The sequence below is a fragment of the Sander lucioperca genome, chromosome 24, assembly GCF_008315115.2.
Source record: "Sander lucioperca isolate FBNREF2018 chromosome 24, SLUC_FBN_1.2, whole genome shotgun sequence".
Taxonomy (NCBI): domain Eukaryota; kingdom Metazoa; phylum Chordata; class Actinopteri; order Perciformes; family Percidae; genus Sander; species Sander lucioperca.
Window position 1 is genome coordinate 13287050 of NC_050196.1, and position 144179 is coordinate 13431228.

The 144179-nt window shown below is 40.7% G+C and overlaps 7 protein-coding genes and 1 pseudogene across 30 annotated transcripts in view; 4 read left to right on the plus strand and 4 right to left on the minus strand.

Moving 5' to 3' along the window:
- Window positions 1-15925: 15925 nt before the first annotated feature.
- Window positions 15926-30812, minus strand: ptger2a (prostaglandin E receptor 2a (subtype EP2)). Of its 2 annotated transcripts, XM_031291917.2 has the most exons (4): window positions 30643-30812; window positions 30126-30322; window positions 28192-29129; window positions 15926-17688 (listed from the first exon to the last, which is right to left on the minus strand). In XM_031291917.2, the coding sequence occupies exons 3-4, from the start codon at window positions 29020-29022 to the stop codon at window positions 17410-17412; spliced, it is 1110 nt and encodes a 369-aa protein (XP_031147777.1). In that variant the 5' UTR covers window positions 29023-29129; window positions 30126-30322; window positions 30643-30812; the 3' UTR covers window positions 15926-17409. The 2 variants fall into 2 exon arrangements, with proteins under 2 accessions (XP_031147777.1, XP_031147778.1); XM_031291918.2 differs by lacking the exon at window positions 30643-30812 and having other exon boundaries at window positions 30130-30341.
- A 4972-nt stretch (window positions 30813-35784) lies between these two features.
- Window positions 35785-81575, plus strand: nid2a (nidogen 2a (osteonidogen)). 20 transcript variants are annotated; one of them, XM_031291847.2, is made up of 50 exons: window positions 35785-36187; window positions 37673-37858; window positions 38114-38230; window positions 48164-48265; window positions 48435-48574; window positions 49194-49326; window positions 49427-49777; window positions 50138-50249; window positions 52083-52122; window positions 52548-52657; window positions 52782-52915; window positions 53069-53180; window positions 53523-53723; window positions 53810-54040; window positions 59529-59675; window positions 60360-60488; window positions 62255-62380; window positions 62849-62985; window positions 63087-63192; window positions 63378-63511; window positions 63630-63735; window positions 64829-64962; window positions 65073-65178; window positions 65429-65562; window positions 65685-65790; window positions 67321-67454; window positions 67554-67659; window positions 67777-67910; window positions 68010-68115; window positions 68233-68366; window positions 68466-68571; window positions 68689-68822; window positions 68916-69021; window positions 69158-69291; window positions 69385-69490; window positions 70195-70328; window positions 70412-70517; window positions 71166-71299; window positions 71436-71541; window positions 72301-72434; window positions 72564-72669; window positions 74459-74588; window positions 74681-74781; window positions 74916-75088; window positions 75941-76070; window positions 76168-76339; window positions 77857-78014; window positions 78305-78428; window positions 78561-78673; window positions 80443-81575. In XM_031291847.2, exons 1-50 carry the CDS (start codon window positions 35981-35983, stop codon window positions 80451-80453), a joined length of 6573 nt encoding a protein of 2190 aa, XP_031147707.1. In that variant the 5' UTR covers window positions 35785-35980; the 3' UTR covers window positions 80454-81575. The 20 variants fall into 20 exon arrangements, with proteins under 20 accessions (XP_031147707.1, XP_035854460.1, XP_035854461.1 ...); XM_035998567.1 differs by having other exon boundaries at window positions 64838-64962; XM_035998568.1 differs by having other exon boundaries at window positions 63378-63503; window positions 63622-63735; window positions 64838-64962.
- Window positions 81576-81680: 105 nt separating this feature from the next.
- Window positions 81681-85703, minus strand: rtraf (RNA transcription, translation and transport factor). Its single transcript, XM_031291927.2, has 8 exons — window positions 85498-85703; window positions 84498-84622; window positions 84233-84332; window positions 83280-83363; window positions 83069-83157; window positions 82835-82903; window positions 82668-82716; window positions 81681-82342 (listed from the first exon to the last, which is right to left on the minus strand). Exons 1-8 carry the CDS (start codon window positions 85556-85558, stop codon window positions 82188-82190), a joined length of 732 nt encoding a protein of 243 aa, XP_031147787.1. The 5' UTR covers window positions 85559-85703; the 3' UTR covers window positions 81681-82187.
- Window positions 85704-86214: 511 nt separating this feature from the next.
- sap18 (Sin3A-associated protein) lies at window positions 86215-89955 on the minus strand. Its single transcript, XM_031291932.2, has 4 exons — window positions 89716-89955; window positions 87006-87115; window positions 86632-86754; window positions 86215-86513 (listed from the first exon to the last, which is right to left on the minus strand). The coding sequence occupies exons 1-4, from the start codon at window positions 89785-89787 to the stop codon at window positions 86357-86359; spliced, it is 462 nt and encodes a 153-aa protein (XP_031147792.1). The 5' UTR covers window positions 89788-89955; the 3' UTR covers window positions 86215-86356.
- A 2003-nt stretch (window positions 89956-91958) lies between these two features.
- LOC116044600 lies at window positions 91959-96638 on the plus strand (annotated as a pseudogene).
- A 230-nt stretch (window positions 96639-96868) lies between these two features.
- On the plus strand, window positions 96869-105644 carry LOC116044581 (gap junction alpha-3 protein-like). Of its 3 annotated transcripts, none has more exons than XM_035998586.1 (5): window positions 96869-97198; window positions 99751-99812; window positions 100482-100570; window positions 100895-101457; window positions 102159-105644. In XM_035998586.1, the coding sequence occupies exons 3-5, from the start codon at window positions 100502-100504 to the stop codon at window positions 102985-102987; spliced, it is 1461 nt and encodes a 486-aa protein (XP_035854479.1). In that variant the 5' UTR covers window positions 96869-97198; window positions 99751-99812; window positions 100482-100501; the 3' UTR covers window positions 102988-105644. The 3 variants fall into 3 exon arrangements, with proteins under 3 accessions (XP_035854479.1, XP_031147760.1, XP_035854480.1); XM_031291900.2 differs by having other exon boundaries at window positions 96869-97190; XM_035998587.1 differs by lacking the exon at window positions 96869-97198 and adding an exon at window positions 97288-97477.
- A 5189-nt stretch (window positions 105645-110833) lies between these two features.
- Window positions 110834-116006, minus strand: hpxb (hemopexin b). 2 transcript variants are annotated; one of them, XM_031291906.2, is made up of 10 exons: window positions 115800-116006; window positions 115155-115180; window positions 113823-113906; window positions 113520-113677; window positions 113269-113422; window positions 112835-113047; window positions 112629-112721; window positions 111683-111813; window positions 111435-111582; window positions 110834-111268 (listed from the first exon to the last, which is right to left on the minus strand). In XM_031291906.2, the coding sequence occupies exons 1-10, from the start codon at window positions 115862-115864 to the stop codon at window positions 111042-111044; spliced, it is 1299 nt and encodes a 432-aa protein (XP_031147766.1). In that variant the 5' UTR covers window positions 115865-116006; the 3' UTR covers window positions 110834-111041. The 2 variants fall into 2 exon arrangements, with proteins under 2 accessions (XP_031147766.1, XP_031147767.1); XM_031291907.2 differs by lacking the exon at window positions 115155-115180 and having other exon boundaries at window positions 115800-115927.
- Window positions 116007-140264: 24258 nt separating this feature from the next.
- Window positions 140265-144179, plus strand: part of LOC116044608 (helix-loop-helix protein 2-like) — a 10344-nt gene continuing 6429 nt past the window's right edge. Inside the window, exon 1 of the mRNA XM_035998762.1 lies at window positions 140265-140339. The gene's annotated coding sequence lies outside the window, so the exon portion shown is untranslated. The remainder of the gene's footprint in view (window positions 140340-144179) is intronic.

Below are 144179 nucleotides of genomic sequence, written 5' to 3' on the forward strand. Positions count from 1 at the left end.
AGGAAATGCAGGGAAGGGAGTGGCTAAACGGAGATAAATGCAGATATGTAAATATTTATGAATAGTTTAGAGGGTTAAAAATAATATTATTCTGACCTACATGCAGTTTTAGTTCAAGCTGATTTATTAGCAGAGGGGCTGACTTGTACTGAAGAATAAGACGGAAAAGTTTTTAAATCTGATAACGTTTCCTTTCCTGCCCCTCTTTTACTCACCAGAATATATGACCTACTGCATATTCCATCCTTCCTGATTGACCAAATCAGTACAGTCAAGTTAGTGCACGGCTCTACAGGGGGATAGTGGGCCAACCTGAAGTGCTTGTTAGAAGGTAAAGAGATTTTTCTCCTGAACGTATTCTTCATATTTTTGTATGCAGAAATATAAGCTAACTGATAGAGGCTGTTGGACATGACTCTCCTTGAAATGTTGAATTTCCAACAAATGTAGCCTATTTTATTTAAAGAATATCAGCAAACTGAACTCCTCACGACCTTTGTGTACTGAGCATATAGGCTACTGTACAACAATAAAATAAAACAAATAGGCTCTAGGGGTTAAAATCTTTCACCCGCCCACCGTCAGCCCAACAACCCCCCAGCCCCCATCAGCTGAGATGTGTTTGAGCGGTGAGTTTGCTATGTCTCTTAGCTTTTTTAATCTAATAATAAACGGCTGAGCCACTGCCTGTGGAGCAGCAGCATGTTCTTACGAGGCTTGTGGAGCGGCTTTATTCAATAGAAGACCTTTGCTACTTGGCTCAGACGCGGTGAATCCCTCACTGTCTTAACAGCCGAAGAAAAACCAAACCCTTGTATAATATATCTTTTATATTTCAATCAGGAGAGACTTCGTTGCAGATATGCAAACATTTATTAGTAAGATATCACAAAGTAATTACATACATAACTTTTGGAGATTAGACTCCATTGTATACGGGGTATATATACAATTCTAAGGTTTAGGAAAACCAAAACATATCCCCTAATGGAATCTAGACACTGGTGGTGGTGAGAAAAATCCATATATGCAAAAACAAGCCGTCAGCCGGGAGAAGACCGAGAACACCGTGCCGAAAATGCCTGGAGGTAGAAGGGGAGGAGGCGGGTCGCACTCTCGTCTGAAAATACAACTGACATGAGCAGGAGAGAGAGAACAGATTTAAAACATGGTAGTCATGCTGTGATTGGCTTGAACATACGTGCCCGATTCTGATTGGTATACAGAAACGTAACACCCACCTACCAGCTGATCAGTTAAAGAGAAGAGAGACACTTGACAATTGAAGTCTCCCTGACAGAATTTACGCTGAGCTACATTTGAGTTGTCTTGGCAACATATCTTATCACACAATATTAGTATGCTATTAATGAATTTATTTATTTATTTAGCATATTTACTTAGACATTTTGGCCGTTGATAATTTCATCTGATAAACTACATACCGACAAAAAGCCAGCATATGATGGCTAACCTAAACCCTGTTGCACAGACAAACAAAGCCTTACCCTTACATTAATTAACCGCCTTAGTTGCTTAAGCCAATTGGAAGTGACACATAATGCGCTGACTGATTTATTATTACCTTTTTGAGGAGCATAATCTCCGCATAATTCTTGTCATCAAAATCATATTTGTTTTACAGAATCTGAAATCATTTGGCCTGTTATGTTTTTTTCTGTGTTAGATTTATTGGCACAGCACCAGGTGGAGCCTCGGTGTCTGCTTTTAGGGAGAAATTTGATGAAGCTGACATTCTAATTGAACTGGCCGAGGTTACAAGGAGAAATAGTATGTGTTTTATGGTGGATTTTCCCTTTAGACTAGAGCCTCACAAGTCTCATCAGCTTTAACTTTATTGATCTCCAGAAAGCCACCGCCAGAACGCTTTCTGTTCTATAGCGTTGTCTCATGACAACAATATAACGGAGTGCACTTGAGCATATGACTAACAACAAGATCACCCAACAGCAGAATCAATTGGCCTCATGCATGACCTGCGTCTATGCACAGATTAATGTCAAATAGCGCGTAAGAACAGTTGGGCAATGTGGCATTCATCAATACTTGAGTACTTTCAGCTTGTTCTTAGGTAAGATCAAAATTTAAGAGTGCCCTGTAAGTAATTTTCTTCTTATTGCTTTGTGCAAGAAAAATGAGAACATTCAGGCATGAGGCCCAATGTCCCCCCACCAAATATGATTTCAAAAGATTCCTGCTCTGATGAAATGCACCTCACTGTGGATTATATCATTCAGATAACCTCCTTACCATTGATAGTTAGCAGGGACGTGCACAGACATTTGGAGGTGCTATTGCTCTAATCTGGAAAAAAGGCAAATGCTCTGTGAACTGGAGCTTTTGATATACATAAAATAATAACTAATTCACAATGCTATACACAGCACAGACACAATTTACTGTGTATTATTAAATTAAACATTTTGTTTTTAATGAGTTATTAGCCTACTCCAACATAAAAAAAATGCTGCTGATAAAATAGGCTTACATCACATTAAATGAATAATGTAGGATGGTTGCTTCTCCCACAGCTGGCCTGCTGGCAGTTTTAATCCAGCTCTGCAAAGCTGCAGATCTTTTAGCTGCTTCTTTGAGCTCTTTCTCTCTCTTCTTCAGTCGTCTTTGTTGTGAAGGCATACTTAAGCACACAAAACTAACATTAGGCTATACATTTTTTTTTTTTTTGCAAAGTTTATTACATTAACCAATTGGGACATTAGTTTATCATCTCATAACAAAATAAGGCGACTTCCACTAACGTCACATCTGATTGTTGGTTGAAAACTCACGAAACATATTGACTGTAAACGTATAACCTAGCATGATTCAAGAGCAAACCATCCCAACCCTGAGCCTCTCTCTTCTCTACAGAACGCACACTAATGTAACGGACGTAACGTAGCTACGTTAGCCTGCTGCTGCACCATAGGCTGTCATTAGCTTTGATTGATAACGTAGCATTTTACGTTAACATAAGGCAATGCCGAGCGACGTGATGCAAACGTTACAAGCTGAAGCTGCACTTTATTCAAAGCTCAAGTAGAGTTTTTTGGTTACTATTCACAGGGCATTTGTCATAATCTCCATAACTTTAAAAACTTACGTGAAGGCAGAAGGGCTTGGTTTTCCGTGTGTGAGAATATAAACAGTCACATGACTGGGGGCAGAGGGCATCGCTGAGGGCAAGATTGGATGAAATAGCGATTATTTTGATTTAACTTTAGTAATGATGGGCATATCATCGTATTGACCAACCACAACAGCAAAAGAAAAAGAAAAGTTTATTTAGGGACTGTTCATTATTTAATTAAGGGGCCACCGGAGGAGTTTTGTGACCTCTAACCTAAAAAGACTTGACCCTCCCCTTGTCAATAATAATTTTCCTATGACCCTCCAAAATGATTTGAAAAAGAGGAATGACCCTCCCCCTCGCGTACAAGTTTACACTTAGCAAAGAAGTACAGATACCATTTGATTTTTACAGCCACGATGTACAGGAGTTAACCTCTGCATTCTCATCTTAAGTATCCCACGCCTCTGTTATGGTGTGGTGGCCATTTCAGTAGATTTACTCACTAACATTGTTGTGGAAACACAATAAGCATGGAAACTAAATGCACACTTCATGCATTACTTCAAATACTAAGTTACTCCTCTAGTAAACTAATATTCACATGAAATAAAACAATAAAACATTGAGACCATTCAGCAAAGTACTCTGTGAAATAACAATTCAACACTGGTTGCTATGGACTCGTCACTAGGCTTTGTCATTGTATATTTTAGCACATAGGTAAAGGTGCCGAAGCTGAACATTATATTCCAAAACACATGTTTATTTTTAAAGCAGATTTTAAATTACATTGTAACAATTTAACAATTCGCCCTTTTAAACAATGCAATTACCCGTTTGAGCCACCAGGGGGGCAGTGGGCTCCTCCTGCCCCCCTGGCAAACTCCGCGTATGCGGTCAGACCCATCTGCTAGGGGGCCGAGACTGAGAGCTACATGGATAAATATGCACCAAACAAGCCACTTTGAAATTTTGCTCTTTTCATGAATAAAAAAGTTGGGTGACCCCCCCCCCCCCCCCCGCCCAGACTAAAAAATGTTGGATGACCCTCCCCTCAACAAAAAATAAAAAGACATGGCCCTCCCCTATTTTCCTCCGGTGGTCCATTCCATAAATACCGAACGGTCCCTTAGGCTTTTTCACCAGAGGGGCAGCTAAGCCAATCAGGGCAAAAGGGCAGTTGCCCGGGCAACAATATAGTTCCTGTGCACATCCCTGATAGTTAAATATAGATACAAAAACAAAAATGAAGCCAAAGAAAAACACTGTGGAAGCTCATTTTAGCTAGAAAAACATGATAAAAAGATGCATATAGAAATACCCTAGTTAGTGAAGTTATAAATAATAAATTATAAGATAATAAGTTATAGGATTTGGGCTTATCACAAGTTGTTGTTGTTTTCTTTATTTCATGTAATTTTCTTTGCTCTGCAGAAATGAGCTTAACTTTTTTTATTAAGCGAAAATCTAAGTAGAAGACGTCACAGTGCTGGTGCCGCGTCAGATTGACTGGTGATTTCTGGGAAATGCAGTACAAAACATCTAAGCTAGCTGGCAGATGGAGTGAATATGTGTTTGAAATTAAAACCAGACACTGATTATGCAACTCGCTGACACATGATGCCAGGAAATAGCTACACACACACACACACACACACACACACACACACACACACACACACAGAGAGCAAATAAGAGACAGAAGCTGATGGCTAAAAGGCTGCGGTCTCATCCAATCAGAGGACATTTGAGCGTGCAGTTAGAAATCACATTGCTGTTCTGAGTTAGCTGTAAAGTTGAATGACGTGGTCGTGTTTCCGGCCAGGCTGAACGGAGCGTGGGAAGACTGAGCCGGTCATGTCAGGCCAGTTATAATTTTCTACTATCAGGCGATTTATCTATGGAAAAACTCCCAGCTCTCTGTGGTTCTTTTCAAATCAGTCATGATGACATGATCTCCCTTCAAATAAACAGCCCACATATGCATGGCATAATGTCATTTGTCCAAAGCAGTTTTAATTTCATCAACCAGATGAATAAGAACAGTCAGTAGAATGATTTTTTTTTTTTTTTTTTTTTTTTTTTTTTTTTTAACTGAATCCATGGTAATAATTTGAAACTGCATTATACATCCTGGATATGAGAGCTAAAATAAAAATCATGTCCATAGCTCTGTGGCTTCACTTATCTTTATAATTTCAGTGGTTTGGAAAGGAGACACGACTTGCAATTAATAACATCGATTCATCCCTAGTGTGGCCACAAAAACATCAGTAGGAAGACCTCAGCAGCATCCGTCTCCCATCAGTCTCTGAAGAAGACAAATGCTTTCTTTCAGTAGACTATAGATCCTGGTATTTATTTCAGAAAGCAATACGATATACGGATCTCAGCACTAAACTAACAGGTTTAGTTTCGCTGAAACAGTTTGGTTAAAGAGGGAAAACAATTTTCCAAACCTCAGTTTGTGTGTGATTTCCCTTCAGGATTTGTCCCCAAGGTGCATGTGTGTGTGCGTGTGTATGCACTTGTGTGCATGTGTTCCTAGCGCTGCCCGTTTGCCAGGATTATAAAGTAAAATCAGTTATTTAAGCAGGTCCTGACAAGGCTCACTGTTGGCTCACATACAGAACGAATACACTTACACAAGCACACACCCATGTACACAAAAATGTGCACCCAATGAGAAAGACATCTGACATCTTGATTTTGTTTCCCTTTTTGGCCTAGCAGAGAATCTCACAGGAGTTGTTGGTTTATAGATGAACAGAAAGAGAAATAAAACAGAAAGAGAAAGGGAGAGTTTCTTAGAGCTCAGAGTTTGCTTCCTCATAGGAAGAGGCTGCCTTTGCTCCAGGTATTAGCCCATTGCTATTCACAAAGAGCAGGTAGGGAGACGGGCTGTTTCACAACAAAGCAGTGACTCAGGATCACCTACAGCAGATGAGTATATGAGTATAGGCTTAAGAAAATACAGAGGGCACTTTACATTTTCAGCTGGTCGGAATAAACTCTCAAACAGACCTTTTTAAGAGCTTAATAAGTGCGGCTTTTAAATAGTTGGTAAACAATGTTAGAGTGAAACTGGATGCGTTCAGACCTGGGACGGAGGAATAACGTAATCACCAAGAAGATCCCGTGTCTCCAAAATTCAGACGTTTTAGGCATTCAAATGGCAAAAGTAAAGTTCTTCACTTATTTTTCCAGCTTTTGTGCAAACTGCTTATTGCTGCTGTTTTGTACAGACACACAGACACAACTTCTCCCCTAGACAAGACATGTCGAGACCAATGACTTCTCACCCCATCAACTCTCATACACAAACACACACACCTTTTACCAAGTCAACTTTGGTCACTTGCTATTGCCAGTTTCTCTGGACTTCAGCTGTGTTGTTCATGCCCCGAAACTCTGTTTTTGTACTTTCCTCTCTGAACAGATGTATCCTGTAAGGGTACACAGCTCCATCTCCTCTGATTTAATTCCTCAAAGAACAGATTGCAACTACAGCTGCAAACCACACTGCTGTCGCTCAAGCTCTTATCAACTACTTGGCAAGGATTAGTCATTTAGTTAATATGTCATATCTGTTGTTTCATATTTTTAGCATAAATACCGACCAGGAACATGTCAAACTAATCAGTGTTGTGAAGATAAACATGGTACACACAGCCATGTTTCTTAAACAGAATCACCAGCGTCTGATATCAGTGAGGGAAGAGAGAGGGGCAATGACATGCAGCAAAGGGCCACAGGTCGGAATTGAACCCGCGGCTGCTGCGCCAAGGACTGTGCCTTAGCATGCTCAACCAGGCACATTGTTACACTCAAATCCTGTATAAGTGTATCAGCACTACAGTGTGAAAATACTTAAGTCAAAAGTGAGAGAGAGAGAGAGAGAGAGAGAGATTGATTTATTTAAGAGTTGGGTAATCCTCCCTCTGTTTTCGCCGCACTGTATTACCAAAGGGGAAAGTCCCTCTCTGGCTCATCCATCCTTTCTCACTGTCTCCACTCTCCAGCTCGCTCCCATTCTCTCTGTCTTTGCCAGTGTTTCTCCCAGAGGCACAATATTGATAATATTCTAAATGTGCATGTGTATGTTGACTTTTATATATTGTTACGACGCATGACGTATTTGTGCATGCATTGCTCGATCTGGTGTTAAAGACTAAAGTGTCCTTCAGCAAGTCGCTGATTGCTACCAGCTCCAGGGTTTCGATTGTGTAACTTGCTCTGAGGAAAACCCAGTTTGCCCAGGGGCATCAGTAAAGCGTGCTTTACAGTAACCGCAGCCTAGATGGCGCGTACAAATGTGACGTCATGGGATCGCCGTGACTATTTATACCCGTGCTGGTGGTCGCGACACTAGCTGCAGTCTTCTCCTGACCAGCGGTGGCACTAATGAGGAAAGGCTACCAACTTTGCTCTTTCTACGGACTAGAAGAAGAAGAAGAAAAAGGTAAACAACGGCAGAACTGACAGCAGCATTGCCGTCAATGCTTTGATTTGATTCGATGACCTACTTCGTCGGATCAAGCCTTTCATTCACCCTAAAAGAACTCATCTTAACCCAGTAAGTTTACAAGAGAGACTTGCAGTCACTCTGAGAGTCCTGGCATCCGGTTGTTGGCGAACTCGTTCAGGCCTCTCGTTTCCACTTTGTCGCACGCTGCTGAAAAAGAAAGAGCTGTGCCATGGAGCTGTGTCGATTCTGAACCAATCAGATCAGCTGAGAGGCCAGCATTTCCCAGCATGCCCTGGGTCCGCCTGGGTCTTGCAGTCGATGAAAAGCAACTGCGCTGCCTGCGTCTCAGAACTGCGGCCACCTTGATCTCGTGAGGTTGACGTCAGAGCAAGTCGGACGCAAATCTAACCGGCATGCATTGGACGGCGATCACCGGTGATCGATTCTGCGCAAACCTGGCTCATCTCGAACAAGTCTAATGATTGGCCGTCTGCTAAACCCCATCCCCTTAGTTACTGTTGCTACACCTTTCAAGCTTTCCATTCTAGCACGGCACATATGCAGTTTACAATGATAACTTAGTAGGCTAATATTTGAAACAATGAGACTTGAATTTCACACAAAAGTAGACAAAAGCATGCTCCTTATTTATAGCTATCGCCCATTTTATCAGCAGTAACTAGCTAGATAATTGTAGTATCAGCTTATTATGGTTACAGTCACCAGCTGAAACTAAACTTTCAGCTAAACTCTCAGTGTGGGAGCCAATATGCTCCTATTTCAATGTGTGTCAGTCCTGAATGGGGCTTTTTCCAGCGTAAATGTGACCTCACAAAATAAAGTACTGTAGTTAATGATGTGCTCCTTGACTTTGGAAATAATGCCAAGTCACTCCCCCAGTAAGCTAGTTAGCTGGACATGCTAATATTTGCAGCTTATGTTAGAACATATAAATATAGTGTTTAATCTTTTTGAAAAGTTCAATACTTATGGAGTTTTGTCCCTTTTTAATTTAGCAAATGTGTTTTTGTAAAGCTGCTAAATAAGTATAGCAGAATGGCTGGCAGGTAATAACGTCATTTTGACGTCACAGTGGCGCGCGCCACGTTGGATGCGTCTAGTATAATTCAGCTTTAACATCTCCGCTCTGCAGTTGTTGAAGCTGTAGATGCTGATATTTCCGTCCCCATAAATATGTTAGCAAGTTTGAAAATGAGGATGCTAAATAAGTAAGGAGAAAAACATACATGAATTTGGTCAGTTTTGCTTTTTTGGTAATCCTCCCTAAATCCATCGACAGCCGTTCAGAAGCTAAGAGACAGACACAAAACAGATGTTGAACATCCTTTCCACAAAATATTTTGGCGATCATTTTTACACTACAGTAACATCCTGCACTCAAGCTGGAGGAACAATACAATAGGCTCGTTCGAGATGAACTGCGCCTCGCCTGTAAAGTGGGCGAGAGCAGGTGGCAATAGCCAGGGGCGATGACAAAAATCCGCTGTCAAGGACTGTTTACAGCCGTTTCCAGCAGCCTTCAGGCTGAACAGGAAGTCACAGAAACACTCACACCCTGTTAGGTCCCATTTAATAAAATGTTATCAGACCCATATATCAGCTTGTACACAGTCTCCAGTTGTTTTAATTATGACAGAGTAGCTGTCAAAATTGCTCTACATGTGATCTGTTGCTGATTTTTATTAACAACACACTGTAGATGATCTGTAATCTGAACAGATTTAGTCTCTCTGACTTCTAAATATACTATCAGCCACACAGCATGTGTTCTGTACAGAATAAGCCTTTAAATCAGACAAATAGCAGTTAAAATCCCTCCAATTCAAAATCAATAAAGTTTATATAAAACGTCATCATGTTGAGTCGATTCTGAACCAATCGGATCAGCTGAGAGGCCAGCATTTCCCAGCATGCCCTGGGTCCGCCTGGGTCTTGCAGTCGATGAAAAGCAACTGCGCTGCCTGCGTCTCAGAACTACGGTCGCCTTGATCTCGTGAGGTTGACGTCAGAGCAAGTCGGACGCAAATCTAACCGGCATGCATTGGGCGGCGATCACCGGTGATCGATTATGCGCAGACCTGGCTCATCTCGAACAAGTGTAATGATGGGCCGTCTGCTAAACCCCATCCCCTTAGTTACTGTTGCTACACCTTTCAAGCTTTCCATTCTAGCACGGCACATATGCAGTTTACAATGATAACTTAGTAGGCTAATATTTGAAACAATGAGACTTTAATTTCACACAAAAGTAGACAAAAGCATGCTCCTTATTTATAGCTATCGCCCATTTTATCAGCAGTAACTAGCTAGATAATTGTAGTATCAGCTTATTATGGTTACAGTCACCAGCTGAAACTAAACTTTCAGCTAAACTCTGTGTGGGAGCCAATATGCTCCTATTTCAATATGTGTCAGTCCTGAATGGGGCTTTTTCCAGCGTAAATGTGACCTCACAAAATAAAGTACTGTAGTTAATGATGTGCTCCTTGACTTTGGAAATAATGCCAAGTCACTCCCCCAGTAAGCTAGTTAGCTGGACATGCTAATATTTGCAGCTTATGTTAGAACATATAAATATAGTGTTTAATCTTTTTGAAAAGTTCAATACTTATGGAGTTTTTTCCCTTTTTAATTTAGCCAATGTGTTTTTGTAAAGCTGCTAAATAAGTATAGCAGAATGGCTGAAGCATTGTGGCTAAGCTTAGCATTGTCATGATACTAAGAGCCTATGTAAGGCTTCTTTTGATGGAGGACAAAGGAGATGGCATCAACTGTTGTTTAGGCCTTTATAATACTCTTAGTAACCAGCAGCTTTTTCATATTGTTTGCTCAAAGAAGCCTTTTATGGTATTTATCTGCTATCTAGGGACACTCAACTAGGAAGCCCCCTAGTTAGATTTTGATGAGAACGAGTGCAGCCTTTAAGTCAGCTCTCAATTTTGTGGTTGCAAAAATCCTTACAATGTTACTGGATGTGATTTCTATGAGAAAAGGCCTTGAGGACAAATGAAGCAGTTTTAAAGGCTATTACAAGAAGAATGTTCCTTCATTATAATCAAGGTGAAGAATCTGACTTTCAAGTAGAAATCTAAAGTCGTGCTGGAAAAGCACAGCAACGAGGACTTTTTAACCCTTTTTGTTGCAGACCGGACTTTCTGATTGGTTATGTTGGCTTATCTAGATTGTGACTGACACAACTGCAGTTGAGATAGCATCGTCTTAATTGTTAGAAAATGTGTTTTGTAGACTATAAGACTTAATTGTTCTTTTGTACCTCCACTCCCTTTAACACACACAAAGCAGACATGTGACATCCACTCTAGTCTTGCATCAGTTCTAACTGCGTTCCCAAACATAAATATAAAAAATGCTAAAGAAGATTAGAGCTTGATAGTAACACCAATGGAACTATGTAAAACAGCTAAACACAGCTAAAGTCAACCACAAGATGCCAATGTGCATTTTGTTCGGACCTCAAAGCTTTACTTTTCTGTCTGCATGATGACCTGGATACTTCTTGCTCAAAAGTTGCTTTTACCTCTAGATCATGCATCAGTTGATGGCTGCAGAGAGAAGACATGGGCAACTCTCTTTAATATTGTTTTAGTAATTGTTTAAAACTGTAGTAGAATTAGGATAAAAAGTTAAGATGTGTTCACTGTAATTATTTTTTGTACAACAATGAGAACTATCAGAGAATGTCTTTTTTACAGAAGCTCATTCCTGGCAGACGTAAAGTTATAAGCTGTAACAGGAACCTGTGGCATTTCATCAGTCTAACACATTGTCTTTCTCAGAACTAGAGAGGATTACAGTTTGCATATGAAATAGGAAAAAATATTATATAACTTGTGTGTGTGGGCAGTTTTATGTAACTGGAATATCAAAAGTTGTTAACCGTCTTATTTCTGTTTAACTAATAAGGAAACCGATTAAAATCTACAGAAAGCTGAAACAAAAACTAAATACGTTGTTTAGCTCAATCTTTGGGCAGACTGTAAAAGTCTTCTGAAATGACTAAGAAGTTTTCTTTAACCCAAGATACAAACTTTTCCTTGCAGAGGTGGCAGATCAGAAGATGGATAAGGATAATTCTTGTAATGGTTGACTTGTTGATTATCCATCACGTTCAAAAATGACATTTGAACTGTAAAAAAAAAAAGTAAAGACATTTAAAAAAAAAAAAAAAAAGATCAAACTATAATATGGAGGCCCCCTTGCAGTAACTGTAAAGGGACCCCCTAGGGGAGATCCAAAACCAAACCTTGAGCCCCCCCAAACACTGAAAACTAATACTACGATCATAAACATCCCTTTGACTCTTTTGTCCGTCTGCCTCCAATATTATGGTGCCACTATCTGAAATCAGCAAAGAAATGTGCACGCTCTCACATACAAACACATTAGCTCCTTCCTTCCTCTGACCTAATCAAGACACAATATTATCCAATTAAACAGACAGGGTTAATCACCTAATCAATTATGTATAATAAACCCAGTTATGGCTGACATGTTCCTGATGTCTGGTTGGTCAGTTGGACATAATTGTTTATTGGTTGGACATTAATTGACAGAAATTAAGCAGGATATATAGTGCACTATGAGTAGCCTAATGATAAGGGGAAATTACATTCATTTCAAACTGTAATCAAATGACGTGTGCTTTTGACGGTGCACATTTGAGTCTGACTCAACACTTTGATCCTGTTATCCCATAATGGCCACAGTTTGATTGTAGGTGGTGTGAGTGTAGTAGGTAGGATGATGATGATGATGATGATGATGATGATGATGATGATGATGATGATGATTATTGATGGAGGACATTATTATCTGGACTCTGACCAGCCAGCACAGCTGTTTAGTGTGAGCCTAGTCGTATCTCATGTATCATTGAATACATATTAGGTAACATTTGTCGTGTCAATTTATACCTAAGATTTATGACTGTTAAATTGTGGAATTGTTTAATATGCTCTCTTATTGATTAACCTTTGCTATGAGTGGCTGTTCCTTTAACCTATAGAACAAATATAATAGACCATTATACAATATATGGAATGTATAATGATTAGTTTTTGTGCATGTGAATTGGAGAGAGAGAGAGAGAGAGAGAGAGAGAGAGAGAGAGAGAGAGAGAGAGAGAGAGAGAGAGAGAGAGAATGAATATATTTCTGGTGTGTGGTCATCTCTTTCCCCACAGGAAACAATGGATTGAATGTGAAAAGCAAAACACCAAATATCTTCAGAACAGTAATGTGATCATCCTCGTCCACATGAACCTCGCTCAATGTCTGAAAATTGAACTATAAACTACAGCTTTATGGTTTTAGTCTGTAGCCTTTTTGTTTTGTGGATAGTCATGCTGCTTTGGCTACTAGCAATTCTTTTTCTCACTCTACAGACAACAATCACCTGCACTACTGCTGATTAGCTGATGAAATGCTCAGAATCTGACAGTTCAAAGCCGAGATCTGAAGTTAAAGGTGCACTATGAGTTCCTGCATGGTTACAGCGCGATTTCATTTTTGTCTCAAATCGTAGGCATCTCTCCTTGATCCGCTAGCTTCCTGCCCCCTGAACACACTGTGAAAAAGCCCGGTCTCGGGAGACAACACAGGGGTCATAAACGTCAAACAAACACTAGGGGCACAGGCTGTGCACCAAAATACAACAAACCACGTTCCAGCCAATCACTGACAAGATGGTTGGGGGAGGGGGAGGGGGTTAGTGACAGTTTGTCATGACAGTTACTGAAATATGGGGGGAGGGGTGAGTTTGCTCTATTTTGTTTGGTATTTATTTGGAACGTCAACAGAAGTGACTTCATGCAGGAACTCATAGTGCACCTTTAAGACGTGGGGCGTGGGTATGTGTGTGTGTTGCCTGTGTGTTTTGATTCAGCGGTTGTTTCTAATTACCATGAATAATTTGAATTGGCCTATGGTAATAAAGTGTCACGAATGAAGAAAAAACACCAAAACAATGAACACATTTAGATCATAAAGCTGTGGCTGCAGGCAAAACAAATGAGCTCGACAGTTCTTGATTTCCTGTCTGCTCATACTGACTATAATTTGCGTGAAAAGGACCACATAGGCTGATGTGGTCAATACTCACCCTCAATACATTGGCCTACTTAGGTTAAAGCACAGCAGTTTGTCCTAATTATGGAAAACAACCCACGAACAAAGTGACGTCGAGGGAAAATTCCTCAAGGCAGACATGCAGAAACTGAAACACACACGTCTAATTGAAAGATGTGCCTGCATTCGCCACATCTGGAACCCATCCACAAGGTGTGTGTGTGTGTGTGTGTGTGTGTGTGTGTGTGTGTGTGTGTGTGTGTGTGTGTGTGTGTGTGTGTGTGTGTGTGTGGGGTTACGTAGCAGGCCGGACAGAATACGGTATGTTGTGAATGAGATGTTTATTTACACAAGCCATAAAACATACACACTCAGTGCATTCAGTTTCATCTACAGTACTTTACCGATTACTCAGTACAGAGTACAATACATCCAGATGGTGGCATTCTGGTTTGACATCATTACATTTCAGTGCTGTCTGTTTCTCACACACACACACACACACACACACACACACACACACACATTCTAGCATACGCACATCGCACAAGCGTGCACCTATTGTAGGCCTGTGGACACACAAGTATATTTATGGGAACTTGAATATTTGCAAAAATATTCATACACACACATAAACAACAGAAAAAAGCACTGACACAAACGCACACAGAAGCAAAACTCACACATAACACCCACAGGAAGCTGTAAGCCACTGTCATAAATACTGAACATTTTGATGCTGAGCTCAGAAACAACAACAGACCGGAGGCAATAAACAGCTGTTCTCACAACACAAAAGCCAAACAATACATCGTCACTGCTCACACACACACACACACACACACACACACACACACACACACACACACACACACACACACCACTTTCAAAAAAAGGCTTACAGCCCCAAAGTTTACCTGATACTTACACTTTTTCTGCCATCCTCTAAAATGACAGATAGTTGAGAACTTGTAGTTTTTTTTCTCACATTTTACACACACGAGGAACCAACTCTTTCTTGAAACTTGTTTTCTATTTTGAAAGATTTATGACCAGAGATCCCGCAGAAATGTGTAATAGCTTATTTTCTTGTCAGACACGTGAGCCATGTTTTGAATTTGAATCATTTAAAAGGAAGAGGTGCTGTCCTACTTTTAATTCCCCATGGTGTTGTGTAATTTAAACCAGTATGAATCCCTCATGTGTAATTTTTACCAGTGTACAAACTTAAACAAGTGGAGAAAATGACCTGCTTTTTCCAGGAAACTCAGTGGTCATCTGACAACAAGTCAGTTAGTCATTATAATATAATGAACCATGTAATAAAACCAGCGTTTTTTGGCTTTGCTTTAGTTGGCATTTGAACATGGATGTAATTAGAGACTGAAATCATGACGTTTTTCATCTGGGCTATTAGCAGCAATTTAAGTGGACGTCCTTTGTCCCATATGAATGGTGGTCCTCTTGAAAGAGACATTGAACAAAAATAACATTTCACGATGTTCCCTAATAAACCAATGCAGTTCAAATGGCACCTTGGTTGTAGAGTCGATAGATAAAAGTGAAGTGTGCTATCATTCATTTTTCATAAGGGTTACAATTACAGCCAGATTATGCAAGAATATTTACTCTCTGCTGTTAATTATATAAGAAGCAGAAGTTTTCAAGTCAAAAGGTAACTGTAGTCTCATATGAAGAACCTTTTCATAAAATGTTATTTAATATTATATACTACATACTGTAATGTACATATGAATGAAATATATATCATGAACATAACCCTTTCTGTGTTATCCCTTACTCCCACCTACTCAGAGTGACGTTTTGACTTATCTTGTCTCTCCAGGCTTCTTGCCCTTTGACCTTTCCAGCAGGAATTTGGTAGGAGTGTGAGGGGAAATGTTACCAAAGCAGACCAGGGGTTAGAGTCAGGGGTTAAGAAGCTCAGATGTGTGGCCGGGTTAGCTCAGTTGGTAGAGCAGGCGCATATATATATAGAGGTGTATTCCTCGATGCAGAAGGTCCAGGGTTCGAGTCTGACCTGGGTGATTTTCCTGGATGTCTTTCCCCTTTTATATCTGGCTGTCCTTTCCATTAAAGGCTGAAATGCCCCCCAAAACAAGAAGCTCAGAGGTGATAAGATAATGTTCTAAAGATGAAGTGTTCAAAAGAGTCATTCCCCAAATATCATATATTTAAGTCCTCATTTTCACTTGTATGAACATGTCTAGCTAGGCATGCTTCCTCTAGGCAGGATTTTTTTGACTGCTTTATACAATCACATGTTAATGTTGGTGGCCCAGTAACAACTGTTTGGAAAGCAGCATTTGAATCAGAGAATCAGAGACCCAAAGTCAACACAAGGGTTAAGTCATTGGTAACCTCCTTTCTTGATAGATGAATATCTTTAGTATGTTGCATTCTGTCACATCTCCATGCACAAGCTTCTCAACCAAACTTCTTTGTCTTAATACAATGTAGACAAAAGCACTATTCCAGGTCATCACAGAATTAAGTATTTCTTTCTCTAGCTCCCATCAGCAGCGTTTTTCATTTCATTAATTTAATTGGCATAAAACATAAGCAGCAAAGGAGGCAAAATGTTGAGCTTTCACACTTGAAATACACAGCTCAAGGCTTGACATTAAGTTTTTTCAGCCACCTGCTTGAGATGTCTTACTTGCCCGATAGCTAAACTTTCTTGTCTGAAATGGAAAATTTAGGCCAGTTAAAAATAAATGAAATCAGGGAATTGGACAATTATTATAATTTATTAATGTACAAAACATACAATTAACCTGTAGTAATTAAATAGCTTGGGCAATTCTAGTGGATTCTTTCAATTACTGGATGAACAGGGGCTTCTGGGCCTCTGGCTTTTTCACCTATTATGTGCAGTGTTTTTGACCTTTGCTTTTATCACGAGAATCCTTGAGATGATCAACGTGGGTCTTAAGAAAGCCTTTATCTATCCAGAATGATATAAGAACACTGACAAGTACAATACTAGACATACACTAATATTATGTGGCAAATGAGGGGCTGTATTTTTTAAAAACGTTATGACTAATAAAACTAAATTTAAATGACACAAATATCAACTTGTGATGTTGCTCTACCATGTCAATTTTTCAACCAGCGACTGCTGATATAAACTTACAAAATGTAAAAGGAAATATTCTTACACCCATCTTCCCTTTTAAACAAAAAAAAAACAACTATTTGTGATACAACTGTATACATTAGCGACAGTTGTTCAATAAAAGGTTTGAATTTTTGGCCTTTTTGCTCTACTGGGTTAGCTCGAAAAGCTGCGGCTCTCACTCACAAGATTACATTTATTTTTCACTTGACCGATCGGACAGCTGCATGAGGCATTCCACTTGCCCGAACACAGACTTTACTTGCCCTTGCAAAGCGTTAATGTCGAGCCCTGATGCTGTAGAGAAGTCGGTATGCATTCCACATGCATACACTTAGCTGAAATGCTAGGAGTGAATGGAAACACCCAGTAAATGGCAAGAGGCGCCCACCAGCTGATAGAACTGGTTAAAATGTTTGTCAGTTAGACAGAAAGGGCCATGAGCTAATGGAAATACATTCATATAAATTGATAAACCCTACCCACATGAGAGGGATGTCGTGGCCCACGAAACCTCTCCGCTTCATGTGATCACTAAGGAGAGCACGCTATCCAATTCAGTGAACAATAAATATGAAATAATAAACTACTGTTATGGTCATAGAGTTTCCACAGAGTGAAAATGCACCACGGGTGGGTGAGACAGTTCAAGGTTAGCCGGAGAATTCCCTTTGGCAATCGATAATTTAAAAATGGAACCCCTGGAGGTTTCCAGGGTGGCCCGGCAAACCGAAGCCCAGCAAAAGTGCAGCACGCTGGGGGAGAGGAAGATAAAGACCCAGGGGTCGATGATGGAGTTAATGGAGATGAAGCGCAAGGCAATCAGGTCCAGATTGGACTCCTTGGGGTCCGTTATGGAGTTGATGTACACCCGGATCTGCGAGATGGATAGAGAGAGGGAAGATAAAGAGCATGGAAAATGTGTGTTAAATTAGCTGGCATTGTATAACTCCACTGCTAACACCATCCTTGACAGGCACACAGACAGCCACATCCTAGTTAACATCCTGGTTTAAATCCCATACTAAACCCTCTCTACAGTAACCGATGAAGACGGGGCCAGTTTATGATGATGTGGGAGGTGAACAATAGAAATTGAAACCACTTATCCGTTTAAATGCCAAACTGATACTCATCATGCATGTTTAGACTAAACTTAAATGTGCAGTTTTTTTATGCGACTGATGGTTTTGTTTTGACAAAGAATGTAATCCGACTGTTGAGCACACGCTGTTGTTCGAATACATAAAAGAGAAAGTGGAGCATATCAGAAACCACTGATCTTTTCTTTGTTTCTCTTCCTGCCAGTTCAGAAAGATAATAATCTGTTATCAACTCTAAATGAGTATACACATTGGAAGATAAAGATAAACACTGGGTCCACTATTAGTCCGTGTTCGGATTCACGTGCCTCTCAGCCATGATCCCTCTCTATTTATCCTCCCAAGTATGACTGAACATATACGATCCTCTTTTAATTAATTCAGCTGTTTACACAGATGGCGTAATGCGTCTTACTCATGAGTAAATGCCATCCAAAGCATATTTTTATGCTTCAAGGTTTTTGATTCTTATTTACATATTATCGATGGTATGTTGAGTTGTAATTGCTGCCAAAATGCTGGTGATTTACCACATTCAAGGTAATTACTGCTTAGCGGTAAGTTAGGGAGCTCCTATATAATTATGATTCAGCTTTTTTGTTGAATTATAATATTTCCTTGTGGCCCTGTAGATTATGCTAAATAAATAGTGCTCAAAGACTGGCTGGTATGGCAAAGATAAGGAAACTCGTACATGCCAGTTACCAGCATCTCCAAACCAGAAAGACCAGTTACAGAGGTTTTGAGTGAGTGTCAGTGTGTACTTTGGGTTTTAGTCTTAATATGTTTGCTCAAACTAACTGTTGCATAATAAATGCTAGTAAATATAATAAAAAGTCCCGTTTGCATGTTCAGCAAAAAGCATACTCCCTGATCTATCCTATTCAGCCCGATTTTGACCCGACAGACACGTCACTACAAACGTTCAGAGTCATGCCCGATTATGAGGGTCGGGACCGACGAACGTGCGTCTTTACCTATTGTAGTGTGACGTAGTTAAAGATCAGCGTTCTAACGTCTGGGCCGCTTCACGACCAGAAAGTCTAGCATGTCAGAATATTTATTTTTTTCTGCCCAGTGTGACATGTTCTACGATGTGTTCCTTGACGTTGACCAATAGGAAGAGAGAGAGTGCTCGCCCCCTGAGAGTGCTCTCTGGCGCACACATGTACACATGGTGAAAAGACAGAGAGACACTATTGCTGCCGCCGGTGGAGCAACAAGATAGGCTTTTTTTTCAAGGCAGGGATCGCCCCGCTTCCCAGCATTGCACGCTTGTGGGCTTGCCACTGGCAGTTATCAGTTTTCTCTTTACTGACCACTGATAAGCAAAGAAAACAGGCTACACCCTCCGACAACCGCGATTGCAGCACCTGGATGAACGCTACACGTGGGGCTCCCGGATGTCAACACGGACCGTGATGGGTGGTGATGGCGTAGTGGATGTTGACACATGCCTTTGGTGTGGGAGATCCGGGTTCAATTCCCATTGCGATGCATCAACCAATGTGTCCCTGAGCAAGACACTTAACCCATAGTTGCTCCAGAGGCGTGCAGCCTCTGACATATATATAGCAATTCTAAGTCGCTTTGGATAAAAGCGTCAGCTAAATGACCTGTAATAATGGCGGCTCGTTTGGAAAACAATCTCTGAAAAGATATTTCACCACAATGTGTTTCTGAAAACATGCGAGAAATATGCTATGCAGTTGAACGGTCAGTTTAAAAGATTTTCGTGAGTTTTGACAGGCTGCCACTCCTTCAAAGCGTCAACATCTGAACTTGCGTGTGATCTTTACGACAGCACGCGATGATCGATCTGGGGGCTAGTCGGTGTCATACTTGTACTGTTGCCACTCTTGTGTTCAAGACACAGCAAGTATTTATGGAACAATGTCTGTCTAGTCTGACATAGTGCCTGTCGTGAAAGACAACAAAAATTGCGTAGTCTGATCCTGGCATTAATCCCTCATTCCAGAACACACAGGATGTTTGCAAAAAACCAGAGCGCGTCAGCAGAACAGTGAGAAATTCCGCTCCTCACTCACAGAGCTGCTCTTTCCCTCTGCTCCCTCGTTCAAAGCCGTATGGGTACGCCGCTCAATATCACTCCACGCACTGGCAGCATGGAGAGGAAGACAGGCGATAGAGCAGGAGATAAGATGACGCTCCAACATTTTAAAAATCCGCTCTGTGCTCCATCCAAAATCCTGCCGCTCGCACTCCCCGCTCGCTCACGCTCTGCTTACATGCTCTGCAGAGAGCGGAGTAATAATTAAAAGATGGTATTTGAATTACTTTCACAGGCAGCCTATGAATCATTAAGTAATGAGAACATGTGTGTATTTTGTGTTTTTAGGAGAGGCTGGGCGGCAGATGTTGAATGCTGAGGAAAATGAAATTCCCATGCTGATATGTAGCTGAGTTTGTTTACACTCTATGATACACAGATAATGAAAGAATCTTTGTTGTGAAATTGGGATTGTATCCATTATTGCTGTCTTAGTACTGTCCGTTACTACTATGTGCACAGTATATTCATGCACTAATGAAATCTCATGAAATCTTGAGCACTTTTTACATAGTTTGACATGTAAAGCAAATTTTAGCTTCCAGGTTAGGATGGCTAATAATTTACAGCCAGGTGATATAGAGCTCACAGGGTCTCTAAAAAGTAATTTTACTCTCTGACACTAGAACAATATTATAAAAAAGCCTACTAGATGTAACCATAATTCATGGTTAATACATTATTATTTGATTCGCATTTTGCCTAAAATCTGCCCTTTGCTCTGCCCCAAATCTGCAATGCTGCCTTTTTTTCTGCACCTGTATGACTTTTGCATGAGAAAACGTTGGACTACTTTACTCTCGATAATAACTCAATCTGCAGTCTGTTTGATTTCAAGTACCAGTACTAGTACTTCCAGTACTAACACTGCAGCAGAGAGGCTGCTCTCCACTAAGTCTATCTTATCTGCTAGCTCTAACGTGATATTGCTCTCTTATCCAGAGTGCAGTGCAGAAACTGGGATTTGTTTTTTTTAGCTCAGTTTTGTAATTACGGCATAGTTTAACCACTGTTTTCATTTACTTTTTTAAATATATTTCTATGGCATATTATTTTATATGGTACAACATATGTCAGAAAGTCAAACAGGTTTTAAAATGTTTTGACCAAATATGGTCACTGGGTTTTGCCTTCGTAGAGCAGAATAAGAAAAAGAAGAATGATTTAATTATTTTGTGTCTGGTTAAAATATGGCAGTGAAATCAGCTACTGCAGCAATTGGCTGAAATGAAAAGCAGTAAACTCCTTGGGCTGATGTCCACAAGGTTGGGAACCAGCGCATTAATAATAATAACAATCCATGGAAGCTATGACTAGTTCACAGGTTAGAAATCCCAGCTGCTGGTCTCTCTGGGGATCAGAGAGGAACAATATCCAGTTAAATGTGAAGGGGGAAGTGAGCTTGCAACAGGTTGTAATCTGTTCTCTTATTCCTTTCTGCTGCATTTTCTTTTCACTTTCTATTATTTTCATGTCTGCCTTCCACAAACACACCCCTTTCTCTTGAATTTCTCATCTCCATCTCTCCTCATACTCTTTATTTTTCTTATTAACTGCCTCAGGTTGACTCCCTTAAAAGCACCAAATTTCCTGAGATGGCAAGGGTTGCACCAACATTGCCAATTTAATTTCTTTAGTCATACAACCCAATGACTGAATTGTTGCTATGCTACCTTTCTAGCCAACTACACAGCTGCAAATGGCACTGAAGAGTCTTGCTTAAGGGCACATCAGCAGCTGTTAGTTTGATGGGTAAGAAAGCTCCAGGAAAATGGTAATTGTTGAATAACTCATTCAGGAATATTTATCTCACTGTAACCACAAAATCTGCCTACAGTTTAAAAATACAAATACAAATCAAACAACTGAGGTGTGCTGTTTTTCTTTTTCATTAGTGTAGAACAGCTCCATTATATGTATTCCCAATGTCCTTAAAAAACAAAACCACACGGATCATTACTGTGATTAGTGGGAGGCCTTGCCATGTGTGTGTGAGACAAAAACAGAGTAGGCGAAGGATCGTGTGTGCGTGTGGAGACAGGATTTTTTTGTTTAGACAGGCTCAGCCATAAAATCCAACTCGCGCTGTGAGCCACTTCTCCTCTCTCAGCACCAACAGGAAGCGTAATAGAAGTGTTAATGTGAAGTGTCTGTAAGGGGTTGATGCTCAAAAAACAAAACAGTCCTCCGTTTAGTTTCATTTTTAATCTGTGTGCTCAGCAAATACGTGAGTCAGAGGTTATAATCTCTCTTAATATCTGGTTATTGCTGTATGTCAGTACGTTTTCCACAATGTGAGAAACTATTCTAAATCTTATGTTAATTTGATCTAACACATGTTAATATTTCAGATGCATGCTTGTCTGTGTCCACATGCCTTTAACTCTAAAGGCTGATTTATGCTTCTACATTAAATCTACGCCGTGGCTACGTATGTAGGTACGTGGAGATGCCGACACTAGTGGCCTAACCGTAGCCTGACGTGCACCTCTAAAAAAAATGTAACTACACGTCGTGGCGACGCACGTCACTTGGCCGTGGCTTGGTAGCGTTGCATTTCCCCCGACTCATTTCCAGGTTCTCCTTTTCAATAAACAACTATAAATAACTTTTCCTGCTGCAGCTTTCCAACCGTGGTCAGAAAGCACAGGGGAGACACTTTGTTTCTCTCACTATGACTCTCTAGAGTACTCGCTCTGAAGCGAATCACCGTCACTCTCTCCCTCGCTGTACCACACACTCCCCACGCACACACACATGCCGGCCCTGCTATTCTCTTAAAGAGTTCGACGCACACACCAGCGCACAAGTATAACCTTCAGGCCACTTAAGTAGGCTACGGCGAAAGCTCTGCGTGAAGCTTCTGCACAACCATAAATCTGCCTTAAGTTAGGGGTAGGGCTGGGCAACATATCGATATTGATATGAGACTAGATATCGTCCTACATTTTGGATATTGTGATATGACACAAGTGTTGTCTTTTCCTGGTTTTAAATTACAGTAAAGTGATGACATTTTCTGAACTTACCAGACTGTTCTAGGTGGTGGGTGGGTGGGTGGGTGGGTGGGTGTCTGGCCTTTTCAATTTTTAATGCAATCACAGATAACCGGAGGCACATCATCAGCCCCAGAAGACACAGCAGAAAAGTGTGTTTGTGTTTTGTTTTTTTTTTGGGAGGGGGTGGTGTCACATTGCTGGCTGGACACCCATGAGTGTTTATATAAGGCTCTTAATAAATTATGCACTTGTAGTATTGCTTTGTATGCTTAAATGTGTAGCTTTAGCAAGTTTGTGACCACAAAGCAAATATAAAAATACCTTTTTTAAAATTTTAATACAGAGCAATATACTGGGTACTGTTGCTACGCCTGTCAAGCTTTCCATTGTACCACTGTAGGTATGGAGTTTACGTCACTTACTGTCACTGGCAGATTTTATCAGCTGTAGCTAGTTAGATGTTGGTTAACTCTGTGAGTTTCTGTTGCTATTTTAAATCTAGCAGCAAGTCTGCAGCAAGTTGTGAGAACACATTTTTCTCTGCGCACTAGTTCGCAAGTTCTTCTTCTATCTCTTCTGTTAGTGTCTTTAAAGAGGCCACCGATGTCCTACAGTATGTAATGCCGAGAAAGCAGAGAATATATTTTTGTCTTCATCTAGATCATAAAGAAAGGAATCGGGAAAGGAAATTCTACATGAGGACGGATGTTCCTTTAAAATAAGAGACCACATCTCCCTCGGCATAATCACTTAGTGTGCGCTTTGAATGAAATATGGTAAAAGGTTTTCTACATCTTCCTGCAGGGCAACAAATGGAAATGTCTGCCAATAAGTTAATGTGGCCATTCTGTGGAAATATGAGGAGAGATTAATGTGACAGTCACAAGTAAGTGATTCACCAGTATGTATGACATAGTATTCCCATAAGAAGAATTTATCATATAGGACTGACATTAATGTTGTGATGACTTCTGCCTGCAGTGGTAAAAGGTCTGGTTACTGTCGCTGGATATCTAATAAAGAGAAAGTAAGACAGACATGTACATACTGTATATGCCTATACACAACCTAATGAATAAAAAGACCAATGTACTGACTTGTAGTCTGTGGGTGGAAAGATGAGAGAAAATAAACTGGGGGTGTCTGCCAAATGTAACACTCATTTAGATGCTTTTCAATGCTGCCAGAAGTTTAAATCAAGAGTGATTTAACAAAAATAAAGAAACAAAAGCCAATGACTCAATTTCTACTCGACATGGCAAACAGATGTCATGAAATAATGATTGTAAATCTGATTTGACAACACATCACCAAATGCTCACAGCCGTGTCAAACATTGTTGCGGCAGTTGTGGATAATAATCCTGACATTCCCTGGTGGGAAAAAAAGCAACATCTGATATTGATATATTGAAATTCGAATTATCCTCAGTTTTCTTCTTCCTCGCTTCTGTCTGTCCTCGTTTAACCTCACCGAACACGAGTCAGCTATTTGAATCAGCCTCCTGATGAGGCAGTGAAGAAAGCCACTGTAGTAAGCTGATACCAGTGTCCTTTACCAGCCAATAGTAGTCTACACCTGGTACACAGTGTAAGAAACCATCACTTTTAAATGGAAGCTCCATTGTGTAATTTTTTGAGTTGATTCTTAGCAAAAAAAACCTTTTTTCTTTCACAAATATGTGCTCATTCATGTGTAATTACTTCCACCAACTAATCAAAGTATTCTCGTAAGCGTAGAATCTGCCATTTAGAATCATTCAGAATACATATGAGCGAGTCGCTCGGATGACGGCCGCCATGTTGCTCCTCCATCTTTAAAATACATTAGCCAAAGAGGGACATACCTCCGCCTTTCGCACTTTTACACTCAGTGGCACCGTGATGGATGCTAGGGAGGGGGAGAAGATTACTCGCGACTCACTGCCGGCAGATTTGAAAGCCTGTTGAAGATGGAGGATCACGCCTATTCTCTAGGACATGTAACGGAGTCGCCAAGGAAGTTATGAAGAGAATTAAAACGACAACGCGACAGGCAAAGCAAACTAGACCTAAGTTCATATTGGAGTGGCTTTTCCAAGATGGAAAAAGCTCATAAGGAGCAAGGATTTTAAAAAGGGACGCCGAAGTTGCCTGCTGTCTTCTCAAAAGGTAATTCTGCCTATTTATGTAAATTCAAAGTTCTATAGTTGCTTGGCTAACTATAGCGTGGTTGTGCATAACGCTAGAACAACATCTAGGATACTTTTCCTTGCGTCAATGATGAAAAAGTAATCATATGTGTGGTGATTTCCCTGCCAGACAACTCACGTAATGGAGTTGTAACACAGACTACACAGCTACAGCTAGAACAGCTGCGTGTAAACAATGGAGATACTAAGAGTTAATTTCTGTTTCATTGACATTGTTCATACTGCTCAGAGAAATATATTAAAAACACAAACTTATGTTGCTTCTCTCCTACACTGTAAACATTGCCTTACACTATTAATCTCTGCGGCTAGTCTCCTAAAGAGGCGTGGCAGTGACGAAGCCCGCGTGACACGGATACAGGAAACAACTCTGAGTTAGGGCGTCTCGGTTCTAAACGGTCTCTGGTTCAGTAGTGCAGATGGCTCTGCAGAGTCGCGTCATTACGACTTTATGACTTTTCATAAACAGCTGAAGGAGCAGCGGTGCGCCGCAGCTGAATGTATATAGCGGAAACCTTGGTCTGGCAAATTGATTTTCCTCACCACAATAGGAGGTAGAGGAAATAAGTTAATTGCATCATTAGGTAAAACTGACCCTGCCTCTTCGATTTCAAGCACTTTGAGGGCTTTGTGGCATCATAATGCAGGTAGTAGCTTTTAGGTGATAATTTGTTGACCTATTTTAATACAATCCATTTCCACTATCACATAGAGGAGGACATAATCTGTGATACTGACCGTGCCTACTTGGTATAACGTTTAATGGCTTTAACTCTTGCACACATGTTTAAAGGTCAAAATATACTTATTATATACGTGATTTAACTGACTGCATTGACAGCTCTAATTTGCTCATTAAATAGTTTGGTCTGTGTTTGTGATGTTGTGGATGCTTCTAAATGAGGTGTTAATATGGCAGTCATCATTGCAGAGATGACTGTATTTCAAGCCACAGCTGGGATGCAGCAGCGCACAAGATGGCACTTTCATTACTGCTGTAAAGTGGCCAGCATCATATCCTGCTGGGAAACTTATTAATTTAATGTGTGAAATCCAAAGTGATGCTTTCAAAATTGAGGAGGTTACACACACATTGCCCTGGAGTCTTACTGAGACAACATGGTTAATCAGTGGAGGATGAGTCATTGGTGGGTTGAATTTGTACTTCGGTCCATCCATCCAGCTATCCAGCCTTCTTAGTCTCAAATCAAATTTCTGGCTAATCTATCAAAACTGTTTTTTACTAGCCAAATCAACTAGAAAAATGTCAAAGTTCACTGAAATTAAAACACTTTGTGCCAGCACTGTCATTAGCTTATCAGAATCTTGTTTTTATATAAATATATCTATTTATATTATATTATATTATATTATTATTTGATTGGCTCAGGTTGCTGGTCCTGCCTATCACTTTATACATCTCCTGTTTATGATTGATGAATGTACTGGACAAAACGTTGCCTTGGCTATTCTGCTGCAATGGGGTTGTTATTGCAGTCCATCATTTGTGCAAGAAACAGGCACAGGAAATGATTTTTAGGTCAATCTCCCAGTTACCCATTAGTCACAGATGATAGTTTTGTTGTTGTTGCTACATTGAGACTAAATGTATCTGAGACAGACCCTTCTCATTACGGTCTCTGTCCAACTTGCTTTCTGATGACACAACTAATCAAATCCTGGATTCTTCAAAGGACATTTATAATTCTGCGTACTGTATGTGAAGTCTGCTGTTTGTATTACCTTCTTTGCTGATGATGCTAAAACAATTCCCCTAACTTAATTTACTAAAATGATTCTTGGGATCTGACTCTCCACCTGAATAAGCGTACACTGTTTTCTTGAAAAAAATACAGAACATTTATCAGCTTTTCCTGTGTAGTTTCTCTGGCAACTTCTCTATTTGTGTAAGTAGTAATTATAAAATGGTGATTTAAATATCCTTTAAACTCAATGAACTGAGAAAATTCAAATAATCTGAATATGTGGATTTTGATCCGTACTGTACAAAAACATTTGAAAAACTCAGAAGGTCTGAGTTATTTTACACTACATTGACATGATGTCTATATTTAAACATCTAGTGTTTATAACTGGCATCAAAATCAGCAGGTGAGTCAGAAACGTGTGAATGGTATTAGAAAGGTGTTTCCTGTCTACAACTTGGCATCAGAACAGCCCATAGTCTATTGTATTATTTATGAATAGTTACGTGTCGACAAAATGCCACAAGTGTGCGCACAGTTACATGAATACAAAATATGTTCTATTACAATCTAGTTCATTTGCAGTGGCTAGTTGTAACTCTCTGTAAATGGATATATCCTAGAAGGAAGCTTTTCTGACAATTTAGGTCCGTAGGTTTCTGATTCCACGTAAAAACATGCATATTCTTTATCTTATTTAAATGCATGTGTTTTTAATATTATGCTTTAATCACTCTATCCACCCACCCTATTGAGCGCAAGAAAATGGCCCAATTTCAAGATTCCTCATACTGTATATACACAAACTATTTTCTGTGCAAGAGTTTGATTTTTAAACAAGACTGTATTAAACAAACCCTATTTATGTGGCTTTCTATGAACTTGTAAAGCCAAGCAATACATTAATGTAATATAATGTAATATATACATGTTCCAGATATGTTGTTTTGCTGGCGGTGGGGTTTGGGGGAGCCGAACAGCAGATGAATAAATGTGGTGACCCCTGTGCATCACTGTTAGGTAAAACCCCAGTCCCACAGGACACATCATCATGAAACTTAATAATCAATTTCTGCTTTGACTCTTATTATTGACTAACTGACCCATTGAGCTCATTAACCCCTACTAAGTCAGTTAACTGCTGTTGCATTCAGTTAGTCCTTATCGAGTGGTTTTGCCCTAACAAAAGTAATGAAATGAATGAAGCCGTCAGTGGTCAACCTGGTCATATTACCTTGCCTAAAAACTTAAGTGTGTATTTTTACAGAATGGGTAAAAGCATGTGTGTGAGTTATCTGCGGCCATCTTACCACCAGAGGCATTGTGCAGATGATGAAGATGATGGTCATGAAGACCAGCAGGATGAGATGCTCCACCTCCTCAGCCATGGACATCGCCCTGCGCTCGCTGTTGGATCTCTTGGTCGCCATCATCGAGGCACCGTTCCTCCTCCGCCGTTGGTACATCCTGAACAGCTGGTACACCACAAACCCGTTGCACACCACTATGGCCAGCACCAGCACTAGCATCAGAGTGGCGTAGAGGTTGGCGTAGACCTGGTCCTCCAATTTCTTAGGGTTCATTTCAATGAAGCACCACGTGCCAGGGCAGTATTGTACATATTCTCCAAATCCCGCAAAAGGGAGGAGACAGAATAACATGCATAACACAAACAGCACCGGGATTGTGATATAGGCACATTTCATGGTGACATAACGGCTGTACAGGTAGGGGTACCCAATGGCAAAGCACCTCTCTAGTGCCATAGAGAAGAGAAGCGACATGGTGGCCAGGCTGAAGAAGGTTATGCTGACACCAAAGTATGAACACACGCTGTGAGAGTTGGGCGACAACCCCACCAAGGTAGTGTTGCGTGAATATGACAGCTGCACCAGCGGACTGGTCAGGCAGGTCCCTGCCAGGTCCGTGACCACCAGTGATTTGATGAGGACGTGAAACAGCGAACGTCGCCTTGTTTCTCCGATCCTAGTGTCTCTACGTCGCCGGATTTCCAGTATCACCAGGGCAGCCACGTTACCAAAGATGCCTGCGGCAAACATGATGGCACTGATCAGCGGGCTCGGGCTCTCGGTGGGTTTGATGTGGGCATCGCTGCGACATGTGTTATGATCTGGTTCCATCGTTGCTCAAGACTGGCTGGATTTCATTCGAAAAAATGTCTCTGCTTCAAAAAAAAAAAAAAAAAAAGAGTCAGAAACCTGTCCTTAAAAAGTTGTCTGCAGCCATCCTAGTTAAACAGAAAAGAAGAAAGAATATATCATATTTCTTCAATTGGTCGACGCACAGAGTATGAATCGGCAACTATTTTGATAGTCTATTAATTGTACATATCAGATTAACAACATTTTAGAAGAGAAACTTAGTAAAAAAATGACATTTGTTTACTGAGTTTACTAATGATGCGATAATCATTTTCAGATTTGCTAAGACATGCTTAATGCTTCATAGAACCAAATTTAAAGCCAATTTAAAAACCAAAGTTAACCAAAAATCAGCCACAGCCAATGGATCCGCTACAGCTCGTCTGTCTGTTCATCAAACCCAAGATCTTGGCCGCCAAGAAAATTGTATTGTGACTGAACTTTAGAGAAGGCTGCATATGAGTCCTATGTTCCAGCATTTTTCAAAATAACACTTCCTGGCAACATTTGTTTACTTGCCACTCAGTGGTCTGAGGAGATCCTGCATCATTTTGTCAAGGATGTTTTCTAGTGTCCCTTCCTTTCAGACTCTGTTTTGATTCAATGTCAACAACGTGGACTAGACACACCACTCTAATTCCATGTTTGCAAGTCTTTGTCTAACTTAACTGATCCCAAACATACACAGAAAAGGGAGAACATCTTCGTCCTCATAAAAAAGCAACATTCAGCATATATGGAACATTCCAGGGCTTGAACTCTGTTACAGTAGGAGTTTTGGAGTTGTGAAACTCAATCGCTGTTCCTCTTTTGTCACACCAGTTAACATAGTAGCTGACAGACTAAACATTCTGACTTTTCACACATTGCCTGCTCAAATTTGCAGTTGTGCTGAATCATTAAGAAGTGTTGCATGAGATAATCTTTCACACTATCTTATCTATCTAAGCAGCTGTTGCCTTTCTTAGGAAAAATACCCCTCTTGGGAATGTGAGTGTTCTCTAACTAGTAAATATAAGCAGCACATAATAACAGCACACATCTGTTCCACCTGCATGTGAGCCTTCAGATAAATGACTCACCTACTTGCTCTGTTTAGTGCACGGCGTCTCCGTTCAGGTAATGCCTGAAGGTTAGGGCTCCAAATGTCACTGAATCGGTGTCTTCCTCAAAACGCAGAAGAGAGCTCTGACAGATGTGTCCAGGTGTTGGGTCCGTGGACGGCTCTTTGTGTTTTGTAGAAGATGAACGCAGATTTTTGCGTCAGTTGCGGTGTTAGCTGGATAATACGATGAAATCAGACGTGTAAGAACATTAAGTTATATTACATTTTCTGAATTGACTATGAAAGACTTTGTTCTCAGGTGTATACAACACACAGAGCGCGCTGACTGAGTGAGACAAATCGCAACGTAAGTAGTTGTCAAAGTTGGATTTTGAGTGTTTTTTCAGTCAGAAAGGACATTATACAATGGCAAATGTTCTATAGGGAGTTTTGCTTTAAGGTCGCTCCGAATGAGAAAACAGCGCGAGGCAGTCTGTCACATCCGCGTGGTTTCAACAGTGGTGAAACGCGCATCCAAATAATGAAGTTCTCACCTATTTCATAACTTGCTCCCCGTAGTGTAGACTTTATGTCCGTGTTTTACAGTCCAATATATCCGTATGTATCGTTTGTTTCACTTATAAAGCCGCTCTGGTTAAGTTAAGTTGAGGTATGGTGAGGGCGAGGCGCGCGGGACTGTGAGGTAGGGATGGATGGGCCCGGGGTACAGGGAACGATCCGGTGACGTCACACGAAACGGGTACACCCATCCCAACTTGTATCTTTTCAGCGAGCTCCAGCCTACTCGATAATACCACTCACCTCAGCTTTCAGCTATAAAGAGTAGCCTATGTCTAGACTCTAGACCTGTTACTGATGCAGCCTGTAGTCATATATAGGCAATTATATATTAATAATATATGCCATTGAATACATGTTTTAATAATTCCCAATTTAAGTATAGCCTATGTTATAAAATATATTTGGCTTCGAAGAGTAAAACTAGGCTACTGGTCCAATTAAAAAGGGATACACATACATTATGTGCACAGTCACAAAAAGATTATTTTAAATATAGTTTAATCTACATTAAAAAACAGTGCCATTGAGATTTCTCAAATGGTGTCAAATTGTTTGTTTTGTCCAACCAACAGTCCAAAACCCTAAAATATTATATTGAGCATTATATGAAACCACACAAAAGCAACATATCTGTCCACAGGAGAACTGGAAATGTTTGGCAATTTTTGCTAAATTAATAACTTATGAATCAGCCATCCAAATTAACAGTTTTCTGTTGAACGACTAATCAATTAATCAACTAATTGTTTCAGCACTGATGAAATAATCAGCTGTCATGACCTGCCAATATGAATACTAATAAGAGAAATGTGTGTCTATCTGTGGAGATTACATGTCTTCCTGGGTTTCCTCCCACGTCACATGGATTTGATGCATTAATTTCCCATCAGGATGGATGTAAGCGTTTGTTTTTCTATCTGTGTATTACATGAAGCAGTGACATATCCGGCATGTCTACATGTCTTCTAACCAGTATAAAAGTTTCACAATTTTTTGTTTTGCTTTTCAGGGTTGTGCCAATTTCTTTTTCCTTTGAGGTGGATATGGGTGACATTGTGCAGGGAAGATGACGTCCTTACATGAACACGACGTGGCCATAAATCATAATGCAACATCTGCCAAGTTTTAGCAAAATCGCTTTCAAAAATTCCTTAGTGCTTTGAAATGTTACTCTAATTGCACTGTTTCACCCATTTTTAAAAAAGAATAAATGCCAAACTAGATCCTTTAATAGGCCATAATGTATGGTGAAAGCACTTTGAGTGAAAGCCAGTGCTGGCATAATGGCAATAACAATTAGGAACTTGTTAATGGGCCTGAAAAGCACTCAGGGTCTCTCATTTTGGTCTCACCAGTCTCTCTTTCTGTCCCTCTCTAGATTGACCTTTAGACATTTTAATATTGTTAACCCCCTGAAGTGCTTCAGCTGGTGAAGTAGTGGTGGTAGTAAGTGAATATACAGTATGGCATGAGCAAGCCATACAAACAAACGCACAGTAATTTACGGTACAGGGTTACATTTTACAACCTGACTCATCAAGTTCTGAAAGTTATTTTTAGTTTTGACAGCACTCGTCAGACACAGGAATCCTAGGCGCTTCTCCTTCCTGCCTCTACCACTTTATCTTGGTCTTGTTGTTGCTTCTCTCTCTCTCCATTCATTTCTACCTGTCTCCTTTTACCCTTGCTCTATATTTGTTTCCTCAGGCAGCAGAGGCTTCTTTTACCTTGTCCTCTGCCTTTACTGACGCCAAAATACCTTTCCTCTCCCTTGCCTTACTTTCTTCTCGTTTCCTCTACTTTTTCTTTTTTCATTTCATTTCTTTTCCTTTCTTTTCCTTCCCTTTTTCTTTACTTGTTTTCTCTTGTTTCCCTTTCATTTTTTTTTTATTTCTTGTCTTTTCCTTTCCTTTTCTCTCTTTTCCTTTTTATTTTTTTGACTCTGGCTTGCTTCCCTTTACTATTCTTTTATTTCTTGTCATTGTCTTTACTTTTTCGCCCTCTCGTTTCCTTTCCTTTTCTTTCTAAACAGTGCAGACAGTGAACGTTTAAAGCAGCAGTTGTTTCCATGATTTTATCCAGTGACTTTATTGTAGACCAGGGGTCTTCAATGTTTTTTAAGCCAAAGACCCCTTAACTGAAAGAGAGACTACATATATTGTATAAAATGAAGTTGCATATTAATATGGGCCTACAATATCGTGTCGTGCAGCCTAAAGCCCTTATACATACCTTTTTTTGCATAGAATACTAAGCTATTAAAAAAGCCTAATAATTGTTGGTATGATTTTATAATCATGTTTTAATGTTAAATATACATGTGGCACAGTGAATCCTCAGGATGAACTGTATCTGTGGATGGCCTTAGAGACTACCTTACCCATAGGCCAGTAAGCCTATCATTAGTGGGGAGTTATATTTGCTAATAACATGTAGGATTCATTTTAGGACTTTTTAATTTTTGAAAAAACGTAACAATAATTTAGAGGCCCCTCTGCAGTGACGCTCAGGACCCCCTAAGTGTCCCGGACCTCCTGTTGAAGATCCCTGTTGTAGATTAAATTTAGAGGCCCCTCTGTAGTGACGCTGAGGACCCCCTAAGGGTCCCTGACCCCCTGTTGAAGATCCCTGTTGTAGATTAAAGCATTGTGACAACACATGTTCCAAATAATAGTTTTAAACAGAATACTATGGTGGGCATCTTAATTTGTGACCCTCACTTTTCATCTGTCTGTGCTCTTTATTGAAAGCAATTGCATTACTAATTACCGGTCTTAATCCACAAATCCTATGGTCTGCTCTGCTGGTAAACAGCCTTTGTTGAGGGCTTGGCATCAGTCATGCTGACACGTGCTGTATGTATTATTAGTCTCACTCTGTCTGTCTCACACACACACACACACACACACACACACACACACACACACACACACACACACACACACACACACACACAAAGGGTGGCCAAATGTAAACATGATCTGATTACATCAGGGTGTTTTGGTATTGTGGTTTTGACATTTAAAACATGGCAGACTGACTATAAAAACATTTTTCACATATACAAAATAAAACATACATTATAGTTTTCACAGACTAAAAATAAAGTAAAATCTGTGATTTATTATCTCAGCCTGGCATTTGCCTCCACCTATAGGCTGCTCTGGGTAAGTACCACCATCAGCTGTTATTGAACAGGATTTATTCAACACTAGAAGGCATATATCATTTAGCATAGTGGGTTGGTTTAGAAACATTTATTGAAATGTATAACTGGCCTTTTTCTAATTGTATCACTCCTAACACTGTCTGTGGCAAACAATAGTGATCTCATGATGACTTTTTCTCTACTGCTGATCTAGACAACCACCAAGACTCTCTGGCCGTTCTGGTCCTCAGTCCGGGAGGTAACTGAAAAAACCTAATGGCAACTGTAACAGAGCTTCAGAGGGATAACCTGCCAGAGGGACAGCCATATCAAAAGTACTCCTAAATCCTGTGGACTGAAGCCACATCTTGAGTTATGACTCTGAGAACATCAGGAACTTGATTCTCTGGATTGATGAGGCAAAACTTTCAACACCAAGCGTTACATCTGATAAAATCCAGTTACTGTACTGCTCATCAACTGTAGCTCTCTGCATGCCCCTGAATTGTCCAGCCATGCCCAGACCTGAGCCCCAGATAACATCTGTAGAGACCTAAAGATGGCTGTTTCACCGATCCTCCAATCTGACTGAGCTTGAGAGGATCTACCAGGAAGAATGAAGGACACAGATTAACCCAAGACAGTCCAAGGACAGTCAGACATTTTGCAAATGAGAGATTTTTCACTTGGGATATACATTAGCAAATTCCAAAATGTGCTTTTGCTTTGTCAGTACGTTTTGTATGGTGTTATTGTGTGTAGAATCTGACGCAGCCAGTCCAACACATTCCACTTCTTTGGAATAATTGTCTTGCGGCATTGTCCTAAAATTGTGTGATGATGTATATTAAGTTCTGCGAGTTGTACACGGCTCACTGTACTATTGTTTTTTTCATCCCTTGTCCTCTGTAAACAGCACCAATTATCTTCTGTGCTGGACCATCGGTCTGTCCCTGTCTGTGCCTCATTCCTGAAGTCTTTGATCTGGTTTTCGTCCTCCAGGAAAGTCTGCTTCTCCTTCTCCCTCTCCATCTCTGCTCCCCCTGTTTATATATATATATCTTTTTTTTTTTTCTTTTTTTTTTTTTTTACAGCTGCACTTTCATATGGCTCTTTGTAGTTTTGCTTATTTGAAGCTAATCTACTTGCACTTCCTACTTGTTTTCTGGAGTTTGTACCTTCAAGGTTGAAAGCACTTAATTGGAAGTCGCTTTGGATAAAAGCATCAGCTAAATGACATGTAATGTTTGAATCTATCTATCCTCTTCTCAGGTTTTTGTGGTGGAGAGGAGGTTGTGTGGCTCAGGATCTTCATTGGAAGTTGTTAATGTCCTTCCTGATCATATTTTTCATTTATGCGGGCAGATTGTCATCCTGATTTTCCATATTCTAATTTGAATATTGCCTGTTCTGTAGGCTACTCACGATATCCTGTGCGTCTGTCCTCTGTTGCAGAGCATGATGATGTTTTTGCTTGAAAAATGACTTTTTTTAGCTTTAGTTTCAAATCCAATTTGCAGACACTAGGTGGCACACACAGATCTGTGTTTTAAGGTTGCATCCATGGCCATGAATAAGTGAATAACCTAGTAAAATAACATAGATTGAATGATGATGTAAATGAAAAATGATTGAAATGTATTCAAAAGAAAAAAAAATTGTTGGTAATACAAAAAATACTAGGTGCTAATAGTAAATAATTCCTTTAGCCTCTTTAAATTTAAACAATTTATGAATCTTTAGGGATTATAATATATTCTGTATGATGTCCTTTGAGAAAATATATAGTCCCTAGGAGTTTCCATTTACACCCTTCTATCTTGATAAATGTCTTTCAGTGAAATTGTCAAGTGTGGTGTGTTAGTGTGTAAGAATTACACAATGTCTCTTTTTCATTGTTGTGAAACAGATAGAGTTACATCCGGATTAAAAATGCTCTATTTGTCTTTTCTCTAATTCGAGCCAGATGTTTCCTCCAGCACCGGCCTGCTGTCACTCAATCTGCCTTCGACCAATCAGAGCGGGCCTAAACTCCTCCCTCCCTGCAGAGTATCGGAGTCTCGGTGGAGAGGAGGAGAGTTCTCCGTCTTTCTGCTGGCCTCTCTGAGTCCATCTGTAGCTCTCTCCTTCTGCAGAGCTGCTCACTCGCCCCCAGCTCTACAATGGAGAGAGGTGTAATGTTGGCTGTGTGTCTGCTGTGCTGGAGCTGCAGCGTGTGTGTGGTTACAGCAATCAAGAGAGCTGATATGTTTCCTTATGGCACTTTGAGTGGAGATTTGATTTTGGCAGAGGGCGACGATGAAACCTCTAGAGTGCTGTCCCTGCCCAAACCCTTATACTTCTACGGTTCCCTCTTCTCCCAGCTCTATGTAAGTAGCCAAGACTTCATTAACACTCATGTGTATGCTTGTTATTGACGTCTTTATTACTGCACAGAATTGTCCTGCCTGTGAAAGCTTGAAATGATTCTCTAAAGTTAGCATTTTGCAGGGGATGTTTGCAGCTGTTAAATCAGTTCCGCGGCAGAGCGGTGGCTGTTTTTTATAGTGCCAAATGGAGCGATTTAATAACGTGTGAATGGGAACATCTGTAGGATTTTTTTTTCTGTGCGGCCGAATTCTGTGAAATGGCCACAATGTATTCCCTGTGCCGTTTGTATGAAAATTTACAACATTTCGTGCATGATTCATTTTGAAGAAAAGAAATCTTAACATTCTGACGTCATAATCAATTAAGTCAATTGCTACTCGACCGACGAAAGTCAACTGGTGAATCAAAATGCATTGCGCTTGTAATAACTTACTGACTTGCTTGATTACTTCTATTCAAGTAAAAGTAACAATACTTCACTATAAAATCTCTCCATTACAAGTCAAAGTCCTGTAGCATTCAAAGTTCCTTAAGTCAAATTATAAAAGTACCAAAAGTATTAGTGCTCATTATGCAGAATGGCCCCTGGACAGTGTTGCAAAGTAACTTTACTCAAGTACTGTTCTTGAGTATAAGTAGCCGAATTATATTCACTATTCTTTAGCACAATTTTCAAATTTTTGAGGTACTTTTCATTTATGCTAATACTGTAGTTATAGTAACTATGCAGATTCAAATTGTAATCAACTTATAAATGATGTGATGTGCTACCCAGCAGTAATTACAATTAGCCCCACCTTTACCAGCTGCAACATTACAGTAATGTACACATTAATGCATTCGTAGTTATAATACAATAATATATAAGATTCTGAAATGGGCCGTTCTGCATAATGAGAACTTTTACTTTTAGTTGTATATTTTGATGCTGATGATTATAGAACGCCAATATGGAAGCAAAGTACAAGTACCTACGATTTTACTGAAGTATTTGTAATGAGTTGTTTGCTCCATTCCACCATTGATATATAAATTGCTAAGTGTTGCTTTGTATTACACATCAGAATGTGTCATGCTCTATTACACACCATAATTGCATCAAGAGGAAAGCCAGTATTAGTTGTATGTGGTTGAAATGTTTCTAACACATAATCGGGGCCCAGGGATCCTTGAAGGAGCCCCAGAGGTCCTTGACGGGGTTCCAGCGGTTTATGAGGGGGGTCTAGGGGTTCATTATGTGGTTCCTGGGGTCCATGAGACAGTTCCAGCAGTGCCCACAGAGGTTCCAGTGGTTTATGAGGAGATACGGGTTCATTAGGAGGTTCCATCGGTCCATGATGGTGTTCCAGATACTTCTTAGAAGATTCTGGGTTTTTATGATGGGTATTGAAGTATTCAGGGCTCCTAAATGGTGTGCAGGAGCACCATTGGTAGCCATCATTAAACTGCTAGTACTCATATGGCGTCTCTCTCTCTGTCTCTAGGTGGCCACCAATGGTATCATATCAGGCCAGGACCTGCCGATGGAAAAGCAGTACGTTGACGACGGCTTCCCCACAGATTTCCCCGTGGTGGCTCCGTTTCTGGCTGACATCGACACCAGCGGAGGGCGTGGACAGATTTATTACCGAGTGACCGAAACGCCCAGCGTACTCAACAGAGTGGCCCAGGTCTGTTTGTCCATTGAAACAAGTGAAATCAATCACGATTTTATGATTGTAAATTGACATACAGACTTTTGTTGTCTTGAAAAAAGGTGTTGAGATGAATATGTTTTTCATTGTACTTAACTACAGATCTGGATTCTTCCTTTTTTTCAGTTCTTCATCCATTAGTTCAATCCATTGTACACACCATCTTTCCGTTTTGTCTTTTCTTTTGTTATTATTTCCCTCCATCATTCATTCATCCATCTGCTCACCCAGGAAGTACATCGAGGGTTCCCAGATGCAAAATTCACACCCACACATGTTGTGGTTGCAACATGGGAGAACGTTGCGGCATACGAAGAACAAACTCGAACCGCTGGACCTTCAAACAAGGTAAGATGGATGGAGGGACTGAGAGCACTAGCTCTAGGACTCCTTGTCTGTCTGTGTATTGATTTATGACTCATCATGTAGCCCGCAAGTATGTTTTTGGTTCTTGTGAGAGACACAATCCCAAATTCCTGGAGGATGTGCATTACTTATAATCAGCTGGGGGTGGGGGGTCTATTTGTAATTCCTCTTTCCCTCCTAATCTGCCTCTTAACCTTTTCAAGGGGTCATAGGTCATCTTTAAGGGTCGTCAAAGTGCCCCCCTCCCGACTCGTTATCCCCTCCTCCAATTCACACACAGGTAGACACAAACATGCCATGACCATTAATGATCACATGCTCTGTTGGACTTTACTTCCCTCCCTATTTGTCTGCCAGTTCCCAGTTAATAACTTGGTTTACCATTAAAGTACTCCTCTCCAGCAACCAATTTCACCTCAGCGTTTATTCAAAGTTTGTTACATATTTCAATACATTTTGGCACAAAACTAGATTTTTCAGCCTTCTCCACCTCCTAGGCAGAATAATACTACTGAGGATCTGTGTCTCGCCTCAGTGTGACTGTAGTAGTAGAGCAGGGCAAGAGTGCCTCCCCCCCGAAGATAAAATTAAGACAACTGAATTTGTCTGAGCATGAACAGATTTGACTGAGCTATGGCAGGAATTTCGACACAAATTGTGGCAATCGGGCACTAAGGGTTTTAAAGTACCTTAATTGCCTCCAGCTCCTACTGTTGACAATGTTGGTGAGCGGACCAAATCTGTGTTTTTAGAACACTGCACCTGTCCCTTTCACCTCACACAGTATTGCCTCACATTTCTCTCTCTGCGCACCACTTCTAACTCTCCCGCGGCCCCCTGGGGAGGCACGCCTCACAGTTTGAAAACCTCTGGAGTAGGGTAACACTTTAGTTTACACGTCCGTAATTTCCTAGGACTTGACCTGGAAAGAAGCATGTAATTTGGCACCGATTACACGGAAAATAGCAATTTATTTACGCATAATAGAAACGTCATCAACTCGCCCACACGCTCCCTGTGAATACTTTACGGACAATGACCTGCTCTATTCACACATGGGCTCCGTTTAATGTGCGGTTCAACTGATTCAGACATCTGCATTCTCACACACAGCTCCTCTGGGTAATGTCTAATAAGTTCACATTTGCAGTGCATGTGTCAAAGTATAAGGACCAAGTTGAGTTAGCCCCGGTGATATTACTATGTCATCACCAGGGTTATTTTTTCAAACTATGGAAAGCTCCCTCCAAAGTTACAAAAGACATTATACAACTGTCTTCACAGGCTGAGTAGTACTCGACGAGTAAACTGAACTAAAATGGCTGAAATTCCCCTTTTTAATTGGAAGTGTAACAGCATCTCTGTTTTCTTTGTAATTAATAGCAAATTCCATGGTTCTTTCTAGGAACTTTCCTAAGAAATCATTGACCTTTTTATAAAAGAACGTCTCACCTATAGGAGCACTAGAGGCTTTGTTTGAGTTAGTCTTTGGGAAAGGGTCCAAGTAAAGCCAGCCCTACCTAACTTATCGATCAAACAAACAGGGCTTTGTTTTTCCTGGTTTGTAGCATGTGGGAGGGTGCGATGAAGGGAGTGGTAGATTTAAGGAAAAACCCCAGGAGATCCCTCTGTCTCTTCCTCCCTCTCATCTGTTTGTCCTTTTTCTTTACTCTCATGGTCTGGTTTCTTTTATTCTTCCTGATTGATCAAAAGCTAAACATTCAAATAGTGCAGTGGGGATACAGAGCATTAAGGCTCTTAACGACACTTCTCAATACCTCAGGCTCATTGTGATTGCTGCCAAATGGACAAATAAGTGATTGATCTGCTTTGAGCCCCAAATATTGGAATTAAGTCTCTATCCAGTGTTGACCAAATGCTGATTAGAGGCTGGTATCCACCTCTGAAAGTACAAAATGTTTTTATATTTGCTAAGAAAGGGATTGTTTGGTGTGTACAAGGTCTGTGTGGCTTGTCAGATTGGAGCAGTCTGGGTCCCGGCTGGGATTTGCTTCAGTGGGTCTGTCTTCGGACTGATAGCATCTTTCTTTGAAGTGATTAGCCAGAGGTGCAGGGTGGGGTGCGTTGGGGGTAGAGTGGTATGTGTGTGTGAACTGAATAACCTGAGGTGTGTGTTTGTCGGGGATGTGTATTAGGGGTGACGGGGTGGGGGAGGGGGTAGACTGTTTGGTGTTTGGGGGTCGGACATGGAGATGAGAGGAGTGAGGGAAGAAAAAACTGGAAAATAGAGAGAAAAGTAGAGCCCAAGAGAGAAAGTTCACGTCCCTAAAAAGTGGGGTTGTGTTTTCTATGAAATTAGTGTTAAAGAGGCTATTACCGTGATTGGAAAGTAATTGCTTCACTTGAAACCTATAACACACACTGTTGTATCTACTACTATGTAGCCCAATTTACTATGATATATATATATATATATATATATATATATATATATATATATATGACCAGAACAGTTTACACAGAGAATCTGGCCTTCTGTATGTTGATGTTTTAAGAAGTGTTGACCAGGCTTTACTTCAAGCAGCATATTGCTAATTATTCTTCACACGAGGACACCTGTCATGTTGGTGGATGCTGTTACACAGTTTATCTTCCACTCCATGACAGTCATTATTCTAAGCAGCAGACATTAAAACTTCTCAGCTGCAGAATGCTGCACTTACTTTTTCACCCACAAAAAAGTCAATGTGAATATATTCATACTAACGCAGGATTGTGTATGTTCACAAACTCACAGTAGTTTGTGAGAAGATTGATGCCCTGCTCATGTCTGTACACTAAATATGAAGCTAGAGCCAGCAGAGTAGCTTAGCTTAGCATTCAGACTGTAAACAACAGGAAACAACCAAGGCTATTTAATTAAGGCTGAGACACGGTCTCTGACCCCATGGGTGCTATGGAGTATTGTTAAGAAAAAACGTACCTGAAAGGATTCGGAAGACCTTGATGAATTACGCAGAAGCATTTCATTTACATTTAAATTTAAATTTTATTTATAGTATCAAATCATAACAAGTTATCTCAAGACACTTTACAGATAGAGTAGGTCTAGACCACACTCTATAATTTACAAAGACCCAACAATTCCAGTAATTCCCCCAAGAGCAAGCATTTAGTGCGACAGTGGCGAGGAAAAACTCCTTTTAGGAAGAAACCTCGGGTGGTGGGAAAACTTCCTTTTAGGGAGAAACCTTGGCCAGACCCAGGCTCTTGGTAGGCGGTGTCTGATGGTGCTGGTTGGGGGTGTTATGAACAGTGGCAATAATAGTCACAATAAAGATAATGAACTCTCAATTGAGGAATTTAGGCAGGCAGTACAGTTTAACCACGATGTGTTATCGCTTCGTGCTGTCCCAACTCTCTGAAGTTCCTGTCTTCCTGAAGGTGTATTTAAACTCATGCTGGAGGCGTTACGTTTAGCTGAACCTTCAATGAAAACAAAGATATTGCGAGTGACATAAACACGGATGGCTTAACTAAAGCCTAGTTTTCACCGACCTCCAAAAGGAGACAGTCCTGAAACAAAACATTTCCTTATCATGCAGTGGCCTAGATTCCCTGAATCTGTAGAGATACATACTGTACATATTTTTACATGAAGAGGTTTGAATAATAGAGACTGGCTGAATATTGTCGTCCCCTGACCTGTGACTTATGAATGACCTGATGTTGTCTAAACTTTCCCTTTGTCTCATCATACCACAACATGGTGTTTCTAGAAATTTCACCACAGGAACTCTTCCTTTATATTGCACATTTCAAATATCTTCATCTTTAGTTTTCTGTCCTGTTTGATTTTGCCTTACATTTGCACTATTTAGAATGTATTACTGTATTTTATATATTACTTATCTTTATCTTATTTGTACATATTATCTTTTTTATCTTTATTTGTATATATTTCTTATCTTTTATATTATACTTGTACGTGTCCTTATTGCACTATGGGTCAGAGAGAAACGTATTTTCAATTGCTCTATGTCTGGCACATATTGCAGAATTGACAATAAAGTTGACTTGACTTGACTTGGTATGACACATGCGTAGTGTAACTGGAGCTGCGATGTTGTAGGGTTGCAGCAGACGTCGCTATAAATCCTATATATAAATATAATCCTCTCAGGTGCTTTTTGGGTGCGCTTGGCATGGCAGAAGTTTTTGGGTACGCTCGAATGGATGGCAGCCGATTATACATATCTTTATTTTTCGTATGAAATATATTCTGAACCAAGGCTGACTGCTGATGCCTCAGTATAACGAATCAATCATCCCAATGTTCTATGATCGTGCGCCAGCTATTGAGTTTATTGGTGTTTCAAGCCCCCAACGTCTCCTTCCAGGAAGCGCTGTGACCGCTGACTTCAAGGCACCTACCCCTAACCTTAACCCTAACCATAACCATTGCCTAATCCTAGTGCCTTCCAGGCAGCACTGCCTGGAAGGAGACACCATTGAGCTGTCGGCAAGTGCAGACCACATATTACTGCGCGTGTGTTGTACCCCAATGATTTGAAGCCATATGACGCTAGGACTAGGACTTCTATCCACTGTGCTGCATGGGGCCAGCATGAAACTGACTGTCTCTTAAGCTTGACTTGCTTGGACTACATATTAGGCAAAGGCATATTGATTAGGTAAAACGCCCTTGTCACATCATTATTACTATTACTCAAAGTGCAAAACACTGATTTCTACCTATTGGTTGAGTAGAAACATTTTATACATGCTCACAGCTTGGCTCTAGGGGTGGCAATGTAGGTTTATTTGTTGGTTAGTCCACCACTTTCATCCAGACTAAAATATCTCAACAACTACTGGATGGATTGCCATGAAATTGTATATAGTCATTTATTGTTTCCTGATGATGAATTCTAATGAAAAGGTCAGGGGAACTGGGTGATCCCATGCTCAACGCCACAGAGCTGCTAGCATGTCTGTAGACTCTGAGTCTGAGTCAGACTCTTCAGCTTATCCTCAACACTAAGTTATTTTTGTCTCTTGTTTAGCATGAAGAGACGACAACTTGCATTTTGTTGTGCAACCCTGTGTTGTAGAATGAGAATAAGTGAATCTTGAAACCTTTGAACCCATGATATGAAAACATTTGAAAGGAAATGGTACAGAGTGACAGTAAGCATGCCTTACCATATACACAATACTGCACATCTGTCCTCAAGTTCCCATCCTGAGAGCATTCCTGTATATGAGCAGCAATTTGAAGTGGAATGTCATTTTACATTTGACCACAGTAGACCTTTTTTCTGATTTGCACTTAGCTCTCCCCTCAAGCTCTCTTCAAAGATATATCTACAAAAAAGGAAAGTGTTGTAGGTTGAATAGCATATTACATGTCTGCTGTGTGAATGTCAGATGATACTAAATTCATGAATATATGGACTCCTCTGTTGGATTCAGCCCTCTCCTTTCATTTTGCTTTCTTTGCTTCTCTTCCTATGGTCTCTCCTTTTTCTTCTTTTCTGCAGCACAATAGGAACTATTGTTTCTATTAGTGATATTTGTTGTTTCTGGAGGATCCCTTGCAGTGACACAGGGGGCATCCCTAATATGTCCATCTTAGTTCAAAGCAGACTCTTACTGAAAGTCAGCTTTTATAATGCATATGTCTAGACTTGGGACAGATTCTGTCTATCAGTGACCATTGAGCCTGTCTATACCATAACCAGAAAGAAACGGGTTTGCATCACTTGTAGCTGTAAAGATTTATAATAGCCGCTAAAATGACTTGGGCTTTTGACGGCTTTACTAATTACTAGTAGAGTCATGGCGCTCTGGTTTGTAGTTGCGGGAAAGATTTTCATGTTCACAAACTTTCCAGGATCTAAGAAAAGCAGCTAAAAGCAGCTAGAGCACCTTCTCTAAGAGGAAATCATTCCTACCACAGGCAATAAAACTTTATAACACTTCATCTCTGAGTGTTAGATAAGACTCATATACATCACAACTGCACTGAATGCACCTTGCACAATCATTACTAGTGAAACAGTTGTACATTTTTACTCCCCAACTTGCACATTAAGTTTATCTATATATCGAAACAGTTGTACATTTTATTCCCAAATTGTATATATTTTTAAATATTGCTAGTGTATTATTCTATTATTATTTCATGTATATTGTTTCCTATTATTTAATGTTTACTCTGTACATGTGCTGTGTGTCTGAAATTTTGCTGCTGCAACAACGTTATTTCCCATTTTTTGGGATCAATAAAAAAATCTATCTATCTATCTATCTATCTATCTATCTATCTATCTGTGGTTTTACCCACCATGTGTTCTTAGTTGATCAAAACGGTTTTGAAAAGCTTTCGTAAGCTCTGAAGTTGTACAATTTCCTCAAGCTTAACAAGAGCAGGGAATCTGTTTGAGTACAGCTGAAGTTATAACAGGAAAGCCACCCAAAACATTGGAACAGGGATATTCATATGGCAACAGTGAAATACAGACTGGACTGTTCCTGGCCACAAGCCTGGGCTGTGTGTTTGTGTGTGTGTTGTGTGTGCGTGCCAGTTCCCACGCTGTAGGCAGTTCCGTTTGTAGCACTCTGGTGAGGCTGGCAACTGGCCTGCAGCTGCTCTCTGTCTCTCTCTCTGTCTGTTTGCAGCTGTGCTGCGGCCGACGACCTGGAAATACGGTGACTAACAAACAAGTGTAGGACATTCAAGACCTTCCTTCGATTGTTGAGTCACATATTCGAAGGGCAGGCAAGATGAGAAGTCAATTAAGCTCTCTTCAGTAAGGCAGAGTAGACTAAACTATGTAAAGACAGAGTAAACCAGACCAACTAATAAACAAATACCAAACGCAGCCAAACCGAGGTAAAATATAGTGAGATTAAACTGAATGGGACCTGATTCGTGTGTGCAGCTGCTGTAGGGTATCCTCAGCTATCTGAATGAACTTCCTGTATATTCAGTTAAACTGTTGGGTATTTCCAGACTCTTAAACCCCCACTGTGCAGCAGATAAACCTTGCAGACTGATGATGTTATCACCTAAACTTTAAAGGACGACCCTGACAACAAACATTTGTTGGTCCCGGAGACAATTAACGTTTGTGCTTGTGTCTGGTCGCTGTAAGGAGTGTGAAGACACTCTTTAAAAAAAAAAAGGTGTAACAAAATGCCTGTAGGAAGGTCGAGGTGTGTGTGTGTGGTGGGGGGTTGTCAGAGCACACACTCGCATACGTACAGCTACACACGTGTCTGAAAGCCTTTGATGTGTGTTGGCTGCAATTTGTTGTCTTCCAGCTGTGAGTCTGTAAAGCTTACCGGGACTACTTTACACACACACACGCACGCACGCACGCGCACGCAGCAAATGACCACACAGAGGGATGGAGAATTTGATATTTGGGTAAATGTGCTTTCCTGTACACACTACAATGGAACACTGGCATTTTTAAATGTAGCCACTGCCTAGAAATCATGAAAATCAGAGAGAAAAACACACATAATCAAAATGTCATATGTGGATGGATGGATATGGATGGATGAAAGGCGTGTGCCCTGAGACGCAGCACGATGAATCCCCCCAAGGAGTCCAGACACTGGTGGTGGTGGTGGTGGCTGATGATTCTGATGAGGCTAAGGGAGCTGATGAATCTGTGAAGACTGGCAGTGGAGGTGCCCGTTGCCATTTGCGGCGATTTGCACTGAAATGACAGCTGACAACAACAGAGAGGAGAACATATATTAATAGCGTAACAGCAGTGAATGTACCACGCGCATAACAGCAGCATGAAAGTACTAAAGGCAGAGAGAGAATCCTATTTAAACAGAGGCAGCAGCAGGATGATATGCAGATATATGACTTTATTAATCCCCGGAGGCAAATGAAATCAACTGCATGTTATGTGCGGACAGAAAAATAAATTCACAAAAAGGATCTTGTCATCACATGGGAACTGAAATGTAACGGAAACATACACTGACTCACATTTTCTTTTGTTGACTTAACTTTTCAGAAGTGTTTGGATGAAAATACAGCCTCTTTTCTGTCTCCCCATATTTCTCCCACTGTAAACCAGACCTATGGCCTCTCTCCCGACTCTGCCAACCCCCCGCATCCTTTCATCTCTCTTCCCTCGCCTCCTCCTCCCAGGAAAAAGGAGGGATAGCAGGAGAGAAAAATACAGACATTTAGAAAGGATATTAAGGACAAAGACAAAGCAGATCCCCTCTTGCAGCTCTGGCCTCTTCTCCTCCTGAAGACAGAAAAAAAGAAAGACCCCCTCCTCAGTAATTAGACAGAGCCTGGAGGCTACAAAGTCCTCCCCGCCCACAAACAACAAAATAGTTTAAAGATGTTGATGTAAACAATTAGGAACACACACATACGTTCACAGGAGATGAATATAGGTGGAGAACATCTGTGCTTGCGTGCATGCTTGTATAAGTGTGTCTGTGTGTGCGCCCCATGTCTCACATTGTAACAATGTCTGGTTTACATGTTGTAACATCATCGTGAAAGATGCCCAGACACACAGGAAGACAGCTGTGGAGATCAACATCTGGGCTGGGGGTTTAGAGGCCGAGGTGTGTGTGTGTGTACATGATGTCTTGGTGTGTGCGCACGTACAGATAATCTGATTGTGTCCCAAAGGAAAACAACATAGGATCACTCACAGTCTTCCCCTCATCCACCAAATCTGTAGTTTTGGGAAGCAGAGTGGGGCTAGACACCACCACATATAGTATGTGTAGAAATAGAAGTTCCTCAGAAAAAGTTCATGCTTATTGAATTCATTTATTTCATCCTGGAAACTGGTTATAAATGTTTGGATACTCAGTATGTCAATAATTGGTGGTGGTCGGCAGAGAGGGTATCAGGGTGAGAAGTCTCAACATGAATCCCAGCAGAGGAAGAGGAGGAGGAGAGGGATGGAGGGAAGAGGTGTGAAGTTTAAATATGGAGTGAGTGTTAGAATAATTTGAGGGTGGTTGAGCTGGGCTGACTCTGAACACACAGCAGGTAACCTCATCCCTCTGACACTAGTAGAGCTGAAAATGATTATTAGATGCTATCTTAATTACCAGTAAGCTGCTAAACCTTCTGCCATCAGGGGCAGAAAATACAAAGAAAGTACTGACATTTTACCTGAGGAAAAACAGGTGTTTTAGGTGCGTATTAAGAAAGTTATTGAAAACCTTCAAGGAATGTACTCAACTTTCTTGAAAGAAGTACAAAGAATTATAGATTAAATCATGACTATATATGTGGCCGGGTTGGCTCAGTGGTAGAGCAGGCGCACATATACTGAGAAGTTTATGCCTCGACGCAGAGGTCCAGGGTTGGAATCTGACCTGTGGCAATTTCCTGCATGTCTTCCCCCTCTCTCTCTCCCCTTTCTCACCTAGCTGTCCTGTCAAAAATTAAAGGCGGAAAAAAGCCCCCAAAAAATAATCTTTAAAAATCAAGACTATGTAGCAGTGGTAATTACAGGATAGTGGTACATTGAATTCCCCTACATTTCATTACATTACATTACATTACATGTCATTTAGCTGACGCTTTTATCCAAAGCGACTTCCAATTAAGTGCTTTCAACCCTGAAGGTGCAGACTTCAGACAACAAGTGCAAGTACATTAGCTTCAAATAAGCAAAACTTCTCATTTCCTGAGATTCTCTCGAGTCAGTTGCTTAAAAGACATGAAGAGACCTGGCTGAGAGCAAGGGAAAATTAAAACTAATTTAGCAATGCACAAACTTAGGAACATTATACTCAGCCACCTTATTCAGTATCATGAAAACATACTTACAGCTCTGTAAATCTGAACAGGTGAAAGTTCTAAAACCTAAATAGAATGAAGTAGTAGAAGTTTTCGTTGTTATTCAGCTTCAGACTGACAGTGTCTTGCTTCTCTCTCTTTAGGTCAACACGTTCCAGGCAGTAATTGGTTACGATGAGACCGACTCATATGTTCTCTTCCTCTACCCTGAAGATGGCCTGAACTACTTTGGGACTCGCCCCAAGGTAAACTGGTTCTATGCAGGGCCTAATTCACAGCTTGGTTAGTTTGAAGATATTTTACCACTGCAGCACTTAGCCATGTGCCAATTAAGTTTAATGTTACTTTTACAGCTAATTATTTGAGGGAAATGGTTTTCTTTGGTTTTCACTTTTTTAAAAATTCTGTTTGTAGGAGTCTTATAATGTTGAGATAGAGCTTCCTGCTAGAGTTGGCTTCAGCAGAGGAGAAGTCACATATCTGATCTTCTCCCGAACTGAGGGACCGCACTACAGCGTCACCAGCGATGAGCAGAGTGTTAAAAACCTTTACCAGTAAGTAAAAAACATCATATCGGTCTATTTGCAAGGTTGGATCAACCTCATCACACCACTGACGTTTGCATGGGGGGGGGGGGATCAGCAGTGTAAGGAATCAGAATCAGAAAAGGGTTTATTGCCACAATAAGTTACGCTTACGTGGAATTTGCCTTGGTGAATGGTGCATACATAGACAAAGGAAAGGCTTTATAGTAATAATGACACTAGAGAACAGTGTTGGTATTTACATGTTGGAAAAAGAATTGTATCAAAAACAGCCCAAACTCAGTTGGAGCACAGTTCACGGCAATGTCTCTTCAAATTCCAGATGCTTATGATAATATGGTGATTCTGGGCTAAATCCGATTGCAAGGTATAATTTGATTAGGTCATCAACTGCAGGCATAATACACGGCAAACAGCAGCACCTGTGGTGATTCTGAAGCAATGTGGTTCCTTGAAAAAAAAAACTACAATGGCCCTAATGCACCGTTATACAAATCTTCTTACAGTCACACCTGGCAACATTGTAATGAATCTAAAAAAAACAGTTTGTATTTTTTTTTCATTGATAACAATATAAGCCTGTATGGTTAGAAATGCACTCAGACTGGACTGGTTTCTCGCTCTCTAGGGTTGGTAATACAGGAATTCCAGGTGTTTGGCTTTTCCACACTGGGAACCGTTACTCTTTTGACAACATTGTTCCTGCATCCATCGGTGGCCTCCTTGATACTCCACCAACTGGAGGACATGGCCTCTCCCTGGTAATTATATTTTTCTGTTTTTGTTGATTTTGTCAAGAGTTGATTTTGTGATGCCACGTGCAGAAAAGTTCTCTGACTCTTCCATGGTTTCTGCTTCTAGGACAGCACCACCCCTGAGTACGGTGAGTTTGAGGAATATCCAGATAACACTTTTGACTCTGATAACCAAGAGGAAGAAGATGATTACCCTCATACAGGCGGGGACCCTGAATTCCAGCCAGCCCCTGCTGGTGGTGACCACTCAGAATCCCTACAACCAGCAAGTCCTGATGCTCCCTCTTCGCCTTCAGAGGATTCTGGTAATCAGTTGTCGTACGGCAGCGAAGATGTGCCACTGACCTCTGAACCCAGGTACAATTCAGAGCCAGCAGAGAGGCAGTATGCTCCCCCTAATCCTCCAGAAAGAGTACCAGAGGGAGATGCTCAGCGGACTCTGAAACGGCAACCACAGGTAACACTAAAACACACAGCAGCACTGTGTGACAATCTGTTCAAATCCCCCAAACAAAACATCACTTATTATTAGTGGATATGAAAAAATAGGAATTTAAACTAACTAAGTTTTGTAATAACGATCTGAAATTGTAGTCGCTTTTTGTAAATTCTGCGGTTATAATGGAACGCTCATTTGGAAACAGTATGGTGGTGTCAACAACACTGCAATCATTATACACTACATTCTGTATACAATATGTAAAGTATGCACACTCTGGTTTATAGCATCTGGAGAGAGTTTAAAAGTACTGGCTTGGCTCTCAATGACAACAGGCAAACCATATTTGAAGTTAACCATAGCCTATTCCCCCTGTAGGTTCCTCTGGAGGTGGTGGATGTCTACCCCTCTCACAGAAATGAACACCCTCATTCCCCTGGAGGTCACGTGGTCAGCGTGGAGGGAGACGATGTTGATTTTGACACAGGTGGTAAGAGACAAACCATATGTGTCTGTGTGTGTATAAATATGTATATATATTCATATATATACTGTATATGTAGTTGTCAGCTTAACTTATGAAAGGGGGTTACATTACCTTGCCCTCTGCTGCAGAGCTGCTCAGCAGCTGGCAGTACAATACTAGCGTTGTGCTGTGCAGCTCCCAGGTGTGTGTGTCCAACACTCCCTCCCCTGCAACTACTCCCTCAGGCTTTAACCGTAAATAAGAATGTGTTCTCAGTCAACTTTCCTGGTTACATAACGGTCGAAAAAGTGTATCTTATTAAGTCATTTAACTCAGTGTGACGAGCGATGAAATACAAATGTTCTTAGAAGACACTAAGAAATATCTGTCAACAGATTTGAATGTTTTCCAGAATAACAGTATTTTTGGAATAAGGCCAATCCCTCATTTAGTATTTTCGTATCTTTTTTTAAACACATTTTTTGTCCCATCTATCAATAAACAGTTGCTTGTTTTTAGGAAAACTAGATTTAATGACTTAATATATGAGGCAAAACTAGGATTTTTTTAAGGAAGTGTGTGTACAGTTGGAGGTGTATATAAAATCTGAGAAAAAACATAATTTTCCATTACACACACCTACATGTTTCAGTGCTGTCATGGATTTGATGTTTATGAAACTTAGAACAAAAACATTGTAATATTGGTATGTGGGTTTCCCTCCACTGCATTGGCACGTGTGTGTGTTTGTGTGTAAAATCACAGTGATTTGTCTCCTGTGTGTGTGCGGTTCCTGAGAAAATATCCTGACATCCTGTGTGCGTGTGTGTGTTTTGCCCCTGTAGGATGATAGAATGCTGCATTTTGATCCCAAATTAGTCATTTACCAAAAAGACAAATAGAGAAATACAAGGAGAGAAACTAGAGAGAGCAATGCACTCACTTGGTAGTTATGCAAGTTCCATTTGGTGTTTTAAATCAAGTGAAGCTGCTGCAGTCGTGATTAGTAATGAACAAACAATTATCAACAAGTCTTAGTGATAGTTGCTGTACTATTTTAGATCTGCATTCACAATGACTTAATTTTGGAGACATTTAAAACCTTTTATCTCTTTTGAGACTTTCAGTGGTCTAAGAAACGTTTGTGTAATTCTTACTTTTTGTCTGCCCAGCAATGGTGACTGCCAGTTCCTTTTTCTGTTTATTCTAAATAAATCAAGAACAGAGCACATCACTTCCTGTGTGTCAGAGGATTGTACTCAGGGAAAAGCGATCATCCCAAGTGTTTAAAACAGCACATGTAAATACTACTATGAACTACAAATATACTATAGATATACCTTTCTTTATTTATATATATATATATATATATATATGTATATGACGTTATCTGTGTGTGTGTGTGTGTGTGTGTGTGTGTGTGTGGGACTGCAACAGCTGTTTTTTCTCCAAGTTGTTCCTTGACGTGTGTATTTCTCCCTGTGTCTTGTCCACCTTTTGTATTCTTTCTGTCCATCTGTACTTATATGGAAACAACCTTTGATGTTCTGTCTCCATTTAAACTTGCATGTCTCTATGATGTACGTGTGCATGTGATACTGGAAACTAAGTGTTCAAAGCTAACCAACTTCACTGCCACTTTTGACATATTTCCATTTTTTATTTCCAAATAAACTGAACTTTTATTTGAGGGAAGTAAAGGTAAAAGCCCTAAAAATAATGTACAACAGAGATCAAAGTCAAATCTTTGACGTGAACATTGCAAGTATATATGTTTTGTACTGTATATGTAATGCATAGATTAATTTCTTTCTCTCTCTCTCTCTCTCTCTCTCTCTCTCTCTCTCTCTCTCTTAGTGATTCAGTACACTACAGAGAATAAGGAAACATGTGCCAGGTATGTGAAGACTAGATAGGATGATATACTGTATACCTGTTGCTAGTACAAGAAATGTATATCCTATCTATTTGTAAGGACTGTATGAACCCTCTTTGGGACTCCAGAGGAAGCTGTACAAGATCTGATTTAAAAAGAAATGCCTTAAGGGATGTCACTTCAGTCTGCTTTGGTTTGTTTTAAAAAATGAAATAAAATCTGGGGGTGTGGAGTTCGAAATTAGTGAGCTTTCCAGATCTCTGTAGCTCCTCAAATTTGTTTAAGGCTAGCAGCTCGAGCTTGCATTGTGGGTAATGTAGCTGCCAGGCTTTGACAAAGAAGAGGAATGTGTGGAATAAAGAGACTATTTCTGGTTCTGCTGCATCGATTTTGATCCTTTTTTTAAGCATTAAATGGAAATAGTTTTTCTTTACATTCTTTTCTAGATTCCAACAGCAGTGCTCTCAGAATGCATTTTGCTCCGACTACGCCACAGGCTTCTGCTGTCACTGCCGGCCTGGCTTCTATGGAAACGGACGCCACTGTCTACCTGAGGGTTAGAGCACTACCATTAACCCACAGAGATACATTCATCTTACTTCTGTTTTTTAAATATAGTAGCATAATCTCTTCTTCAAGTGTTAAAGGTGTTTTTTGTAATCCCTGTGCTCCTCTTTCAGGTGCTCCACAGCGTGTTAGCGGTAAAGTGAGCGGAACAGTGACCGTGGGTTCGACTCCAGTGGAGCTGAACAACATTGATCTTCACGCCTACATCGTGGTGGGAGATGGCAGAGCGTATACTGCCATCAGCCAGGTAAGAGTCTGGAAATAAAAGATTTCATTTTTTTATTTATACTGGCATTTTAAATCTAGTTCTTTAAAAAACTTGATACAAATTCCCTTCTTCTTATCCACATTTTCTGGTTTCTCTGATTTCTCCTTTGTAAACTTTGTGCTGATTGGTCAGGTACCCGAGCCAGTGGGCTGGGCTCTGATGCCACTTGCACCAATAGGAGAGCTGTTTGGATGGCTATTTGCTCTGGAGCTGCCCAATAGCCAAGCAGGATTTAAAATCACAGGTAAACTCTGCCTTGACTGAGCACATCTGTAGAGAGATAGGGAACTCCTCTAAAGTGTGTGTGTGTGTGTGTGTGTGTGTGTGTGTGTGTGTGCCAGCGTGTGTGTTTTTGCTCTCCCACCCAGCTTTATTGTCTCTAGGGATGAGATATGATATCAGGCTTCCACCTCCCCTCTCTAATAGGAAGATGCTGTGTGTGTGTGTGTGTGTGTGTGTGTGTGTGTTCTACAAATGTAACCATTGCAGACATTCCAATTTGTATTATATGCAACCGCTGCACTGTTGTTGTGTCTGCAGTAATGTGTAATGGATTGATTGATCGATCGACCAATTTTATCACCAGGTGCTGAGTTCACTCGTCATGCAGAGGTAATCTTCTACCCTGGCAACCAGCGCCTGTCAATCGTTCAGACGGGCCATGGCCTTGACGACCACAACCACCTCACTGTGGATACTGTAGTTAGCGGCAACGTGCCCTTCCTGCCCCCTGGAGCTGAGGTTACCATGGATCCCTTCAAGGAGACCTACCAGTACTACCCATCTGGTAACCATAACAACCAGAAGAGACACATTTGAAGTAATATTTGATTCCTACATTTGCCTAAAACCTTTTACTTTCTCTTTCTCCAGTTGCCACCTCCTCCTCTGTCAGGGAGTTTTCAGTCGTTTCAGCAGAGCGGGGCTCAGAGTCCTTCTCCTTCCAGCTGAAGCAGAACATCACCTACCGCGACTGTCGACATGACAACCGTGCCGCTGTCCTGGAGACGCTTCAGATCACCATGGAGAGGGTGTTTGTAATGTACGTCAAGGAGGAGCGGATCCTGAGATATGCTATCACCAACAAGATCAGCCCAGTCAGAGGTGAGTCAAACTGGGATTTGATGGATACATCACCTGCAGATATCTCTTGGCTGAATTAGGTTTAATGAAATACTTTGCTTCGATTCCACACAAGTATCCTCCTCTTTGTCCTCTTCTTCTTCTTGTTTAGGGCATTACACAAATCATGACAACATTAATAGAAGTATTATCTAAGGTTTTAATCGTAAACTTTAGTCATGAAATGATCTAAATGTTTTAGAGGCTTTCCATCCTCAGGAGAGTACAACTGTGATGAAAGAAAGTAGGGTCAACCTTAATTAGTTCCAGAGTGGCAATTTTTTTTTTAGCCAGCAGTCATTAAAAACACAAGAGGAAATACCAGTAATAATACATCAGGCACAAAAATAACAACAATGTGAAGAAAAACACAGCTGAATGAGAGCGTGGGCTTCAAAAGAACAATTCGACCATATTTCCAAACTAATTTGAGTAATGCTGAAATACTGCATTTATTCATCTGCCTTGTGATTCAGGTTTATAAAACATATCGGTACAGACTACCTGGGGTCCGGGATTTACATCCATCATGTTGACGACACTGACCCACTGATGTCTTGCCTTTAACAAAAGGCCAAAATTGGCCCATTATATGGAGAACTGAGTTTCTGAGTGACTGCATAAATCCATTCCAGACCATCACTGTCAATCTTAAAGTGGATGAACACACTGGAGGCGTTGAACGTGAGGTTTTCTGTTCCAGGGCTACAACTAAGCAAGCAACCAGACCACCTAGTAATTGTTGCAGTGCTGCCACAGAAACCTCAGCCAAACCACGGTGCAGCGTTGGACAGAGATCAGCTGTAAACACACATGCTGCAAGCTGAGGAATAATTGTACATTGAAACCATAGAAAACAATGTTCAAATGTCTGTATTACCTCTGCTGTTTCTGGGTTCATTGCCTACTAAAAACTACACCACTTTAAGGATCATATTAACCGCAATTTGCGTCACAGCTGACTCTGCATATTTGACTAGTTTAGTTTGTTCATGATGATAGGCATTTGTGACTTAAATCTGGACCTGTTGACATCGACCTGTAGAGTGAGCTGATCGAGCAGTTAAAGCTGAATAGAGGCTAGCAATATTCAATGAGATTTTAGCATGAGGAGACATAATTAAATATAGGAGTGCGGAGAGAAAAATGTCCACCTCATTGTTGGGTTTGGTTTCTGAAAGTACTTGTGGTACCAGAACACAAAACCAAAACCACAACATTTTGTATTTTGACCAGATTGGTTTGGTTCTGTGGCATTTGTAAGGAGGCGATGAATGGACGTAAGGATTTAATTCTTATAAGAAAATAATACCTAACTATGAAATTTAATCACAATGACAACAATCCAGACTTGAGATCAGAATTTTACATCTTGAATTGTAGTGTCTGAATTTTACCAAGCCAATTTAAAGGAGTAGTGTGTAGGATTAAGGGCAGATCCAATGGCAGAAATGGAAAATAATCTTTCACAATTGTTGTTCATTAGTGTATAATCACCTGAAAATAAGAATCGTTGTGTTTTCGTTAAATTAGAATAAACCCTTCGTATCTACATAGGGAGCAGGTCCTCTTCCACGGAGCCTGATATGTTGCACCGCCATGTTTCTACAGTAGCCCAGAAAGGACAAACCAAACACTGGCTCTAGAGAGGGCCTTTCATGTTTTTATGTTACCTGAAAGCCACTGTACAGTCCCTCAGAAAAATGTGATTATGCGATCGTATAATTCAATGCATAATCAGCCAAATTCTGCAAAAAGAAAAGTTTTTGCAAGTTCCCGCAATTTTGCAAGTTCCCGCAATTTCATTGCATAAAATTGCATAAATATCCCGCATATTCCATGGCATTTTTTAAGAAAACGTGCCGCATAATCAAGGATTTTTGCCCGCAACAATCACAAAAAAACTCCACATTTTTCTGGAAGGACTGACTGTACTTCACGCTTGGGAAGGGAGGGGAGGGGTTCAGTTCGATGGCTCACTGCTAGATGCCACTAAATCCTACACACTACTCCTTTTAAGCAGATTTTTTGACTTTGACCTGAATTTTCAGATTCAAATTTGAGCAATTTGAATGTAGTTTATGAATATTGGCCACTTACATTTTTTGACCTGAATTGGTCAACCCTTAAAATAAATAAATATATATATATATATATATACTGGAAACAATTTTTTTAAATCACACAACTTTAAATTGCCTTTTGAAATAGGAATTCAAACCACATACATTTAGGTAGATCGTACTGTAAATTCAGTAGCGATTAAGTTTCATGCATCACATACTATATCTCTACTTGTGTTTGGACGTGTGACAAGAGTATCAAATGTATCTTTTCCTATTCATGTTTTCATGGTTGTTAAATATTGTGTGTGAATTGTAAATCCTGCACTTTGACCAACATCAGCCAGAGAAACAGAGGTTTCTTTTGGATCCCAGTCAATGGGTAGTTTAGCATTGGAGGAAGCACACAACTGTCTTTTTAATTAGCTTTCATTAGATGCAAGGTTTTTCCCACCTTTTATGTACCTTCTCCTTCTTTTGCTTCATACGAGCAGAAAAATAGACTATACAAATGTGTATAGAAATACAGCGTGAACATGGGTCCTGTTATTTTCTATCAACATGCTTTCTTTACCCACTCTATCTGATGAAAACCAGATAGAGACAGAGAGACCCCAAAACATGGAGATGAAAAGAAAAAGCTTGAGAGAGAAAGAGAGACTGGATTTTTTCTTACCCAGTTTTTGAATTCAGGCCAAGTTTCTGTCATTTAAACCTCAACACCTTGATTAAAAAGGTTATGATGACACATCTTGCACATGCACTGATACACCCAGAGCACAGCTGGAAGAGCTTTTGGGGATCAGGGGTTTTGTAAACACTAGTTAAGTGCGTATGTGTGCGTGCGTGTGTGTGCATGTGCGTGTGTCTTACTGGGAAATAATATCCCAGCCAATGACAGATTTTCTATCGAGGGGGGAGGGTTGCCGGGCAGAATAGCTACCCACTGATGTCATGAGAATCACAGATTGCAGAAGAACTTAAGACACTGAAGTGATAGAGATGAAGAGAGAGGGGCGCAGAGAGAGAGAGGACAAATTAACCTGTCTTGAGTATGTGTTGTCAACATCTTTGTGCACAGTGAACAGCTGTCATACAGTATCATTCAAGGTTCTTACAGACATAAAAAAGGTCTCTTCTCTTAAATTATCGATTACCTCCTTTGTCTTAACTAAAGACTATGGAGGCAGCAGCACATAGGTACTTAAGTTATTTAGCATTGCATTTCCAAACAGTTGGGGAACTTGTGAGAGAAAAAAAGTGGTCGAGTGTGAGGCCTCAAAAGTGCCGAAGGACCAATAAGATGCTGCTTTCATCACTGTAAACACCACTCTCTTAAATTTCAGGTCATTTCAATGTGTGAGTAAAAGTCAGTGATGATAGATTGACAATTTAGTGTTGCGTCAAGGCTGGTTCATTGGATTACAAGACTAGCCTCTGCACCTTGGACAGCTTGATGCTGTTATAGCTACGCCCCTGTAAAACCAGTCTGTGTGTGTGTGGAGTTTTGTAGAAGGCAACAGGTGACAAACTGCAGTCATTGCTTTGATGGTGTGTGTATGTGTGTGTGTGTGTGTGTGTCTGTGTGTCTGTGTGTGTTCTCCACCCCTCTCTCCCACTCGTGTTCTCTCTCTAATTATTCCTCAATCTTTTCTCCCATCCATGTGTATCTCGCCCTCTCATCGCCCCTTCTTCCCAGCCACATTCAGGACTTTGAAGAGTCTCTCTCTCTCTCTCTCTCTCTCTCTCTCTCTCTCTCTCTCTCTCTCTCTCTCTCTCTCTCTCTCTCTCCATCTCTTTGATAATGAGCCAAAATTGGCCTCTGGCCTAAGAAGATGGAAGCAAGCTGTGCCTAATGTCTGTGTGTTTGATTTTGTTTAGGTGTAAGTGTGTGTGTTGTTGTTTATTATCATAGATGATGCCCCTGATGGTAAAGAAAAATTCCATCTTAAAACAGTTAAACATCATTAAAAACAGATAAGTCATGAGAGCTTTTTGTTTCTTTTTGCTGGTTTTCTTTTCTGATTCGTATGAATAACTGCTCATATGTAGACATAATGATCAACTGGGATCCAAACCTCTAATGGCAATGGCATTTTCCTTTAAAATTAAGTTTGAAACGCTCTCTTAACACTTAATACAACTGCCATATTTAGAATAATATTTAGATGATGTAGCAAGAAGGCTCTCCAAAGAAAACCATACTGCTGTACGGTATTTAGAGAGATATTTAGACTAAGTGACATCAAAGTCATCCATCAGAAGTGCTGTATTTCTTTTTATCTAACAACAAATGCGACACCAGACAATTCCTTAAAATCCAGTGAAATCCAAAACACAATTTGTTCAATACTCATGACATTTCTAGAACATTATTTAAACCATGGGACACCAAATCCACAACCAAGCCAGACAAATGATCAGATAAAGGATTTTACATCACCACTACTAATTAACAGCATTTCAGTGATTCACTGGATCAGATTCGGTTGGTAGAGAAACGCATTAAAACTGCCAAGATTTGGGGCTTGATTCCCACTGTGCCACCCATCCTGATGTTTGTCCTCTGGAGCATTTTGAAACGAAGTAGCACTGTGCATCACTTAATTCTAAGCAAATTTCTAAGTCCTTCACATTCTTTTCTATTGATTTCCCATGGTTTTCTTTACTCTGCTGCTTTTCTTCCTGATTTTCCAGAAATTAGTCTGAGGGTTGCTGTTAAAGTGACTTTGGTATGAGGAAACCCTGAACTCACATCCCCTCACTCATCCCCCTGTCTGTGTCTCTCTCTCATGTGTATGTGCGTCTAACATTATCCATATGTTGAATATTGAGAGCATGAAGGGAGTCACTTTCTAAGAGGAAACCGTCCTATGGGAATCTGTGTGGAGTGATTTTACATGTGTGTTTGGTTAGGCTGTCCTGGAATCAAAGCTGTAATCATTGGACTTTTACTGTCGAATCATCTCTATCTCAATTCATCTCAATTCAGGACATTTGGTGTGTTGCACAGTCTGTGCAGTTGTGCAGTAGATTTTCTTGTCATGTGTCTATTTCTATGCACAAACAACATTGAATAATGGTACCGTTTGTCTGGACTTGGCGTATTTTTACATTGTTGTATTGCCATGTTTACCAGTGTAAAGGATCTCAGTACTTCCACCAAGGCAAAATGCTTTACAAAAGGAAAGGCAATGATACACCATAAGCCATATAGACGAGTGCCAATGTGCATGATTACACCAACAACAACAAAAATTGACTCCAACCTGAGCTACTGTGAACAGTAGGTGTTCACAGCAACACGTGTGAATCACTGCTGTGCTGTTTCAAACAATGATGTAAAAAGGATTATTTCTCTTTCATCCCTTATGTCATCTAATCTGTCTCTCTCCTCCTTTCTGTAGTTGACCCAACAGGGCCGGAGCTGGTCAACCCCTGCTACGCTGGGAACCATGACTGTGACACCACGGCCCAGTGTATCCCACTGGAGGGCCAGGTCTTCCAGTGCCAGTGTGCTACTGGTTACAGAGGAGATGGACACAACTGTTACGGTCTGTCTGTCAGCACTTTATATGGGCGTACCTGTAAAGAATCGTGACAGTGTATCAACATTTCAAAGTGATTTATGGTGCTCCCCTACATTTTGCTTAGTGTAATAGTGTCTCTCTCCTGTCACACGAAAACATGCAGAAAAAGTTAAAGACAGTTCAAGGCAGTGTGTCTGTGTTTCATCAACATCTGTCCATCCACTATAGAGGGGTCAAGTTCAGGCTGGATGGAAGGAATTTCTCTTCTCTTCTCTTCTCTTCTTTCCTCTTCTCCCCATCCTGCCTCTCCCTCCTCCTCCAGCTAAATTCTGTAGTTAACAGGGACATCCAGGGATTTAAGCTGCTGCGTGGCCTATCATTAGCCCAGCAGCAGGTCGTTCTCTCCTGCTGACAGCACTAGGAAAGCCCAAGGCTCTGCCTTAGTTCCCATGCTTCGGCCTCAGTGTCTCTCTGGTCACATAATCTGTGTGCAATTTTGTTCTGTGTATTGAACAATACATTATGGAATGCAGTCAAGAATCTAGCTGTGGGGTTACATGTTATAGTAACGTATTAAAAGCATCAGTAATTATCCTTAATTACAGCTTTTACGCTTGCATGCATGTTGTTAAATTGGGATTCCTGATTTGCAGGCATATGAGTTCATAGAAAAACTATCTCACTTTCTCTCCTTTTCTCTCACTGCAGACATAAATGAGTGTGATGAGGGCTTGAGTTCATGTGGTGCTCATTCTCAGTGTGTGAACCTGCCTGGTAGCCACCGCTGCCAGTGCCAGAGTGGCTATGAGTTTGGATTCGACGGGCGTACCTGTGTTGGTGAGTGAATATAATTTGACTTGACTTGACAATGAGTGAAATGTACTACAAGACTACAGTGTACAGTATGTCCACATGACATGGGTTTGAGTCCTGAGCTCTTACTGGAAATAAGCTAATTAGCACTAAACAAAGTACAGCTGAGGCTGATGTCAGGTAAATGGTCATAAACCAAAGTAGTGCACATACTCACATTTTGAACTGAAAATGGCACTAGATTCAAATTTAAAGCGGGCCTCTGTAACTTTTGAAAAAAAAAAACATTCTCCCCTTCACAATGAAAAGTTGAATTAATAAGCAATAAAACACAACAATGCACACATTTATAACAGCCTTATTTGGTCTGGTATGACCAGTAGCTTATGGTGGCTAATGTGAATGGGGATCATCAACGCTATTACAATTCGTCCTAGGGGGAACATGAATTTCATGGCAATCCATGCAAATCCGAGACATTCCACTAAAAAACAAAAATGTCAACCTCATAGTGGTGCAAGAGGAAAACTCAGGGGATCACCAAAATCCGTAGGATTTATCTTCTGGAGTCTGTACCAAATTTCATGGTAATCCATCCAATAGTTATCATATTTCACTCTGGAACAAAGTGGTGGACCGACCAACCAACAGACATTGCTGGCCCGAGAGCCCTGCAGCTAGAATGGCTAACAACTCACCAAGAAAAGATATATACTAGGCTGATATTTTGATGTAATTAATTCCCAGTAAGGCAACTGTTCAGTACTTTAAAGTTCACTAAGCAGGATCTTACCCCAACATGTTTCAACACCTGTTAATTATTCTCTTAAATAAATGACATGCTCATTGTAGTGGTTTGTCTTTCAGCTGAGCTTAATAACTCTATGGCTATTATTTAACTAAAAAACTATATCAACAAAGATATCAGCTAAAACCACTAAACATAAAGGCTTGACTGTTAAAAACGTCAGATAAAACCACTAAACATACTGCCTTCTGCTGAATCAGAGTCTTCCTGCATGCACCGTGATTGTGGCAAACGTGATGCTCTTCATGTGCAAATAAAAATGAACCCTCTGTAAAACATACATACATACATTATCCCAATGGCAACCCGGTCATTCTCCCATCTTCATCATTGTCCGGTACATTTGTTGGTCACATAAGAGATGTTCTGGAGCATGTAGTGCTGCATGTTCCAAAATGAGCTGAATATTTGGAAGAGATCCACATATTTGTCGAAACGCAGGCATAACATTTCTTCCACAACAGTAACGCACAGCTGCAAAAGTTAGGAAACACAGCAAGAAGGGTGGATGGTAAGTAACAAATGTGAGAACAAGGGTGGGAATGAGAGGACAAATGTGAGAAATAGAGGGTGAGATTAGACAGGAGAGGGGGTGAAAGTGAAAGACAAATGGAGCAATGACACAATGTGTGTTTTGCCTTGGAATGTGTGGAGGAGAGAGGTCCTGCTGGTGTGTGTGTGTCCTCCTCTCACCTGTCAGTGTGAACTTTTAATGAACTCCCTTTGAACCCTCTCTACCTCCCTGCTTGACAGATACTTTATGTAAGGCCTTGAAATTATCCAAAACCTCAACCCAAATACTGATTAGATACCATTGAACTAAATTATTTCTAGCCAGCAGCCAACTATATATCAGTATAGATTTGTGAAGTTAGTGGCATTTATATTTATTCCCAATTTCCAATTTGATGAATTTTGGGAATGTGTTTCTAGATTTGTGTTTGTTGAGTTTTTTCTTCTTCTGCTCCCTCTTTTTTCTTAGATATAGATGAATGCAGCTCCACTCCATGTCACATCAGTGCCAGATGTATCAATGGACTGGGTTCCTTCCTGTGTCAGTGCCAGCCTGGGTTTTATGGAGATGGTTTCTACTGTTCCCAGACGGAAGGTCAGTACATTTGCCACAATAGTGATGCATGATAGTGACTAAAGTTTCAGTTGGACTACTACATACAATTAATATAATTTTCAATACAACAGAAAGATCTGCTTTGAGGTTGTGACTATCATAATCATTTTTTATGTGTTGTACAGTTAGGCAGTTAGGGTTCAATATTGTCTGAGTATGAGTTTTTTTTCTTCAGTTCAATTCAGTTCACTTTTTTCACTTTCTTTAACATATTCTCTCACAATTATTACTGATCAGTTTTTCTATTAAGACACTGTATATATGTATATATTATAGAAAAATATAAAAAAGTACAGTTTGTTTGATAGGAACATAAAGAAATATATGAATATGTATGCAATGTGAAAAATACTTTAGAAATGAATAACAATGCATATCCGAAATAGACCAACTACAAAGATGTGGGAGGAAAGAAAAACAAACAAGAGTAAAATGTATTGTCTACAGGACAGACAGTTCGCCCAAGGAGCCAGTGTGAGCAACACAGAGACAGGCTGCAGAGTGGAATGGAACAAGGTGGTCCACCGAGTCCCGGGGCCTTCATCCCTCAGTGCGACTCTGATGGACGGTACCAACCATTGCAGGTGGGTGGGCACTGACTGATAGACTGGTAAAAGTGCATGGCAGCCCGATGACTTGAGTTAAGTGACGTACTGATTTTGAAACGTTTAATAATTCATCACAGTGTCACGGCTCCACTGGACATTGTTGGTGTGTGGACTTTAGGGGACAGGAGAGAACAGGAACCAGGACACCACCTGGTACAGCACCCAAAGACTGTGACAGACCAGGTGAGATATACACCCACTGCCATAAACACTTATATATATTATATCAAAAAGCATGTAAGAGTGCTGCTTGATGGCAACATCTGTGTTTTCAACAGTTTATCTATCCCTAAATGTTGGTCTTCAATAGAAGAATTAGATTAGTGTATATCATTTTTTCCCCATTTTGTTCATCTTTATCTCCCCAGATGAACCAGTGCGTCCTAAAACTCACTGTGAGCACCACAGAGACAGTGTACAGACCACCAGTCCAGGGGGATATCCTATAGTTGGAGCCCATGTACCCCAGTGTGACGCTAATGGACAGTACACACCTTTGCAGGTTCGTCACAAGTGTTTGAAAGGACTTTTTATCACCTCGAACTGGAAGAAGGTTAACTTCATACTAATCAAATATAGTATTGTGTTATTGACGCTATTGCTGATATTATTAACTGCAGTGCCATGGTTCCACTGGACATTGTTGGTGTGTGGACGGTAATGGACAGGAGAGAGCCGGAACCAGAACACCACCTGGTACAACACCCACAGACTGTGACAAACCAGGTGAGAAACATGCATTCTTCTCAGTCCATCCCAAAATTTTCTCTGAGTTTGTTATTTGCAAATCAATTTGGTCAGATTGTTTTACACAGAGACACAGATATTGTTTTGGCATACTAAGGCTTGACGCAAAAGCCTAACATTAAAGAGGGTACTTCAGTTACATAGTTTCACTTCTATACAGTTAGAGAACATGTGAGAGACTGAAAGAAAAAATGGTCAAAATCAAAACAGCAGAGACATCTGGACTTTTAGTCCCTAGTACAGGTCAAGCTCCAGAAACACTGGGTCTTACATTTCCCATAATTCAACTGGGTGGCGTCTTTCATTGGACTATCACAACCTGGTAAACTAACAATCTTTCAAACTCCACATGTCCAGTTTGTAATGCAGCCTTTCTGTTATAATGTTATAAAGTATCCTGGCCCAAGCTGAGATAACCCAGATGACATCACTATGACATCATCAGGATTATTTCCTTAGACTTGACAAAGCCACAGAAGACATTATACAACTGTTTTCACACGCTCAGCTGGATTACGCATAACTAGTAAACTAAATTGATCTAAAATCAGTGGAGGGCCCCATTAAAAGCCAATGAGGCAGAAAATAATTATAGGCTAACCCCAATAATTATAAACTTTCACACCAGGATGTAACATTAACTACTGATCTAAACTTTGATCCAGTGTGATACATCTGGCCATTAAATCACACAAAATGATCACATATACAGATGACACCATCCTGCTGTTTCTCATTACCAGCAAAGAGGAGGAGAAGAGATTAAATTTAACTTCCAAAGGGACTTGCCTTCTTAACCAAGCTTAGCCTTAGTGGACATGATGCCAGCTTCCACTTTTTGAATGCTAATTATTTAATAAACAAATTGTCTTGAAGCTTATTATTTAAAGAGTATATGATGGGGTCAGAAGATGTATGAAAAATGTACATGCTAGAATTTGCTAACCAGCATGACGAAGAAATCACACAATCTATTCTCTGGGAGACCGTATCCGTACCTGATCACGTTTGTTCCACAGCACATTCTTTAATAATTTTCATTAATTCCTTTTTTTTCTTTCTTTCTTTATAGATGAACCAGAACGTCCTAAAACTCACTGTGAGCACCACAGAGACAGAGTACAAACTACCAGTCCAGATGGATATCCTGTTGTTGGAGCCTATGTACCCCAGTGTGACGCTAATGGCCAGTACAGATCATTACAGGTCAGTGATTATTTGTTTAATCAATGGAATATTTTTGTTACATCATTTAACTGTAATTTCGAAACTTAACATACTTTAATTCATTATGGTTACCGCTATTGTTATTTCAGTGTCATGGTTCCACTGGCCATTGTTGGTGTGTGGACGGAAGGGGACAGGAGCGAGCAGGAACCAGGACTCCACCTGGTACACCGTCTGTAGACTGTGACAGACCAGGTGAGATTAATTGGAAATGTGGGCCAAATCTTCGGCTGTAATCCTGTGCACACTGCATTTGGGTATAGGGCTGCTGTTTTGCGTGTGCAAGCACAACGCCCAACTGAATGTCCGTATATCTTGCTGTGCTTTTTCCACCTTCCCCTACTCTGTCAAACACACATACTAGTGCTATCTTGTAGTTGTGGCCCGTTTGTGTTATTTATTAAAAGATTTATTGTGTAAACAAATGTTATGCTTTACTCCGCAGGTGAACCAGAGCGTCCTAAATCTCACTGTGAACACCATAGAGACGGAGTACAGACCACCAGTCCAGAGGGATATCCCATAGTTGGAGTCTATGTACCCCAGTGTGACACTAATGGACAGTACACACCACTGCAGGTTAGCATCTAATGAGTGATCGGCTAAGACATAAGGCTAAGACAGAAATTGATTTTGGAATTTCATTTCTTTTAAAAAAAAAAATCTGACTGTACGTAATAAGTAAAATGTATGTTTTTCAGTGCCATAGCTCTACTGGACATTGCTGGTGTGTGGACAGTAGGGGACAAGAAAGAGCAGGAACCAGGACATCACCTGGTGCACCACGAACAGACTGTGACAAACCAGGTGAGGAAGAAAAATGTACATGAATAGACAGACTAGAGATGTAACAATGCACTCAACTCATGATTCGATACGATTTTCTCACGATTTGTATAATAGAATGAGCTGCAGACAAATGACTGAAAACTATTCCTTTATTTATATGAACTGTGCGAAACAACGTATGTCCTCTTATCAAAAGTGCAACTGAAATTATCTGTCAGTTATCTTAAATAACAAAAATTAAATAAAAAAACAAACATTAAATAAAAAATCAATAATTAGATTTTTAAAACAAATCCTAACATCAAAATAACTAAATAAACAGAAAAAGTCTCTTCAAATAAATCAACTAAGAACATGTAGTGACGTATGAAGTCAAACAAGTGAAATCAAAAGCAGATTATGCCCGAGGCTGTTTAAAAATTGCTTTGCGATTCATTTTTTATCTCAATAGGGTGTAATCTTTACACATTTATAGCAATTTTTAACCAATCCATGATGTATTGTTACATCCCTAAGACAGACCTCTCCTTCTATTCAGCTACCCATGAGTGCTTAAAGCTGTGTTGTTATCTGCAGTAACAGTACCAGCGTCAGCAGGTGTATTATGTCACGGCTCTCCAAGGCTTTCTTGCTAAACATTGACCTGTGAACCCACTAATTCCTCAACTCAATGACAAGTCAAACAGACAGCACGTTTTACGTGAGTGTATGTCTAACCTTGTAAGTGGTGAACTATTGAGGTCATTGGGTCATAGCCTTGGAATGCCAAGCCTTAGAAAAACAGGTGATATCACTGCAAGGCTGTGTGGTGGGAAGTTGAACATATAAGACGGCATACTCAATCAGTAAGATGAAGCTAAAAAAACACGAGAAAAAGTCAATTCCGTATATATATTGTTGCAATCGGCAAAGATTAAATAACTGCAACTGTTATTTTTTTCTTTTTTTAACTGAAAGTTGACAGCTATATACCGGCTAAATGGATTTTATGATCTTCAGCCCTTTTTAACTATGAGCTGTCAGTGAGAAAATAAACACTGCCCCAGTCATCCCTTTTAAAATGTGCCTTAAGTACATTTGTAGGTCTTTACACAAACACAACCCAGTCCAAACATCCAGCATTAACCTTAAGTAGTAGCCTATGCAGTAACGGATAATGTAATTATAATAGAAAATTATACTTTGAAAAGATTATTTCCACATGCATTAAAATTTGTATTTGTATATTTGTACTGCATTTGTAAAAATGTGGTAATTTGTGGATTTGTTGTTCATGATTAACATTTAAATAGAGGACTGACTATGCACTCTAAAACTTAATAATAGTTAGCGGTTACTTTGATTAAATTGGTTTGATTAAAAAATGTTTTTATTCTTAACTTTTTACAGCATCAAAAAACATTAATAACTTCTTATTGTTGTCTAGTATTACTCAATGTATTTGAATGCCTACCAATACATTTTGGAATAATAGGAGAGTTCTTCTATTTCACACGCTCAAAAAGAATATACATATGATCCTGTTATTGTCCATCTTTATCTCCCCAGATGAACCAGTGCGTCCTAAAACTCACTGTGAGCACCACAGAGAAAGAGCTCAGACCACCAGCCCAGAGGGATATTCTATAGTTGGAGCCTATGTACCCCAGTGTGATGCAGATGGACAGTACACATCTTTGCAGGTTAGCATCTGGTGACAGATCCAGTTTAATTTATGAATTTCATGCAACTTTAAGTAGGAAATATAACCATCATTTTGATACCAATTGCTATTGCTCCAGTGTCATGGCTCCACTGGCCATTGCTGGTGTGTGGATGGTAGGGGACAGGAGAGAGCTGGAACCAGGACTTCACCTGGTACACCATCTGTAGACTGTGACAAACCAGGTAAAGAAAAGGGTCTGTTCTCTTTGTGTCCTCCTTCATGCTCAAACATAAAATACACTGAAGTATGGCTCACTGGAATTAAGGCTCTCTTGTGAAATTTGAATCTGAAATCCTCAGATGAACCAGAGCGTCCTAAAACCTACTGTGAGCAGCACAGAGACAGTGTACAGACTACCAGTCCAGAGGGATATTCTATAGTTGGAGCCTATGTACCCCAGTGTGATGCAGATGGACAGTACACATCTTTGCAGGTTAGCATCTGGTGACAGATCCAGTTTAATTTATGAATTTCATGCAACTTTAAGTAGGAAATATAACCATCATTTTGATACCAATTGCTATTGCTCCAGTGTCATGGCTCCACTGGCCATTGCTGGTGTGTGGATGGTAGGGGACAGGAGAGAGCTGGAACCAGGACTTCACCTGGTACACCATCTGTAGACTGTGACAAACCAGGTAAAGAAAAGGGTCTGTTCTCTTTGTGTCCTCCTTCATGCTCAAACATAAAATACACTGAAGTATGGCTCACTGGAATTAAGGCTCTCTTGTGAAATTTGAATCTGAAATCCTCAGATGAACCAGAGCGTCCTAAAACCTACTGTGAGCAGCACAGAGACAGTGTACAGACTACCAGTCCAGAGGGATATTCTATAGTTGGAGCCTATGTACCCCAGTGTGATGCAGATGGACAGTACACATCTTTGCAGGTTAGCATCTGGTGACAGATCCAGTTTAATTTATGAATTTCATGCAACTTTAAGTAGGAAATATAACCATCATTTTGATACCAATTGCTATTGCTCCAGTGTCATGGCTCCACTGGCCATTGCTGGTGTGTGGATGGTAGGGGACAGGAGAGAGCTGGAACCAGGACTTCACCTGGTACACCGTCTGTAGACTGTGACAAACCAGGTAAAGAAAAGGGTCTGTTCTCTTTGTGTCCTCCTTCATGCTCAAACATAAAATACACTGAAGTATGGCTCACTGGAATTAAGGCTCTCTTGTGAAATTTGAATCTGAAATCCTCAGATGAACCAGAGCGTCCTAAAACCTACTGTGAGCAGCACAGAGACAGTGTACAGACTACCAGTCCAGAGGGATATCCTATAGTTGGAGTGTTCGTACCTCAGTGTGATTCAAATGGACAATACACATCCCAACAGGTACAATCTGGCCTTAATGTATAGAGACATAATGTCTTTGCTCTGTCATACAGCGAATTATGTCTAATAATGGTTGGTTATTGTGTTTTTCAGTGTCATGGCTCCACTGGCCATTGTTGGTGTGTGGATGGTAGGGGACAGGAGAGAGCTGGAACCAGGACTCCACCTGGTACACCGTCTGTAGACTGTGACAAACCAGGTAAAGAAAATGGTCTGTTCTCTTTGTGTCCTCCTTCATGCTCAAACATAAAATACCATGAAGTATGGCTGAAGTGAGGAGTGTATGCTCAATGGAATTAAGGCTCTCTTGTGAAATTTGAATCTGAAATCCTCAGTTGAACCAGAGCGTCCTAAAACCTACTGTGAGCAGCACAGAGACAGTGTACAGACTACCAGTCCAGAGGGATATCCTATACGAGGAGTGTTCGTACCTCAGTGTGATTCAAATGGACAATACACATCCCAACAGGTACAATCTGGCCTTAATGTATAGAGACATAACGTCTTTGCTCTGTCATACAGCGTTAGATGTCTAATAATGGTTGGTTATTGTGTTTTTCAGTGTCATGGCTCCACTGGCCATTGTTGGTGTGTGGACAGTAGGGGACAGGAGAGAGCCGGAACCAGGACTCCGCCTGGTGAATCAGCTGTAGACTGTGATAGACCAGGTGAGACTGTTGTTTCTAGCTGCCAAAGAATAGTTGCATAGATACATTCAAGCATTGGGTCTTAGCTAAATGGGAAGCAGGAATGAAGGGGATGGATGTTTATAGGCAGGTAAAATCAAGCATTGTGCAGGTTTCAGAATGAGCTTCAGGGACTCAAGTGAATACTTTAGGAGCCCATTCCGAAGGGAGTTTCAGTAGTCTATGTAGGTTACGAGTAGATCTTGAACAAGCTAATAGCAGCAGTAGCAGGACGGTTTATGGATTGTCCCAAAAGAGCCGAAGGGTCTAGTGTGGTAAGGAATAGTAGTGAGTTCAGTACTGAACCATGTGGTAGCCCACTGCAGAGGATGTGTGGTAAAAAACAGACACTCCATGCACAGACCTCAGTAAGTGCAGTACCAGTCAGTTAGAAGACAGTATGTCCTGAACTTCTCAAAAACCTTTTAAAGAAAGGCTTGTAAAAGGTGTAAGAGGACAGGAACTGAGGAAAGAGTTAGTCCATCAGCAAAAGCAAATCATTAGGTCATATAATCTTAAAAACCTTATTTCAACGATATTTGTGTTGAAGATGTGTTGAATTGGTATTTTCTAATTATTGTAGCTTAGGAGAAACAGAAAGTATATGAGAAAACATAATAACTCACCTGTTTTGCCAGTACCACCCTTGTTTCCTAATGACTCGTGTATCAATCTTTCTTATCCAGTTGAACCAGAGCGTCCTAAAACTCACTGTGAGCACCACAGAGACAGTGTACAGACCACCAGTCCAGAGGGATATTCTATAGTTGGAGCCTATGTACCCCAGTGTGATGCTAATGGACAGTACACACCACTGCAGGTATACATCTTTTGACATTGTGTGGTGGGACTTGAATAGAATTGTAGACATAATGCCTAACAGATCTTCCACTATTGCTTCAGTGTCATGGCTCCACTGGACATTGTTGGTGTGTGGACAGTAGGGGACAGGAGAGAGCCGGAACCAGGACTCCGCCTGGAACACAACGCAAAGACTGTGACAGACCAGGTGAGACTGCAAAGACGCGTTCATATTGATCAAAACATAATGATCTTAACTAAGAAGCAGGAGGCCAGAGTGAAGGTTCACGATGATAACATATACTTTTTGGAAGTTAGACACAAATATTCTGCAGCATTCTAGAGGAGTTGTAGGGGTTGACGAAAACACTTAGGATAGGAGCCCAGCCATGGGGATTTATAATTGTTTATACAGGATATGAGGAGAGCTTAAACAAGCATCTGAGCAGAGTCAAATGTTGCACAGTGTAGACCTATAGAACGAAAAAAGGGCTGTAATGAATGCCACGTATTCAGGGTACGTCAGAAGACAGCAGTCTATGAAGGAGTCATCATGATACCATCAAAGAGCATGGGGAAGTCTTTCAGAGGTCATCTGGATAGTTGATTGTCATCAGCATAGTGGGTCAGGAGAAGGACAGCAAGGGGTGCAGTCTTGGTGGTCGTCCTCTTAAACGAGGCAGATTGAGGTCCAAAAGGCTAGTTTGTGAAACATTACTGACATGTTGACTCAGTAAAACATAATAACTCACCATGGCTGATGTGGATTTTAGGTGATATCGCCCAGACCTGCAATTTGAGATTTGCTAGATTTTTTTGTGTTAACAACTTTTGGAAACTTGTAAATGTTTTCCAGATGAACCAGAGCGTCCTAAAACTCACTGTGAACACCACAGACACAGAGCTCAGACTATCAGCCCAGAGGGCTATCCCATAGTTGGAGCTTATGTGCCCCAATGTGATGCTGATGGACAGTACCTACCACTGCAGGTTAGCATTGAATAACATACCCATTTCATTGTTTTTACCATGATTTAATATTACTTTGACTAACTTGAAACTAATTACTAATAAAAGAAACTAATTATAGACAAAATACCTAAATATTCTTTCATCTTTATGTTAGTGCCACAGCTCCACTGGACATTGTTGGTGTGTGGACAAAAGGGGACAAGAGCGAACCGGAACCAGGACTCTACATGGTACACAACCCAAAGACTGTGACAGACCAGGTGAGACTGCAGTTCTATCCTGCCAAAAGAATAAATGTCTTAATATATGAGTGTTACAGTGGATATAACAAGGTTGTTTTAACATCTCAACCAATAAGCAGGAGGTCCGAGTGAAGGAGTTAGACACAAATATGCTGCAGCATGCTGGATTACTGGTACAAGAATCCTTTATCGGGATTTATAGAATACAGTTTATACAGCACACGAGAGGGGCTTGAACAAGCCAAATGTTGTAGATTGCAGACCCACAGAACAAGAAATGTCCATGATGCATGCCAGATGGTTGTCAGGGATTGTACCAAAATAACCATTCAGGAGTCACTATTATTTTCAGAGGTCAGGATTAATTAAATTCTTGAGTGTATTGAAGATGGATTGAATCAAAAACTGTGACTAACTGAAAAGTTGTAAATAAAGTAAATACAAATAATTGACAGAGTGCAGAATTCTTTGGTTCTTTCGCAGTCAGAGGTCAGGATTACCAAGAAAGAGTATAGTTTTCTTCCAGCTAAGTTAAGGTGATGAGGAGACAGCTTGACATGCACCGACTCCAGCATCCACCTAATGAAAGTTCAATGTCATCTGCAAAGAGTTGGTGGGACTGGATAAGGTAACTTGACAGCAAAGGAGACATGACCAGCCAAGTTGAGACTAGTCTGTGAAAGATGCTCATTAAACCATAATGACTCACTCTATATATTTGCCAAGAACAAATGTGTTTCTTAATAACTCATGTAGATTTGATATTTTTTTATCCAGATGAACCAGAGCGCCCTAAAACTCACTGTGAGCACCACAGAGACAGAGTCCAGACCACCAGTCCAGAGGGATATCCTATAGTTGGAGCCTACCTACCCCAGTGTGATGCAGAAGGACAATACCTACCTCGACAGGTACAACTATGTCTCTTTCTCAGCAAACAGACAGGTTTTTGTGTGTGTGTGTGTGTTTCTCTTGTTTTTGTTCTTCTTCTTACTATTATTATAATGGTTATTGTTGCTTTTAATTGTTATGTATTTCAGTGCCATGGTTCCACTGGACATTGTTGGTGTGTGGATGGAAGGGGACAGGAGAGAGCAGGAACCAGGACTCGGCCTGGTGCACCGTCTGTAGACTGTGACAGACCAGGTGAGATGGTTATCACTGCTTGAGACACTTTGAGTCTCACAAATAGTCATTCAGCCAAGGATTTGTGCATCCAAGCGTCATACAATTCAGATTAATAGAATAATTTTGACATTTTGGGAAATTCGCTTATATCCTTTTTTGCCGAGAGGTAGATGAGAAGGTAGTGATCTTCTCATCTAACTAAGAATTATTCCGTTAATAAAGACAGTGATCACACCTGGGCAAGAGCTTTAGAACAAGAAGGCACCTCTATGAACTTTACATACCGTATATAACAATTATTTCGATAGCTGTGAGGCAGTATAAATCGTTCAATTATTTTGATCCTAATAATAATTCTAACAAGTAATGTCTATATGGCAATTAACAATTTAAACTGAAAAAAAAAATCATCAGTTGTTTGCCCCTCTCTCTTTCTAACCCTGTGATCCTCTCTCGCCCTCACACTCTAATGTACACACAGAGGCCGCTCTATAAATTCAGTTCTTGCTATAAATTCCATTTATGACAATCCAAACATCTGAAGTGGTCATTTCGTGGTAAGATGAGCACGGCTGTTGCCAGGCAACCAAACCCAAACAAGACGGGCTGCCTGACCAGCTGAGTGACAAAACAGTGTTACACCCACAGACAGACAGAAAGACATGCTTGTAGATGTGTACGCTTGCTCAGCCTAAAACCTAACTAATGTGAACTCTTAACTTTGTTTAATTACTACTTTGCCTGGTATTCAGTTGCACTCATCTACACCTGGAAGCTGTGCAGTACAACCACAGTCTTTTATGCTGGCCACTGCACAGGGATTCCTCTGTAATAGTTCATGATGAGGGAGGCAAGGGGCATTTCCTGCTCATTTTAAGTTTGGGATCCATATCCTCTGGTCCAAACCCGGAGTTAAGACAAACATTATTTGTGTGGGTGTAACCCCATAATTTGACAATTTTAGTTGGATTCTTGAATTACATGTGTACCCAATTTAGAACTTTATGTGATGCAGGCGTCAAACACCCACAAATGTGTGTGCCCACATAAGTAATACAACTCATTGCCAACACAGTAAGTCAGCCTAAGGATTGAAATATCAATGATTTAGTGGCGAATCCACATGCTGTTGATTTCTGGGGGACGTCAGAGACACATGAATCACTACGTTCAGTTGGTCATGTGGTTAAACAGCAAATAGAAGTAAAACCAAATGATTCATAAGACTGGATTGCAGCATGCTAACCGCCACTACAATAAATCCTGCTGGAAAAACTCACTGAGACATCAGTTTAATTGTTTAGTTAGTTATCTTCTCTCTTAACCTCTCTGATCTCTCACTGTAGAGCTATTCTCTTCTCACCCTCCGTTCAAATATTATCCTAATCTCATTATTAGTCTAGCAGCTGCAGTCAGTCTCACATTAGAAATGCGAGAAGAGTGAGAGAAAGAGGCCAGTATAAACATTAGTGGAAGCCTAAAGTGGTTTCAGGTTTAGTTTTAAAGCTCTCCTATAAAATGAGTTATTAAAGAGATTTTACAAGGTAAACAATATTGCCAAAAGCAAGATGTGTGTATGTATGTGTGCCTCTTGAAACACATGGCTTCCTCACACTATTAAACAAGCACTCCACCTATCACTGGGATATAAACTTGAGTTATAAAATACCCTAAGTATATGATTGAATAATGATGAATTACAACAGAACGGGATCTAAAAATTTTAATTTTACAACCATTTAGCATTATGTTTAACTTTAAAAAAACGTTAACTGCGTTGGGTTTGTTTGATTTGTGTCCCCCTCAGTCCCTGTTGCTCCAACCCAGCGCCCTGAGAGTGTGTGTGAGCGATGGAGGACCAGTTTAATTGAGCACTATGGTGGAAAACCAGATGCACAACAATACGTGCCTCAGTGTGAGCCAGATGGACAATTCAGGTACACACACACACACACACACACACACACACACTCTCTAGTTGAAATAGTTGTTAATGACAAATGTCTTGAGAAAGCGATTTATCTCTCAGTCCAGTCCAGTGTTATGGAGAGACTACTTACTGCTGGTGTGTGGACCAAGACGGGCGGGAGGTTCCTGGTACCCGATCACATGATGTCGTCAAACCTGCATGTGAGTGTCTTTTCACCTTTGTCTGTTTACGTGGTCAAAATTGCATGTCCCTGTACTGTTTTGCTCCAGTGTTAATGCCACCAGTCATGGCTGAAACTTTATTTATTTTTTTAACCCATCCAATCTTGTCACAGGCCTTCCCTCAGTGGCTCCGCCCACAGTGCGCCCATTGCCCCGCCCAGATGTGACCCCTCCGACAAACACTGACATCACACTGCTGTACGCTCAGGGACAGAAAATAGGAGCGTTGCCTCTCAACGGGACCAGACTAGATGCAACCCGGTCTAAAACACTACTCACTCTACATGTAAGAGATGAACATATAAATACATGCTACATTTTAACTTCTGGTATCTATCTTGTTAGTTGGTTCTTATGCACATAGATACTTCCTGTGGTTCGTTGGTTATTTAGAAAGATGTTTATAGCCATTTTGAAAGCCAATTTAGCTCTACAACAGGATAGAACGTTTTAACAACAAGGGAGTGCTCTGACTCCATTGTTTTGCCTTTTAACTTCCTGTCTAGACCAGAAATGGGAATGTGTCTCGTTATGTATGTGGACATCTGCTGCTTGTGACCACCTTGCAGCTGCATTTTAGCAAATATCTCTCTCTCTCTCTCTCTCTCTCTCTCTCTCTCTCTCTCTCTCTCTCTCTCTCTCTCTCACCCCCCCCACCCCCCATCACGGCTAACTTATCTAAAGCCTAAAAACAGAGCCAAGAGGAGGTGCCGAAGTCTAGTTTACTCTCAGACTACTTAAATTACAATACGCTGGAAGATTATTATGGACATTTTGGCCAATGACGCCAAAAATAAACCTTCCACAGCTTTAAGGACTGTCAAAGCTTGAAAAAAAACAAGACTTACAAACGAAAACAAACCACAGACTGCTATCTACACAGCATCGCTAATAACATCAGCTCTAGCTACTGCTACGACATAAAGTAAGCTAGTTGAGCTAGTTATAAACTAGTTAATGTTGTACGCAACGTTATGCCAAAGATCGTCTTTTAATCTGAGATCATAACTCCTCATAATGTGGACATGTGGAAATAAACAAAAGGGCTGAGTCGCAAAAGGGCAACACTGATGTGGCTGTAATTATCTTGACATATCTCATTATGTGTATGCTTATGTTCATATGTGTGTGTGTCCAGGGTTCCATAGTTGTTGGTATAGCCTATGACTGCAAAGAAAACCAAGTCTATTGGACAGATTTGTCTGCAAGAACAATCAACAGAGCTTCAATGGCAACTGGTGCTGAGCCTGAGATACTCATTAACACAAGTAAGAACTCACACTTGTGCTCCTTCATTTCCATAATGAATGTTGCATGTTTAATGTGATCTCAATATTTTCTGTATGGTCTCCCTGCTCCGAGTAGATCTGGTCAGTCCAGAGGGTCTGGCGGTGGATGTCAAACGTAGGTTGATGTTCTGGGTCGACTCAAACCCTGACATCATTGAAAGCGCCAACCTGGACGGCAGTGGGAGACGGACGCTGTTTGACACAGACTTGGTCAACCCTCGAGCCATCATAGTGGTCTCTTCCACCGGGTAAAGCTTCTCTTTTTGTCTTTCTTGTCTTTTTTTGGTTTTGTCTTGCTTAAAGTTTTTTTTTTAAATCACTTGAGCCATTCAGCTTACAAAACCTGCCACTTCTAAAGCCACTGGGACAGTTTGGTCTGGATTTGCAAACATGTACAAATCTCTTCCCCCGAGCAAGGAACAAAACAAGCACCCACACACTCTCTTAGCGGTCAAGTGTAACATCCTGGAGGTGCTCCACTGCAGCAGAATGAGATACAGCTCTCACTGTATACAGAGTGATTTTATATCTGGAGAGATAGGTTCAGATGGTTTTCAGCCCATTAGCACAACTATGACAAACACATTTGAGTCTTTAGACAGGCTATGAGTCAACACAGCCTGTGTCTAATTCATTATAGTAAAGTGCAGATTGTATTTGGAGCAATTTTGCAGAAAGGATTCTTGTTGAGTCTGGGTGATCTAAACATGACTTCATCAGTATGAGACTGGTGATCGCAGGAAAATCGATAGGGTTTGGGTGGAGTGTCCCTTTAGTAACACATGTTTGATAATTCTGTCATATAAGTGACTTTTAGTGCTTTCTCTGACAGTGTTGCACCAAACTGAGCCAAGAAAACTGTACCAGATTTACTGATGCCATTAAAGCTGGACACACACACACACACGAATGAAAGTATGAGGCCGTCATCAGTCAGCTCTCCAAGAATAACATCTGCTTTTCATCATTGCAACTAATCACATTATCAACAGTGTGTGTGTGTGTATGTATGTATATATATATATATATATATATACGTGTGTGTGTATATATACACATACGTGTGTGTATATATATATGTGTGTGTATATATATATATATATATATATATATATATATGTGTGTATATATGTATGTATATATATATGATGTGTGTATATGTGTGTGTTCTGACAGAATGCCAACTCCTAAAGATAATCACTGCTTCAAACGAGTAAACTTATGATTAAGCTTGTGCTCTGAGTTTGTTGTTGCCCTGACACACACACGCATACACACTCAGACATAGCCACACACAGCGAAGCAGACACACCGAAATGATGTGCACACACATTATGAAAGCATGTACATGTGTATGAATGTCTCGTACACAAACATCTGCTCACACATACGTACGTTCATCGAATTAACGTAGACTCATAAACACATGGTGTGTGCGTGTGTAAGCTGATTGTGATGAGATGTTGCAAACAATAAAATATGAGTTGATTCATCACAGAAACATTCATGAGAAATATGAAGTAACTAGTTTGTTTTAGAAAAATGTGTATTTGATGTATTCAGATTAAACAAAATGCACTGGGAGAGCTGGGGTCAAAGGTTGCACGTTGCTCAGAGTAACCTGACCGTGACCACATCAGCAGCTGGTCCCTCGAGCCGTGTGTGTGTGTGTGTGTGTGTGTGTGTGTGTGTGAGTGAAATGCAGTTGAATAATTTGCAGAATGGAGTTTAAGTGTCATAAATGCCCGATGTTTTCTCTCTGCAGCACTCTGTACTGGACAGATTGGAACCGAGAGGCTCCTAAGATCGAGAGTTCGTCAGTAGACGGTCAGAACCGCAGGGTGGTGGTGTCTGACGGGATCGGTTTGCCAAACGCTCTCACGTATGACTCTTCTTCTGGACAAGTCTGCTGGGCCGACGCAGGTAAACACTACTTCTACTACTACCACTGTCAATGTGACCGCCAGTCAACTGCTCCTGACATGATTGGGTTGGGTGACATGTCTGCAGATCTTCCAAAACTAGGATTTTGAAATGTAAGGGGGACAAGACACGGCTAAAAAGTACTGCCATCTCCTGTAAATGTTTTTGAAAATCATTTGTTTTTATTTACAGTTAATGTTCTCCCAAAAAGACACTAGCATATATCTAGTATCTAAAAAGCAATATGCTTAAGATAATGATTCATGTTTTTCTTTTGCTCTGTACGTCAGGTACAAAGCGTTTGGAGTGTGTATCCCCGGATGGTTCAGGCCGAAGAGTGGTCCACCCCAGCCTCAACTACCCGTTCAGCATGGTCTACTACAGGAACCACTTCTATTACTCTGACTGGAGGAGGTAGCAGTCTTTATCTATCGTACTGTTTGTTTGGTTCATTCATTACTGATCACTAATCAATGGGCTGATCAGTATGAAGCCTTGCTCCCTTCCCCATCTTAAGTGTCTCTCTCTCCGTCTTCTGACACATAGGGATGGAGTGATCGCAGTGAACAAAGACAGCAGTCAGATCACTGACGAATACCTGCCTGATCAGCGCTCTCACCTGTACGGCATCGCCATTGCAACCACCCACTGTCTATCAGGTATGTGTGTTGTAAAAGTTAGTCGGGAATTGCCAGACCTTCCTCCACAGCGCTGCAGAGGGTCTGGCTAGTCCACACAACATTTCGGGATAGGAGAAAATGCTCTGGTTTATGGGTACTGGTTTATCGGCATTTCTTCAAACCAATCACAGGTCTTGAGCGGCGACACTATCACTCTCTGTCACTTACACACACTCTTCAGACTCTGTTCAGATGTGTAATTTTGGCTCTGTATAATAACAACCAAACGCCCTCTCTCTCTCTCTCACACACACACACACACACACACTTCAAGGTGTACCAGACAGTGAGCTCATTGGTCTGTGTGAATTTGAACTATTATAGATACAACATATTGATAGATTCTGGATTTTTCAGTGAGGATGAGGGAGTAGATGTAATTTTATAATATATATATTTTTTAACTTTTTGTGTGGAAAAAAAAATATATCAGACACAAATTATTGTTCTAAGCAGAATATTTGTCATAAAATGTGTGGAGATCTTTAAATGTTTCAAGTGAATCAAGACAAATACCATATTACCAAGACACTGTCACACCACCATGAGAGTGCTAAATATACATGTGTAAAAACTGCAATAGTTTGCATAATAAGAGTAAATTACCAGTAAATGCAACCTTTGTTGTCTGAAGAAATTCAAGTTTGTGCTTCATCACCCTGCACCCAGAAAACAGTCATCACACAGCTGGCTTAGACCGTGTGTGTGTGTGTGTGTGTGTGTGTGTGTGTGTGTGTGTGTGTGTGTGTGTGTGTGTGTGTGTGTGTGTTGTGTGTGTGTGTGTGTGTGTGTGTGTGTGTGTGTGTGTGTGTGTGTGTGTGTGTGTGTGTGTGTGTGTGTGTGTGTGTGTGTGTGTGTGTGTGTGTGTGTGTGTGTGGTGTGTGTGTGTGTGTGTGTGTGTGTGTGTGTGTGTGTGTGTGTGTGTGTGTGTGTGTGTGTGTGTGTGTGTGTGTGTGTGTGTGTGTGTGTGTGTGTGTGTGTGTGTGTGTGTGTGTGTGTGTGTGTGTGTGTGTGTGTGGTGACAGAGAACAATGATTACACAGCTGTGTGCGACCCTCTACCTGTATTTTGTGTTTGGTGTGTTGATGTCTGCAGTGCTTTCAAAGCCTTGTGTTAAACACCTTGAAAGTACAAAGTAGCCCTCTAAACAGGATAATCCCTAAAGTAGCACCTTGGCAGATGTCATTGTCAAAGCTATACACATCTGCAGAGAGTGTAAAATCTGCTCATGGTAGAGGTCTGCGCGCACAATTCAGTTTGTGCATCTGACTCTCACAATGGTCAGAATGGTGGCTGTGTGTTGATGTAAGTGTCACGTCTGCACGTCCTCTCACACTCTAAAGCCCCGGACTAAATAACAGCCGCTCGCTTCAAAGAGGTCGACGTGTGGTGTAATTCTGACCATGATGACAGCTCTAAAACACACTTGTTAAGGGTTTGGGAGCTGGTTGTAAGAGGCTTAAAACCTGTTATTGTTGAATACATGAACACAGACACACACAGATGCTCTTTACAGTGTCGGGCTTTGTTCAGGACGGAGGGTCTGTGTGTTCTGTCATTAGGCGACTGCAGCACTTAAGCTCTCATCCTGTCACATTTGGACTTACACAGGAAGAGAAAATCAGACTTTTAACTCTTCATTTCCAGCTGGAGCTATAAACTAACAGAAAAAATAGGTTTGTACTTCCACTAGAAATGTAATATGTGTGAATTTTAATTATTTCCCATTTCTGATTTGTGTGCCTCAGGGAGCCACTAACGGCAGACTGGCAGCTGCAGGGTCCTTTGGTGCTAAAGTTCTGGGGCGATTACTGATCAGAGGGCAGGACCACGTTAAAAAGGTCCCTCTCCAGTGTCACCCAGACGAAAAGGAAACTCAGTAGGGCGCAACATGGCTTCCTGTTGCCAGATCGACCGTCGGAGCAAATTTACAACCCCCTCCACTCACCCTGACCCCATTATCTCACCTTAAAGATATAACCCCAAAATAAATGTTTTGTAAATTTGTTTTATACCTCATTTTTAGTTTTTTTTCTACTGTATTTTTGTATGCAAGTTGTTTTTTTTCTAATCGATTTAAAGCTATAGAACAATGAAATCAGATTTTAAAATGTATGCGTGTGCACATTTCTTGTTCTTTAAAGCCAAAGAAGAATCACTTGAAGAGCTTTCAAACTGTTTGAGCCAAAGTTCTGTTGTGAAACTGAGCATCAGATTTCGTTTTGGTCAGCAGCTGGCCACAGTGGCTTTTTAAATACAGTCAAATTATTTAGCTGTGGATTCTGTACAAAAATATAAACAGGAAAAATGAATAGTTTAGTGTTTGGGAAATGGTATTATTCACCTTCTTGATGAGTTTGATGAGAAGATTGATACTACAGATATGATAGTAGTAGAAATCTTCTCATCTAACCCAAGGCAAAAAAGCAAATAAGCTTAGTGTCACCATGACAACTGAAAAAGATTTACAAGAATTTAACTGATGGAAGTCAAAAGGCTTGAATAATCGGCATGATTACATGATTAGAAATGGAATTAACAAAACATGTAGCATTACATGTGTGTTTATTTTTTGAAAATGCCATGAAATAGGCTAAGTGGAAAACCGTTGCCATTGTTGGGTGACTGAAATAGTTTGTGATCAGATTAGTGTAATCAGATTACTGTAATAATTATTTCCCTCAGCCCCGTGTGCTGCGGTCAGATCCCAGCGACTACAGTCCTGCCATATTTCTCTGCACTACTAATCTGTATTTCACACATGATGGAAGGACGTTACATTCTTTATTTTTTTGCCAAATATTTTTACTACTACTTTTCAAATCTTTATCTTTTTATAAGATGTGATATTTATAACAATAAAATGTGATTTGGTACTTGACAGACTTTTTGGAGATAATTGTGTTCTGGGTTGATGCTTCTTTAAGACTCTTAACAGGAAAATGGCCACCAAACATCTGCCACACAAGAAGCACAGGAGCCAAACTCTGTTCAGCTGTATTTATACATTTTCCCACACAGCGTCAATGTAAACCGTGTCAAAATAACCCTTTCTACCATTTGCAAAAAACAACTCTCTGGAAACAAAAGATACAAATATAACTGTCCAGGAATAACTCCGAAGCTTCTCTGTGGATTTCTACTGCGGGAGAGATTGTGGCAGCCAAGAGATAATCTGAAGGTTAGACCTCAGTCTGAAGAAATAATGACTTAACATATTAGTCTACAATACTAATTAATCACTCAAAATTATTTTAACGTGGTATAAATTCATTCATGCTGCAGTACAAAAATGAAAAGCAGCATCTGAAAATTTGGCATTTGCTCATATTTACTCCAAATTCCCGATCGGATCAGTCTGACCTCATGCAACAACGGAAAAAATCCAAACTCATTTATGTCCAGCGCAGACAGGCTTTTCCTCTCAAAATCAAATTAAAACTCCCTTGGTTCAGTCCCTGCCTTCCTTTAGTGTCCCCGTTCATCCTCGCTCTCATCTGCCCACCTTGCCCAGCCGGTGGTCTGTCTTGGGGTCGGCTATGATGGCCTGAACGGCTACGATGGCCTCGTTGATCTTGGTCTGGAGCTCCCTCAGCTCCTCGATGTGCAGCAGGCGCAGGATCTGGGCCGCTTCATTCAGAGTGGCGTCTGAGAAGAAATGGATTTTACTTTTCCACAGAGGATTACGTTTTAGTGGACAGTTGTGTTCATGCCGCGGCAGCTCTAAGGGAGATCTGTGATCACAGGACTGCCTGTCTGAGCGGATGTCAATGCATTGATTGACCAATGGTTTCCAACCTTGGGGTCAGGAGGACCCCAAAGTGGTCCCAATATTAATCTAAGCGGTCACAAAATGATTGAAGGGATAAATAAAAATCCTTTTACAGAATTTTTTTTTTTTTTTTACTTTCTAGTTTTTTGTTATTGTAATTTGCCCTTCCTGTACTTCTTGCATCAAAAAAGCAGCACTCACCTCCAGTGTCGAAGCCCAAGATGTGCTTGTCTAAAGCTACTGGAATACCCTGAGAAAGACAGCAACATATACATGAGCGGCCTGCTCATTTAAATGCTCCAAGTAAATAGAAGAATCTCTAGATATCGTTCTTGATACTAAATATGTGGATCTTCAGTTTACAATACCTCTGTATTCTGGCTGGCTTTAGTGACGGCTTCTGGAGAGAGTCTGTCCTGGATCAGAATACGAATAGCCTGGCAGGAGTAACACCAAAAAACTGATTAGTATGACAATTTACTATTAAGTATATAGGGATAATAAAAAATAGGCATATACAGTCTTAATAGCCTGAGTCATTAAGACATTTAAGAAAAATGTAAAAGCCAGGAGAAAATGTCTTGACTTGAGCCCACTCCCACCTTGAGCATAACCAGGTAATCGTCATGTCGTTGTATCTTTAAGATGTTGGCCAGAGCTGTCACTCCTGCTTTGAAATCTGGTGAACTACCTGAAAAACACAAACAAATGATGCTTTCATCTTTCACCTTGAACAGAGAGACGTAGGAATCAGAAAGGAAAGAATGTGCCAAAGCAAAGTGCCAGGACAGACAGAGAAGTGTTGCTACTTACTGTCAAGGTTGAGGAGAGGGTCCACTGCTTTGTCCCCACTGTTGCTGGAGGCTGCCAGCGGCTTACAGTCCTTATACTTTGCCACTGAGGAGAGAGCCGCCAAACATACCCAATATAAACACTTGGTGACATTGTACAGAGAATATATTAGCATGTCAAGTGAGAAACCAAAGAGGAATGTAAAGATTTTGACTTCATTTGTTTATTGGTTTTTGACACAATTTCTGTAAAAGAGCATGACTGTGACTGGTGAGCTGGCATCACTGGTAGAATGTAACCAAGTACTGTACTAAGTACAGATTTGAGGTACTTGTACTTTACTTAAGTCTTTACTTTTCATGCCACTTTCTACTTCTACTCCCCTACATCTCAGAGGGAAATATTGTACTTTCCACTCCACTACATTCATCTGACTGCTTTAGTTACTAGTTACTTTACAAATTGAGATTTTTGCACACAAAACACATGTAGTTTAATAAAATACAATGTTTTATTATAAATGAACCAAGCACAGCTGAAAAGATTAGACCACTAAACACAGTTGAATGACAGAACTGTTTTGATTGTTTCCAGTTTCTAAAATGGTGAGGATGTTTCTGCATTGAGTACTTTTACTTTAAATACTAATAAGTATATTTCCTGATGATACTTTCATAATTTTACTCAAGTAACATTTTCAATGCAGGACTTTTACTTGTAACAGAGTATTTATTTACAGTGTGGTATAAGTACTTTTACTTAAGTAAAGGATCTGAAAGCTTTTTCCACCACTGGCTGGCATCATTAGAAAACATTCCTTTAACAGTGTCTCCATCTAGTGGTCATCAGTATTACAGCGTAGTACTACCAAGGCAACAGTCACTGTAGCAAGGGCTATCCTTTATAAACGTTTCACTGTCATCTTAAACACTGCTGCCAGTATCACAACAGACGTACACGTACTGCCATCTTACCATTGTCTCCATATTCATATCGTACAGACAGGCCCAGTAACCAGTCTAGAGCCTCCTGCTTCTCCTCAACTCCAAACGGACAGTTGAGATCCTGCAGGTACTGCACAAAGGAAAGGACACTCAAAACACATAGCATGCACGGAAGGAAGTGCTGGCCAACAGCTTCACAACAATTTAAATCCTATTCATAATACCATTCATGTCTGCTTTAAGATGGCATTTTCCACAAGTCAAAGTTTGGCAATGGACAGAGATGTGGTCTCACCTTCTGGTAGGCTTTGGGCCAGTCTGAGCTCGGGATGTTTCTCAGGTTTCCCCTGTCCTCTATCTTATAATGTCGAATCTTCTGGTCCTCCAGCCACACAATGCAGTTCCTAAATTGCGTCTCATCTGAGCAGAAAGGGGAGACAGATACTCGTTTGCAAACCAATGGACATATGGCTACATACAGTAGTTTGCAGTCGTGTAATAGAAGCAGGCTGAATCAATCTCGGCCTTTTTGTAGGATTAGGATGAGGGGCTGCAGAGCATCTCGTTTGCTAATCATCTGATAAGGTTAATTCTGGGGTAGCTAGCAATTCACTGCTTTAACAGTGGTTAATTTAAATTTACAGCCCAGCAATAGACCTTTTTCACGGCAGACATGTTGACGTGTCATCGTAGGACAAGCACAGGTGTATTCAAAACCATTAATGATGTGGCTGCATTCCACTTAGGAGAGGCCCTGGTATTGTGCATGCTGACTCACTGAGATAGCTTACTGGGACACTTGATGGAATTGAGCCATCGTTAAGGTTATCAATTTCAGCTGTGCTTTTCCTACTATGACAAGTCTGCTGTGAAAAAGGTCCATTAGCCCGAAATCCAAGTGCGCATATTCACATAAAATTACATTCTCAGACTGTTATATATTGCTTGCTAAATTGTTCATTCTGAAGTTATAGAGTATGATAGTAAAACACGTAGGAATTATACTGTGGACACAAACGGCAAACATTGAGCGTTTTCTTTAACAATTTGTGTAACGTTAAATACGTCAAGCATAGACTGTATGGTCTATGGCATAAAAAGCTCGTAAAATACTTTATCTCGTGTCCTAACATACAGGTTTGTCGGCCAAAAAGCACCATGGAACTACTATTTTATTAATAGTTTGGCATTTCGTTGTCTCCAGTAACAGGACTTGTGCACACACGTTAGCCTGCTCCACGTTTAACGTTCACTCACCGGACCATATTCAAGAGCTCATTGACGAGTTGTCTTACCTGTGCAGTCAAATTCACTGGGATTGTGATAATCTAGCGCTGTCAGTTTTCTCCGAAACATCTTAACCTAAGTTTTGTGTGTAAATAGCTGCTTTCTTCAGCTAACAGTTTGCTAGCTTGGCTGTTTACTCTACTTGCTGTCAGTATGTGGCATTACGCATGCGCCGCCGGACATCCTACATTTTCCTGTTATAACTATCAAAATAAAATTCTCCTTTCTGACCAACAACACAATGAGTCTGTAGCATTGCCACAACTGCAATATTTTAAGACCCTGCCTGTCCCACTTCTATTTTGATATACTGGTGTTGTTTGGCTTCAAGTACTCAAAAACATTTAATTTTGTATATTTCTTAGACATAACATTCTGGCAGTTTTGAATAGCATTTAACTCCTTTCAGTGTTGTAAATTAACCATAATTGAAGGGAGTGATGATACTTACATGTATTTAAACTAGCTCCCAACCTAAAGATCCCAGTGCAGTTCAAATTTTTTGCATTGGATGTTTTCAAAAACCTAAACATTTTCAAGCATCACTGAGGTGTCACCAGGAATTCTGACTAATTCTAGTGGTATCTGGACCACCTTAAAATCTGATAAAATAGTATGGTTTTTTCACAACACAAGTGCAGTTTAATGGACCGACTTTTTTTTTTTTTAAATTTAAGACTTAATTCCTAATACCCTCTCACAGTATATTACACCTAAAAGAGACAAACTTTGGAAAAAATTGCAACTTTATTACACATCACATTTTATAAAATGAGGCAAAAACCACCCAAGATGATGAAATGCAAAAAAATAAACAAAACAAAAACGTATGTTAATGTGTGTTGGTTTATGTGTCAGTGTTTATGTTCAGAAGGGCCTCATGCGTGGGTTAAGGGGCGGGGCTCTGTTGGGTGGTGTGATAGCTATGTCCAGATAGTCTCCAATCTGGAAGCGCTGAGACTGCAACGTCATTGAGTCATCTGCACCCTTCCTGCCGGATATAGTGTTGCCGATATCTTTCAACCTGTAAGGCGGGACAGGCACATTTTTTAATATACAGTGCACACAAATTCAATAGACCATTAGGCAAGTGGCCTGCTACATCAGTTCAACCGGTGCTGCTGTTGTAGTGTGATACAAACCTGTACACTTTCCCTCTGGGGTCTGGATAGACGATAGCAAAGCTGAAGTGGGTCCCCTTTTTTCTGGCCTCTGGATACACTTCCTTCACCAGGCTGGTCAGCTCCTTCAGAGTAGCATCCATCCTGAAAACACACACACACACACACACACACACACACACATACACATACACATACACATACACATACACATACACACACACACACACACACACACAATCAGAGACCTGCTCCAATTCTTTGTTGTGAATTAAAATGAAATTGTACCTCAACAAGGAGCTTTTACTGCCTTTTAAATATATCTTTAAACATTGGCAAATGCTTGATTGACACATTCAATGACAAAAAGGTAAGTGAAATGTTTGCAATCTCACCATGTGTATATCTGCAGTTCGCTGGAGGGAACGTTGCCCCGGGCAAATTCATCTGCTCTGTGGTGTCGGCCGCTGTTGGTGGTGAATACTCGCAGCAGAAGGGGGCAGGTCTGCAGCAAAAATAAACACCAAACATTAGGGTATAACGAAAAAGTAAAGGTTGCCGAATGGCTGGCTGCACACAACAATATAGAGGTAAAAAAATTGGATTATTATTAATGTTTTAATTGGAATAGACTGGTTCAAATAATACAATTTTGTTAAACATGAACCCATTACACACAGACATGGAAATTAATATAAAAACAAGGATTACATCTGCGTATTTTGAAAGTTTTCCCTGAAATAAATGGAATGTTATTTGCGTCAAGCTGGACAGTGGTGGAGTTCCCTTGTTGGTCACACCGAGTAACTACAACACACCATTTTTAGTGCCAATATACAGTACATATTAACACTACTATTATTATCCTTAGGTGTTTAAATTGCTTAAAAATCGTGATAGTACTAATATAAATAGTATCTGTATGCATATTAGAGCTGGGCAATATATCGATATTATATCAATATCATGATATGAGAATAGATATCGTCTTAGATTTTGGATATCGTAATATGGCATAAGTGTGGTCTTTTCCTGGTTTTAAAGGCTGCATTACAGTGAAGTGATGTCATTTTCTGAACTTACCAAACTGTTGTAACTGTTATATTATTTGTCTTTACCCACTTAGTCATTATAACCACATTCTTGAGGATTATTTATCAAAAATCCCATTGTGTAAATATTTTGTGAAAGCACCAATAGTCAACACTACAATATTGTTGCGGTATCGATAGAGGTATTTGGTCAAAAATATCGTGATATTTGATTTTCTCCATATCGCCCATCCCTAATGCATATAGTATACTTTATGTACTAGCTAGCTTTGTCCACCCCAAATTAATGGAGAAGAAAAGAATATTAGAAACACTTGTGGAAAGTGGCCTGTGTCATCTCAAATCCCACCAAAATGTCTCACGACAGTCACCAATGTAACGTTACCAATGTCATTATTGGGAGCAATACACAAACACAAAGCGTTTGAACCATCGGGACAACTGAGCTGAGGTACACTACCGGTCAAAAGTTTGGGGTCACTTAGAAATTTCCATACCACTCCATTATAGACGGAATACCAGCTGAGATCCGTTGCATTGTTTTTTAACCAGGGCAGCAGTTTTCAGATTACATTATGTGCTTACATAATTGCAAAAGGGTTCTCCAATGTTTTCTCAGTTAGCCTTTTAATATGATATCAGATTAGTATGATATCAGATTAGTAAACAGAATGTGCCTTTGGAACATTGGATGAATGGTTGCTGATAATGGGCAATGTAGTTATTGTATTAAAGATCAGCCACTTCTTTCTACAACAGTCAAGAACCCTTTTGCAATTATGTAAGCACATAATGTAATCTGAAAACTGCTGCCCTGGTTAAAAAAAATAATGCAACTGATCTCAGCTGGTATTCCATCTGTGTGCATCCATGTTCCAGAAATGCTGGTTACTAACCTAGCTCTGGGGAGCTTATTCCCCAGAGTCCTTATGTGTTTCTTTTGCCCAGCATGTTTCCTTGGATTAGGGTGGCACCTAAATCATGACTGCAGCTGTCCCGGTGGTCCTGCTCCGCGCCCTGCTACACCCTGCTATGCTCTGCAGTGCCCTGCTATGCTCTTGTTCCATTATCTTTATTATGACTATTATTGCCATTGTTCATCACACCGCCTACCAAGAGCCTGGGTCTGACGAGGTTTCTCCCTAAAAGGAAGTTTTCCCACCACCCAACGAGATAACTCGTTATGATTTGATACTATGAATAACATTTAAATTAAATGCTTCTGCGTAATTCATCAAGGTCTTCCGAATCCTTTCAGGTACGTTTCTTCTTAACAATACTCCATAGCTCCCATGGGGTCAGAGACCGTGTCTCAGCCTTAATTAAATAGCCTTGGTTGTTTCCTGTTGTATGATTTGATACCATAAATAAAACTGAATTGAATTATTCTGTCTGTAATGGAAATTTCTAAGTGACCCCAAACTTTTGACCGGTAGTGTAAGTTATAGCAAGAATGAGAAAAAAATTGGTGTTACTTTGGATTGGATACATGCCGAACCTACCTGAACACGTTAGTTAGCTATACCTGAACTGTATTTTGCTAGTTTTGTTTGTCTACCAATAACGTTAAGCACAACACATTTAGATATTTTTCCAGTAGGTTTCATTGGCATTGTTCAGTCCACGCGGGAAATGTTAAGTCAAACGATGTTATCAAAGTTGCAAGGTTAGCAATATAGCTAAATACTAAACTACAAAATGTTATCCGTTGTTTTATTACGAATAGATATTTACGATTAACTAGCACGCTAGCGCTAGCACGCTGCAGAGGCTAACGTAACGTTAACACTAGCTAGCTATACAACCTCCTTTTAGTTTCTGTTGATGACCAGAGCATCACGTAGCTTAACACGCAAAGCAGAAACACTGGTCTGACGTTACCTATGTTGTACTTGTGTTATAATGTTTAGAGTTTGTCGTGAAAGTAAGTCAAACAGTCTCAAACTGTTACCATTTAGCTAGAGCTAGCACAACCCGGTTAGCTTACGATAGAGCTCCTATGGTAAACAAGCTAACGTTAAACCGGGCTTTGAAATAATACCCCGCTGTATACCTTTTCTCTGTCAATGGGCTTCTCTGGTTCCTTCTTGATTTCTTCCTGTGTGATACGCGATTCAAGGGCCATTTTTATTTTTCACCGATATAGTAATGCACTTAGGTAACGTTACAGGCTTCTGCTACCACCTTGCTCGGATATTTTATCGCAGCTGAAGGAAGCAACGAATGAATTCGAAGCCGTTTCCGGTGTCATTTTAGCTGACCAGCGACTGTATCGCTCCCTACTGTTTCGGAGTATCTATGCATCATTATGCGCATGACAAAATATGATGAAGTTTTTTGCTTTAATTACAAGTCTGACGTAAATCAGAACCAAGTCTCAAGACCAAATATTTACAAGCACGTGTTAATGACTTAAGAGATTTATCTTTTCTTGCATAATATTCTGGTGGACAGGACTTTCCAGTGCATTTTATTCTGTTCATGTTTAATACCATTTACTTTTTAAATGGCCTACCCTTTCATTATGATGTAGTATCACAGCTTCATCGCATCTCTGCAAGTGCGGAAACATCACAACAATGAGACTATTTTAGTTTTAAAGCACCAAAAGAAATCTGAATCTGGCAGAGAGCCTGTTCAATGTTATGAAGGGAAAACAAAAATCTGCAAGTTAAATGATCAGGACGTCTCGCAGACTTTCATACAGTAGAGTGGCTGAACCAGGATCAGTCCACCAAGTCCACCTACTTAACTGAGACCATTCAGTCACATGCTGCTCTCCCCCTCGCTCATTACGGTGTCAGTGTGTGTGTGTGTGTGTGTGTGTGTGTGTGTGTGTGTGTGTGTGTGTGTGTGTGTGTGTGTGCGCGCGCGCGTGTGTAGCTTTCTGGGTAACATATATGTGAGTGTTGTACAGTGTGTGTTCGTACAGTGTGTGGTTGTGTGTATCCTGACACTGGCCCCCTCTGTTCTCCTGCTGGCTAGCTGGTCAGGAACTACTGTAACAATCAGCTCTATTTTACCTCTTTCTCCCTTCTCATCCACTTCTTTTGACCCCCCTCCCACCCCACCACCACCACCTCTCATCAGAATGGATGGCATGGACCGCTTGAAACAATCCGCCAGCCTTTCTCCCTCTGTTTTTTTTTCTTTAGCCCTGTCCGACTGAAAGATCAAACAGTGGGTCTTTGAGTCCAGTCCTGACACTGATATCCATTCATTGATATGCATCAGGAATAAGTGTCGCTGTTATTCCCATAATGACTCCATTAGAATCACAGACGCCCTCTCTGTCTCAAACCTGGATGTTTTCCTGCCCCTCAGTATCATTGCAGCTCATTTTGCAGGGTCATGTTACATACAGAGGAGACTCTAAATACAGTGTCTTATACTCTTGCTTCATTATTCATAAGAATGAATACCAATTTGTAATCAAAAGATAACTCTAACAAGATTCTGAATACTTTTTCACTCATATCCTCGTAAACCCTTGTCTACAAACCTATCCGAACATTGTAGAATATCCAGAATATGTTACACTTTCCTGAAAAGTTTTCATTTCAGTTTTGTGAGCATCCACAGTGTAAACTTAGGAAGTTGGTTTTGCTCCCACACTTCAACAAACAGTGGGCAAAGCTCATCGGTCACAGTCATTAGCAGCACACAGAGCTGCACTGTCCTGCAGGCTGATTGCTGCCAAGTGATGGTTGGGCCCTGAAAAGTCACTTTGACTCTCTACCTGTGTCCTGTTACAGTCAGAGAGCAGTCACACACTCACACACACACACACACACACACACACACACACACACACACACACACACACACACACACACACACACTCACTCCAATGCAACATGGGCACCCTGTAAGAACAACAGATGGTGAACATTTTAAGTTGTGTAACATTTGAAAACATCCTGTCCCATTTATAGTGTTACCATGGCATAATTAAAGGAGCACATCACTGATTTTACACACAAAGTCCATGATTTGCCCCTAGCCTTTTTTATCATTCACTAAAACTCTCACAAAAGCATTTCATATTTTGTACATCACTCAGAGTTACCAACACAGTATCTAAGTTCAATGCACACTGTCACCGATAAGTTAGTGGTTTATCGGTGACTGTGCATTGAAATCAAATCTAAATCACTTTACAGTTTTGTTTGCTACACTTCTCTATAAATATTATCTTCATGTAAACTTGCTCCGAAACATTGCAACAGGTTTGTCACTGTGATGTTTTATTTTGAAAGTCCCCATAGGAAGTCACCTCATATTGTTCTGGCTAACTTGACATTTATTTCTTGCAAAGGAAGGAGGAGCTGCAGGTTTGTGTTTTGCTATTAGACCCAGATTCCATTCAGTTTTACTTCAATTTAGTGATGCCAGTTGTGATGTGATAGTGAGCTGTTTACTTGTTTGTTTTTGTGCTAGAAAGGACGATGTGGAATATTTTCCTGCAAACAACTTGACTGCAGACACAAGGTGAGAAAAGTACTTTTTAGTTTTATAATATATATATATATATATATATATATATGTATGTGTGTGTGTGTGTGTGTGTGTGTGTGTGTGTGTGTGTGTGTAAGGACGCAATTTACATCTGGAAACAATTGGTCTTACAGTTTTTCCCAACTGTTTACACACTTACACTCTTCTTGAGACCCAATGACCACAACCTGTAACTCATGTACCAACCCCATCAACCAAATCTGCTAAAATATAAGCGCACAATTCCTACTTTATACTCAGATTGCTGTTCACTTTTTTTCAAAACACTACACACAATTCTCTACATTTAGCACAATCTTCTCAAAATATATTTTGCTCACATGCAACACACTGCCATTCAAAATATTAAACTTAAATTTCCTACTATCTGCTCTGACTCCTCACATGGGCAAACACATGTTGCACGATTGTTCAATTAGCAATCCGAGCTTTAGCAATAAAAGGGCCAAAGCTCTTCTATTTTGGCCAACATAGGAGAGAGGCAAGAGGAGTGCGAGTACAGTAAGAGGAGCAAGACCAAGATGAGCCATAATCTGTGAAGAGATCTGGGCCACTTTGGTCTAACAATGAGGCAGGCTGGGCAGAGAGTACAACCAAACTTGACTTTCATTTAGTTTGGTTTTTGTGTTTTTACCTTTTGTGTGTGTTTTACCTTTTGTGTGTGTTTTTGGATTTGTGTGTAGAGTTCTGAGAATATGAGGTATGCTTTCAGAAAAAAACTAATGCATATATTATGTATATTAGTACAATCAATCACTAAATTGATAAATCAATCAATGGTTGAATGGTGATGCTCAGTGAGGACTGTAGTAGTGTGGGTCTGTACAGTGTGTTCAGTGTGTTTTTAGTTGAATGGGCTCAGTTCAGAAAAGTCCACAGTGGGCAGAGAGGTTCATCAGTTCACATGAATTTGGCACTGAGCCTTCTCTCCTCCTCTCACTTTCATTCCTTTTCATCCTCTTCTTATTTCAAACTTCACTTTTGTTTCATCGCCTGTCTCTGCTTTCATCTTTTGCCACTGCCTTTCTTCTGAATTTCCATCTGTGTTGCTGTCAGATGTATAGTTCAAAGAAAACAAACGTGGTACACAGATCCACTTTTATACTGGCAACTAGTAGGCTATCATATTATTGTATTCTCATTGATATGTTTCTGACTGTTTCCCCAGGATGTCTTGGCCTGTTCTGTACGCTCAGATAGTCGGGGCAAACCGTCACTCCACCAGCCTGGGTAAAGTCTGGCTCTCGGTGCTGTTTATTTTCCGGGTCATGGTGCTGGTTGTTGCTGCTGAGAGCGTCTGGGGGGACGAGCAGTCTGACTTCACTTGTAACACACTACAGGTAGTGCACCCAGTCAGTAAAATCATTATGTAAATATGATATATCCATTTTCATGTCTTGTCCCCTTGGTATATGGGATGTCATGTCATCAAGATGTAATTTACCTGTGTGTAAGTACAACATAAAGCATCTAACGTGTTATGTTTTCACTGTTGCAACAATCTGTATGTCTGTCTCTGTTTTCAGCCGGGCTGTGAAAACGTCTGCTATGATCAGTTCTTCCCTGTCTCCCACATCCGTCTATGGTGTCTTCAGCTTGTCTTTGTCTCCACACCGGCGCTCCTGGTTGCAATGTATGTGGCCTATCGGAACCACAGCGATAAGAAGAGGCTCCTACAGGTGTGTGTACTGTTTAATCTGTCTGCCATCCTGGTCTTGTCCTGTCATGGGTTGTCTTGTCATGTTTTGTTTTGTCTTGTTCTGTCATCTCCTGCAATCTCTTTTCTGGTCATGTTTTATCTTGTATCATGGCATGTGATATAAAGTCTTGGTTCGTCATATGTCTTTTATCATGTCTTGTTTTATCTTGTCATCTTGTCTTTCCTATTTTCTCTTGTCATGTTGTGCTTTATTTTGTCATGTCATGCTTTAGCATATCATGTCATGCTTTATAATGTCATTGTCATGTCATGGCTTGTCTTGCTTTATATTGTCATGCTTTATCTTGTCATGTCATGCTTTACGATGTCATGGCTTGTCTTGCTTTATCTTGTCATGTTATGTTTTACTTTATCATGTCATGCTTTATCTTGTCATGGCTTGTCTTGCTTTAACAAGTCTTGTCATGCCTTCTGTTGTCAGGTCATGGCTTTATTTATCTATTCATACTTCATGTCTTTTCTGGTCATGTCGTGTATTTTGTCATGTCATGCTTTAGTATATCATGTCATGGTTTATCATGTCTTCTCTTGCTTTATCTTGTGATGTCATGCTTTATCATGTTATGGCTTGTCTTACTTTATCATGTCATGGCTTGTTTTATGCAACATGTCTATTCTGGTCATGCCGTCATATCTTGTCATGTAACGGCTTGCGTTATCTTTTCATGTCATGGCTTGTTTTATGTCTTCATGCTTTATGTCTTTTCTGGTCATGCCGTGTCATGTCATATAATGTCTTATGCTGTTCTTTCACGTCATACCTTATCTTATATTGTTTCATGTCTTGTGTGTTTATTGTCATGTCCTGCTTCATCTTGTCATATTATCTTTTGTCTTGTCATGTGTTGTCTTGTCATGTCACCTCTTGTCTTCTGTTGTCTTGTCTTGTTATATCATACATGTTGTTGTGTCTTTTCTAGTTTTATCTTGTCATGTTGTGTTACAGGGTTCTGGTAGGGCTGGTTTCCGTAGCAACAAAGACCACGATGAAGATTTGGAGACTCTAAAGAGACGGAGACTCCCTATAGCTGGTGCCCTCTGGTGGACGTACGCCTGCAGCCTGGTGTTCAGGCTACTGTTTGAAGGAGGCTTCATGTATGATCTGCAACTCTGATTTGATGTGTGTCTGCCATATTGCTGCTTTGGTATAATCATACCATGCTGCCTATCTCCACACAGTATGTGTCTTTGTCTCTCCAGGTATGCCCTATACGTGGTATACGATGGCTTCCAGATGCCACGGCTGGTGCAGTGTGATCAGTGGCCGTGTCCAAACCTGGTGGACTGCTTCATCTCACGCCCCACCGAGAAAACCATCTTCACTGTTTTCATGGCCACTGCCTCCTCTATCTGCATGGTCCTTAACATGGCTGAACTTGCATATCTTGTTGCCAAGGCTGTCACTAGGTAGAGGTTTTAATCAGTCAGACAGTCAGGTGATTAATTAAAATGTGGAGTCCTTTATCCTTCATCTGGATTATCAAAATGCAGAAAGTCCTTAAGTCCACGTATAACTTCTTCTTTCTCAGGAGTCTCGGTGGTCAGAAGGAGAGGAGAACATGCAGAAAATCCAGCAGAGAGAGGATGCAGAATAAGACAAACCAGAAGTTTCTTGTCTCAACCTGAGGAAGCAGCAACAAGGTGGACAATACATGCAGAAGAAACACTTTCCAAAGACTTAAAAGCTGAATAATTACAAGTGGCACACCTGTGAATGACCCAAAACATGTGTAAATACAACTCAAAAAGTGAACATTTTCTATGATACCTAATGTAACATTCTCAGGGTGGAGAGGATGGAATCAGTGTCAACAACTCAAAACTGTATTTTTTACATGATATTGTCTGAGATTGTATTTGATTGACAATACTTTTCAGCTCATTGAATATAAATGCACCCACCAATTCCTACTTTATCTACCAATACAGCTTAATCTCAATTGTGTGTTAGTCTAATATTTTGAGTTAATAATTACATGACAATAATAATATAAATAATAACAGTAATAATAATAATAATAATGCTCGTGTTTGGGAAAACTAAACTTACTAACTCTGTGATAACTTTGTTGCAAATAACTTGGAGGTACAATCTCAAACATACACCTGCATCACAGAAAATAGACTCATACAGTCAGAAACATACAATACGTTAAACCATGTGATTCATCAAGGCATAAAAAACGGTTATATACTGTTTTGACGGAAAGAAACGGAGTGAACAGAATAACACCCTGTATTTTTATTTACAACTGACGCATCAAGTGATTTACTGTATGAACCTCTGTTGACCTCTGCTGGTAGCCAGCAGTGAGTGCACCTCCTTTCACAGGTCCATGGTCCTCCCTCCCCTGCTCTGAGGGACAGACACTCACACAATACAAAGTTACGGAAATGTTTGGCGTAGACAACATAACAAGTAACCATAAGTAACATTATACAAGACATGCTAACTTGAATGCTATGCAAATCCTTCATCATTTATTTGCATTTAGTTGAATGCCATGTTTTGTTCATTTTCATCATTTTTACCTATATCGCATATTTCTGGTACAACGATATTGGGCCTCTGCTAATTATGAGGTATTTCTAACCAACTACTGCTATTATGTATGTAACTATAAGAACTACGCTATATAGAACAACCAGGCTACTAATAGCTTTGCCACTTATAGCCTACAACTATAGCAGTAATAAGGCTAATACTAATCTTTAAATAAAAAAAACATGTATTCTCAGCGAAAATCCTTTTTTTCTTGTTTAAAGTAGTAGTAGTAGTAGTAGTAGTAGTAGTAGTAGTCGACAGTAATAGTAGTTTTAAACAGTTTTAAATTTGGCTTGTCAGTGATGTGATGGAGTCGCCTCTGCCCCCTGCTATATATCCACATACACACACACTCGCGCGCGCGCAAACAAGCACATACCTTCCCCACCACCCCCCTCGTGCGCCCCATGCACGGGGACACCAATGTGTGACAGTGGCGGATGGCCTTGGCCACGCGGGACGCAGCCACTGCGCTTCGCCTTCGCGAGACAGGTTCCACACGCGCCCTTTTTTTTTAGACTAGACTAGCCTCGCGTCTTTTTTACTCTCCCTCTCTCTCTCTCTCTCTCTCTCTCTCTCTCTCTCTCTCTCTGTAATTCTCTCCGTGTCTCTCTCCCTCCCATTAATCTCACCTACTCCTCTCTTGGTCGCCTCGAGCCCACCCGTGGGAGTAAAAGAAAGAAGAAGGGAAGAAGTGAAGGAAGAAGCGCGCTGCCGGGAAGGAGACGTGTTTCAGAGGAGAGCGGTAAGCAGGTAGATGCTGGAGTGATGGTGTTGGTTGGAGTGGGAGGGAAGAGGAGGGATTATCATCCTTCCACCTGCTGGATTATGAGCACCTCTCATGCTGCGTTCAATTCCCTGTGGGAAAGACGGCAGACAGGAAGACAATTTATTTAATGAATTAAATGTAGAATACGTTTCTGGTTAAACGGAACATAGAATCCTTAAAATTAATTTGTTGCTGAGATTTAAGACTTTTGGATATCACAATTACTATTATCATTAAAGACACATCAAACCTGGACCTGGACGGTAAATTAGGATGTGTTTTACAATGTCAATTAGCCTTAAATGCTTGTCTCCCCATTGTCAGCCATCCTATTCTCTTAAGGCGGCTCATTAAGTGTATAAGAGCAACTTTTTAGTCATTATTGCAGTTATTCAAACAAGCAAAATTGGTAAAGCATAATTTTATTTTACAATTTTTTATTTATAAAACGGAATGTAGAATATAGTACAGAATTTCTAATTTTATTATTTTTTAGCATAATACTGTATTTTGAATATGTACGCAACCTACTTAATAGCAGTGTTCCTAATGGACAACTAATGTTTCTTGTTAAACCGACGATTTTTATATTCTATAGTTTATTCTGGGATGCTTTTACAATGGATGCTACTTTCTTGGGGCTCAAGACTTGGACACCCTGTTGGACTCTTTCCATTAGGGTGTGCCCTCGTACATCTTTATCTACATTTATAAATCTGTAAATGCCCTTTTTCACACTGGTATGTACTTTTACATACATGTAGCATCTTTATTTACAGTTGTGGTATTGCACATTGTTATCCACCTTTACATATCTTTATACTAATTCATTCTCTTTAATCATTGCATCATACTTGTGCCACTTTATGCACCCCTATACACATTTATGCATTGTTACCAAAATATTATTTTACACTTTTACACACTTCATGCACCTTTATTCACCATTAGGCATTGTATGCACTATTACACACTACTGTATGTGCACTTTCTGTGTATCCTCGCACACTGGGTGACCCTAAGATGTTGTTGCTCAGTGGATCAGAGTGTAGTATAATTTCTTTAAGAACATTGTTTATGCAGTAACCCAAGTATTGCCCAGAAGTAAGTGTACAAGTTAATCTATCTGATTTATAATGTTTATGGATGTGCATCTAACCAAAATCAGGCTACTTGATTAACTGGATAACAAACAGAATTGTCTTTCGTGTGAACATTGCCACTGTCTGCATATCTTAAAAAGGTTTTCAGGGTGCAAGCAGCAGGCCTAGAGTTAACAGTTTGGGCTGTTTTAGCACAAAGACCTCTGATCCATCAAAAGCACACACCAGTCAGGACAATGTCCATCTGGCAGCTTCTCTATTGTCTGTCTTGACAGATGGTATTTCATCACGTCAACACATCATGTACATGTACACATGCCTCTGGTATATTGGTGTCACAGTGACAATTACAGTAATTAGTCCATGAGACTATTATTCTCTTTTCATTCAGCTGTAGGGTTTGGAAAAGTCACTGAATGTTTGTGGACTTTAATTTAACAGAGATGTACAAATTTGTGAAGGTGGATTTTGGAACTTTTTTTTAAACTTTTATTGTATCAAAGGGCCAATGTAACAGAATAGAACTTCATTAAGACTATTACATTTCCTTTATGAATTTTCAGTGCTTTTTCAGACTGCTGATTTACTTCTTGTGAGGATAATTTAGATAGAAGTCTTGGGTTTTGACTTTCATATTAGAAATAAAATAAGTTGTCAATGGCTTCACATCAGCAGTAGAGTAGTGTGTGATACTGTAACTTTGTGTGTGTGTGTGTGTGTGTGTATTTGCGTGTCTGTACATATCAGTCGATCCCAGGCAAACATTTGCCCTCCTCAGCATTCCTGGGATGTGATGAGTCCAGCATTCAACTGGGACAACCTGTTATCCACTCATTCACTTCCCACAGATGGCCAGCCATTGTCTACTAGCCAGCCAGCTCTGCGATACACAAACACACACACACACACACACACACACACACACACACATAGACAAGTACACACAAATACATGCACGTTTGCAAGCAAATGTAAATGTGGACAAAGTAAGAGAGGCATGCACATATCAATTTCCGTTACATAAATACACATACATTTGCAGAGAGTGACATACAGATGTGCACGCATGGATGCAGTTTTATTCTGTCTTTATAGGTATGTTCTGTAGGTCAACTTCCTCAGAAAAGCCCCACAACCATTTTGTCCTCCCTATATTTTATGATGCATGAATGCATGCAGATTTTAGTGCAGTCTTAATTTTAGTCGACAAAAGTCACTAAACATAAGTCGATATGGTATTTGGTTGTATGGTAAGATAAATTGACTCCATGCAGATCTCAAATTTTTATTCTCTCTGGTTTCAATATTATTTCAGTGGCTTAAAAAGAACAAGGTTTAATCAATGTATGTGAAATGTGACTGTAAATGAGAATTTTGTGTGATTTCTATTTGAAAAATGACGTATAAAGTTACATTTTGTCTCTCTTTTCCAGATATAGTTTTTCTTCTGATCTCTGGTCGATGGATTTATCACTGACAATACAACAATATTTTAGTAAGTCTGCATTCCCTTTTCTTATTATGACTTTAGTTGTCTGATCTCAAAACCTGGAATAGACATTTAAGTTGGATCCTGGTCTGTTGTAGTACTGAAAGGGTTTTCGGTATAGTGGTAAAGCCGGTGAAAAAAGGGTTCTTGAACTAATTTGTTGTTAACTATTGTTGCTTTTCGGTAAATAGGGACCTATCATCAACCAACAATGAACATGCAACTCTAGTTTATTTTGAGTCAATCCCATTCTGTTGCTGTAATAAGTACCAGTATCCCAAATGTGTATTAGTCCACCGCTGAAAATAGTTCCAAACAAATGCATTTTTTATTCTCATTTGAGAGATATTTGCTAAAAACTACAATGCCCAGCTGTTTAAACAAAATGACTGAGCCTTTTTTAACAGTAAAAAAATATTTTTGAAATCTTCAGTAGGGACCGCTGGGCTCAGGGCAGAGTGACACAGACAGAGTAGAGAAGTTGAAAAGTATTGAGAGACGAACTAATGCATTGGTTTTGGTCTTTTCATGAGGAAAAATATGTAACAAATTTTCATTCCCTCTACCTTCTGTGTATGTCTGTTCATCTCTGGTCTCCTGCTTCTCCTTTGGTTTTGCCACTCCTCACTAGGGCTTCATGTGTTCTTCTTAACAGACTGTTGTTTTCCTCTCCAGGCTAGAAAATCGAGTGAAGCATGGGGGACTGGAGCTTTCTAGGGCGGCTGCTGGAGAATGCTCAAGAACACTCCACTGTAATTGGAAAGGTGACTGATTGACTATTAATTACCTTGATAAATATATAATGATATCACATTAAGTTTACCCCTTTCTTCTCACAAAAGCCCTAAATACCCACCATTTAGAATATTTGACCATGCTGCTCGGTCCGTTTCAAAGATCTCATTGGGCAACAGGGGCAAGCAAAGCCATTGAGACTTTTTGACAGTTTACTGTAAGGGTGACCAGTGACACTGTGGAGACACCTTATTCCTTAACTTTAACCATACCAGGCACGCCCAGATATGCTTAAAATATCTGACCTTCTCCATCTATCTCTGTTTTTTAATCCTTCCATCCTTCCTCCCCAGGTTTGGCTGACCGTCCTCTTCATCTTCCGTATCTTGGTGCTGGGCGCAGCAGCTGAAGAGGTTTGGGGTGATGAGCAGTCTGACTTTACTTGTAACACGCAGCAGCCCGGTTGCGAGAACGTCTGCTACGACGAGGCCTTCCCCATCTCCCACATCCGCTTCTGGGTGCTGCAGATCATCTTTGTCTCCACGCCCACTCTCATCTACTTGGGCCATGTGCTGCACATTGTCCGCATGGAGGAGAAGAGGAGGGAAAGGGAGGAGGAGCTCAGGAAGGCCGCACGGCAACAGGAGGACCACGACCCTCTCTATCACAACGGAGTCGGTGATGGAGGAAGAGGAGGAGGCGGGAAGAAGGAGAAGCCACCAATTCGTGATGAGCATGGGAAGATCCGGATCCGCGGGGCGTTGTTGAGGACCTACATCTTCAACATCATCTTCAAGACTCTGTTTGAGGTGGGCTTCATCCTGGGACAGTACTTCCTCTACGGCTTCCACCTGAGGCCGCTCTATAAATGTGGCCGCTGGCCCTGCCCCAATACTGTGGACTGCTTCATCTCCAGGTTAGAGAGTAGGATTTATGTTTGTGTGTTTGTTCATTTGCAATTCAGAACCAACTTTTCCACTCCACCAAAAGGTTTTCATATTACTCCATACATTTACTTGAATTGACCAATGGCTAAGTCCCGTCCCCCTTAGTTACTGTTGCTACACGTATCGAGCTTTCTGTTCTGCACACCACATTGGCGGTCGCAGATTTACCTCTCGAAAATCCTTTGGAACGTTTGAAACAATCGGTCCTCGATTTCACACAGAAGTAGACAAAATCAGGCTTTTGATTTCAAGCTGACAAACATCAATTTTGCCAGCTTAAATGACAACTGTACATTTCATCAGCTATAGCTTTCTAGCTAATTGAGCTAACATGAGCTCTATGAGTTTGTTAAAAAATTAATGTCTCCAGCTGTATCGTTTTAAAGCAAGAATTTGTAAAAAGGATCTTGCATATGCACTATTCATTCCAGTGCAGAGCTAGTTTGGCAGTAAGCTATTTAACTAGTTAGTATTATAAGAATGATGAATAAGGGACGGTGGGCAATTAATACATGCAAGTGCACATTCCTTGTGGATTACTTTTTAACATGAATATCAAAAATGATGTGTGTAAAATTATGTAATATTTCCTTTGTTATACTATTTCTTGACACATTTTCTATGAATACATTTGTGAATTAAATTTGATTTTGTTCGTCTTCTGTCGCAGGCCCACTGAAAAGACAATCTTCATCATCTTCATGCTGGTGGTTGCCTGTGTCTCTCTGGTCCTCAACTTGCTGGAGATCTACCACCTGGGCTGGAAGAAAGTCAAGCAGGGGGTCAGCAATGAGTTTGTACGCGACAGTGAGTCGCTGCTGCCGGGCGGAGACGAGCCTGGAGACGCGGAGACGATTCCTGAGCAGACCTCTGCGTCAGTGCTCGACTGTTTGCCGGCGTATGCCAGCGTGAACGTGTCGGGTGGAGCAGCAGAGGGAGGAGCCTACGGTCCAACCGAAGCCTCTCCTGCCTCTGTGCTCGCCACACACAAGATGGACGGCTCAGCGTTCCATGCAGACGACTTCCTTTTGGAGGCCCAACCCACTTCTTTTTATGGTGAGAAAGTGCGTGTTGGGAGCCACGGGCAGCTGATGACGATGGAGCAGAACTGGAGCAACATGGCACTGGAGCGCCACAATCTGGAAAGAAAAACCTCCTCCTCCTCGTCCTCCTCCTACCCTCCTCGTCTACCCTCTCTTCCTACCTCCTCCTCTTCCTCTCCTCATGAGGAGACCATCCCACCGCTTCCTCAAGGGGAGCAACACTCCACATTTCCTACACTTCCTCGTCATACCCCTCTCTCTACCCTCGCACCGGCGGAGGCAGCGGTGGATGAGGAAAACACATCACCTTGTATGGTCCCACATGACGACTTCACCGTGGTTACCCGGGCGGAGATGCATCAGCCTCCTGTTGCTGCTGCGAGAGACATCCGGAAGCCAAGTCGGGCCAGCAAGAGCAGCGGCGTCCGAGCTCGCCCCGATGACCTGGCAGTGTAGCTAAAACACACACACACACACACACTCACACATTTACACAACCATGCATGCATGCTGTGTACACAGAAAATCTACATGAGCAATTTTTTTCATATATGCACAACAGCATAAAACCACACACAAGCATGCCCTCCAGCAAAAGACATGCTTGCATGGAAGACATGCAAAACACTACTACATTCAGCTGGAGGTGGCTGCTTATTTTAATCTCAGAATTATGAACTAGAAGTAAGGATAGGTAGGGAGTTTGGCCAGACATGAGCTTCACAACTTGTAAGACATCAGCTCATAGGGGCTTTGCAGAAATCTCCTAGCAACACATCTGGAGTCATATCGGAGTCGACTCTAGCTCCATAGTTAGCGCACAGACATGAGAGTGGTATCAATCTTCTTATCCAACTCTCGGTAAAATCGCAAACTACCATATTTTCTAAAATGTAACTATTCCTTCAAACAATACAATCAGCGGATTATCTCCAACATGGCTGCCAAAGAGTAGATTACAGTATCTACATTAGTTTTTTTTAATGATTAGTTGCTTGGTACAAAGAGAGAAATTAAGCGCCAAAATGGCTGCCACTTACTGTACTGGCCCTAGTCTCACATTTCTTTGGAGAGGTTGGACAGGGGAGGTATAAAGGCCCATGAAATGGGAATCACAAACACTTACATACACATACTTACACACACACACACACATATAGCCAGCACAGACACAAATACGTAAAGGTTATAGTGATGATGATGATGATGATGATGATGATGATGATAATGATGATGATGATGATTACTATGATTGGACTAACTAATGAGTTTGGGAGCGTAGAGGCAGTAATGCCATATTCTTTTATTTTCATCTATCTTTCATTTCTTTGCTGGGAGACATCAGAGGAGAGGTTTGCACTTTTGTTTCTTTATTTTTATTTCTCTTGTGACGTGATGATGGAGCTGAACAGTCCAGTGTGTCGTATCTGTCTGTCTGTGTGCACGGCGCTCACCCAGCCTGTAGTTTCAATGAAGAGAGGGATGCACTGACGTTAGGACAGAGCGGGAAGAGAGCGATAAAGCAGTCCCACCCTGAGACATAGTCCTTAGGCTTCACAGGCTCTGTGTGTGTGTGTGTGTGTGTGTGTGTGTGTGTGTGTGTGTGTGTTTGGGTACCTTAATCTTGTTTCAGTGTTTACAAAATGACATCTCTGCAGTTACATCAGGGTAAACTATATAAAGTATATAAATATGTAAATATATCATGATTAATAGTATTGATAGGCACCACAGGATGTTATACAGAACTACCTACATTTAAGAAAAAGTTAGTTTCTGGTCAAGCTGCAATTTATAGCGACTTTTACCTAGAAAATCAAAAGTGCTTTAGCGTTTTCTGACATTGGCTCCACAGGTCACTTTATGCAAAAAAATAAATTAAAAAAAATCCAATGTTAGAAGACTTTAGGGAATTTAAAATAATAATAGTACACAACCAAGGGCTTAAACAACATTTAAAGCAATTTAAGCTCTGCAGCTTGAACAGAGCATAAAAATCAGTACCCCTTCTTTCTGATGCTTGTGTTTGCAGTGTGTTACAGAACTGTCGAGTTCCCCCTAGCTGTTCTGTATAGGCGGACTCTAAGTTAATTTTCTAGACTAGCTGTAGATTACACAGTAGCTTTTTAGATTTTTTGAACAAAAAGAAAGCAATATGATCAACAAAAAAAGTGCTAACTTTTATTTCTTTGTCAGTTCTTAACAGACATCCCACATAGGAATGTTCATTTTTCCTGTTCTTCTCATTAATTCCTGCCAAAAAAAAAAAAAAAAAATACAGAAAATGGCTGATATAAATTCACTTCCCAACAGCTTTAATTTATCAAATCAAATTATTAATGTTTTCATTCAGGAATAAAAATGCACATTATTAGCAAGTCAACAAAGGAGAGTGGTTTGGGGCGAACCGCGTTTTGGGTTTGTATATCTTTGTGTTTCTCTCTGAGCAGAATATTAGTTGATTATACTTGAAATAGTACTACTAGACTACTAGAAAAGTGCTAGATTATATCACATGTGCCTGAAGTAGCATTTGAACACATAACCAAAATAACCAAATGAAAGTAAAGAAAAGTCTGATTTAATATGTTTACATTTCGATATAAACAAAATGTTGTTTTTGTAGTTTGTAGATAAAATAATCTTAACTCAAGGTCCACTTACTCACTTTTTCTGAAGCTTTCCACCACATCTCACAGTCTTCATTGTTTTTGTAGTCTTGTCCAGGTCTGGTCAAATGTTGTACCATCAGGTAACTAACCTGTGATATTATCCTGGGTTCATTCTCCTCAGAAAAAGACTGTCATGCTGCATGAGTCAGATCTTAGAGTGCCTCGATTAATATTTGACTCTAAAATGGTCACATATCGTACAAATAAATCAATATACTGGGAATGCTGCTCATCTGCATTCATGGCAACTTGGAACATGTGTATGAGCTCAATAATTAGTTAAAACATTTGGGTATAATAGCCATGGCCAAGTACATTAAGCTCAGAATTAGCATTGACGCTAACTTCTAAATTGCTAATGTTGAGTGCATATTGTATGTTTATTACACATTATTAACTAAGTTAATTATTGCACATTGTCAAAACTGGTATCCTCAACGTCTTTATGCTTAGCAAAGCTAAGTGTCTCCTCAATGTTTTAGACAACAAGCAAAAAGTCAGCCCCTCCCTTCATATAGTATGAGTATGAGTCATTCATTTCAACCATCCCGAGCGTGATTAGGATCCCGATGTTGTTATATAGCGGCAATTCTATGAGAATTCCCGTCCTGTTTTCTTTGTAAAGCCCTTTGGTGATACTGTGATTTGAGGCTCTAGCTAGCTACATAAACAAAAACTTGAATTAACCGCAGCCATAAACCTTTGGCTACGGTTAGCAGAAGGCTAAACTATAAGCAACACTGTCTCTCGAGCTCTGAAACGCTTCGCCGATATTGACACGTCTTAGTGTTTATTGTCAGACTCTCTTTTAGACTCTCTATAGTGCTATTGTAGCCCATTACCGAGAACAAAAATAATTTCATTCATTGTGCCGCTGAAATAAATGATTTAAGGTGGAATTGTTTTCCTGCATGTTGCTCAATGAATTTGCAGTTGATGTCGTGAATCAATCAAAACACCTTAAATGTCAATATGACAACTTTCCGGTGCGCTCCGGCAGCTCTACACCCCTGTCTGTCTTCCTTTTATTGGGTTGCTTTGCAGAAAAATTAATCTTGTCAAGCTTCAAGTAATGCGTTTGTGTCCCGTTTGGACCAATCAGCGTCCTGTGAGGAGCTACTGGCAGCTACGGGCGTGGTTTAGTTTACCCGACTACACGGAGAGGTGGCTGTTTGTTCAAAACAACAGTGGTTGCTCTTAAAGAGGTTAGCATAGTTGCTGCAATAGCATCAGTTATATCAGAACTGGAGAGTATTTAGTCATTGAAAGAAGAGCAAAGAACGGCACTGAAGGCTTTTCTCGATGGAAAAGATATATTTGCTCTTCTCTGGACTGGCTTTGGCAAGAGTTTGATTGACAGATGTTTCATCCAATCGCCTGCCAGATATTTTTTGAAAGTACCTGCCCTTTTCCAAACTGTTTCCTATGACGGCGTCATTTCTAAAGCCTGAAAACAGAGCCAAGAGGAGATTCAGAAGTCTAGTTTTCTCTCAGACTACTCAAATAACAATATTCTGAAAGGTTATTGTGGAATATTTGCCCAATGAGGCCATAAAAAAACTGCCTACTCCGGCTTTAATTATTGCATTTTATTCAGGTGTTCCAGTCCCAGGGACATGCATTGTGTGACTCACTGTCATGGCTAATTGAAATACTCAAATGAAACAGAGCCATCATTAATGGTATTTGTTCCCCCTGTGCTTTCCTGCACTGACAAAATGTCTGCTGTGAAAGATGTCTGTCACATTTGATCACTGTGTGGTCCTCATCTCAGTTGTGCTATGAAGCTATGCTTTAATTTGAGTATGAACATAAAGTTTGTGATTACAGGGCTTTTAGCACAGCGTGTCAAAGGGCATTTTTAGAACTTTTAATTTGAAAATGTATTATTTCTAACTTGCCATGAATGCAACCATTTCACTTTTATAAACCAAATGTAACATGAGGTGACACATGAGAGGCAAGATGCAGTAAAAAAAGCACTTAAATTGAAATATTGGTACATTTTTAGTACAACAAATGTTCTAAAGAAAGGATGAACCATAGACTGAATCTAAGCTGTTTGCTGACTGTCTAATGTTTACATTTCTCTGATCAAACTTAGGTGCCAATAAACAACTTCAGCACACTATGGCAGCTGAAGAACATAATCTATTTTTAGGAAAGAAGTTATTAGCTGTGATGTGTAAGATTTAACCAAAGATATTTAACAAACCAAAGATATTTGTGCCAAAGATATCACAATACAGTGATGGAATTTCTAAAGAGCTATGCTTGGGAACCTCACCCCTGAACCTAAAAATCATGAATCCAACCACAAGATCAGTTTACCAAGCCTTTCATGAATCTGGGAAAGGACACTTCCACTTAAAAATATATTATGTTGATCTTGTTCTCTAAAAGAGAACAAGGTTCATTTGACTCATTTCAATTGCTGAAATGTTTTCATAACCTTGTTGTTCCAAGCTGTTCATAGTACTTTGGATATGTAGATACAGATTTGCACAATTAGATAGTTATAGACCACTGTTATGAGGTTATGAAGATATTATAAATAGAAGAGAAAAAGTGTGTCCTTGGAGGAGGGATATTAACATATTTTTGTTTATTTATGGAAATAACACTATGACATTAGACTTGGAATGGACAAGAAATTAATCTAAAGTGATTGTTCTTTTTTTGTCCTGAAATATTGATTGAGAGACTTTTGGCTATTCCAACTTTTACACCATGGAATAAAAATCCTGCAATGGAAAACAGAGGTTGTGTGATGGGATTTTCATGGCGCCCCTATGCAGGGACACAGACTCCCGCGTGTTAGAAATGAAGAACAACCCCTGCTATTACTCCCGTTGTAAAACGACTGTCTTTAAAGAGAAGTGCCTTGCGTCTAAACCTTTTGTTAAAGAACATGTTGATGTAAATGTTCATTTACCTCAGATGTTTACAGAACTGTTACTGAATAAACTTTTTGTACCATACCTGTTTTCTGTCATGGTTCGTGTTTTCTTTTTGGATTCTCTCCCTCTTTTTTCCTTCTTTTGTCTGAAATCAAGGACCCCAAAATTTAAAAAAAAAAGAACTAAGAATTTCAAGTGTTAAATTTGCCACTTTTATCACTGAGCTGCGCTCAACATATCATCATGCAACGTTCGTGTGATATCTTATGAAATGTTTTGCACACTTTTTCGTGCGTTATTCTACAAATGCCCAGCAACACGAGCGATCAGCGCGCCTGCCCTAGCTACTGCAGTGCAGAACCTGTGCAGGTGGTTTGGGTTCAAATGAATACGTTTGTTACAAAACTTATGTACGTGGCATTAGTTAAGTACATAAGTTAGGCAACAAAAGTTAAATTAAGTCCATATTGATTTTTGCTTTCACACAGGATACAAACAGTGGTCTCCTGGGTAAAAGTTCTGTGTTTATTTGACCCATCCATCGATTCGAAACCTCCTCCCAACGTGGAAATTGTCTCTCTTTACGTCGCCTGTTTTCCTCCGAGGCAGCCCTGCATGTCCTGGCTCACAATTACGTGGGTTATATACAAATTCAATAGTGCATTTATTTTATTAAGTATAAGTACGAACAGTAAATGAGAACAGCCTGCTGTGCTAGTGGGGCAAAAATACAAGATCGATAGTGCCTAAACATGACAATGTCTGTTTATTCAACATTAGTTCCATCTTGAATCAAGATACTGAAAAAAATGACTGATTTTCATGGTCCCCAGAAAATGAATGTTTTTGGTGACCCTGTGCCCTTTCCTGTAGTGCCACTGTTCAGCCAAAATGAATTCTTGTCCATGAGAAATATCAAATTCTAATATACCCATAGGAATTTAATTTATTGATCGGATTCATGCTCTGCAGAGGATAAATCCTTTTCATTTTGGACACCTTTTTTTTTTCTAATGTCTACCTTAGGCTAGTGTCAATTTGTTAGCAAAATTAAAAGAAATCAATAAAAGAATGCATGTTTAATACATTGCATTTTAAAGTGCAGCTCCACTTATCAATATTACTTGATAGCTGGCAGCTGTATGTGTGTGCTATGAAAACACTGTACTGTCTGCTATGCTTTTGTGTGTATGTGTGGTGGTGTTTCTATGTGCGTGTGTGTGTGTGTGTGTGTGTGTGTGTGTGTGTGTGTGTGTGTGTGTGTGTGTGTGTGTGTGTCCTCATGGCCTTGCCCATTAAGCTGTGCTGAGGCCAGCACTTCCTTTATGCTTGCTGAAAGTCCCAGGGATTTTGGCTGAACAAAAACCTCTCCCAGGGAGTGAAAAGGCCTTGAATGCCTGCTAATGCCGTCCCGACCTCTGGACTCTTACAGGCTGCTGCGTACATGTCCATATGGTCCAACATGAGCATGAACCGTTTGTGTAAATACTGTACATTGAAATAATAACAGAGAACAGGACTCTTAAATCAAATAACCACCATCTTTAGACATCTTGGCCTTAAACATTTTGACTTGTTAATGGTTGAAATGAAAAGCTTGACTTTGATGTTGCAGAGATTACAAAAATGAACATGAACATGAACTTACATAGACATTAGAATTAGAATGATTGTTTCTTTCTTTTTGACAGAATATAAAGACCAAGGACAAAAATGCAGAGAATATCTATTAAAAACTAACAATATTGCCTATAAAAAAATATATATATATATATATTAGCCCCATTGCTGAATGCTTGTTTGGTTCAAAACAATAAATGAATGAAAATGAAAGCTGCAATAATAATAATATTAATAAACTTTATTTTCTTGGTGGGAACTTCAAGAAATGTTTGGTTGGTTTTGATTGGGAGCAAATGTATCTGGGATTCTGTGGTGGCTCAGGTGGACAAGTGTTCCACTCTCAGTCTGCTCGACTATGAAGCCTGTTATGGTTTACGCAGCACTATCAAGGTCAACCTTGATAGCTGAAGGAAGCATGTCTGTGTTAAGTTGGTTTTCTGATCCAGCCTTATTGCAACAAAATAACGTTTTGGCCACAAGCAATTTCTCTAAATGCATCCATTGATGTAGAGCTTCACACCTGCCTGCAGACATTTTACTACACCTGCAACTCGTTGCTAGAAATAAATTGATAGATACTACAGGGGAACAGCTGCCAGACATTGTGGCTGGACATACGGCTGTCTCTTTACAAATGTGCACTTATAAAATAGGCATTTAGACTACACAAGTGCCCTTTTAGTGTGACATCAGTCGTCCCATTAGGGCTTAGACATACAGATAGTTTTGCAACCTGGAAATATTTAGGTAAAAAAGTCACAATCGGCATGTTTAAGAAAAAACGCCTGCTTCTTCATACATTGATTGAGTCTATGTCTGCGTCAAGACTCTGTTACTGAAGCTGATTCAGGTTAACAGTGAATCTGATCACCTCATGACTCTGGTGAAACACATTCATTTGTACAGTAGGTCCTCTAGTGGCCAAACTCTGTCATCACTTAAAACGTTTCTTTTGGATTTTGTTCTTCCTAATTGTTCAGTCTCAGTTTCACATCTGCAACCTGAAAATATCAAACCAATAATACATTTTATTTTTATAATAAAGACATCATAAATTGTTGACATAATAATCACTGAACTTGACAGACTGACTTACACTCCAGTGTGTAGTTTTCAACATTTTATTCATCAAACAACTCAAATTCCACCATGCATGGGAGGAGGATTTTTTCAAAAAATCTTATTAATTTACTCTCCATTTAAAAAGTGATTTTGATTCCATACCGCAAGCCTATAAAAGATAGTGATAGATAGAATGAAGAGTTTGATGCACTAATAAGCAGATGACTGGGAAGCATTCTGTCATCCCTGACTCCTATTCCTCACATCCTATCATTGCTTTGGTAATATTTTGAGGCACAGGGGCGATTTTGCTCAAAGCCAGCATCATGGGGCTTTCATAGTTGTAATACTGCGAGCCCTTAAACAAATGAATTCCTTCTGCACTGCACCGAGCTGCATCGATGTCGGACAAGGGCATGGGCACAACCTGGGTCTCGGCCCTGGGTGTGGCGGTAAGGTCAACGGCGCGCATTGTCTGTCCTGTTGGAAGAAACGTTTGTAAAGATGTTTGCACATAACACAAAGCTTATACTAGGCCTATTTTTATTTTCATCAAACTTTTTCTGCCTAGCCATATTTCGAGTTTTGTTAATATTCAAAACAAGTTCAACCCAAAAATTGAGGAAAAAGCACTCCGTAATCTTACCTTGGATTACATGAACTGTATGTTCATTGGGACAGACAAAAGCAGCGTCCACATGTCCTTCAATGCCTAGCTCCTCCTTCAGGGTTTTAGGGTAGCCTTCAATCAGGGTGTAGTGAGCAGCTGTTTTATAGATGTAAACCTGATCACCCTACAGGTGTTTGGCAGAAGAAGAGGTATTTAACTTCAACACAGATAGATAGATGGGTTGCAGTTTTTCAAGATTTTTTACTGGTTACTTCAAGGTCTACCTTAATCAAGTAGATTTTGTTAGTGTAGAAAAAAACAGCATCCACTCCGCTGGTCACCTCCTTCCACGCCTTGGTGATTGGAAAGGCGTGAAGTCCGTCACGATGGGTGTCCAGACGCATGTAGATGGGGCCTGAGCAGATTGAACTGAAGTCTTAATGAAAGTTTTACAGCAAGCAAAATAATTATCAAAGGAAAAGGAATATTTTGACATATTGGGAGATACACTTTTTCACGTTTGTACCGAAATGAGAGCACCGTAACTGTTTATACTCCCGTGTGGTGGTCGCGACACTAGTTGCAGTCTTGTCCTGAACAGAGGTGGCGCTAATGAGGAAAGGCTATCGACTTTGCTATTTCTACGGACTAGAACAAGAAGAAAAAGGTAAACAACAGCAGAACTGGCAGCAGCATTGACGTCAATGCTTTAATCTGATTCGATGACCTACTTCATCGGATCAAGCCTTTCATTCACCCTAAAAGAACTTATCTTAACCCAGTAAGTTTACAAGAGAGACTTGCAGTCACTCTGAGAGTCCTGGTATCCGGTTACCCTCGAGCTCATTCAGGCTTCCTGTTTCGCTTTGTCGTGCGGCGCTGAAAAAATTAAAGTGATGTGCGATCTCTGGTCGCACGCTATAAATCTGGGTGTGCCAGCGAGATCTACGTCATTTTGACATCACATTGGCCCCCCCGCCACCTCGGCTGCGGCTAGCATACCACACGTTTAACACTCTCATATATTTGCATTAAGGATATGTTTTAGCCAACAGCTGATTATCTTAGCTTAGCATAAAGACTGGAAGCAGTTGGAAACAGCTACCTTTGCCAAAGAAAAAATATGACTTGTGTTTGTTTGACATGTTTAGCAGCAAGACAATGAATATTGTATTTCCTAAAAAGTTGAGCTATTCCTTTAAATGCTACTTATTTAGTTTTTTACTTTACCTGCAAATATATAACTTTTGCCTGCATCATCAGTGGCGATGGCATCTATTTTGGCCTCACTGCATTTCCGGACTTTATAATGACCTCCATGACCTGCCATCAAATACAGAAAAATACATGTTTACCTAAAACACTGTAGATCCGTTTCAATTTCTTGTGCAAAATAATTTGAACCAAATGGACTGTTCTTTTCTGGATGAACTCACCAAAGTTGGGGCACGTCATGAAGTACCTGCGGGCGTCCTTGGGGTAGTCACCACTCACCTCTCCGGATACCGGGTGGAACCTGGTGAAGTTGTGTCCATGGAAACAGTAGTAGTGCTCCAGCCAGCGTGTAGCAGAGGTGCAGACAGGCAGGTGGGACCATGTCTTGGTCTTCACTGTCTTTGTGCTAACATCATAAACGTGCACATCATTTCCTGTGGGGGTAAATTGTTAGTTTGAGTTACCAATTAGCAGCACCATGTGCTCATTTATTTACGGTAGCCTAATTATATACCAAATAGTTTGACACTAATGTATATCCATAACCTGCAACATGGATTAATATGCTTAAATTCTATATTTGCTAGACTACCTGTTAAGCATGTTGCATTAGTGCAATTCAGATAAGTTACATCTAACTAACGTGCCAACATACCCTTGAAGAACAGAACTGAGTCAGCTATGCATTCTCCTTTGGGACACTCCACAGCAGCATCCAGATGAGTGGGGATCCCTGGGAAGTCCTCCTGGATCTCTTTTGGATACCCGTCCTCCAGGGTATGGTTGTAATAGCTGAACATTTTGTCATCCTGGAGAGATTACATCAGAAAAAAGTTTAGGTAGCTCTGAATCTGAATTTTTTAACAGAATCACATTACAAATTAAACTGAAATCTGTGGATCATACCTGGAAGAAATAGATGTGATCGTGATCGTCCGGGTTCTCTGGGTTGTGCATGCGGAAGGCAGCATCAACATGGCCGATGTTATGCAAGTCATCAAGCTCCTTGAAGGACTCATTGGAGGGCTGAGCTGGACCACGGTAACCCGTCCACAAGTGGCTACCTGAAGGGAAAACATCTGTTTCGTTACACTGCCATAAGTATATAGGCCTCTTCCATTTGGGAAAATACATACAATGGAGCTCAAATAAACCCATTAGAAAATAAAGTCCATTGATCTTTATAAAAAAAAAAAAAAAATTCCACACCTTTGAAGAATAACATGTTTCCTTTCTCGTCAGGAGTAATGGCATCAAACTCAATACCTGCACACCGGTCTGGAAGAGCAGCAGCTAAACGTGGAGATAATAACTGTTGTTATCAATAGTGCAACTGAAATAAGGGAAAATACAGAAAATGTGAATCATCAGACAGAACAGCTTGTTTAACAGACCTGAACCCTAGAACCTGGTCTGTTTAACATTATGTAAGATCAGACAGGCTTATCATGACAGATGTGTCATGTGTGTGTGTGTGTGTGTGTGTGTGTGTGTGTGTGTGTGTGTGTGTGTGTGTGTGTGTGCGTGCGTGCGTGCGTGCGTGCGTGTGTTCAAAGTGCAGCTGTGGCCACAAGGTGAATGACGTGCGCGAGCGACGTGCTCTTGAGGTGAAGGGTCAGAGAGCAAATTAGTAATTAGCAGCTCTAGCAATGAGTTATTTTATTTCAAAGGGGCAAACAGCCGAAGTATATTTATGCTATATGCAATAAAACTGCAAAGCGTTTGTCAAGATACTTCTACGCGACAGCAAGTGGGCTTTCAAACTGAAATAAGGAGTGGATTAACCATGGTGTTTCAATCAGCAAGAGAGGAATAACAGAAAACCTGAATGGATTTGACCAACTTTCTTGGCGATGAGGATGGTCAGGCACAGGGAGAAGGCTACTGACGTATAGACTATAAGGTAAGACACAAAGTTTTTGTTTTGACAACTTATTAGGCCTATACTTTCAAATGAACGCTAACGTGTTCATAGCAATCAACTGTCAAATCGGTGCCGATCGGGTCTGTGTCACCCGGGTGCGGGTCAGGTTCGTGTCCGACATTTCTCGGTTCTGCGCGGGTCCGGGTCCGGTTCGGTTTATATATTTCTTTTTGCGTCCGTGCATGCATTTTTAAACCCGTGAAAACATCTTCAAACAAGTGAGAAAAGCAAGGTATGATTTTAATGTTTATTAAAACAGTGATTCAAAAAGTGTGTCTGAAAAGTTTTCAGATAGGCCTACATTAATTTAAATTATCATGATCTAAAAAAAAGTTTATTTTCTATAAAAGGCTTCCTAGTTGAACAAATAATATTTTAATTTTTAAATAGGCCTAGTGCATACATTACTTTCTAATCTAACAAACCTGAAGGCACCTTGGAATCTGCAAATATGTTTAAAATATGGCTGATATCTTTCTAATACATTTCTCGTGTTGTTCTTTTCACATAAGACTATAGTGTAAAAAATCGACTAGGCTACATTACATGATTTATGATGTAGGCTGTGAATGAAGCAGTCCTTCAATGATAAAACAGTGAGAGTGGTAACAACCCACCGTTTACTGCTGCATCTTGTGGCTGCCTGTGGATGATAAAAAAGATCCTTATTTTTCCACCACGTTACATTTCATTTCCAAAAAATCCTTTTGTCATGATGATAGGGGGGGGGGGGATCACACCACCAAGGTAATATGATAACTTTGCACTCTTGTATTTGTTCAATCGATCCAACTGGTGAACTTTGTAAATGAGCAAAACGAAATGAATAAACAGTGACTTGGAAAAGTCACTGTTAGGAAAAGTAGGAATGATCCAAATCAGTTACAGAGGCTGGACAAAATTACGGGAACACCATACAGGTTAATGTAAACCAATGCAACAACAAAACATCAAATACAAACTCAAAAGTTGACCTGACAAGCAGGAACCATTTACAGGGTTATTGTTTTAGTTTGCTTTTTTTTTTTTTATTAAATAAAGCTATATATATATATATATATATATGTGTGTGTGTATATATATATATAAAGACACACACAGAGCTCTTTTTTTTAAGGATTGGAAAAGCTCTTGAAACATGCACATGATGTCAGCAGTGAAGGATCTTGAGATCAGGATTAGTACTAGCACATCCTGACCTGAATGACAAATTGTGTGTGTTAATTCATTTAACGATAGATAAAGAGTTCATTAATACTCACACAGGTGCTCCATTAGTGAGGGCTAGTGCTAAGCACAGGAACAGAGTTTTGGTGAAAAGCTCCATGCTGTGCGGTCCTGATGAGGTCCTCTGATGTGGAACCTGGGGAGGAGAGCTGTGGCTGTGCAGGAGCTGAACCTGCACTTTTATAGTGAAATGTGTGTGTGGGTTGACAAGTTAGGTAACTGTGTGCATGTGTGTCAATGTTTGCATACGCAGGGTGGTGGAGTTTTGGTTGTTGCAAAACATGGCTTTGGCATGATCATTTACTATCAGCATTACAATTTACTCATTTCATCATATCTTTATTTTCTAAAAAAGTCAGTATTATGCGCAGCGCAGGCTATGGTCTATACTAGCTATATCTGCCTTGAAGCACAATATCTATCTTTAATAAAGCTGATTTATTGCTTGAGATTTATTGCTTAAGATACTTGGAGAGTTACGTAAAAGGTGAAGCTTTACTTGGCATTTGAAGTGGATTTCAAATGAAATTATTGATCAGTTTGCTTAACATGTTACCATATCTTAACTGTGTTTGATGAATAGACCATGTTTTTCAAAAGAGGATCATGACGCTCCCCTTGTTTCCTTTTGTGTTTGGTGACAAACTTTACAGGAAATACAGAGGTTTTTGGGTAAACATGGTCACTAGAGAAATACCCAAAAGCCATAGTAACCAGTCTTTGAGGTTCGGTGTGGTTGGGCTGCAGCCCCAGGAATAACCAAAATCATGCAAATTAGATTTAAATCAAAGTTTAATTATTTTTAGTCAGAGAGATTGATAGTACACAAATCGTATATCCCCTCATAAGCTTAAGCCAACTACAGTATTGCATCTGCTGATTACACTGAGTTTTCTCCAGTGTCCAACATAACAGGCCAGTAGAGCAGGATTTTAAAGGCCCATTGTATATTTTTACTGGCCCAGAAAGAAAGAGGGAAAAAAACACTTTTCCACATTTATTAATCAAATATAAATTGTAATGATTCATCCAAACAACAAACAAAAAACCTATTCTGCCTCTGCAGATGAGTTCAGTCAATTAAGTTGGATTTGCACTCTAATAATTGATAGTTTTTATAAAGTAATGCTTGTTTTAATTTACGTTGAAAGGCCAGAGTGAGGCAATAGTTTCACTGTGTCAAGGCCATGACACTGCTGCCTTCACTCACTCTGTAAACTTCCCATGTTGATTATTGTCATCATTAATCAATATTGTGTAATTTGGTTAAAAAAAGAGCAATCATGGATAACTTTTGTGATATGGTTTTGGTATATGTTATTTTTCCTAAACTATGCAACATAACTAATTTGCCACAATGAAGAGGAGAAGACAGGTTTGAGTTGCTGCAGCCGCTACTAAAGGTCCAAAGAATGTGTGGACTCTTTGTTGCGGGTGCCGGTGGTCGTATGTTGACGTTAGGGAACTCCATTTCTAACCTAACGTTAGCATCAAATTACAAAGAACTGACTTGTTACTTTGATTGGCACAAACAATATGACTGGCCAATCAACTTGCCTGACATGCTGTTTTACTGGCCCCAGGCCATCGGGCCATTGCTTAGGTCGAAACCTGCTCTCATTTCTCTTGATTATTATTTTTCAATAAAAGGTTTTCACAAAATGTAATTGATAATCCTTTAAGCACTCAGCATAATGGTATACCATGCTTTAATGTAAAATAATACAAAATAACACTCAAGGGTAATTTAAAAGCAAGCACTTTTATCCACTACTTCTATTGTTTGCACTGAATATATTTGGCGAAAAGAGTTCCTCCTAGTCTGCTACAATTGCCTTACATCTACTGATTTATCATGAGGAAGAAAGCAAAAAGTACCATCACCAATTGAAATCTCATCAAACGTGGTCTCGTAAAATTAAAGCAGGTAGAAGTTAGAGGCTGTATATTATACTCAAAGAAACTTGCATTATAAATTCCCAAAGATATGATATATATTGCCTGTTATTACAGATTTCTCTCTCTTTATCTTTATCATTCTCTGCGGTTCACTTGTAGCGGTAGATCTTGATGCAATGATTCATGCTGTCTGACACGACCATGTGGCCATCAGGGAGCAGCGCGAGGCCCCTTGGGCTACTTAGGCTGTCGTTCACAAGAGGCCAGCCAACACCTTTAGATGGGTAGAAAAGAACACGGTGGTGCTGCTTGCCCCAGTCTACCACCAGGACATCCCCATCGTTGTCAATACAGAGACCCCAAGGGCAGGTTAGAACAGGCCCCAAGCCAGAGCACACCCCTAGGATTCGGATAGTGTTCCAGCCAGGCTCCAGGACCCGGATGCATGGGACGCGTCCAGTCTCATTACCTCGTTCCGATACTGCTATTAGCCCAGTAGTGAGACAGGCTGCCACCAGGTAGGGTCTGTGGTACCCAGTCACCACTGTGCGCTCCAATCTGGCGCCAGTTTTGGGGTCCAGCTTGAGGGAAGTTAAGGTGCCACGCTTGATGTCAGCGACCAAGAACTCATCTTGACGAGTAACAGTCACCCCTCTGGGAGCATCAAGCTCTTCGTTGGTGGAACCAATCAATGTGCCTCCAAATGTTTGCAGGAGGCGTCCATGACGGCTGAACACCAACACAGCTCGTTCAGCAGCACAGGTCAGGGCAATGAGGCCCTTTGAGTTCACAGCCACATCAAAGTAGTTGCAGATGCGGGAAGACCTTTCTGATCCTGAAGGAGATACCTGCTGTACAACATTCTTCTGGAGATCAGTCACCTGAATGCGGGCGTTTCCACAATCCACCACAAATAGTTGCCCTTTGACAGTTGCATGGACGCCGCTTGGTAGGTTAAAGTCAGTGCGACCTGATCCTTGTTTTCCAAACTGTTTAATCAGACAAGCTGAGTCAAGCCCATTTGAACCACACTCTTCCTCCAATTCCCCCAGAGCTGACACAACTCTATGTTTCTTGTCCATGTTGTATTGATGTGATTCCTTGCCTTGGTGTAATTTGTCTCCTTCAATAGCTGACATGGACAGAGATCTGCTCACACGGTTTAAATTTAAACCATGTGTAACAGGAGTCTGAGATCTTGATTGCCGTTCACCAGAACTCACAGTGTTCACGTCAAATTCTGTGCCATGGCCTTTGCCTTTTTTAAGAGTTGAAGGTTCAGAGGCAAGGCGCATTCGGTTAACCTTCCTGATTCCTCTACGCTCACCCTGGTTGATCAAAGGGCAAAGTTTACCTGAGAGATCAGTGGTGGACATTGAGCGGCAGGGCTCTTGCTTGATTGATCCATTGACTGGAGTATTCAAAGTATAGGTGTAACAGGAATCCTCACTGTCCACTGGGGATGGAGGGCTTCCACTTTCCATTGAAGATTCATTTGATGTCTTTTTCTTGGGTAGAGTGTGTTGAAAAAGTGGGTGATGTCTAGTGGAAAGATCTACAAGACTGTGCCTGGAGAGTGAACTTTTGCGCTTAGTCTTTGGAGTTATTGCCACATAACTGCTTTTTGCATCAGTTTCTTCAGGTGGGCAGGATGGTTCTTCACATGAGACCAAGAAAAGGGCCTTTTGCTTCCTTTTACCCTTTAGTGTGGAGTGCTTCTTTGTTCCATTTTGTCTGCCATCAGATTCATCACCTTCAGATTCTCCTTGACTGGAGACCGGTGGGATAGCAAGAAAAAGGTCTTGCCCCTGTGTGTCTGAACACAGAGACTCTACTTCCTCATCTTGGGATGACTCAGATACACCACGATGCCTTGTTATGGGGGTGTTTAAGGTGGGTGATTTGGGATCGTCCTCATTCTCTGTAGAGCTTGACAGACGTAGTTTCCGGACAACACGCATGTTCCCACTATTTGCCTTATTGCTCTCCTCTGGACTGAACATTTGCCCAGCTCTGTTTGTTTGTGGTTCCTTTCGAATTTCAAGAGGGGCAATGTTTGAAAATGCTGTATCCCCTGAGTGCAAGGCACACTTTTGTCCTTGGACACCACAGACACCAATTGGGTAGGTCATACTTTGCTCTCGAACTTCAACTTCCCCTAAGTTAAAGGTCTTGGACCCAGGGCTTGGTAAGAATCTGACCCTTTTCATTGTTAGAGAGATCTCCCAAGGTTGAGTGACCTCTGCCACTCCTCTTTGGAGCTGATTTTTGTTGGATCCAGCAGCGGTACTGCCCCATCTTTGTATCTGCTCCGTCAGTTGTCCAATTTTTCTAAGTTGCTGATCAACAAGTGACTGCACAACACGCACCGCTGCTGCATTCTCTCTCTTTACTTGACTAAGGTGTCGCTGGGCTTCTCTGTGGTCCTGCTCAACCTTCTCAAGAAGGCGACGCTCCTCTCTCTGAGCTTCAATTGCAGCATTGTCCAACTCACGGTTTACTTCCTCGGCTTCGGCCTGCTGTCGCTCCCTGAGGCTTTGCAATTCTTGCTTACCTTTTTCCAGGTTGGAAAGGGCCTGAGTCACCCAGGGAGGCGGTGAAGTAAGAGATATGGGTTTAAAGATGGTCTCCCGTGGGGTGAAGGGTGGGGAAGGTGGGGAGATCACATCTCTCTGTTTTGGAGTGCTGTGTGTCAGCAGGGCTGAGAACCCAAGAAGGGCTCTTTTCTCTGAATGTGACCGCATTAACATTATGAATGATAGATTTGAAAAATCCTCCTTGTTAATAAATGGGGTTTCCCTTTTTTCACTACGATTTGTTTCTGTCAAGACAAAGAGAAAATGCAAAGGACAAATTTGTTACCGTCAAAACCCACAACAAAGCATTAAGTATAACAACATATACTTAGGTGCTTTTAAAAAACTACAAAAACAACTTAAGTATTTCAAATTCAACAAGTGGTAAATTAACTCTTCTGTCCTCTTTGAAATCTATTTGACCTACCTGTTTACTCAGGTGTATCAAATAAAACCCTGTGGGGACATGTGACCATTTCTGTTTTCTAAAGCTGGGACACAGGTTCCCTTTCGTTGCAACTTTATCTATCCCTCACACTATTCAGTTTCTCTCAAGACACTTAAGGGCTCTCAGGTTACAGCTGTCCTGTTTCCCTGAGGTCAGCCATATATTCAGACTATATTCAACACTGTTGACAGCCACTGATCACTACAACAATAAATGTCTATTGTCTAATGTCTATTCAGCAAACATATGCCTTGAATTAGCAGAGTCATGCTGTACCTCATCTGAAATTGTATAATTTAATCAGTATTAATAGCTATTTCCGACATTATATATTCATTGAATGGTCATTGTGATGTAGAGGGGTTTATGAGTGTAAGTCACTTCTCTTAATGTCACTCATCGTGAAACCTCAACAGTCTTGAATAGTTGCTTCCGAATGCAGCACAGACCCTCATTGTTACTTTTGGGGAAAACGGCAGCGCTTATCTGCTGAAAGCATTGAAACTGAACTCTGTCTCTCACCACCAAAACAAGGTATGTGAGATACTGCCAAGAGAGGGGTCACTTCTTTCTTTTTTTTTTCTTTATTAATGAATCATATTCTGAGTTGGCGATTGTGGGTACCAGAGTGTATATATTAACAGTGTAGATCAAGTTAAAGAGCCTTTTACCCCCCTGAAGCAAAACAATCAAGGCTTTTAAAAGGATGAAAGGGTTAGGTGTCAGTTTACCGCTGCATGTTCACAATAAAGTCCCCCTGGAAACATGTGACCTTAGAGTGTCCATGGATACAATCTGTTTCCCATGTTTTAAAAATGATGATTAAGATGTTATCTGCCGGGGAAATGAGTTATATGCTGCTCATGAAGGTTGTAATTTTACTTTTAAATTATGAATTTAAGAAGAAATCACGGAAAACTTAATCTTGAGTACAATCTCAATGTCCAAACTTATGCACATACAGGTAAACAGGTAAAGAGTCATCAATCTGTTTGTTGGAATGAGGGAAAATGTAGGTTATGTGTCAGTAACAAATCCCTGGCACTCTCCTGGAGTGAGGCCGCTGGGTCTCATGTTACCCCCCTTTAATGTTGAATGAGAGGCACTAGTTGCTAAGTTACCGGACGGCCTTCGCTGGTGCTGAGAAAGACTATAGAATAAATGATTCCATTCATAATTGAGAGGATTATGCAGGATGTTAAGGAGCATTCCAGCGTATCTAAACTAAACAACAGAGCCATTCACCAAAAGTAACAGAGCGTAACGCTCACAGGTAAAGGACTCTTTGAAATTTAAATAACGCCTTTTTTAGTAGTTAAAACAGATAAATCTCTAGGCAGCAAACTGCCCCAGACAAAATACTTTTTATTCTGAAATTCAATTTGAGTACAACAGTGTAACAAAGTTTTAATACAGATTTTAAACTGCAAAATGTAAGAATATAATATATAAGATTCCTCCAGTGTATATACAAAAAAAAGCAAACAAACATAAAGATGTCTTACCTGAACTCCAGGTGTGTGCTTCTTTCTCCACTGCTCTCTCTGCTCTGTCCTGCAGCCTCCAGTTCTTCCTCCCTCCACCTCTCTCTGTCACTCCCCCATCTCACCCCTTTTCCCTCCCTCTTTTCATTGCATTCTGCACAGGAGTATTTTTCAATTGGGATATTAATCAACTGACCACTTGCACAAATTAATTGAATATATAGATGTAAACAAACTTAAACATGATCAGAAAAGATTAATAATACCTAGTGTATATTTTGTTATTGTCTAGTGCAAACATGAGAATGGATTTTGGGAGTGATAGCAGGCTTACTATTTTGAGATTCAGTCTTGAGAGAAATATTCAGAAAACAGAAGACTTAAAGCTATAGTGCACAACTATTTGATATTAATAAATGTCCGTTACATTCAAGCCATTGCCAAATTAGTTGATGCAAAGCTATTTAAGCCTATCAGCTCCACAAAACTCTCTGTATTTCTCAGTACAGCTATGCTTACAAAACGGTGTAGTCCGGCGACATTTGAATGCAGCAACTCAAGTGATGACGTATTACATCGCCGCTGAGAAAGGACGACCGCAGCGTTCAGCTTTGGAGACGAAGAGGACATAACAATTAAAAGATAATTACCTCTTCTGAGGAGTCCATCATGTTTTTTTTTTATCCTCCGTGTCCACCTTGATTTGACAGGTTAAACGCTACTGGCAACTGCGGGGAGGAGGGGTGGGGTGGTACGCGATTTGCGAAGGCTGTTGTTGTCATTACTCAGAATTCCTCATGGGGGCGACAGAAATTACGCGTCATAGCTTTAAATCTATAATGTAAGAGGATTTAATTTGAAATATTAAGTCTGGTGATTTTTCTGATGTGGACTTGATCTGAAAGCAGGCTAAGGTTGTTCATTTTAGGGCTCCACAAAAAAATAACTTACATCCAAAAATTGAAATAAAAAGTGGCACTAGATAAAATGACACTTTGAAAGACTACATATTACCTACTAAAATCATTTTTTGGAACAGGATTTACCTCTGAAAATTCTGCCTGTTAATGAAAATGTTTGTGTTAAATTAACTGTTTCACTTGATTTATTGTCTTAAGCCACATAAGTAATAATCATACACCATCAAATTTACAATGAATGAACATTAATGTATTAACTACATCTGTGAGGCAGACACTTTATTGACACATATGGTAGTATACAGTAATTCAACTAATTAATTACATTCACATTTCACCTGTTAACCACTAGATGTCAGCAAATGCAAAGCTTCAGAAAGCAACCAACAGTCAATGCATTGTGCATCACATGAGATTATATGTTACATTAAATATCAGTGTACTTAGCTATAACAATGGAATCTAACTAATTTACTCTACCATAAGGCTTCATGGAGCCCAGTCATATAGTGTAGTCGTCTATCTGCACAAAGGAAGAGGTACTGAGTGATAAGTCTAAGTTCTCTGTTTAGAAAAATGTAAATTAATGGGGGAATTTCTTAAATGTAAGTATTGTCATATAAAAGGTAGGCTACTTAAACTAGTTAATTTCCCATTGCATAACATTTTGCAGATGGCTGACTTTCCTGTACTGTAGGTGTTGTCCTCTCAGCTGTATTATATCTGCAGTCTGTTGTGGGTCTGCAGGTTTGGTTAAGTTTGGTCCCAACAAGAGAATCACACATATTTCCTGTACCTGCTTGTCTGATTTCACACAATATACGTGCAGGGTGGAAGCTTTGGAAAAGAAGAACATTTCTTGATTTATCTTCTGTTATCAGACTGCTCTTCATTTTTTCAAATGTTGGTTTTACAAAGCAAGCACTGAAGATACATTTTAGATGGCACAGAAATATACCTCAACTTGTTGTTTATAACTCATATGAAACGTATGAAGGCCACTGGTCAATCTACTGTATGAGCCTTTAAGCTGTGTTAAAGGTTTTCTCTTCTTATAGGATCCAACATCTTCTCACCAATTATCCACACACACACACACACACACACACACACACACACACACACACACACACACACACACACACACACACACACACTGAGCGTTGCCCCCTGGACACAGATGGGTCCTGAGCCATCACTGTTGCTGGATGTCACACGAGGTCCTACAGGCTGCTGGGCTGGTGTTGTGACTGATTATTTCTATCTTTCGCTCTGTCAGGAGAGACGGAAAATTATCGGCCTAAGGTGGCGCTCTGTTATTGATATCACTGTTAAAACTCTCCAATCCAGCTGCTCACCTCCTCGGCAACATCACTGCAATTAAATCTACACGCTGCTTCCAACCTGTGTGTGTGTGGCAGAGAGTAATGGGCCCAATAGTTACTGTAACAAAACAATAATGTGATTCAGCATGGCAGCATAACAACCACATATATATAAATATCAGTGCGATATATGACAGGGAAGTTAATGGGTTATTATTACCACTCCCAAACAAATGGCAGTATCACAGCAAAGCAGGTACTAAATTGACTTGTTGCAAACAAACAATTAAAAAAGCAGTCTGCAAGCTTTCACAGATGGAATTAGAAAGATGGTCAAGAAAGTTATATTGCACTCTTCTCTCCCACTTTGCATACAGCAGGCAATATTAGGTGATGAATATGGTAATGGTCCTCATTCTAGTGGGACTATCTATCCTTTCAGAGGGGAAGATCTGGTTCTGCTGTTAGATTCGATTAATTCCTCTTCATGCCACTCCTCATTTTTGTGTCCCCCCCCTCCACTCTCCCTTCCTCACTAACACTTTCAGGCCTATGATATTAGACGAACAATCGCAGAAACAAAACGAGCTGGAACAACCAAGATGGGAACAGATGGCACGTAATTGCCTGGTGGAGGAAGCCAGGGAGTCAATTTTTACCCGTCCTGGGGGAGTTGCAGTTGCAAGAAGGAAAAAAAAAGTGCAGGTGCATTTGTTTTGATCAGAAATGGCCTTAAGGAAGCATCTAACAAATATTCATCACATGCACATTAGGGAGAGGAATCTAACAAAAGTGTTTTGGGTGAGATGCAATGGTGCGCTTTCATCAGGGCAGGGAGAAAGATTTGTGACTGAGTCCACAGCAGCAGATGCATCACTAATTAATATCACACTGAAGTGTTGCAAAAACTGTAAAACTTTCAGATGGTAGCAGTCTGTCCTAACATTTGCCAACCTAATTTTAGGGTTTTGTGATAAAGTGACACTATGCATAATGTGAGACTACTTTGGAATAACTGATATAATAAAAAAATGGTTAGTATCTACAAATTCCTCCAAGAAACAATAAGAGCAGTTTTTTTTGGCATTTCCAAAAAGTCTTATTGTACAGTCTTCCAACAATAAATCTTTTAAAATATTTAGATACTGTGGAAACATTTCCAGAAATTCCTGGGAAATCTCCTCTGATGAAAGAACTAATTAACAGTCTATTATCAAATGCCTAACACCCTCCATATTCTATGATTTCATTAATAACTGCCCTATTAATTATAAAAAATAAAAAATAAACTTTTATAAAACATTAATGCAGCTGGATTTATGTTACTCCTATGATGATGCAGATTGGAATAACATTAGATCAAGCACAAACTGTAATTTCCACAATTCAATAAACTGTATACAACATAGGTCTTCTAGGCCTAAACATCTTCCACGTTACATAGATAAATTATAATAACATCTCACCTATGTGCCAACAATGTCAAACTACAAATGCAGATCTTCTACACTTGATTTTGAAATGTCCAATGTTAGAAACATTTTTGAAGAACATGACTAAAATAACTTCTGATAGGCTATTATAGAAACTTCCATATAATTTTGATATGTATACATACAAAAGTCTTACAAAAATGTAAGAACAAGACTAAGAGTCTACAGCCATGCTACCTTAGGAAGGCTACAGCTGTGATTTGGGCTAACATCCTTACATTGATAATGTTAACATGTTCAGCAGGTATAATGTTTACAATGTACGCCATCTCAGTTTAGCATGTTAGCATGCTAACATTTGCTAATAGTACTAAAAAATTACAGGTAGGCCTAAGGGCCTGTGTCCACAGGTTTTTTTTTCTGAGTGCCAGCTTGCAACATTTTTATATTTTAGAAGAGAGAAAAATGATAACTCTCATATCTGTCTGGTAAATAATACCGCTAGCAGTCGGTTAGCTTAGCTTAGCTTAGCATGAAAACAACTAGCCTGGCTCTGTCTGAAGGTATCAAAAAATTTGCTTACCAGCTCCTCAAAAGTTCACGAATGCAAATGCTTGTTGATTAATCTGTACAAAAAGTATAACAATAACAAGTTGTGGTTTTACTGGGGGTTGTGTGCCTGACTATTTCTTGGCTGTAAGCAGGGACTTCCTGGAGTCTTGTCGTCACCATAACAGGTTAATTAGTTGGTAGGCTGATTTTGTTATCTTAGAACTGAGCTAACCTAGCCTGTTTCTAGTTTTATGCTAAGCTAAGCTAATTATCTTCTGGCTGTAGCTTCCTATTTAATAGAGAAACATGAGAGTGGTATCAATCTTCTCATCTAACTCTCTAGAAGAAAGTTAATGAGCATGCTTCCTAAAAAAAACTTTGTAAACTATATTCCAATTGATAAACAGACCAGACAATTATCATATTTTGCTGTTAACTTAACATTTTATTTCTTTGAAAATCATTTATTTTAAGATATGGGTTAACTCTGACATGACAACAAACAGGTTTGATAACACTATTTGTCTGCACCCACTTCATCCTTGGACATGAATCAGTCACATACTGTACTGAGATGAATTCCTTTTTTTCGGTCCTCTAAGCTCTGACCACATCTGTTCAATTACCAGCATGGAAAGTGCATTACCACTGGCTTTGTTGTTGGAGAATCTTGATTTTCTTAGTAAAAAGCGGATGAATTTATAATGTTGCGATCCCTTCTGTTGTGAATCTCTTCAGCGGACCGAGGCCCGGGATCAGAATAAGCATTTTGATGAGCTATAGGCCGTCTCTTCTTTTTACAATGCCAAACTTGCGCTGCCTGCCCAATATCAAACTAATAAATTACAGCCCCATCTCCCACATAACTCACTGATAAATAAAAAAAAGGGTCTGCCATAGTGTGCAGCTGTGACCCAGGGTTACCTAGCAACAGGTCATGCCCAGACGTGATGCACAAGGTAGAGATATACCTCTAAGGAGCGGGAGAGGAGGGAGGGATGGGGATGGGGATGGGGATGGAGGAGCAGGGGGAAGGAGGGAGGGAATGGGTCTCATCCTCACTCTCTATGACCCTTGACAGATAGAAAACGCACTCAGAGGAAACGGCATTTGATTGACAGGGATATTTGAGGAACCTGAGACTCCTTGGTTTCTCCATTACTGTTTTCAGGCTGGACTCTGAGCTGCTTTATTCCTGAAAGAAGTAGGCTAAAAACAGAGGTGTGTAGTTTTATGAAGCTGTTGACTGACAAATCCCATAACAACAAACCTTTTTCATTCAGCTAAAGCATATGTAAAGACACTTGGACTTAATTTGTATTCATATTTGAGATGTGGCATAAAGAAAACAGTCAGATTGTGTTGTTCTTAATGCCCTCTGAAGAGTATCTTTATCTATCTCCTGTATACATGCATTAATACAAACAGAACAAATTTGCCACACTGAAGTACACAGTCAGCTTTCTGACCCTTTGTGCCCAGAGAATTGTCTGATGAAAACCCTAACTGACAGGCCTAAAAAGATTGAGCAATAGCACAAGAGACGCACATCCACAGCAGTGTACAATGTCTTTGCCAGAACAGTGTGGCATGGAAATGAGTGTTCAGTCCATCCCCCCCACCCCCCTCCTCCTCCACCCTTCCTCTGTTGCCTGTGCGACAAACCCTCAAGGGGACTCTGCAGCTGTGTGGGGTTAGCACATGGTCGAGTTGGGGGCCACACACACACACACACACACTGACAAACACAGCCTTTAGTCTTTGTAAATATGGAATACTTATGCTGCGTAAACTGTAATAAATTATGCTTTAATGAGAATATTTTCTTGGGATGATTTTCAAAAGACTGAATCTCAAATAGTGTTGACCGAGAATGCAGCTACCATTTTGAGTCCCTGAGTGTTTAAAACCGCTATACTTTTATTTTTATGTCAACAGTGGATTAAATGACTGTGTAGCTATATGGTAGGTTTCTAGACCACAGTGTAATCATCTAACCTAATACTGCATCAGGACCCCTTGTGCAGCATTTGATGCATCGCCACTATTATGCATGTGCATGTACTGTATGCCTTTTGTAGAAGAAGAGGAACCACTGGGAGTTAGCCTAGGATTGAAGCTTGCAAAAGAATAAGGGATTTATGTAAGACCATGTTTTCACACTAAAAGTATGTTCAAAGAAGAGATTAAAAAGATATTAATGACTGAGACAGTTTCAGTTTCTCCAGCAGGTCATTGTAGAGCTTTGGGGCGCTGGCAGGCAAAGATTCTTGTCAAATCTTAGTTTTACAGTAATGTAGCAAAAGAGCACAATGCTAAGCCTTGTTTAGTTTAGGTGCATTTAAACCAGCAAAATCTGCAGCTGAATCATTCACCTTCAGCTAAATATTTTCAGCCCGGTCCATGCAGACAGACATACAGACAAAGGCACCAGGGTGAAAAATAGCAAGGAGCCAAAATGCTTAAAGGTAATCAATACCATCTTAAAATCAATCCTAAAACATACTGGGAACCATCATAAAAAGGCTAAAATAGGTGTGATGCAGTCATGCCATGTAATTCTTGTGCTTGAGAGAATGGCAGTTGAGCCCTGTACAGTGTGTAAATGGTGTAACGTATTCTAGCCACACAAACAGGATAGCTCTAGGGTTGGCAATGTCTGCAGGTTGGTCGGTCCACCACTTTGATCCAGAACGAAACATAACAACTACTATTGAATAGATTGCCGTTCAATACAGACATTCATGTCCCCGTCAGGATTAATTCTAACAATTTTGTTAATCCCTTAATTTTTTATCTAGTGCTGTCATCAGGGTCAATTTAAATGTGTGCATTACTTTTGTTTATGATCAAATACCCGCAAAACTGATGGCGTTTCCACAGCCTCAGCTGCTCTTTGTGTTTAGCTCTGATTAACAAATGTTAGCATGCTAACACACTAAACATTATACCTGATTAGCATCTGCATGTCAGACCTGTCATTGTGAGCGTGTTGGCATGCTGACATTAGCATTTAGCTCACAACAGTACAGCCTCACAGAGCCGCTAGCTGTAAAAATTATTATTAAATTTGTAACAGTTGTTTGTGGGGGGCCTGGATGGACAAGTGGTAGAGCGAGCGCCCATATATAGAGGCTTAGTCCACGACGCACAGGTCACGGGTTAGATTCTGTAAACTCATTTATTTAGTATAATGAAAAAAAACTGTGATGTTTTCTGTATACATATAGAATCTGTGTCACTTATTGCGCAAGAATGAAAAGCAGTAAATGGAAAAGGAGGAGAATGACCTCTGATATCACCGATTGTGCTGAATGTGTACAGGAATAGAATTGGGCTGAGGAAGATGAGCAACCTCAGTGACAAGTTCCACTCCCTGAAGCTCAGCATACACCAGTTGAGATAGTGGGTGGCATGGTGGGCAATGTGCGCCTCCTGATGCAGTTAATGGACAGCATACACGCCGAGGTAATTCACAGCTAGCAAACATGACGTATGCCATCAGAGACTGGTGTGAGTAAAATGGGCATCCATCACAGATGCTAACAACTCTGATTAAAAATACATAATCTGCAAGCAGCCCCCTGATACCTCCGTCAAGCCATTTTGGGTCTAATTGCAATTGGTCTCCGTTATGATCAAAGGCAAGTCGCACCTGCTCGACTTTAGCTTTCGTTTCCCTGATTACTCTTTCAAATTTCATCAACGTCAAGTTGATAGATATGAAATTATGGGGTAAACCTGTTTACTCGTGGTCAACATCGTCAAAATCCCAAGTCCCATCTTTCTCCTGAACTTCTACACCCTCACTGTACCTCACACCTTGTTTTTCTGCTTTGAAATCAGATCTAAAGTGTTATAGTGCATTGAAAAACAAGGATAGTAGACTCAGGGGTGAAAGAAGGAGCAGTCGTGAAAGGCACAATGGAGTTCACAGTCCTGATACAAACAGTGTAGAACAGAAATGAGAGCCTGACTGCTTCTCCCCCTCTGCATCTTCACCTTACGCCACCTGAATCTCTCAGTGTGTGAGTGAGTGACAAAGCATCAAGAGGAAGAGGACCAAGCTATCACTCACAAGGCTTTGCACCCAGCGATCACCCAATTTACACCTCTCCCTTTCCTGCAAACCCCACCCAGGATCCCCTGGGGACAGTACCATGCTAACCGCCATCTCCCTGCTGGCATGAGAATGTGTGTGTGTGTGTGTGTGTGTGTGTGTGTGTGTGTGTGTGTGTGTGTGTGAGTGTGAGAGAAAGCGGAAGAGCATGTGTGGTATCCTTGTGGGAAGCAGTTTTAGACCTTCAGACTTGGTACATTTTCTGAAAGCAGAGGTTATTTTGTTCCCCTTTCTTCTTCGAGATGCGAGTGTAGAATAAGAGTTTAGGGTTAAAATTAAAAAGGGGTGAGGGGATAAAGTTAATATTAGGTAAGGGTTGTTAATTATAAATAAAATAATTCTTGTAAAAGACAGTATGGCAGGTTGTCATGGCTTCTGCCTCAGTTCTAACATCAGTTTCATTATGTTGGCCATTGCCTGCAATCAACCTTTGTTATTTAAGACCCTAACATTCCCTCACCTCACAGCAGTGGCCCTCACCTCTTCTCACTTATTTCTCACCTTATCCTCACCTGCCTGCACACTGCCTTTCATTCCCTTAATCAGCTAATAACGTCCATATTGTACAGTTCTGCAGCTAATGATTTACATCCAGTGCCAAAGTTAAGTACCAACACAGGAAGTAGTGTAGTTCATTGTTGCTGCTTTTTTGGCTCACAATAATACACCTTGGTGCGGGAGCTGCGTCTCATAAGAGTGTTGTAAAATAATAAGCTCGAAATTACATTTAATTTTCAAGTCGAGTCAATTTTATTTATATAGCTCAATATCACAAATCATAATTTGCCTCGGGGCTTTAAAATCTGTACAGCATACAACACCCTCTGTCCTCAGACCCTTGATTCAGATAAGGAAAAAGTCCCCCAAAAGAACCCCTTTAATGGGGACGGTAATAATACATAGATATAATACATAAATGAAATTACTATATAGAGAATCCAAATGATACAATGTGAATATATAATAAAGATATATCCAGTATCCAGGAGGAGGTGAAGCAGCTTCCAGGTGCCGCCAAACAGCTACAGCTGTGGTTGTGGGTGTGTGTGTGTGTGTGTGTGTGTGTGTGTGTGTGTGTGTGTGTGTGTGTTTGTGTGTGTGTGTGTGTGTGTGTGTGTGTGTGTGTCTCACCACAATTTATGAAATTGCAGAGGCCAGACAATGGAGACTCTCAGCTGCCTTAAAAGAAAATCCGCACACTCACGCTAAACCCTCTACCTCCTGAGCTGAACCCCAACTTGAGTAAAGGGGCTAAAGGAAATGATAAAAAAAAACTCACCGACAGGGTTTGAAATGATGTACCTACTGTACGCAAGGCCTGTTTAAACATCTTTACAGGATTAAAGTGGAGTTAAACTGCTTTGCGGGCGCAGTTAATTGAAGCGGATGAGGTTTTTAATAAAGCGTGCAGTGTTAGCAGCTGACAAATGGCTCAGCTGACACACAGGGGAAATTGCATTTAATGGCATCAGGTATGTGCTTTGCTGGAGCTTATCACATTACACTGGTGGGTGCACATACACACACACACACACACACACACACACACACACACACACACACAGACACACACACTTGCCTACACGCATACAAGCAAACGTACACACCCTGCTTTCCTCTTCATTTGTGTATGTGTGCACGTTGGCCCACATAAACACACATGAACACATTAGTTTACGCTTACCTGAGCCAGTCAAGGTGTTTTCCCTCAAGGATTCCAATTATAGCGGGAGGCCTCATGTAGAGCACATACTGTAGGTTGGTAGGTAGGTAGGTTGCTAGGTAGATGGATAGACAGACATGCTCACACTGTTATTATTTCGCCAAGGTGAATATCTTTTTTTTCTGGTCTCGATACAAAGCCAGTTTGTTATTGTACAGATATTGAAAAACACAAGCAATACGTTTTCCGTCCACCTTTTTAAGCCGTGGTCAACAACGATTGGCTGTTCCACACACGCGTACAAGAAACCAAGATGGCGACCTCACAACAGCAAGAAGAACAGCTCCTTATATTTAGCTGAACAACAACAAAGGATGGGAAATAGAGCACATTGTCGGCCTGCTTATAGTGTGAAGAATGCACGTGGTCACAAATTTTGGGTGGCGTGTGGGCATCTGCACGGGGTGTGTGAGGGCATTCAAGGACATGATCAGATGACTTTATGTGGACCCTCGACACCACACAGATGTGGCAAGCATGACATACGTAGGCTTTAGTCCGTCCCTCAATACTTTACAACTTCCCTACTCTGGCGCTCAGGTCAAAGTCCCTGGTTCTGCTGGTCACTGTAGTTCTCATTCTGTGCCCTCAGAATTTGTGCAAACCCATTGCACTTTATTTAAAACTATTTGAATATTTGAACATCTAGAATTTAATGGAAGGGTGCAGGTGTAGAAAACATGGAGTCTTGGATGTAAATATATCACTTTGTGTAAACATCATAAAGCTTTGGAATATATACGATGGTGTCAGACAGTGAGGAATAAGATGATTTCATCAAGCTACTCAAGGGAAAACAAAAGCAGAGGGCTGTATCTTTGAAGCAACTAAATCATTATTATGTAGAAGTCCTTGTCCATGCCTGACTAGCCACTGTACGTACACACAGGCCGTAACGAAAGCAGAGCATTCGCTTGCCATCTTTTTTTTTTTTTATCTAAGACATTGTGTATCCATTTCTTCCTGATAATGTGTGTCTGGATTCTCTGGGTGCAATAAAGCCAAGAAACTGTCAGAAAGAACAACATTGAATAATTTCAAGTGATATGTCGGGAGACCGCTGCATAGATGCCCTTTAGGAGTTGTCAGTTTGATATCTCACCCAGTAGTGCACACACACACACACACCCACACATGCATGCACAACACACACACACACACACACACACACACACACACACACACACACACACACACACACACACACACACACACACACACACACACACACACAATGTCCAGTCAGAAATTCCTCATATAAGAGGACAATTAGAGTGTCTCATTTCCCCCTAATATCAATCACACAGCTCATGAATAAAGACAATTAGGTCCTCATGATTCCATACAATTGCATCTGCCCTTTGAGCTCCCCCTCCGATTTGGGAGCGGTGCCTCTTGGGTATATGGCGCTCTCATCACCGCGACTCAGTGTGAGCCACCGCAGTCAATAATAGGAGACAAAACAGAGGAGGCAAGAGCCCAGTTTCAGACTAGATCAGATCCTCCGGACGTGTGTCACTCTTCATTAGGGAGGCGGGGTAGCAGGGGATGGCCTTAAGGTGAGGATGGCCACAGAGTGGAGGGGGTAAAGGGAGGGAGTGAGGGAGGGGAGGAGTGGCAGCTGTGGACAATGACAGAATCTGTGTCCAAGGGCCCCTCAGGCCAAACACCAGCTCTCCTCCACCCTGAACTGATCTCTCGCCTCTAAACCCAGTGAGGAGGGAGGGAGGGAAAAGAGACAGAAATAGACCAGTCACACTCAATGGACATTCTATCCAGACTTGCTGTACTCAAGACTCTGGCTGACATTGATGTAACACATCACATCAATGCGTCTAATGTCATATTCATAGAAATGTGATTGGTTTACCTCAGGCATGGGTGGTTCCCCTTACAGCACAGCAGCTTGGATAATGTCATGTATTAATCTTTCATAGCCTCCGTTAAATTAAGCACTTTGATTCACTTATTATTAATTTATACTGATTGCTGCAATGTTGCTGTAAATGCAGGCGAAGGCAGATACTAAAGGATATCGCTCCCTGGGATTGCCATTTGGGAAGACTGTGATCTTTTCACCAGTAAGAATAAACAGTCTCACGGCAGTTTGTGAAATTGTCACGTTATTTTTAATCTATTGATTCGTGTACACGGACCTTGTCATCTCGTTTTTTTCGTGGTGCTCAGCACAGAATGGGAAGCATCTATACGGATGTTGGGTTTAGGAAAAGAAGAACGAGGAAAGGACACGTCACACACCAGGACACGACCCGTGGTCTCTGGGGGACGCCCGACAACAACGGTTGTGTTTAGGAAAAGAAGAACAGGGAAAGGAACCGTCACACGCGGACGGTTGTGTTTAGGAAAATAACAACGGGGAAATAAAATGCCACACGCGGGACGCGATACCCGGTCTCCAGGGTGAATCTTCAGCTTTTCATACTACTCCCTACCGTAGTCGTGCTGTGATCACGAAATATGCTTCCCTTTTGAAATACATTACATTAAAATTCGTTCTCACCACCACGAAAAAAAACGACATAAACGTGTCCGTGTACACAAATCAATAGATTAAATAACGTGACCATTTCACGAACTACCGTGAGACTGGGCTGGAATAAACGTCTCTTAGCGTAAATATTTGCACTGTTCTCAAGTTTTCATTTCAACTGATAGATCTTGTGATCTACTATCAGCTTTTAATCCAATCAGATACTCCTTAATTGCATTATCAAGCCTAGGGCTGAAACTAAGAATTATTTTCATGGTATAGGCTATATAATTCATTGTCTGGTCTATACAAAATATTTTTGCTTAATAAATTATTTAAGTTACCAATACCCAAATTGTTGCAGATTTTTCAATCAACTTTCAGTATCTTTATATTTATATCAATGCTATTTTAAAGTTTAAATTTACATTTTAAAGTTTTAAAGTTATCTAATCCTTAAACCTGCAATAATTCTTTTTTTTATTTATTTCTTTGGCTAGTTTAGGGCAGCGGAAACAAATTGTGAACATAACATTGACAAATATTTTTTTTAAGTGGATTGGGAAACAATTGCTCATTTACACATCTAGCAGTTAATTTTTTTTTTAACATTGTAATTTAATTTGTTATAGCAAACATATCGATAATAGCTACTTTAAGAATTCAGTCCTGGTTGATTTGGCGACACCTGTGGTTACTGGCTCTAAGTGCAGTTTAATACTACAGCAAACAGGCGTTGAGCAGCTACTTTGTCAGAAATACCAACGTGATATCATGACTTTGCCTAAACATACACAGCACTTTCTAAAGCCAAGTGGCGTGTGTTATCTGTACGCATTATGAGCTATCTGCGTGTATGTCTACGCAGAAGAACGAGACATTGCATTTGGAGCTATCTGTGTGTATGTCTACGCCAGAACAGGATGTTGCATTTGGGCGCTATCCGCATGTATGTCTACGCCACAACGGGACGTTGCATTTGGAGCTCGGGTTGGATTTAGGAAAACAATAACGGGACGCGGGACAACAACGGCATGGTTGGGTTTAGGAAAAGAAGAACAGAGTTGGGTTTAGGAAATGTGACACGCAGGACATGACCCCCGTCTCCTGGGTGAAAGCCCATCCTCTACCCCAACCAATTTCCCTACGTGGATTTTCAGCCTTTCATACTACTCGCTACGGCGTAAATTGACACGCAATCACAAGGTAATGTAAGTCAATGGAGGTCAAACGGCGTTGATAAACACGCTAAAAAGCGATTATGTGTCTTGATAACACGCCAAAATGGCATTTGAATTGGCGTGTCATACATACACCACTTCATGAGATCAGTCTGGAAATACAACAGAAGAGCAACTGGTATATCTGTTTACAGTGCAGCCGATCAAACTCATATCGTTTTAATAAAGAAGTTGGAGGTTTTGAAAGAAGCAGGAAATGTTAGTATTAGTATTAGCAGTAACACGATTTCTGTTAATCGCTTGTAAGCAATCTGGATCCAGCACTGGCTTAAACTATGGAGAGATAATTACTGAATACAAATACATTATATGGCTATTGCAGAAAAATGCTGACCCTAAATAGTGTCCAAACGGGCTCTGATATCACAAAAATCATGGATTACAACTTTAATTAGTTACCGAAAAGTTTACATTTGGGAGATATGACTACTACTCTCAGTTTTTGCACCATCCTATCACACACCGAGCACTGCACCCTCAACGCAACTGATGTTTTAGCAACACACACGTTTTTGTCATCAGCAATACATCAAACTAATAACCTTGTCTAAAAAAGGACAATGGGGCTGTGACAGAGGCTGCGGTGCTCTCCTGCCACATGTAGGTGGCACACACTCGCCTTATTAGCCAGGTCAAACATAATCAGTGATAGACACGGCATGGCTGCTTAATTATGGCTGGCAGCTGGCAGCGGGGGCCTTCCTTTAGGGGCCGGGTTATGCCCATGCATGAACCCCCCTCCACACCCAACCCTCCACCAACACCCACCCACCCACACTGCCCTAAAATGGTGAATAAATCTAACCTCCCTTTTGTTTGGAGTGATGCATGTGGCAGCCCCTTCATTTAAAGCAAGACAAAAAATGTGGACAGAATTCGAAATTAATAGAGGGGAATGGGGCATTAAATTAGTGTAATTGCAAGGTAACAGTGGGGGTGTGTGTGTGTGTGTGTGTGTGTGTGTGTGTACTGTAGGGCCAGTTATCATCTGTATGCTAAACTGGGTTTGCGTATTTCACCTTGCATTGTGTGTGTGTGTGTGTGTGTGTGTGTGTGTGTGTGTACAGTAGGGTGTGTGTGTGTGTGTGTGTGTGTGTGTGTGTGTGTGTGTGTGTGTGTGTGTGTGAAGATAATAAAAATATCCCTTCAACAAGAACAAACACTTTCCTCTGAACAAACCAACAGTGCACCTGAGCTATTACAGGGCTCCGATTTTTCAATTTCATAACACAGAAAGCCAGACAGCCTGTTTGCTGCACTTTAGATGACACAACAGATGTATTCACATGGCAGCTTCCTCCCAACTAGGCAGAACGCATTCTGAAAAGGCACCTAAGCTTCTGTTGCAAACAGCTTGTAAATCTGCACTTAAATGAGAGCAAGCGAGAGCCCGACTCCTGCCTGTCTGCCTGCCTGCTGTGTCACAGAAGAAATATGGCTTCATGAAGTTTGTAACCAACACAAGGGGGGGAGAAGCAGTCACAGGCTGATATACTGTGTGATTATATGGTTTCTACACCAAAACGTTGCTCCGATCAAAACAGTCCACTCTGTGCTTGTGCATGCAGTGAAAAACAGCAGTGTGTGTGAGAGAGACAGAAAGAGAGACAGTTTGAAGCCGCAAGCAGTTGTGCACTCTGATCTCCCAAGGCTGTCTGTCTACACACACACACACACACACACACACACACACACACACACACACACACACACACACGTGCACGCACAAATGGAGACCCCCTGATTCAGCCCCCTCTGGTATATTGATCCACTTCATTCTGCCTCAATGAGATGCAGACAGCATCCCAGCACCCAGACCGCTCATAATCATGATATAACACTGGGTTGTATTGAAACCTGCCATAGGAAGCCATAAATCGGATAATGCAACAGCCGAGATAATGAACAATATCAGATGACATATCGATGTTGTCATGCACGGCCCATAATGAAACATAAATGTGTGTTGTGTGGTGTTAGGTTTGAATTGGTGCACCCATGCAGGAGCAGACACACAGCTGCAAACCTGTTTATGTCCTGCTCCATGTAGTGTGCAGGGGAAGTTATGAAAGCCAAGGAGCTGTGCACTTTTAAAGCTGGACCTTGGACAGCTCTCCATTCACTCTCAATTGCCACTTTCTGCTCTGTGTTTATGTATTTTTGTGTACGTGTGTGTGTGTGTGTGTGTGTGTGTGTGTGTGTGTGTGTGTTGTGGGTGTGAACTTAAATCCACTTTCCTCTGCTCCCTTCCCCTTCAGCCTCTCCCCATCACATCGCAGCGTAGCCATGGCAACTATTCTGATCGATCCACTGCCATTTAATACCAAATGTTTCTCCAAACCAAAACTTAAACAATCAGGCAGTCGTCAGTGACTCGCCGGTGAGGTTATGGCTCCAGCAGAGGAGGATGATGGGAGTGGGGTCTTATTGTGAGTTGTGGCAAGATGGTGAAGTCAGTTCAATAAAATTCTAATTATTATTATTATTATACTGTGCTATAAATTTGTTCTTTGCAGACAAATAATACAACTGATGAATAGATCATGTATTTATTGTCAGCTTATTTGGATCAAAAAAAATATATTAATGTGGCCCTGAGAGCTCAAATCACTGCAACTAAACAAAAGCAAATGAAGAAAACATCTTTGCCAATTCTAGAACCCATTAGTATTAGGACAAAACTGCAAAGGGAAAATACACAACCAAATAGGCCTACGAAACCCGGCTGAAAAAACACACAACAGAAACCAATAACAAATACACAAATACAACCAAATACAAAAACATGCTGTACAAGTGTTTATTTCTAAATGCTACCAGAGCCACTGCATAATACCAATGAAACAAAGAAAATCAAATGTATTACAGACTTCAGTGCCTGCCCAACAGCTGGAGGGGGTGTATGGGTTTATGTGAGGAGGGATGTGTCACGTTTACTTTATGTCAACAAGCATGGATAGCTGGTCAGGGTTCAGGGTTCACACTGTGATATTTCACCATGTCTCTGTTCCCCTAAACTCACAGTGTTTGTATCCAGAAGCGATGCGGCCTCTCATAGCAGATCTCTCTGTCTGTCTGCGTCTTTTTATGTCTTGTGTGTGTGCGTGCGGGGGGGAAGACAGCACAACCTTTCAAAACAAAAGCAGAATTAAACACAGAGAGGAAGAAGAAGTGAGGAAGAGGGAAAGATAGAGAGAAAGGATGAATGAAGAGAAAGCTTATTACCAGAAAACAGATGGCCCCCCAATTCACAGTGGCCCCACTGGGACATGGAGGGACAACTCTTTGCACCTCCGGGTTACCGGCGCTGCAGAGAGGGGTGGGGCACTTAAACACGACTGTGTGTGTGTGTGTGTGTGTGTGTGTGTGTGTGTGTGTGTGTGTGTGTGTGTGTGTTGTGTGTTGTGTGTTGTGTGTGTATGTGTGTGTGTGTGTGTGTGTGTGTGTGTGTGTGTGTGTGTGCGCACTTTTGTTTGTTAACTTGTAAACAAAAAGCAAATTTGTGACATTTCTGGCAAGTTGCCATTCTTAAGATTCCCCAGGAGCCCAGGAGATGTTTAAAGACTTTGTTGCAACGAAAAATGGATTTGGAAAGGCAAAAACAACTTAGCAATGCCACGAGTTGTCTCTTTTTCCTCTGCGGGTGCTATGAAAACCATCAGACATGCATATTCAAAACAGCGGAATAATCCTTTAAAAAAAAAACACACACACACATTTGGCGTCACCTTTTATTTCATCAAACCATCACTCAACATCATCGCTGGGCGAGCTAATGTCACAACATCCGTAAAATGAGATCTCACACGCGCTTGAACATTCACACCCTTTCAGTGTATGTGTGTGTGTGTGCATATGCAACTGTACGAGTGGACACACACACATGCGCACACACACACACACACACACACACACATACACAGAGATGACAAGCAGTGAGTGGAAATGAAGGATTTGGAGTTCCATCCCGTTACATTATGCAGCAGATGGCGTTCAGGCCAAGCCCGGCCAGGCCTCTCCCAGGAGAGAAAGAGTGAGAGAGAAAGAGGGGAAGAGAGAAGATGGGGGAGGTGTAGAAGGAGGGGTGAGGGACAAAGCTGTTGACGTTTTTTTTTTTTTTTTTTTTTACTTGCGTGAATGCACGTGTTTATTTCCTATTTTTTGCCGGACTCCCTCTTGGGTAGCCCGTGGGACAGAATCCTTGTTGTCCCCTCTCGTCTCCCCTCCTCTCCTCTTCTCTTCTCCCCCTTCTCTCCCCCTCCTCTCCCCTCTTGCCCAGCTGAGACTACACCTGAGCCCAGCCACGGAGGCCTCGATCCCAGCTGACCCATCGCCAAGAAGAAGGAGACAGAGGAGGGAAAAGGTGAGAGTGGTGGGAACGAAAAATTGTGGTAAAGCTGCAGGCAAAGTATTGTAGGTGTGTATTAGACAGAGATTATGGGAGGAAAAGTTCACATTTTACACTAACTTGCATCTTTTTCTTATTTCACAAGATTTGTGCTTAAAAAGAGGAACATGATTAGCTGTTTCAGTAAAGCAGCTGTAAAACTTGCTAATTTGAACAAAATTCACACACACACACATGCACCACAGTTGACTTCATCAAATGCCATAATCAATACGCACACACACATACAAAGCGGCCTGTTAAGTCCCCCCAGATCTTTGCCCCCGGCGCTTTTTGTTTTGTGTTTTCCGAATTAATTGAGCCAACGCTCAAGTGTTGGGCCAGATGTCACTGCGACCTGTGGGGATTATTAGAAATCTGTTTCCCTCATTGTTTATGTGGACCCCTTCAAACCACAACGCCTCATGCTCTTCCCGCTAAAGTTTCAGGGAGAAACAAGCCCCAAACCAGATTGCTAATGTACAAAATAACAGTCTCCGACTCCAAGAATGGACACAGAGCCTGAAAATCGACATGTGGGACATTCTGGGACTTTTCTGTCCCACCTCCAATGACCATGGCCTGTGCCCAATGACCACCAGGGGCCCCCTGATGCCCTCCCAGTTTGGCCTGAACAGCAGCATGCTCCTTGGCAGAGCTGTGGGCCTAATGAACCCATCAGCCAGCTGGAGGCCCTGGATGGAGGGACAGGGGCCACTTGGGAGAGGCTGTGGGGCCAGAGGGAGAGAGAGAGTAGGGGGCGGGCAGCTGGCTGAGGTGCTAGGTATGAGGAAGATGGAGGTGTAGGGCGGCTGAGCTCACCAACACAGTAAATGAGGCAGGTGCAGCTTCTGAGGAGGGTTGGGGGCTGAGACACGAGGGTCAGCGGGCAGGAGGAAGAGGTATGGGAGGCTGTGGAGCAGCTAAAGATTGTCAGTTATGAGAACTCACTCACTTTTCCTGAAGCAAGAGACTGGCTTGGTTTGTTGCTACAACTAAAATCTCTTTCAAAGAAGAATAAAATTTGACATTTTACAGTGTAGTGAGAGAATAAGAGATGTACTTTTGTGTGAATTGCGAAACAGCTGGGTTGTTTGCTGACTAATAAGGCCTCCTCTTACTCTCTGAAGTCATCACACTTATGTCAGCATCATCAACAAGACGCTATCATCCTGTTTGCTGCACAATCAACAAACTCATCATCCTTCCTCCTATCTCTCACTGTTTAGTCCCATGTGTGTGTGTGTGTGTGTGTGTGTGTGTGTGTGTGTGTGTGACTGCACGTCCATGAGAGAAAGTGAGCACCTTTGTGTGTGTCTGGGTGGCGGAGAACGTGCTGGGCGCCCTGCTGGGAGCACAGATGGTGCCGAGGCCTGCCACTGCAGCACTGACGATGGCCACATTCTCACATGGGACCCCCAGCTTTCTGGATCCCACACCTCCTGTTCAGGCCTGAACTCCCCCTCAACCCCCCTCCCTACACACACAAAGCCAGGGTCCAGGCCGCTGCCTATTTCACTACCCTGGAAGAAAAGACTGAACACAACACATGGACAAGTTGGCGTTCACACACTGCCCAGAGTGTTCCCATGTGCGTGAGTGTGTGTCCGAGTGATGTAAGTGATGCAAATGCGAGAAGAGTTACATCGCTGTCAAATTAAGAGTTTCTGATACTAAACGCTTAGTCACCACAACTTCTGCAATCTTCTTTTTTTCTGTCTTGCAAACTGCATTTTCTTCCACTTCGTCTTCATTTTTGCACACTTTCATTTTTCTCCTCCATGTCTGCTCCTCTCTATTTTTTCTTTCCGGCCTCTAATTTTCTTCTCTGTCCCCTCTCCCTCTCCCAGATGCCCCCTGTGGCTCGCGGTCCACCTGAGAGAAGCCTCATACATCTCCTGACAAAGTGACTAATCCTTCCCATTTCACAGCTCCATCCCACTGCTCCCTGAATGTTCAAAAGTGTGTGTGTGTGTGTGTGTGTGTGTGTGTTAGGTGACAGGTGGGAGTATGTCACACGAGTTCAAGGTGTTTTCTGTTGTAACAAGCGGCTCTGACAGCTGCGGGGTCTACTGAGCTCTGACTGATTAGAGAAATAACTCCATTACAGACGTCTCGTCACTTTCTCGTCACTTTGCAACTTACTGATGACAGCTTCTTTGAAATGACGTCCACCTACACACACAAAAAAGGTATTTTCATGGTCTTTAAAGCAATTACAATTTTTTTTGCCTTAGCCTGGGATACAATGCGATCCTTTCCAAAAACTCAGGTTTCAAATTTGCATCTTATTTCCTCAGAAACTCTGCAGTATTAGGCCTCAGCTGGATCGGTGATATAAGCCCTGCAAAGAATAATCATGACCATAAATCAGTGTACTGCTTCCTGTGTGTCTGCCAGTTCTGAATGATTATGGGAAACACAGCGAGAGGGCATTTCAACCCAGACTAAACTCCTGTTCCTGAGGTGGTCTTTTTAAAGGAATATTTCACCCTAAAATGAACAAATTAAGCTTTTTGATTGGAAAAAACATTGGATAATTTCAATAGCTTGCAAGTTTGGTTTTCAAAGAACCTTAGAGGGTTGAAATATTCCTTTAATGCAATAGTAATGGTCTGAGTTGGGTTAAAAGGACCGTCTGTCATAAATGAGTATACTGTGTGTACTGTGTGTACTGTGTGTTTGTCATGTAAAAGACAAGTGTCCATCTTCTTGGCGATGGACAATTAAGTTTTCCCTAATATGAATCTTTTCAAAGGCATATGTTACTCTAAAATTAATGTGGAAGAAAAAATGCCATGAATATGTAGCTGCTCTGGTGTTATAGAGGTTTTGCCAACATTATATAATCTTACATATTGTATTGCATAAATGCATACAGAGCTGTCTGTGAGCCTTATTTCGTCTAGAAGTACTCATCTCTTCTTAATTCAAAGGAGGGTAGACTTGCAGATGTTGCCTATCTTCCTGCATGCATGAAAAAAGGATTTGATGCCTATTTTAGCTGTTCTTTTTGGCCACTTTTGGGCAGCACAACAAGCTGTAAACACAACACTGACATCCCCTTTAAAGTGGATATTTTTGTTTTTGAATTCTTATGATTTCTTTTGGGGGTTGAAATGTTCCTAATGCAATAACGTGTCTTGTTAAAGCAGAACCAGCTTTGCAAGATGGATTTACTGTTGAATCAATCACAACTGCAGACATGATCTTGTCGTGAAGTTTCTGGATGTTCAGTATTACATCTGATTGTAATTGTGATGTAAGATGATCTTATGGGAGATTCAGTGCACATTAACAAAATGCCTTTTACCAGCAACGTCATGACTAAACCAAGTCTCATCCCTCTGACTGATATGGCCATTCTCTGGTGACTACACCCTGCAGTTTGCCTCCCTGTCTCCACAGTCAGTACATCAGCTGTGGGATGTAATTGCAGCAGGCACAAACAAAACAGCCTTGGAGGGGTCCTTCATGTCTTTGGCCGAGGGCCTTGCAGACTGAGGAGGGGCCCCGGTGACGCAGACCACCAAGCATAGACTTTCTCCACTTCTCCGTCTGTGGAGCAATTAGGGTGGTGGGGCGTGTGTGTGTGTGTGTGTGTGTGTGTGTGTGTGTGTGTGTGTGTGTGTGTGTGTGCGCGCTCCAGCTGTCAGGAGGCCTCTGTCTCCTGGTCCTGACATGTCTCCGATACACCCCGCTGTGAGTCTCTCTGTGTCACACACACTACACGGACCCGGCCGGAGCCTAAGGCGAGCTGTCCGTCATCTCACACATGCACACACACACACACATTCTCTCTCTCTCTCTCTCTCT

Bases quoted from the DNA above. Each gene is read 5' to 3' on its own strand.
- ptger2a (XM_031291917.2), bottom strand. From the start codon at position 29,022: ATGGAACCAGATCATAACACATGTCGCAGCGATGCCCACATCAAACCC. The intron at 17,689-28,191 runs GTAAGATGGCCG...TCCATCTCGCAG, and splicing joins TCTGCACAATGCCTCTGGTG to ATCCGGGTGTACATCAACTC.
- LOC116044581 (XM_035998586.1), top strand. From the start codon at position 100,502: ATGGGGGACTGGAGCTTTCTAGGGCGGCTGCTGGAGAATGCTCAAGAA. The intron at 100,571-100,894 runs GTGACTGATTGA...CTTCCTCCCCAG, and splicing joins ACTCCACTGTAATTGGAAAG to GTTTGGCTGACCGTCCTCTT. The intron at 101,458-102,158 runs GTTAGAGAGTAG...CTTCTGTCGCAG, and splicing joins GTGGACTGCTTCATCTCCAG to GCCCACTGAAAAGACAATCT.
- nid2a (XM_031291847.2), top strand. From the start codon at position 35,981: ATGGAGAGAGGTGTAATGTTGGCTGTGTGTCTGCTGTGCTGGAGCTGC. The intron at 69,022-69,157 runs GTAAAGAAAATG...TGAAATCCTCAG, and splicing joins TGTAGACTGTGACAAACCAG to TTGAACCAGAGCGTCCTAAA. The intron at 69,292-69,384 runs GTACAATCTGGC...TGTGTTTTTCAG, and splicing joins GACAATACACATCCCAACAG to TGTCATGGCTCCACTGGCCA.
- hpxb (XM_031291906.2), bottom strand. From the start codon at position 115,864: ATGGAGCTTTTCACCAAAACTCTGTTCCTGTGCTTAGCACTAGCCCTC. The intron at 113,907-115,154 runs GTGGGTTGTTAC...CTCCACGTTTAG, and splicing joins ACAAGATGCAGCAGTAAACG to CTGCTGCTCTTCCAGACCGG. The intron at 111,814-112,628 runs GTAAAGTAAAAA...CAATCTGCTCAG, and splicing joins CAAAAGTTATATATTTGCAG to GCCCCATCTACATGCGTCTG.
- sap18 (XM_031291932.2), bottom strand. From the start codon at position 89,787: ATGGCCCTTGAATCGCGTATCACACAGGAAGAAATCAAGAAGGAACCA. The intron at 87,116-89,715 runs GTATACAGCGGG...TTTTTGCTGCAG, and splicing joins AGCCCATTGACAGAGAAAAG to ACCTGCCCCCTTCTGCTGCG. The intron at 86,514-86,631 runs GTTTGTATCACA...CCCGCCTTACAG, and splicing joins CCCAGAGGGAAAGTGTACAG to GTTGAAAGATATCGGCAACA.
- rtraf (XM_031291927.2), bottom strand. From the start codon at position 85,558: ATGTTTCGGAGAAAACTGACAGCGCTAGATTATCACAATCCCAGTGAA. The intron at 82,904-83,068 runs GTGGGAGTGGGC...TACTCCTGCCAG, and splicing joins ATTACCTGGTTATGCTCAAG to GCTATTCGTATTCTGATCCA. The intron at 82,343-82,667 runs GTGAGTGCTGCT...ATTTCTTCTCAG, and splicing joins CTTGGGCTTCGACACTGGAG to ACGCCACTCTGAATGAAGCG.